Source organism: Nelumbo lutea, chromosome 6 (assembly GCF_056320005.1).
Source record: "Nelumbo lutea isolate HS-2025 chromosome 6, American lotus-T2T, whole genome shotgun sequence".
Classification (NCBI taxonomy): domain Eukaryota; kingdom Viridiplantae; phylum Streptophyta; class Magnoliopsida; order Proteales; family Nelumbonaceae; genus Nelumbo; species Nelumbo lutea.
The window spans coordinates 4,676,863-4,821,041 of NC_142689.1; the positions used below are offsets into that span (position 1 = coordinate 4,676,863).

At 37.5% G+C, this 144,179-nt stretch overlaps 5 protein-coding genes, 1 long non-coding RNA gene and 1 pseudogene across 16 annotated transcripts in view; 5 read left to right on the forward strand and 2 right to left on the reverse strand.

The window, feature by feature from the left end:
• The first annotated feature begins 3,525 nt into the window (after positions 1 to 3,525).
• LOC148846951 (WD-40 repeat-containing protein MSI4-like) lies at positions 3,526 to 25,137 on the forward strand. Its single transcript, XM_088947977.1, has 15 exons — positions 3,526 to 3,932; positions 4,490 to 4,553; positions 5,220 to 5,306; positions 5,498 to 5,560; positions 5,914 to 5,979; positions 6,129 to 6,203; positions 6,348 to 6,423; positions 7,129 to 7,345; positions 11,417 to 11,498; positions 13,627 to 13,700; positions 13,931 to 14,042; positions 14,175 to 14,249; positions 15,811 to 15,887; positions 24,088 to 24,187; positions 24,804 to 25,137. The coding sequence occupies exons 1-15, from the start codon at positions 3,805 to 3,807 to the stop codon at positions 24,903 to 24,905; spliced, it is 1,398 nt and encodes a 465-aa protein (XP_088804103.1). The 5' UTR covers positions 3,526 to 3,804; the 3' UTR covers positions 24,906 to 25,137.
• Positions 25,138 to 26,546: 1,409 nt separating this feature from the next.
• Positions 26,547 to 36,297, forward strand: LOC148846952 (transmembrane 9 superfamily member 7). The gene is made up of 7 exons (XM_088947976.1): positions 26,547 to 27,036; positions 28,508 to 28,672; positions 28,852 to 28,961; positions 29,180 to 29,288; positions 29,368 to 29,480; positions 34,533 to 34,683; positions 34,763 to 36,297. The coding sequence occupies exons 1-7, from the start codon at positions 26,932 to 26,934 to the stop codon at positions 35,918 to 35,920; spliced, it is 1,911 nt and encodes a 636-aa protein (XP_088804102.1). The 5' UTR covers positions 26,547 to 26,931; the 3' UTR covers positions 35,921 to 36,297.
• Positions 36,298 to 62,092: 25,795 nt separating this feature from the next.
• LOC148846953 (putative polyamine oxidase 5 pseudogene) lies at positions 62,093 to 64,120 on the forward strand (annotated as a pseudogene). The gene has a single exon (XR_016100451.1). The product of XR_016100451.1 is annotated as a putative polyamine oxidase 5 pseudogene (transcript).
• A 5,116-nt stretch (positions 64,121 to 69,236) lies between these two features.
• Positions 69,237 to 83,611, reverse strand: LOC148846954 (uncharacterized). The gene is made up of 6 exons (XM_088950367.1): positions 82,646 to 83,611; positions 71,377 to 71,429; positions 71,188 to 71,275; positions 70,965 to 71,063; positions 69,707 to 69,834; positions 69,237 to 69,550 (listed from the first exon to the last, which is right to left on the reverse strand). Exons 1-6 carry the CDS (start codon positions 83,342 to 83,344, stop codon positions 69,514 to 69,516), a joined length of 1,104 nt encoding a protein of 367 aa, XP_088806493.1. The 5' UTR covers positions 83,345 to 83,611; the 3' UTR covers positions 69,237 to 69,513.
• Positions 83,612 to 91,461: 7,850 nt separating this feature from the next.
• Positions 91,462 to 102,591, forward strand: LOC148846955 (acyl-CoA synthetase family protein). Of its 3 annotated transcripts, XM_088950936.1 has the most exons (7): positions 91,462 to 92,004; positions 92,137 to 92,323; positions 94,078 to 94,267; positions 95,404 to 95,607; positions 100,862 to 101,161; positions 101,251 to 101,409; positions 101,487 to 102,591. In XM_088950936.1, the coding sequence occupies exons 1-7, from the start codon at positions 91,807 to 91,809 to the stop codon at positions 101,524 to 101,526; spliced, it is 1,278 nt and encodes a 425-aa protein (XP_088807062.1). In that variant the 5' UTR covers positions 91,462 to 91,806; the 3' UTR covers positions 101,527 to 102,591. The 3 variants fall into 3 exon arrangements, with proteins under 3 accessions (XP_088807062.1, XP_088807059.1, XP_088807061.1); XM_088950933.1 differs by having other exon boundaries at positions 101,251 to 102,591; XM_088950935.1 differs by lacking the exon at positions 95,404 to 95,607 and having other exon boundaries at positions 91,655 to 92,004; positions 101,251 to 102,591.
• A 3,058-nt stretch (positions 102,592 to 105,649) lies between these two features.
• LOC148846956 (beta-galactosidase-like) lies at positions 105,650 to 113,165 on the reverse strand. Of its 2 annotated transcripts, XM_088950932.1 has the most exons (19): positions 112,602 to 113,165; positions 112,308 to 112,403; positions 112,105 to 112,217; positions 111,881 to 111,947; positions 111,684 to 111,776; positions 111,366 to 111,509; positions 110,706 to 110,794; positions 110,456 to 110,561; positions 110,225 to 110,312; positions 109,496 to 109,614; positions 109,250 to 109,414; positions 108,764 to 108,939; positions 108,437 to 108,546; positions 108,192 to 108,301; positions 107,984 to 108,094; positions 107,791 to 107,898; positions 107,470 to 107,675; positions 107,059 to 107,377; positions 105,650 to 106,244 (listed from the first exon to the last, which is right to left on the reverse strand). In XM_088950932.1, exons 1-19 carry the CDS (start codon positions 112,809 to 112,811, stop codon positions 106,134 to 106,136), a joined length of 2,541 nt encoding a protein of 846 aa, XP_088807058.1. In that variant the 5' UTR covers positions 112,812 to 113,165; the 3' UTR covers positions 105,650 to 106,133. The 2 variants fall into 2 exon arrangements, with proteins under 2 accessions (XP_088807058.1, XP_088807057.1); XM_088950931.1 differs by having other exon boundaries at positions 108,192 to 108,546.
• Positions 113,166 to 140,220: 27,055 nt separating this feature from the next.
• LOC148846957 (uncharacterized) overlaps positions 140,221 to 144,179 on the forward strand; it is a 7,287-nt gene continuing 3,328 nt past the window's right edge. The window contains exons 1-4 of one of the 7 annotated variants that reach the window (XR_016100195.1): positions 140,221 to 141,683; positions 141,816 to 141,963; positions 142,116 to 142,208; positions 142,388 to 144,179. The exon at positions 142,388 to 144,179 is cut by the window's right edge and continues 1,217 nt beyond it. This is a non-coding gene — a long non-coding RNA (uncharacterized LOC148846957). Of the gene's footprint in view, positions 141,964 to 142,115 lie in introns of all 7 variants that reach the window. The other 6 variants (XR_016100194.1, XR_016100197.1, XR_016100193.1 and 3 more) reach the window with 6 other exon arrangements.

The following is a 144,179-nucleotide window of genomic DNA, read 5'->3' on the forward strand; positions in this document are numbered from 1 at the left end:
CCTGTGAAAAACCCTGGTAGCCATGCTAGCCATTAACCAGGGCCGCCCCACAAGGGATGTTGGTCTAGGAGTGCCAAGGTTAGGCACCCAAGGAGGTCAACTACCCCTCCTCAAAGAGTACGTTAAGCTTTTGGAGGTCTGATTGAAGATAACATCAATTTTCCCAAAATTCTTACAAGCGAAAATGATGGTGATGTCCCTTAACGTAATCTTACCAAGCATAAGCAAGGCTAAGCTTGTGTCAAACCGTGACAAGCTCCCCCACTCAAACCATTATCGTCCTCGACAATGGCTACTTTGTGAATGGACGTCTGTGTCTCGCACCATCCACTTGTGTGTTAGTTCCTGGGCTCGCCTGGCCAACCAAGTCTCGCCTATGTTGGTGTTCATTGATGGGGATGAAACCATTTCACCATGTTGACCTGCCTAGACTTCACCCCTAGTGTTGAGGTTACTCAAACCGCGTGATGGCTATGTCGTTGAATGTTTGAAAGAAGGTCCCTCGAAGAAATTTGAATGTGTGTGTTTTGCGAAGGTCCACCCTATGTATCTATTTACCTCAAGGCTCAACCGTCTTCGTGGTTGCTTTTCGATGGTGCTACCGAACATGATGTGATAGGTCTACTCCTATTGTTGGCAATGTGTGTTGGGTACTCTTTCACCATGATGGCTTGCGAACTTCACCTCGCCGTGTGTGGGTTAATCAAACCTAGTCATGGCTTATGCTCTGTTGTCCCTCAAAACTACACTTCACCTCACCGGTTCGGGCTACCCCTTTGCTTCGAGGGGGCCCCAATGTGTGATGCCTCAAGGAGATCTGATCGCAATGTGCGCGAGTGTGGCAACTTTTACCCATGATGTTGTCAAACATGCACTTGACTTGTGATGTGTTATTGTTGCCAAAAGTGTTCCGCCTTATGTTGAGATGAGCATGTCCTCCGATGCTTTGCCGGTGTAGAGCACCATGCTCCAACAGCTAGTGTACCCACATTTCTATCATTCCAATATTGTGGCTTCAACCAACCGATGACCCTTTTTTTTATGTACAACTGCCACTTCAGTGATATTCATTGACCAACCATCAACACAAACCAATTTTGGACTACTATCCCTGCCTTAGTAGTGCCTCAGACAAGTTACGAAACAATGGCCTATCCGTCATGATACCAAGATGTAGGCGCACCACCCACACCTCACCAAAATGAACAACAACTGATGTCCATGATGAAGCATGGCACTCCCCCACTCAAATCGCCACAATATGCCTTCCACGAGATGACCCATGTGTCTGCCCCCGCATGAGCGTTGCTTCGGGGTCATTGGAATGGGGACACGATGAATGGCCTCTTGCCAGACCTAATGTGAATGCTTGCTTGAACCCGGGTGGAAGTGCCTAGGGATCGCACCCCACGAAATGCTACTTGTTGAGATGACCGCTTCAACTAGCTTTAATACCAATTGCCGTAGCAGTTGGCTAGCTCGCTCTGATACCAACTATCACGGGGGTAGATCTGCGACGGAAGAAACCTATGCGGCGTCCAGGCCAAAGCAGGCCAAGAGAAGCCTTTTGTATGCTTGGGGCTAGGAATTGCCCGATGTGATGGCTCCACCAAGTTCAATAGCATTGGATCATGACCTCCGTTCGCATGGTTGGGGCACTTTGTTGGCTCTGGCCGGTCCATGGGAGGCACCTCTTATGTGCTAAAGGGGGACAACCATGATGAGAGGCGACTGGGCACCGATGAGAGGGACTCCTGTATGTCGATGATGTAGGCACATGATGTGGCGTGGATGATAGGCAACCGTAGGGCCGGAACACACCCATGCGCTATGGGCAACGGGATAGCTCATTCAGCTTAGGCAAGGGGCTAGCCGGTGCATGCATTGTCCCCATGAGCATGTGTTCACCCATGATGAACCCTAGTAGCCATGATAGCCATTAACCAAGGCCGCCCCGCAAGGGATGTTGGTCTAGGAGTGCTAAGGTTAGGCACCCAAGGAGGTCGACCACTCTTCCTCAAATAGTACGTTAAGCTTTTGGAGGTCTGCCTAAAGATAACATCAATTATCCCAAAAATCTTACAGGCGAAAATGATGGTGATGTCCCTTAACGTAAGCCCTCCAAGCGTAGGCAAGGCTAAGCCTGTGTCAGACCGTGACAACACGTCATGTGACTTGTGCACGTGCTTCAAGCGTGCAAGTGGAGTAAATGCTGTTAGGAGCTTTGTTCTGACCAGATTCTTCTCTCTCTCTTGCTAACACCAAACTAAACCCCGTTGCGCCCACTCTCTCACCCTCCAATTGACGACGACTAACAACTATCATTGGCAACCAAAGAAAAACCCAATGCATTCCTCTCTTTTCATTTTTTCTTCTCCAAACATTGCATCTTTGCCATGACCTTAACCAATTTGGATGCATTCATATGCACTACATCATTCGTGACAGTTTCATTGAATACTGGCAACAATTAGAGGAGCACATCATTAGAGTTGAACTTCTTGAAGAACAAAAGTCCTTGGGAGAAGAGCAAGCCCATATATACTTGTTGTGAGGAGTTGGTAAGGATACAATAGGTGTTAAAGATGCAGAGCATGGTGTGTTTGTTCCCAGTCACCAAGGAATGCCTGTTTTTTTTGTTCCCAGTCACCGATGATGGCTATTAGTTGTTGCCGGTTAGAGAAGGAGAGAGTGGGAGAGTGAGCGTAAACAGGGTTCGGTTCGGTGTGGCAAGAGAGTGAGAGAAACAAGACTCCTAATAGTGTTCACATTAAATGTCAAACTGACCAAACTGATCCGACCCGACCTGAGTTGATTGTTTTTTTAAACCATTGGTTGGTTTTGGTTTGTATGAAAAAACAAGCCGGCAACTCAGTTCAATTTCGATTTTCATACATATATGGAAACCGAAACCAAACTGAATTGAACTGATCATATATGTTGAAATGTTTAAGTAATTATTAATTAGTCCCTACCCTATATGTTAAAAGTTGATATATTTTATTTGTGTTTGTTTGGACTTTGAAAAAAAAGTTAGTTATTTATGATAAAAACTAAAAAACATAAAACCAATACATATATAATACAAGGGTGCAGTATTTAATTCAGTTTTGTATAACTTTAAATATATATTGACAAAAAATCAGTTTTGCATAAAAAACTAATTGGTTTGAATATATATTTTGATTTTGCATAAAACCAAAAAAAAAACTTAAATATAAATAGATATTTAAAAATAGATATTTTAGTTTAATATATATAAATATAAATCGACTAAACCGTTAAATTGACCATTCATATTTGAGTTGATTTTGCTCCAAGATCGATCGATTTCGGTTTAATCAATAAGTAAACTGATTAGGTCGGATCGGTTGAAAAAAATTTACTCAAACTGACCCAATCGACCCGTGAACACACCTGCAGTTACTACAGTCGCACGTTTGAAGAACGCGCACGAGGCGCAGGACGCGTGAAGCGTCCTCATGCAGCGCGAACGGTACGCCGTGCGCGTATGCACCCTTCCCTGACAGATGTCGGACTCAGAAGCGCAGATTGAACCAGAGTTCGGACCGGAACCGGACGAATCAGGTATTGCCCGGACAGTCTATTGCTCCACTCTTGCCGTCTTGCGTCATTTTTTGCTTGACACCATTTCACCACTCTCCCTTCCCCTTCTTAACACTTTAATACAAACAAACCCCCCACAATTTTTGGTCAGGCTGTGGACCGAAGAGAGAGAAGAAGGAGCGGGAAAAACAAACGAGGAGAGAGAGGAGGGAAGAGCGTAGGAAATCAGTGACGAAAATGAGGGAGAGGGGAAAATCGGGGCAGCCATCGGTGGACGAGAGGTACACCCAATGGAAGTCTCTGGTTCCCGTCCTCTACGACTGGCTCGCCAACCACAACCTCGTCTGGCCTTCTCTCTCATGCCGGTTTGTATTTCTCTCGCCCCATCACTCCGACTCCCTATTTCTAGGGTTTTTCATGTTTCACTTCCAGCTTGTTTAATCATTATAGGGTTTTTAATGCCAATACAATGCTTATTTTTTGGCCGCTTTACTAGCGTGGTATAGAAGCTAATAATCTTTCTCGAGCTTCCAAAATGCATTTTTCTTGTGTTACTATTTTTAGGGGGTTGGGATTTGCATTGTTTCTCTTTTCCTCCTTTTCTCTGGCTGAAGGGAGTTGTTGAATCCATATTCGTTGCTTAAGATCCCACTGATGAGAAATAGGTTTTGGCTGATGCATCTCTCGGAGGGTTTTCTTCAGAATTGCAACCTCGGCTGGGCTTCATGTATTGTGCCATAATTCCAAGGCTTTTGATATTTACTATTGGAAAAGTTTGAAACCTAGGCATCTCATAAGTCTAGATTTATTTTATTTTATTTTTAACGTGGACCTAAGCACTACCACTCCTGTACTCAGCAGGATCACTTTGACATTTATCTTTGGTGTAACAAACAGTTATCTTTTGTTTTTCATCTAATAGGTGGGGTCCACAACTAGAGCAGGCAACTTACAAGAATCGCCAACGTCTCTATCTGTCTGAACAGGCAAGTCATACTGTCATGATCACTGCTTTTGTCTTAATTGCATACAGTTCATTCTTCTTGACTCCGCTGTGTTCTTGCAGCCTTGGATCTGCTTTGGCATGTGTATTATAGAATCACATGGTAGATTATTGGAAACAGAACTATGTTTCATAGTTATTTAAGCTCGTAGTTTTAAGAAAACGTTATGACAATGCTATTTTACTTATATTCCATGGAAAGTTGTTGAAAACAAAGTTGTAGATGGAATATTCAATAGGAGGAATTCTAGCAAGCAACAACATGGCAATGTGCCAGGGTGCATCTCCCGATTTTTGGCATAGCTGAAAGATACACCAGAAGATAACGTTTCCCAACTAGTGTGCTGAAGTTGGATGCTTTATCCCGGCATTGATTGCTAAAACCCTTGTTCAAGAACAATACCTCCTTCATCTTTAACTGTGTGCAGGTTATTTTGTTATACTTATTCGGTTGATCCCTCTGAGTGTTAATTTGATATGATCAAGACTTTCTTTGGTGTTGTTATAAAATGGGTCCACAAGCTTTCTACACCCCTTCCTGTAAAAAGAAAAAGCACAATAAGTTGTAATTTAATGCATGCCTTTTTTTGTCATGCTGGTTTTGGATGCTTCTTTTGATCTATATGCTTTTGGATTAAAAAAATTTCAGACTGATGGTAGTGTTCCAAACACTCTTGTATTGGCAAATTGTGAAGTTGTAAAACCAAGGGTTGCTGCAGCAGAGCACATATCGCAGGTGATGCTTCCATTATGTGGTTTTGATTCTTCTGCCTTAACAGCAAGCTCCACCCACCTACACACAAAAGATCTTTTCTTCTAGACCCTCTCTCCTTTTTCCTTCATTATCAAAGTTTAGCAGGCGTTTTTTTTATTCTTTATAACATCACATAATTATTCTCTTTCTGTCAACCTAATTGCTATTTACAGTTCAATGAGGAGGCACGCTCTCCTTTTGTAAAGAAGTTTAAAACCATTATACATCCTGGAGAGGTATGAATCTCTGTTACATTTTTCCTGTTTTCTGTTCCATTTATTAGGTTTCAACATTATCTACTATTCCACTTCTTAGGGTGCATTCCTTTATGTTGTCCATCTAAGTAAAAACAAAAAGAAAGTTCCTTTCATTTTTCTTTTAGGTCAGACCTGGATTAAAGGATACAGTATACGCATATAGTCTTGTAGGGACTAGGGGATAAGGCTAACTCCTCTTCAATCTACTTTTCTGTGCAAAGGGAGGATATGTTCTTCCATTGCATCTGAAATTTTCATTACAATCTACTGCAAAGTGCCTAGTTTTCTATATCCTTTAATGGATCTGTTCTTTCTATGTTACAACTCTGCAGGTCAACAGAATCAGGGAGCTGCCACAGAACAGTAAAATTGTGGCCACACATACTGACAGTCCTGATGTAAGCACCGCATAATCTTGGCCTCTTGGGTTACATGGATTTCTAAGATTATAGAAAGTGGTCCTTGAATGAACAGATTATCTTGGCACCAACTATTTCCAATTTTACCAAATTAGTGATGCCTAATGTGGTTTGGGTTTGTAAAACAGGTTCTTATTTGGGATGTCGAGGCTCAGCCTAATCGTCATGCTGTACTTGGAGCTGCTGACTCTCGTCCAGATTTGGTCTGTCTGTGCTAAACTCAATACTTAGTTTCTTTGCTTTCCATTTTTTATTTTTATTTCCCACTTTGAGCCCATGCCATCAAGAGGTAGGTCATAGAGTGTCATGCATGCCATTCTACTGAATGACAACCCATTATCTTGCAGATATTAACCGGGCATCAAGATAATGCAGAATTTGCGCTTGCCATGTGTCCAACAGAACCTTTTGTTCTATCTGGAGGTTGGAAATTTTGCCTAATGGTAGTCTTTCTCAATGTGCCTCTGTAACTTCTAGCTGGAGAGATTTGTGCTTTTGCTTATATAAATTATGAAATCGGTATATACTTTTTGACATTGCCTTTGCATGGCATGCAAATGAAATATTCATGATTATTGTTGTTGTTGTTGTTATTATTATTATATAATGTCTTCTCTTTTTCTTTTTTTTTTGTTATAGTATTTGAATACTGCATAGGTAGGTAAAAGGAAGCTTCAGTTAATTGGTGGTATTCATAATGAAATTGAATTGTTTATTGCTTATAGTATTTTATGTGACTGGAATCTGTTACTGTTAGTTACTAGCTTACCCATTATCTTGAGTAGTTTTTTTTTGTTGTTGTTATTCTTGTTCTTATTTACTTTCTGATGGAATTTTGGAATGTATATGCATTGTGACACCTTTTTTTTTATTTGCTTGTATGACTTTTTCTTAAAATACATACTTGAAGTTCCATTTATTTCCTTGTCCTCTATGCTGCACTGCATTAATTGATTATTTTCCTTAGTGCTGTTAGAAATGCATCATTTTTTTCCTTTGATATATTTCCAATCAGGATTATTGTTATGGCAGGGTCATTGTAGTCTAACGAAAATGTTATCATTTACTGATGTACATATCATTCTTTTATTTTTGACATTAACAATAAAAATATAATTGATATGGCAGGAAAAGATAAATCAGTTGTTTTATGGAGTATTCATGATCATATAACTGCTTCAGCGGCAGACACAAAATCACCAGGTTCTGGGAGCTCAAGCATTAAAAGTGCGTCAAAGGCTAGTGGTGCTACTGACAAAGCTACAGACAGTCCTTCTATTGGACCACGTGGTATCTATCAAGGACATGAGGATACTGTTGAAGATGTGCAGTTCTGTCCTTCAAGGTAGTTGCTATGAACCTTGTCAAATGCATTTGTATGGGTGACGGAATAGTGCTTACTATTATACCCAGCCCAGGTCAAGTCAACAAACCTTCTCTGAACTAGATGGGTCCGATGATAGGTGTTCATTATGTAACAAAATGACAGGACAAGATTTGTGTAGCTGGCCCCATGCTGCATTGAGTTGAATTTCTCCTATTTCTCATGATATGGCACTTTACAAGTTCAGTTATCATATCCTTTTTCTTTGTGAAGTAGTATCCTGTTTGATTTCAGGGAATATTGCTTGAAATTCAGGGTTACATGGAAACCCCACCTTTAAAGGGGAACTCACAAGTTGATATATGTTTGTGAGTCAGCTTGTGTTTAACTCTCCAAAATATCTGTCAGACTTAGCTATGATGTGGATCAGGTTGATTTACCATAAATTCTGCTATGTTAACTCTCCAAAATTATGAATCTCTTACTTTAAATGCCTCTATCTAACAGTGGGTCAACTATTTGAACTATCCATAGGACACTATAGTATTTGAATTTTTCCAATTCATGCATAACTTATAATCCATTGTTTATTGGACTTTTGAAATTAGGAAAACAATGAAAAACAACTAGTGTAGCCATGTATCAAATAGGCAAAGGCTTTGAATTTAACTTTAAATTTTTTTTGATTAGTAAAAAATGGTGGTGAAGTGACTTCTCAACTGTAGAAATAATTTTACTATGTAAGTTATTATGCTTATATATTTCTATGAATTTTAAAAATAATGCTGCAAATTATAATTCACGTGACACATGTCCATGAATCCTACTTTGTTTTTGGGTTCACCAAGTCAGACTCTCAGACATGTGTCAGATCCCAACTCCCATGTCTAAGTCCATACAGCACTATTGAAATTATTATTGCATGTGGTATTAACAGCTCTTACCATAGACGGAGATAACTGTATGATGGAACCTTGCAACTTCTTTCATCTTTTCCCTTGTCTGACAAACAATTTTTTATAGTAAAAATAAAATTTTATTAAAAGAAAAAAGTTACAGATTGATTAGGTGTTGAGGCAACACCTAGATACAATGTAGCACCATGAAAAAAAAAGAAGAAATGACGTATCATGACCAGTCTTCCAAATAACAAGCTTACTCCTAACACTTACCAAAATCTGTCCCCAAGATCTTTCCTGACTTGTACAAATTCAGGCAACACCAAAACCCAGTCTAAAACTGATTTACCAACACCCGCCACCAATCTATCCATATTTCAGGATGGATCTTCTTCTTTCTCTCAGACCCTTGACATTCCAAGATAACAATCTCATTTCCAGCTTCTGCTTCACCCACTTCTCCCCTCTCTATTCTTTTTTTGAGAACAGGTAAAGTATAATTGTATTGATCAACTGGTCCTTTGTACAACGAGAAACTGTACAAAAACTGCAACAAAAAGACCTAAAAAAAAGGCCACCCTCAAAAAAGTACAATCTGTTATATCCTCTTTAAAACCTGTGTGTATAGACAACCGGCTCCAAAGAAGCTCTATAGCCCTGTTACTGACCTCAGCTTTCGAGGAGGCTTTCTGATCAAAAGTCCTGCTGTTCCTTTCAGCCTAAACTGCCCATAAAATAGCCAAAAGAATTGAGGACCAGCATAATTTTCCCTTGTTTGTCATTCCAGATATATGCCAAGCCTCCAAGCATGTTCTAACTGAGGCTGGCATACTCAAGCTTACCTTTAAGTTCTTTAGAAAATAGTTCCAAATCATTGTTACAAACTTGCAATGTAGAAACAAATGATTGACTGATTCCATTCCACAGTGCACAGGCTGCATCTCAAGTCATTGCACATAAAACCTTTCTTCAGCAGCATCTCTTTCGTGAGGCATTTCTCTAAAGCTGCCACCCAAACAAAAAAATTGACTTTAGAGGGTGCCACTGCTCCCCAAATGGCCCGACTAGGAAAAGGAACTTGATTTTCTCTGACTAAAAACTGTAGAAGGATTTAACTGAGAACTCTCCTGATTTGTTCCACGTCCACACTCTTGAATCCTGACTTTGCAAATTCAGAGTCTGCTCTTGGAGCAGAGCTAGGAGATTTCCTACTTGCTGAATCTCCCAATCATTAAAGTCCCTTCTGAAAGAGGGGGTCCAGCAACTGTTGTTTCCCCTCTGCACATAAGAATCAGCTACCAGCACCTCTTTGTCAACTGCTTCACTTCTCCCCTCTCTATTCTTGTGTCGACACCCTTCACTCTTCCTCTACGAAACCCTCTTCGCTCCCTTCTCCTTCCTCCCTCACCTCGCCCTCCTTCCCTACAGCTTTATTCCTGTTTTGTTCTTCTCTCCTGCTCCTTTCTAAATGCTCAATTGCCCTTCTAACTACTCTCTCTCCACAAGAATAAAATAAGCCAAGAGATTTTCCCACCTCTATCTGTCGCCACAATTTCTTTTTTCAGATTGCTTCTCCTTCCTTCCTCTTCCTCACCTCTAGCTCTCCTCTCCTCTCCTTATTGACAACTTCCAGCACAGTTGAAGGAGCAAAGGTAGTCGATTCACCTTATTGTTCAAGTAAGCAACTATCTCAAGGGTTCTCAAACCAGAGAGTAGCCTATCCATGCTCTCCCTTGTTTCTACAGGGCCCTGATTAGCTCTACCTTGATCTCCATCTGAACTGTTCTCTGTCTACAGACCCTGATCATCTGATTCTCAGACATTGGGTTTCTCTTGTTCGAAGTGGCGTCTTCCCATTGGGTTACTGCTTCGTCTTTACAGTTTACACTCTGTAGCTCCTTCCAGCTGCTGGCCTTCTTTATGCAGGGTCACCTTCCCCAAATCCTTGGCTTCTCCACCTTCTACTGTTACAATCTTCCTTCTGTCATCAAATTCTGCCACACCTCAAACCTATTCGTCTTTCGAAATGCACACCCCTCTTTTTTTCTATCTTTCTGGGTTCTCAAATCTCAATCCCTTCGATCCCAACCTCAAAGTTTCCAGAATACCTCTTGTAACCTGAAACTTTTTAAACCGGTTCCTTCCTTTAAACCCCCTTCAGTTTCTTAAAGAAGTGGGCCCCACCCCTATTATGCTTATTTTATTTACCTACTATTGCTTGTTTCTTATCTCCCCTTGCCCTTTCATCCGACTTTTGGGCTTCTCCTGCGTTGCAGAACTCTCCTGCCACATGCTCTTCTCTTACGCATCCACCTAAACTTATACCCTCCATGTTACCTTCTTTCATTTTCGAAGCTGCCATCTCCCCCTCTTCTCCCTCCTTATGACTCTTTGACTCTCTGTCTTCCTCCGCCCTCTCCTCTGGCCTGAAGCCAATGGCTTCTGCAGCTCGAGCTCCTACTCCTCCTCCTCCCCCAACACCTTGCCTTCTACCTCCTCTCCCCTCGATCCCTCTTCCCCTGCCCTTAGGAATGTTGAGTCCTCTCCTTCAATTCTAACTCTCAAATTGTAACTTTCTCCTGCAAATTTGAATTTCAGTTTGTTTGGGATCACAGAAACATCTGCTACCTTGATAAAGATTCTTGCCATATCCAGCTTCTCCTAGGATCTATTCTTATCATCGTACTTTAGAAATCTGCCACATCGGTTACCAATTTCTTCAAAGGTTAAGATACTCTACGCATGTAGTAGGATGCCAACCACCCCAACCTACATTGGCCCTTCTTCTACCTTTGGAAACCTCTCCTTCTGCTGGGAACCACCAGCCTCTCTTATATATATATATTCTTTAATCTCTCAGATTCTAATATCCACTCTGCCCCTGCCTACTGTGGAACATGACAAGCAACAAACCTCTATTCAGCTTTGTCACCCCTATTATCCCATTCTAGTATTTCCCATGCTTCAACTTTCTTTATCTCCATTTCACTCCATACAACTCTGCGGACTAGTTTTGCATTCAATACCCTCATTGTTTCCTCCATTTTGCCAACCCCACTGACATCGGGGAATACCTCCATTTCTCTCCCTACCCATTACAAACAATTGCTAGCTTGCTATACTGTGTAATTTTATTCATAATTTTCCTTGTATGATATACATCCTCTAACTTTATTTTCTTAATTATATGAAGTGCACAAGAATTTTGTAGCGTAGGTGATGATTCTTGTCTTATACTATGGGATGCACGAACTGGTACGAGTCCAGCCGTCAAGGTTAGACTTCTTCTATTTGCTTATTTAAAATCATCTTTGGTCTTCTCTGTTGGAGAATGAGATTTACCATGTCTATTATGTCATATTGGATAAGAGGTTGTTACCTAAGCAATAATGTCTTTATTGTCCGAAGGATTGAATATCATTTATCTTGTACAAGGAAATTTAAGCTGTACAAGTGCTGATAAGAAAAAAGCTATTTAAGATGCTGGAGCTTAAGAACAATATTCTGCTACTGAGTTGTCTTGCTCACTTTTAGAGCTTTATATTTCCTACCTCGAGTTTTTTTGGAATCTAGAAGACTATATTTTGTTATCCTGTATTTAGGGATTACTAATTTACTATATAGAACATTTTTTATGCATTGCCCTTTAGTAATTGTTTATCATACATCAATGGTTCTTTATCTGTTGCCCAAACATTTTTGATCAGTAACTGTTAAGATTTTATTAATTGGAAAGAAAATAAGTGTAATTACCAGTAAAGTATAGAGGTAGCTATCCTCAGCTAACTGCCTAAGAGATCAAGTATAATTCCCCCCTTAGGGTACTAAACCCCAAAATATCTGCTCTCTTTCTACCCCCTATTTTGCTAATCCATCTGCCGGGCTGTTTTCAGATCTGTAAACCCATTCAACTTTGATTCCAATTCCTACATCAGAGCTCTGATTTCCTGTAGCTTATGCCTGTACTTCCACAGTTCCACTATCCCTCTTGATTATTTTGCAGCCATCCTGTTACAACTTACAACTCTCTAATCCCCTTCTATGATTGCATTCCTGCAGTTTAGCAGTTTTGATTTTTTGTTTGTTTTAAATTTATTAATTACTTTTTAACCCATGCCACACTGTACACAGCTTGGCCCTTGTTGAATCCCCAAAAAACATAGCCTGTATGGTTTGTTATTCCTGATAACTCCTCCCGCACTAGAAACTCCTGGACTGCCTATTTTGCATCCATCAAAATTGAGTTTGAGGTTTGGTGGAGGTGGACTCCATTCAGCACTTACAGTAGGTCTGCTCAGAGATGGTTCTGCCATTGTTTTCCAGTTTCTTGTGATGCCATTATTTGTAAATGGTGCAAAGAGGCCCTTGTATTCACTCAATGTGCCACACTCGCAGAAAAATATTTATCACATGCTCATCCCCTTGCCTTATCTTCTAAAAATCTTACATTCCTTTCTTCCCAATCACACCACAGTTCTGTATCTCTTTTTCATCTCCACAATATTTTTCTTCTCTTTTTTGTCCATTATTAATTATTTATTCTTGGCTTACTAGTCTTTTCCCATCTTTTATCGTAACTTGCCTTGCCCCACTTGGTGCCCTAACATCACCCTGGTCAGATCAATTCATGAGGTGAGTAAGAGTTGGATGAAGCCAAATCTAGCTTGATTTGGCCAGTCTAAGCTCAACCCTTGTTGAACTTGAGCTTTCTCTCTCTCTCTCTCTCTAGTGTTCTTAAAGTTACTTAAGAGGTTCAATTGAAAAATATTCCAATTGACATTTCTGCATTTCTTATGCTGTCAATGTAACATCTGGTTGAAAACTTTGAGTCATGAATGTTTCATTTTAAGTGTCACAGTAGTTGAGAAACATTTCAATGGAAATAATTTGGTTTCAGTTTTTTTTTTATCAATATAATTTGGTTTCAGTTTAATATTCCCTTTGGTTGAGAAGCATTTCAATGGAAATAATTTGGTTTCAGTTTTTTTTTTTTGATCAATATAATTTGGTTTCAGTTTAATATTCCTTTTTTTTGATAACTGAACAGGTTTTATGTGTTTCATAGATTATTTCCTTGTATTCTACTATACATTTAATCTACTGTAAATGGTGTTTGTGTTACATACTTCAAATTAGTGCCTAGTTAATTGTTGATAAGAAAACACTATTCCACAGGTTGTCTGGATTTCTTCTGTATAACTGCAGTAAGAATGCAAACAATTTGTTTAACAGTAATATTGGTATTACTATGGTGCTGATTGTCTATTTATTTATTTGTTTTTGAATGGGATCAACCCATTTATACATCTGTTCTGTTGGCTACATTCATGCTTTCCTTCTTATTTTTCCCCTTAGGCAGGGTTTTATATTAATGTTCTGTTGGTTGTTTATCTTGGTGGTCAGGTTGAGAAAGCTCATAATGCTGATTTGCACTGTGTTGATTGGAATCCTCATGATGAAAACCTTATTCTAACTGGGTATGCACACAATCTGGGTTTTGTACTGGTTATCCTGTTGATGCCAATCATATTTTGTCAATTGCTATTTTTGGTTGATCTGTATTCATATGCTTGTTGTTCAGTTTGATGTCCTGTTGTTGATCATGTTTCACATTATGTGTCATCTTGGACTTTAAATTACCATAGATATGGAGATTCTGAAGCTCTTTTTTGTAACTTTTTTCCTATTGCTGCTCTAATCTTTTCAGGTCGGCTGATAATTCCGTTCGCATGTTTGACCGGCGAAACCTGACTTCTGGTGGTGTTGGATCGCCTATCTATAAATTTGAAGGTCACAAAGCTGCTGTTCTTTGTGTGCAGGTATGGGACAATATTTTTGGTTAAGCCTTTTATTCTGACATTTCCTTGTTGCTTTTGATTTTAAGGTTATCATATTTGTAGGGCTAGTTGGAGTTTTCTGTTTCCTGAACATGCTTTTCATTCATGCCCCAGTGGTCTCCGGACAAGTCATCTGTCTTTGGCAGCTCTGCAGAGGATGGTTTCTTAAACATTTGGGATTATGAGAAGGTATGGTTATTCCATTAGTTTCTGTTCCCTTAATAACTGACTTCTTAGTTATTGGTAAAATCATTTTACTAACCTATTGGAATTTTATCTACAAACAATAGCATTTTAGGCATCTTTAGAAGAAGAAAAATTGCATCATGTGAACCTTGGGTCCAAGATTTTCCAGTTTGGTTACTAAACAGCATGACTGATTGTTTATTTTGACCGTTTTAACAGGTCTTTCTTGCAATTCAATGATTTTATTATATAAAAAACTAATATAAGAAATTTTAATTTTTTATATAATAAAACCAGTGAATAGCAAGAAAAGCCTGTTAGAAGTGGAGAGAAAAACAAATATCAGAAATTGATCGATGCAACAATTAGCTGATGAGAGCATCTGAGATTCATTATGATGACTGCCTTATAAATAATTTAAGCATTATCCGTATGAGTAGGTATGTCAGATGAAGGCTGCATGTTATCATTAGCAGTGTTTCCTCATTTTTCTATGCTATTGGTTTTATAGCTTCTTCTGTTTCCTTACTATACTTTTTTCTCTTCTTTTCCCGTTTACATAATTGACTCAACCTCTCTGCCATTTCTTCAATGCATTTTCTTATGGTTTTTGTCAGTGTTTTAAAAACTGACCTAGAGGCCGAACCGTTTTTACTTCCGGGTCGTGGGCCACTGGCAACCGGTGGGGTCGAACGTTTCAGACCGTGCCACATCAGCATACATATATATATATATATATATATATATATATACATGTGTATATATGTATATATATATGTGCAAATGCATATTTTATCAATAAATAATGTATAATTATGTTTTATATATTATATATGTATTATTTTATATTTAATATATGCTTTTTAATTCAGTTTTTAATTTTTTTTATTTATAAAAAATATTAAAAATTGCAATTTGAGGCCAAAAAAGTTTGCGTGTGTGTGCTTTTTTTTACGAAAATAGCGGGGCAAGGTGCCTATGGTTCCTTGGGATGCATAGGTCTCAATAAGTTAGCCAAAATAAAAAAATCACCTCAATCAGACCTCGGAGTGCAAAGTTATGGTCTCTCGAAGTTTGCATACATAGTATGCAATCCGCGACAGGGTCGACTGGGTCAACAGTCCAATCGTCTGGGTCGGACTTTTTTTGACAAAGTCAACGGTTTTTGGCATTTCTCTGGGTTTTACTTGAACTGGACTCGGAATCTTGACCAGGTGGCGGTTCAAGTGGTTCAACCGGCCGGGTCAACAGTAGGTTGAAAACACTGGTTTTTGGAATTTCTTCTGGTTTTTCAGTCTCTCGTATTTTCTTTTGTTTTGCTTTAGAGTTTAGAGAATTAGAGCAACCATGGAGTCAAGGAGCTTATGTATTCCAAGTCAATAGATTGATACTATTGACATTGATTGGTAAAATCCTCAACTTGTCCTTGCTGATCTAGAAGGGAAAATCTTTGTGCCTGGTTGGGATCTGTGTCATATCTGACTGATATTTTACTTTTTTCATATGTTTCCTCATAGTGTAATTACAATTGTGTTTTAAAGGTCTATTGAATGCCATGTTTCAGGTTGGTAAGAAGGACCGTGTTGGAGCAAGAATGCCAAATTCTCCACCAGGCTTATTTTTCCAACATGCAGGACACAGGTTTGAGCTTTGAAAACCTACTTTTGATACATCTGCTTGTGGTTTATTAACAAGGGTTGGTGTTTAACTAATACATGATTAGAAGTTATTTATTTATTTATTTGTCTGTATGAGATAGTTTTGAGCCCCGACATCATGAACAGTTGGCCTGTTTAGTGTATTTGAGCTTGAAATTATCTGGATTAGTGACTGATAAAACATCTGAGTTGGTGTTCTCTAGTTGAAATATTCGAGGTTTTCTATATTTCTTTCTTCTTGTTTTCCTTAAAAAAGAAAATGTTTGCATGGTTTTGTTGACCAATCCTGAACTCATGTTTGAAATAATTGGGTTAATGAAAAAAAAAATCAAACACAAATGCACAATGGTGAAGAATAGCTGATCATGCTGATTTTTTATTCAGCACCTTATGCTTGATGCCTTTTTTTCTTTCTAATTTTGTCTGATTTTTTCATGTTTTTGATGAGTAACAGCAAATGTTTTTTAATTAGAAAAAAGGTATAAGTACACCAAGAAGGGATAGCTCAAAAAAGGAGGCTAGTCTTGGCTAACCACAAAAAAAAAGCTTAACCAAAATGGCCCCAATACAAATGATCCCTTGAAACCCCTTGTTTTGCTAATTCATCAGCAAGTCCATTGGCTGCCCTTGGAATCCAAATTACTAATGCCTGCAGGTTCTCTATCAAAAGTTTCAGCTATCTGAAATATATCTATAACTCCAAGCCACTTTTTGATCACCTTTCAACCATGCTATGACTGTTCTTGAGTTTCTTCCACTTCCACCTTCAAATTCGAGGCTTTTAGCCTCCTTAGACTTGTGAATGCTGCCCAAGTCTCTGCCTGGGTCGAATTTCTTACTCCCAAAGGACCTGAGAAGAGTTCTAAGATATTGCCATCTTTATCCCTGATTGCTCCTCCTATGCCTGACAAGCCAGAATTGCCCGGGCTACACCCATCAAAGTTTTAGGTATCCTGTAGGTGGAGGAGCCCAACTTGCCACAGGTTTTACTGTCCAAGTTGCAGAGCTAGCAACATGCTTTTAGTTTCTAAGGATATCGTTTGTTCTGAAATCTGAGAAGATATCCAAAGGTTTAACCCAGTGCACTACTTTAATAGAGATGTTGTCATTCAGTTCTTCAATAGATCCTTTTTTCCTCCTTGAAAAGGCAATTATTCCTTTCTTTCCACACACCCCACAAGATTGCTACCCTTGTACACCTTGACGATAGCTTTCTCCTTTTCTTTGGTGGGGAGAAAAATGAGTTGAGGAATAAACTTTTCAGATCCGAAGGTGGGCCCTACCTGTTCCCAAACAAGGAGAGAAAGAAGTTCCAGATCGAAAACACAAAACTGCATGTGATTAGTAGATGATAAGAGTTCTCACCAATTTCTTTACACAGAAGACAAACATAAGGCAAGAGCATCCACCAAGGTTTCCCTTTTTTTGTAAATTCTCTATTGCATTAATTTTATCACGGTATACCTCCCAACAAAAAGATATAATTTTGGATGGAGTTGGGTCTTTCCAAATAGCATTTACAGCGTGAATTATAGAGGAAAGGGGTCGCTAGAAGGCTCATGGAGGAAGGAGTTGCAAGAAAAGGATCTGAATATCATTGGAGTCCAAAGCCCCTCATCAGGTTTGCTTGGATCTAGGTGGGTTTATTCTAGGATGTTAAATAAAATAATGACATCTGACGTTTCACAATCCGTTAATCCCTTCTGAAACCCATGTCCCAATGCAGCCCATTTGTTGGAAACAGAAACACAATGGGATACCAAGCAATCTTTGTTGGAGACAGTATTATATAATGAGGGAAATAAGATCATGAAGGATGCTCCCCCTATCAAAGGTCTTTCCAGAAAGAAGTTTTACACCTTGAATGTACATCATACCTGAAAAATGACAAAAAAGGAAAGAGATAGCTGGAATTGCTTTCCAAGGTGAAGACAGAGAAGCTCTAGCATGAAGCCCAACATCCCATCCATTAGAAAGTTGTCTGTGAATACTTTTGATAACCTGGTGCCATAGCTTGTCTAAATCAATGGGGAATCTCTAAAGCCATTTTTTTTATCAGCAGTCTCCAAAGCAATTTACCCTGAAAGGCAGTATTCCTTGAAGTTGCTTGTCTTATTCCTAAACCCCGTTCCTCCTTACAGTTGCACACTGTTTTTCAATTAATCAAATGATCCTATTTTCCTTCTCCTGGTTCCTAAGTCTCCACTTGGGAAGAGTTCAAATACAAACATGCTGGTCGATGCAAATAAAAGTTGGTTTAATTTTGCATTGATAAATTTTACTTTCTTGCCAAATGATTTTTAGTTGTGATGGGTGCAAACACATTCCCAAGACTGAAATCTACCTTTTTTTTTTACTTTAACCAACTTTTAAGTGTAAAGTCTGCATCCATCTTGATGCAAACATTTGTTTTTGGGCATAGTTTGGAAAGAGTACAAATGCAAATATGCACAATGCAAATACATACAAAATATAAGGTTTTGTACTCTACATATTTGCATTTGTATTCCTTCCAAACCGAGCCTTGATAGTATCTTTTGGATGCAAACTTTGCTCTCACTTTGAATAGAAACATGCCTTGAAATTTGTCAAGCTGTCATTTTCAGTACATAAATACACTCTTACCAAATACATGTGAAACTGAACCAGATGAAATATATGCACTAAAACGACATTTGCAATCTTGTGAAGCGGAGCCCAAAGAAAGTCTCATTATTTTCTCAATTCTTTTCACTATTGCAACAGGAGTTTTAAACAGTTAAAGATAATGAACTGGGAGATTGCTAAAAGTGGATTTTGTGGGTATAATCTGACCACCAAGGGAAATGTAGTTCTTCTTCCATGCCACTAGCCTTTTGGTAAACCTGTCAATGACTAGATTCCAAAAGCTAAAGCACTTAGGATATCCCTCTAGTGGAAGTCCCGGATATTTCAGAGGCTACTGAGGAATTGCACACCCTAAAATTTCTGCATATCTCCTTGAAATGTTCTCATCTAAGTTTAAACCCACCAAACAATTCTTCTCTTAATTTATTTTCAAATTAGCCATCCTTTCAAAACACTTCACAAAAAAGTTCAGCGTTTCTTGCATCCTCTTCTCCCTATCCTGGCAAAAAAATAGGTCATCATTGACAATAGTAAGTGTGAGGCCACCGGTTGTTCCCTACCAGCCTTTCAACAACCCTAACCAATCTTCTTTCTGGATTAAGTGGGTAATGACAAATTAAAATGGTAAACAGGAATAGAGATAAAAGGTCTCCTTGCCTTGGACCTCTCCTAGCTGGGAAAAAGTCCTTGACTACTTTGTTGACCAAGATGGAATAGTGACAAAATTGGGTACAACCCGTTCCTCCACTTGTCACCAAATTCACAATTCATCGAGGCCAAGTCCAGGAAAGGCCAAACAGCGTAGTCATAGGCTTTCTCTAGGTCAAGTTTGCAAACCCAAAACTTACACCCTCTTCTCATTTCCTCCACATTTTGATTGGCTATCAGGATTTGGTCCGTGATTTGCCTACTTAAGATGAAGGTCCCTTGGTTTCGAGAGATTAGGAGTGGTTACACTTTATTCAGTCTCAAGGAAAGAACTTTGCTGATGATTTTGTGAAGGCTTCCTAGTGATTTAAAAGTGAAAGGCACACAAAAAGCGATAGGTTCCAAATGTGCCTGAGGCGCAAGGCGCAAGGCGAGATGCACGCCTTTTTAAAAAAATGCGCAAAATATTAAAAAAAGAATTATAAAATATGCAATCAACAATGATTCAATTGGTTAATTAGGAAATTATGCAATAAGTACAGAATTAAGAAATCAACATTAAATAATTAAAGGAGGCTAGACTACAAAAAAATAACAAAACAGTTTAACACATTCAAATTCAATGATTCAATAAAAAATAAAAAATATAAATATAAAAGAATTAAAGAATATGACATATGAGCACAACCTATACAACATTAAATAATAAGCATTAATGAAGTTAACACTTACAAGACATTTACCTCTTGGTATCGGTATTGGTATCCTCTCCATGGCTCACACTATCACACTCACACGTAACAAAATCAATATAAAAATTAACCATTTATTGTAATAACCAAGTAATTAGATTTGAAAAATATTTCAAAAAACAAGCTATATATTAAGTATTTAAATATGCAATATTAATTTTCTAATATAAACAAAGGTTCTTTCATCAATCATCATTTACAAAGCACAACCTATACAAAAAGCAAGTTTACTGCCTATACAAAATCTAAAAATCATATATTCTCATATGGCCATTGACTCCATTCATCCATTCTTGATTCTTCTTTCCTCAAGATTCCAGCATTCAATCTTCCTCATCATTTTCCACTTCTTCATTTGGAAATTCCATATCATCTTCATACTCATCAGATTTGTAATCATTGATATTCTCTTCTTCTGTTTCTTCTTCTATGTCAAATTCATTTTTGTCTTCCAAATGAAGTTAGGAATTTGATGTGCTAGGTCTTCTGGAATTGGTTGCCTTGGGCCACTTGGCTCGTAACTATGAAGTTGAGCTTGAGCCTCTAGATCTTGTATATCTTAATGGTTCTTCAACTTTAGAAGCACGAGCAACATCTCCCCATGTCAATGAATCACCATCATCAAACACCAAATCATCTTTAGCCCCATCCATCTCTCCCAATAACCACTTATTAGTCTCATCAATATGTTTTAGAGATGGGATCGGTGTAACTGCGTGAATTAGAACTCTCTTTCAGCATCTGGTTGAACTTAATAAACATCAAATCATTTAATCGCTTTTGATCCAAGCGATCCTCTTTTTAGTATGAATCTGTGAATTCATAAAATGACATTGAATTACTAAAAAACTTTGAAATTTAAATGTAAAATATAAATATAAGATAAATTATTACACAAGTAAATTTATTAAAGGCATACATGCTCAAACACACTCCAGTTTTGCTCGCAACCAGATGCACTGTATGTTAAGACAAGAATTTTGATAGCAATTTTTTGTAGATTTGGAGCTGAAGCACCAAATGCTGTCTCCACCAATCAGGTGAAAAATATAAATATTAACTAAATGAGCAAATTGATTAAATAAAAATAGCAATTATTAAAATAACTAAACACAAAAAAATTCTGAGATCTTTTCCCTTTTGCCATCAAATGCCTTCTGAATTGATTCCTTTCTTCTATCAACAGCCTCATAGATGTAACCCATAGCCGGCTTGTTTTCATGATCTACCAAGCGTAAGACACGAACAAGAGGGCTGCACACCTTAAGAATATATACAATGTTATTCCAAAATGAAGACATCATTGTTGTCTCTGCAACCCTTATACCCTTGGCTTCTTTTGCCCACTTGCTATCACTCCACTCAATATAATTGAACATCTCCCTCATGTTCATCTTTTGCTTAAAAGTGCTTTGTAATGTAAGATAGGAAGTAGCAAAGCGGGTTTTGGTCGGCCTAATCAATTCCCTTTGACTTGTAAACTTTCTCATTAAGTTCAATAGGCCTTGATGGTTGTATATGTATCCTGTTAGTGCTATAGCCTTCTCAACAGTCCTCTTGACAATAAGTAACTTGCCAATGTCTTCTAGAATGAGATCCATACAATGGGCAACACATGGTTTCCAAGACAATAAAAACTAAGTAAAAGTTGTAAAGAAAACAAACAAGTTAGAAAATTTACCTACAAAAACATAGTTTGAAGCATTATCGGTAATCACTTGAATGACATTCTTTTCACCAATCCTCTCAATCATCTTCTCAAGTAAATTAAACAATATCTCAGCAGTTTTTATTATCACCCAATGCATCAGTGCTTTCTATGAACATCGGCCCAACATGGCTATGGACCAAAATATTGATTAGGGTTCTATCATTTCTTTGGTCAATCCATCAGACATTAGAGAACACTTGCACCTTTCCCATGCCTCCTTATGATGCTGCAATAATGTCTTCGTGTAATCAACCTACTTTTTAATTAAAGGAACCCTCGCTTCATAATAGCTTGGGATCTTTAGTCCAGGCTCAAATTGCCCAATTGCTTCCATCATAGCTTCAAAGCTTTTCAAGCGAATGGTATTTAAGGGAGTACCTGCTTGATATAACCATTTAACAATATGTATACAAACTTGATCCCTCCCTTCTTTATTATATGTTTCACTGATGGTGGTTTGTTTCATTATTTTTTGTTCCCTTCTCGTCTCTACAACTTGTTTTGGACTAGGTGTTGTAAAAAACTTATGCATAGACACTTTTTGTCTTTTAATGGGTGGCTTAGAACTTGATCCGGTGGATGTAAAAGGCCTAGGACGTGAATTATAACTACCACCAACACCACAAACTTATACATCTTCTTCAATTTCAATTATATTCTCATGATCATCAAATTCAGGGATCCTATCCCTTTTTTCCATCATCATGTTCTCTTTTACCGTTCTTTTCTTTTGCATATATGCCAAAATTTCTTCCCAGACTTTTTTAGGCACTTGGTACATCATTTTGCCTTATAGATTCTTCCATTAGTCACTTTTCCACAGAACCTGCAAGTAACTGAGTTTGTATTATTAGGGTCTTGTAGAGAGCAATACTTCCATGCTGGATCTCTCATACTAATTTCATGAGAAGTATTGCCCTCATCCATATCTAGTTGTACAAAAAAAGAGGAAAACTAAATTGATATTTAATAATCAATCAAACTAAAAGTATAGAATGAAACAAAAACAAATCAACTTACATAGCTAACCAAGGAAATAAAAATCAGCAATCCCTAATGCTTAATTTCTTTCTTTCATTTTTATTGAAGGTTCACTACTTCAATCTGTATTCTGTAACTAGAAGTTCAGAAAATATGCAACAAAAGTGCAAAACTGAACTGAACTGAAACAGAAGTTCAGACATATTTGAAAGTCCATTTGAAGGTACTCCATAGTCCATTCACTTCTGGGACAGATTTGGGAGCCCTGTTTTCGTGTAAAAAATGAATGGAAAAAAAGAGAAGAAGAAGAACAGGAAGAAGAAGAAGAAAGTAGGGGAATAAAGAAATAAAGAAAAAAACTGAAAAAAAAAGAATGGGGTGGAGCCCTGTTTTACTGTTTTTATATGAAGACATTGTGCGACAGTGGGGCGGAGCCCCTGTTCCTGTTTTAGTGTAAAACAGTTCCAGCGTAAGAAGAAGGGGGCGAAGCCCATGTTTTAGTGTAAAAAAGTGCAAGGGGGCGGAGCCCCTGTTTTAGTGTAAAGCAGTTCGAACGTAAGAAGAAGAAGGGGGCGGGCGGAACCCCTGTTTTCAGTGTAAAAAGTGAAGAGATATTTGGAAAAAAGAGATTGGGCAGAGCCCTTGTTTTTTTGTGAAGAAGAAGAAGAAGAAGAAGAAAAATAAATATTTGGAAAAAAAAGATTGGGCGGAGCCCCTGTTTTTCTGTGCCAAACTGGTGAAGGCCTGAAGACTGTAGTTGTCGTTCGACTGAGACGACTGAGACTGAGAGATGACCTCCTGATGATCGAACTTTGAAGGTGGCCTGAACTTTGATGATCCAAGAAGAATCTGGGGCTGAGGGGCTCTGAACTTGCCATTCGAGACTTAGACTGAGATTGGGAGAGTGAGAATCTGAGACGATTTGGGTGAAAGCATTGCATGGCAAGTTTTTGCCCTCTCGATATGGGTCGTGTATTCTCTCTTTCAAATTTGCCTACCATATCCCAATATTTTGGTACATAAAAAAGGGAATAAATAATTTATATACAATTATAATAATGTATAAAATTAAATAAAAAAAACAATGGACAACCTAAATAGGCGCTTGCCTGGACTGCCTGGCGCTTGGCTTGAGGTGCATGCCTTAGGTGTAGAGGCGAGCGCTTTGTAAAGTCTGGCTGCCTTGACCCATGCGAGGCGCCTACTCTGGAATGCGCCTCACCTTGTGCCTCAGGCACACATTTTAAATCATTGAGGCTTCCTATAAGGCTGATGGGCCTGAAGTCCTGAGGTCTAGACTTTATATGACCATTGAAAAGCTTCACATGTCATGGTCCTTTGTAACTACTTTTTCTTTACTAGTGCTGATTTTCTGTTCATGTTATGTTGGAGATCTTGGCTTCTTCTGTTGCTCTCTCTCTCTCTCTCACTCTCCAATAAGCTATCATGTAATAACTAATTGCTTCCTTTATGTGTATATGCAGGGATAAAGTTGTTGATTTTCATTGGAATGCATCTGATCCGTGGACAATAGTTAGTGTATCTGATGATTGTGAAAGTACTGGTGGAGGTGGGACACTACAGGTAAGAGATGTATTCTTTTTTCCATAATTTGTCCTTTTCCATATGGAAATGGTCTGTCCCAAATTTGCAACCTTTAAGCATGGATGCAAATATTTCTGGTCAATGTATTGTTTTTGGACTTGTTTTGTGATGAGTTAGAGAAGTGAATTCATATAGGTTCAAAGTGCAGATTATAATTTATATATTAAATGCTTTACTCATTTATTCATGAATGGAATTGGGAAAGTACATGCCTTAATTAGAAACACAGGAAGTAAACTTCGCAAGTCTTCTACTCTTCTGTCATCCCTCGTCTAAAATGGCTGTTACCCAATGTTGTGGCCGCTTTCAGGCTCAAACCTACATTCTCACGCTTGCCAGCCCAAGCTTTTACAATTGCACCAATTAATGGCCCTTGCTATCACGATATCGTCTGACTTCTCAAAATAGGTAGTTCTGACACTTTGTTCATGGTCTTGCCAAAAGTACTCATCCCGACTTCCTGTTTGACAGTTGGACCCAAAATTTGAAATCAAATTTTAAAGCTTTCTGATTTATGTTCTGTTTTAAATTGCTATTGCTTAAGTCGTTTGTTCTTTCCAGCCTTTCCTTGCTGATTTAAAGATGTTTAATGCAGATATGGCGGATGAGTGATCTGATTTACAGGCCAGAAGAAGAGGTCTTGGCTGAGCTCGAGAAGTTCAAATCACACATACTCAGTTGTTCATCAAAATCTTGAGATGGTTGCTAAAAAACCTTGGGGCTGCAACGCATTAACATTGTTGGTCAATGGGGAAGGCACCGTCTTTATGGGAACTCCTTGATTTTCCTTCCTAATAGAGATAATGGAAATGCTCTAGTACTTTAGGTGTATTTTGGTAACTGTTGTCTCTTAGGTACAACGAGTTCGGTTATCGATCAGTATTTCGATTTGGTTTACCATCTATAATTATTACATGATCTTTGTTCTATTCTAAGATTGCATTATACTCCCTTTAGAGTTTATAGTTTAGACTAGTACATGGATTTGCAGTCTGGCTCTCGGTTTCTGATAAATGCTTTACAGTTGTCCGTAGGACATGCTTGTAAGTTGTAGTTTTTTGTTTGGATTGCATTCTTGATTGCAGATTAAGGGAGAAGTTTACCTGATGACATGTCATTATCCAACTCGACTAAACTCAAGAAAGCCTTATCCCAACTATAGGTATACTCTGGATATGTGAATTTTGGGTATACTCTGGATAGGTAAACTCAAGAAAGCCTTACCAGATGAAATGTCATTGTCCAACTCGCCATTCCTCTGTCATAACTTAGGTATACTTTGGATATGTGAATTTTGGGCATGGACAGTAAGAAAACTTTGAATCTTGATTTCAAGATTTCCATCTCAATAACCCTCCCATTTTTTGGATAATTTAATTTTCATTCCTTTTTACTATTAGATATATTTTATAATATTTTTAATCCTATTTTGTATCAAGATTTCCTGATTTTAAAGCAGTTATCCATATATTTAATGTTGTATTCAAGGTTTTATTTGGTAGAGAGCAAAAAGTGAATGCAATGTTTTTTTTTTCAAATAAATGATTCAAACCTGGTTCGGTTTTGCACTTATACATTTAGTGTCTTGTTTGGTTGTGGTGGCTGCAAAGGCAAATCTCAGGGTTGGAGCTTGGAACCGGACTACTTTACATTGATTTACCAACTTTGAGTGCAAAAAACAGTTAAACAATAAATTTATTTTCATTCAGTATAAAAATTTATTCTTACCAAATTCATTTAGTATAAAAATTTATTTTCATTAGTATCGGCGCCAATTCAATGCACTTGAATTATATTTCAAAATGCGAAAATTGTATCAAGGATTTGTACTCGATCCAATGGACCTCAATCAGAAAGGTTGTGATCCAATGAACTCGAAGTCTGGTGAATATAGCGAAGCAATCGGTGTGGAAGATTGACTGATTGTAATTTGCAAATAGATGAGTGGCTTTGGCTTTTTAGGGAGATCCACAGATTGCCTTTGTAAGCTCTTTCTCCCTCTAAGTGGGCCATGGCTGGACCGACGTACTTAGGTCTACACCTACCCGGATCTCACAGGAAAACCCATATCGCTAACCCATAAGGAGTTAAGGCCCCCCCAACCCGAAAGGAGAATGGGAGATTGTAGATCGGAAATCTTACGACTGGGCCAGCTCACATCTTTCAATGGGCCCAACATTAAGTTTTTGTTAAATTCGAAGTGAGAAGAAACACGCAAAGCTACTCACTCCACCCATTTTCTTCATTTGAATGCAAGTGAGCACGTGCGTCTTTTTGGGCTCGATGGGCTTTCTTTCTGTGTTAAAACTTAAAAGTAGCAATTGACAATGGATTCCGCAATTAGACGGGCTCTTCTTTCTTCCCTGTTCCCTTCGAAATTAAGCATCACCCAAAAAATGGTCACTGGTTGGAAATCCATAATCGTCTGATCTAGGAAAAATGAACGGTAACGATGTAATGTCTAAGACATGTCCCACCGGTCGAAATGATTCAGATGGGGGAGGGGGGTACTGCTCGCCAAACTCTCTATCATAATCCTTGCTTAGAATTAATTCCGCCAGATTTACTTAATAAAAATACCCTCTCTCTCTCTCTCTCTCTCTCTCTCTCTCTAAGTCTCGTAGTCTTGAAGAAGCAAAAGAAGAAAGCTGTATTTTTCGTGAGTTCTCATCTGTTGCTCTTCTCTTGGTTTTCTGTTGCTGTTTCTTCCTTCGAGACAGAAGATGGGTAGATCCGTGTGGATCACCACCCTCTTCCTCGCCCTTCTCCTCATTTCTTCTGCGCATTCGTTTTATCTCCCAGGTGTTGCTCCTCGCGATTTCTCAAGGGTATGTTCTTTCATCACCTTTTGTTTATCGTCCAGTGAATTTTAACTGGTTTCCTTTAATGTTGGCCAGATCTTAGTTCGCCTAAGTCTTGGTTACTTGTTTGTTGTTTTTGGTCGCTTCTTTCAACTTTCTGTTAATTGGGGTTGTTTGTTTTTGTCTGACATGGTTCTGGATCTAGGGTTTTGGGTTTTAATACGTTGGTTGGTCTGTCTTAATTTTCTGGATCTGGAGTTTTATAGTTGTATGTTTCATTGAACATTCTAATCGGATGATATGATGTAGTAGAAACCTTAGATCTTTGATTGGATTCCAGTGCGTGGATGTGGCGGCAGATTTGAACATTAGAGGCTTCAGACTGTAGTTTTGCGTGATTATTGCATCCTTTCTTTGAACCTCTCTCTTGAAAATTGATGGATTAACTTCAATTCAGTTGTTTGGATCTTGGTTGTTGTTTTGGGATCTTTCAGTTGTATACTCTATCTGTATTTGGCCTCTACCGAGCTTCCTCCTCAATAACCATGTCATTAAAGTTTGCATATTTAATTGCAAACCTTTTCATTTCTTAACAATAAGACAAGAAAGTTTAGAGGCTAGTTCCTGGTATTGAAGTGTTTATACAACGTCTTCATGCACCACCTAAAGCAAGAGATTCTGCTAGACTGTTGCAAGTCTGAAATTGTTAATAACTAGATGAACATTAAACTTAGTATTGTTTTATTTTGACAATATATTTGAAACAAATCTAGCCATATATTTTCATGGTCATATGGTCGTCTATATCACTGACTAGGAGGAACAATGTAATGGACCAAGTATATGACTACTCCTTGGGGATGATGGTGGTTGTGCTGTTATGACTGTGGACGGGCATGGCTAGCATTGCTCATATATTTGATTGACATTTTTGACTGACCTGATTTATACTCCATATTTGTCTGTCTGGGGAGGGCTTGCTGTATGAACTTAATTGTTTACATTATATATATATATATATATATTGATAAATAATTGTTTACATTATATATGTTCAATCATTTGATAGTTTGTTTGCTCTTTAAGCTAATTTCTGTTCAATTTGTGATATTGGTTTCATGGTTGTCCTGCCTTCACATTTCATGGTCATATGGTCGTCTATATCACTGACTAGGAGGAACAATGTAATGGACCAAGTATATGACTACTCCTTGGGGATGATGGTGGTTGTGCTGTTATGACTGTGGACGGGCATGGCTAGCATTGCTCATATATTTGATTGACATTTTTGACTGACCTGATTTATACTCCATATTTGTCTGTCTGGGGAGGGCTTGCTGTATGAACTTAATTGTTTACATTATATATATATATATATATATTGATAAATAATTGTTTACATTATATATGTTCAATCATTTGATAGTTTGTTTGCTCTTTAAGCTAATTTCTGTTCAATTTGTGATATTGGTTTCATGGTTGTCCTGCCTTCACACAGGGTGATCCCCTTTATGTCAAAGTGAACAAGCTCTCATCCACAAAGACACAACTTCCTTATGATTACTATTTCCTGAAGTACTGTAAGCCTAAAAAGATTATGAACAGCGCAGAAAATTTGGGAGAGGTTCTTCGAGGTGACCGCATAGAGAATTCTGTCTATACGGTGAGGCTTTTGCTTTGTTTTTTTCTGTTGCTTCCATTCTAAAAAGAGTTGGTCTTTCACTTTGTTGTCTATAATGGGAAACTTAGCTCTATCCTAATGTTTTACTTTTTAACTTTCACATGCTACTTTTTTTTTTGTTTTGTTTTTTGTTGATAAAAAAGTTATCACATGTGCTCCAGTTCAAAATGAGAGAGGAAGAGTCCTGTAAAGTAGCCTGTCGAGTAAAACTTGATGCTGGAGCTGCAAAGAACTTTAAGGAGAAAATAAATGATGAATATCGAGTAAACATGTAAGTTCACCAGTTTTGTGATGGTCTTTTACCTATTAGTTGTCATCCGTTTTGTTTGTATGATTGTTTGTATTTTGGTTCCTCTGCAGAACTTTTACCACAATATAGTTCTATTGGTCCTTTCTTTTTTGGTAAAATGACCATGAGGTTTAGCTGAATGATATATTTTTGTTAATATCCAAGTATACTTAGTGGACATCTACTTGATGTTTGAACAGGATTTTGGACAACCTTCCTGTTGCAGTTCTTCGACAAAGGAGGGATGGAACACCAGCTACAAGTTATGAACATGGGTACCGTGTTGGGTTCAAGGGAAACTATGCTGGTGTAAGTTGCACATGTTCTTTTCACAACTTCTAATTCTTGTACCTTTTTTTTTGGTTTTCATTTTAATATGCCTTTGCAGAGTAAAGATGAGAAACATTTTATCAATAACCACCTCAGCTTCAGGGTCATATATCATGAGGATTCTGAGACCAATTCAGCTCGTATTGTTGGATTTGAGGTCACACCTAATAGGTGTTGTGCCTTTCTCACTTCTTTTCTGTTATCAATTTTGCAAATTTATGGCATTTTTATATTTTTATGATGACCATGTTCCCAGCTGATAATTCTTGATACAGTAGCTGTTGCTGGAAAATATGCAGCCTGTTTAGAACAAACTATTGTTTTGACTTTGTTAACCCATTAATCCTAGGGAGAATGACGGTTCAGCCCAGCAGCAGAATTCATCGGCCCAACGTACAGTTAGGGTAGGTGCCAGTTTGGAATTGATGCCATTTCACGGGTAGGCATTGGTGTATAGGGTGGGGGTAATTGGCATTTTGAAATGTCATAGGTCTGCAGTGGTAATCAGAATTCAGCGGTGGACCTGTCCATACTTTTCTGTTAATCTTAAGTTACTAACTGTTCACAAGGATCCATGTACATGTAGCTTACCTCATATAGTTGGGATAAGGCTTAGATGATAATGATGATGATGATACCATTCAGTTATATTATAATGTATAAAACTCTTCAACATTTAAAGATAGGAATATAGAGGAGTCTTGCTAGGGTATACATGGTTGGTAAAGAAGCTCTTATAAGGTACTAAAAAGTGGAACAGATTTAGGTGGGGACTGTACCTTTAAAAGATCAGTTTCCTTCTTTGTATTCTCTTTTGGACCTTAAGCCAGTTTCTTCTTTCATCACCCCTTCCTCTTCCAATTCTGGGCCTGGGTGGAACCTGGGTTTGAGAAGGGCTGTGAGGGACTCAAACCTTGACAGTATCTCGAGCCTCCTTGATCTCCTTGATAATGTCTTCTTAGACCCCTCAAACATGGACTCTTGAATTTGGACCCCTACCCCAACTGGCTCTTTTTCTTGTGCTTCATTCTTTAAAGTTTTAAGCCAGTCCACTGATCTTGTTACCCCCCCTTTCATGGTTAAGGAGGTTTGGTGTAGACCAATCCCTCCCAGGGTTGGTAGTTTTTGTTGGGAAGCCTATCTAGAAAGAATTAACACTGGTGATTTGCTCTGAAAAAAGAGACCCAATGCTTACTTGTCTCCTCATTGGTGTGTTCTTTGCAAAGCGGAGGGGGAAACTGGCTTCCACTTACTGGTATCTTGCCAATATGCAAAGTTTGTTTGGGAGTGGGCCTTTTCTCTCTTTGGGTGTAGCTGGAATCCCCCATCAAACATTCCGAGTCTATTCTCCCCTTCTTTTTTCAGGTGGAGAGTGAAAAGAGGAAAGATTATGTGAAGGGGACTGAGGGCTGTAGTATGTTGGTCACTATGGGAAGAAAGAAACTCCGGGATCTTTTCAGAAGTCGAGAGGGGGGGCTAATGAACTGAGGGCCACAATTCATATTAGGGTCGTACAGTGGCTGAAATCCTTAGTGCTATTTTACAGATTACACAGTGGATGACATGCTGAGGAAGTGGGGAGAAATTGCAAACTGTTCACAGAGCAAATCAGCAATGAGTGCCTTGGACCCCCTCACCTGCTGGATTCTTAAAACTGAATTTTGATGGCAGTAGTAGAGGGAACCCTAGACAGTTAGGGATTGGAGGTGTTTTTAGGGATGAGAATGGCGGTCATTTCTGCATTATACTCAGGCCCAATTGGAGTGGGAGACTCCCTTAGAGCTGAGATTTATGTAGTTATGGAAGAGAACCAGAAAGCCAAGGAGATGAATATCAGCAAAATCATAATTGAAGGGGACTCTATGGTGGAAATAGGGTGGCTGAATAAAGATAACAGTAGCCTATGGAATTACAGTATAGAGAGGAAAAAGTTTAAGTGGCTGGTGAGGGAGATGGAAGTGAAGATGAGGTGGGTTCAAAGATCGGCTAATTCCTTGGCTGATGGAATAGCTAAACAAAGGTGTCAAGAGTGTTGGAACAGACCAACAGAAGGCAATTAGTTAGTTTTACAAGAGGAGGCCACATCAGCTCAACTAACCAGCCACTTGTAATAACCGCCATCCACTTGTAACAACTGCCACCCAATTGGACTGTCAAGACTGTTGGAACAGACAAACAGAAGGCAGTTAGTCAGTTACAAGAAGAGGCCACATCAGCAGCCACTTGTCACAACTGCCATCCACTTGTAACAGCTGTAACAGTCAAGATTGTAACACTATAAATAGTAGAGCCAAAAAGGAATAAAGGAGGACTCTTTCAGAATTAAAGACTTTCAACATTAAACTCTCTCTCTCTCTTTCTCTCTCCCAAGAATTTAGGAGGTTGGTCCCTCGAAGAGCCCTGAGTTAGGCAGGTTCCTAACAATTTGGTATCAGAGCCAACATGACCAACACAAGAAACACATCAGTAGACACCCGAGTGGATCAGATGGAAGTTGAGATCCATTGAATGTCTTCTGATCTCAAAGAATTGAAGGAAAACTTCACTGCTCTCCTCCATCGACAGGAGCAGGGGGCAACAAACATTGACAGAGGAAGCCCCAAAGAGCGCAACAATGAAAGCAGTCGCAGAACAGGGGCGGCAACACGAATAGCCAAAATCGACTTCCCCATATTCTCAGGCGGAGACCCAACCCCCTGGATTCTCAAAGCAGAAAGGTATTTCGATTTCCGTGAAACACTGGGATAGGATAGGGTAGCTCTGGCTTCTACACTTCTTGAAGGGGAAGCTATCCTTTGGTTTCAATGGTACCGAAGGGGGCACCCCCGTCAAACCTAGGAAGACTTCACGGATGCCATGACTGTCCGTTTTGGATCATCGGGGTTCGAAGATCTTGATGAAAACTTGGCAAAACTGCGGCATGTGGGATCAGTAAAAGAATACCAGATGGAGTTCAAAAGGTTGGTCGTGAGAGTCCAAGGATGGACTGAGAAGGCGCTGGTGGGAAGCTTCGTCGGCAGCCTAAAGGAAGAATTGCGACTGGAAGTGAAGGCGATGCAGCCCACTTCCATCATCAATGTGGCAGCACTAGCAAGATTATATGAGGACAAGTTCAGTCTAGCAAGAAAGGTGCAGCGACCATGGGGTCCAGAAGCCAGAAGGGAGCAAGAAAAGACAACAGCACCAGACAAGGAGGAAGGAGTACTGGGCCCAGGCCCACTGGTTCCTTTCAAACGGCTGACTTGGGCAGAGATGCAAGCCCGTAGAGACAAAGGTCTCTGTTACAACTGCGAAGAGAAATTTGAGCTGGGCCATCGCTGCAAGAAACAACAAGCGTTTCTCCTCCAAACAGATGCTGAAGAGGAAGACGACATCCCCGGTTGCGGGGAATCTAACCCAGGTTGGGAATACAATCCAATGGCACGCCTGAAATATCCTTACAAGCCCTTATGGGACTTGCGTCCCCTCAAACAATGAGAGTTGCAGGGCTGATTGTAGGGCGCCAAGTGTCAATCCTCATAGACAGTGGCAGCTCCCTTAACTTCATAACCCAAGTCTTGGTAGATAAAATGGGACTTCTGGTTCAGCCAACAACAGCCTTTATGGTTCATATGGCCAACGGTAACAGCCTCTCTTGCAATAGCATTTGCATGAGCCTACCACTAAAGATTCAGGGTCATCAGTTTGCGGTGGACCTATATCCTCTCCATCTCAGTGGAGCGGACGTGGTACTAGGCATTCAATGGTTAAGACAACTAGGACCCGTGGTCTGTGACTTGGCCCGTCTCACCATGGACTTCACATCAGGAAACTCTACAGTCCATCTACAAGGGCAGACATGCAAGGGCCCCAGGCCCATCAGTCTTGCAACACTGACAAAGCAAAGAGGAGACCCAGATCAGCCCATATTCATGCACATGGACTCAAATTTTCCTACTTAGATCTGCAATCAAATTTCCTGCATTAGACCTTGAGGGCAAGGTCACTCTAAAGGAAGGGGGTATTGTCAAGACTGTTGGAACAGACCAACAGAAGGCAGTTAGTTAGTTTTACAAGAGGAGGCCACATCAGCTCAACTAACCAGCCACTTGTAATAACCGCCATCCACTTGTAACAACTGCCACCCAATTGGACTGTCAAGACTGTTGGAACAGACCAACAGAAGGCAGTTAGTCAGTTACAAGAAGAGGCCACATCAGCAGCCACTTGTCACAACTGCCATCCACTTGTAACAGCTGTAACAGTCAAGATTGTAACACTATAAGTAGTAGAGCCAAAAAGGAATAAAGGAGGACTCTTTCAGAATTAAACTCTTTCAGCATTAAACTCTCTCTCTCTCTCTCTCTCTCTCTCTCCCCCTCTCTCTCTCTCTCTCTCTCTTTCCTTCCAAGATATCAGGAGGTTGGCCCCTCGAAGAGCCCTGAGTTAGGCAAGTTCCTAACAAAAGGGTAGAAAGGGACTCAATGTTTTGGGCCAATTTGTAAACTACTGCTTCCATTTCCTTTTCTTTTCTTAAGTGCTTAAGCTGTATGTGGAAGACAAGAGTGTTTTTCTTCTTCTTTGTAATCATCTTTTTCCTGATTTAATGAAGTTGCTAATGAATGCGTTATTGATAAAAAAAACTGATGTCTTACCATAAATCTCTTCAAACTCGTTAGATTTACAAGATTCTAGTCTTGTTGCGTATATAGCTGAATAGCCTATCTAATAATGCCAAAATCACACAATTTAGACCAGTTTGACACTTGACAAATAGGCTGAAAGATAATTGACAAAATTCCAACTTCAGCTTTTCAATATTCCAATAACTCCATAATACTGGCTTACAAGAGGTTGTGTCCGATGCAAGTCTTGGCAGGTGTCTTAAGTCATGGCTTGGTTAATACCATTAGTTTCAGAGGTGTCCTAGTATACTGGCTAGTGGCTACATTTTACTGAGATGCATGTTATTATATGTGGGATGCAATTTCAGTTTTCCCAAGTTTTGACATGACTAGCTCATCAGTTTTTAGCTGTCTTAATGCACTGTTGACCATTAGTTCAGACTTCAGAGGTGTCCTAATGTGCTGGCTATGCATTACTAGTATGCATGTTGCTTTTACATCATGTGCAGATTCATTTCTTCCATTTTTACATTCCCAAAGTATTTCAGCTTAATGTAAACCAGTTATCATATTGGATTCTATACATGTTATTTCCTGTTCTCACTTGATTCTTTAACAGTATTAATCATGAGTATAAGGAGTGGGATGAGAAGAACCCTCAGTTGGTAACGTGCAGCCCAAACACTAAAAACATGATTCAAGGTGGCACTGTTCCACAGGAGGTTGATGCAGATAAGGAGATTGTATTCACCTATGAGGTCTCTTTTAAGGTACCTACTTGCTGCTCCTATGTTGATTTGTTCCCTTTCCTTTCCATAACCCTGAGGACTGAGTTTAGTCTTTCTGCAGCCTAGCGAAGTTAAGTGGGCTTCTCGTTGGGACACCTACCTTCTCATGAATGATGATCAGATACACTGGTTCTCCATAATCAACTCTTTGATGATTGTCCTCTTTCTTTCTGGAATGGTGGCCATGATTATGATGAGAACTCTTTACAGAGATATTGCCAATTACAATCAGTTAGAGACCCAGGATGAAGCACAAGAAGAAACAGGATGGAAACTTGTTCATGGAGATGTTTTCAGGTCACCAATCAATTCTGGGCTACTCTGTGTTTATGCTGGGACGGGAGTTCAGATCTTTGGAATGACACTTGTTACTATGATATTTGCATTGTTGGGTTTCCTCTCACCTTCAAACCGAGGGGGTCTGATGACGGCTATGGTTCTCTTGTGGGTTTTCATGGGCTTATTTGGAGGCTACTCCTCAGCTCGCTTGTATAAAATGTTCAAAGGCTCGGAGTGGAAGAAGAATACCTTGAAAACTGCCTTTATGTTCCCTGCAATACTTTTCTCCATCTTCTTTGTTCTGAATGCTCTAATTTGGGGGGAGCAATCTTCAGGGGCAGTGCCCTTTGGGACTATGTTCGCTCTTGTGTTTTTATGGTTTGGCATATCAGTGCCATTGGTTTTTGTGGGTAGTTATTTGGGATTCAAAAAGCCAGCAATCGAGTATCCAGTGAAGACAAACAAGATTCCCAGGCAGATACCAGAGCAGGCATGGTACATGAAGCCTGCCTTTTCTATACTAATCGGAGGCATACTACCCTTCGGTGCTGTCTTTATTGAACTCTTCTTCATCTTGACATCCATATGGCTGAATCAGTTCTACTACATCTTTGGGTTTCTCTTCATTGTCTTTGTTATCCTTCTCATCACCTGTGCTGAGATAACAGTCGTGCTTTGCTACTTCCAGCTGTGCAGTGAAGATTATAATTGGTGGTGGAGGGCTTATCTGACATCCGGATCCTCTGCCCTCTACCTATTCCTCTACTCCATATTCTACTTCTTCACAAAATTGGAAATCACCAAGTTGGTTTCAGGCATCCTGTATTTTGGATATATGTTGATCATTTCGTATTCATTTTTTGTTTTGACCGGGACAATTGGCTTCTATGCATGCTTCTGGTTTGTCCGGAAAATCTATTCGTCTGTGAAGATTGATTGATATGAAGGTGTTGAGAGGACTGGAGCATGAATAAGCTCTAAATACAAGGACTACGAAGTTTGGAGCTTAAGATGACTAGGGGGATTCTCAGTATATGCTGTATAACATACATGCCACCCTTTGAGTCCAGAAAATTCTCTTCCGATGTCTCCAAACGGTCATTTTGCAGGTAGTGTCTAGGGCTTTCTTTGTATTTTTGTTTTTATTTTATTTTAAATTTCTTTTTTTGTTACTTCTTTTTTGTTAAGAACTGTATTATCTAGCTTCTAAACAAAAAGCTTACACAGCTATTCTCCCGGGACCTGTTGTTGAAGGTGGTTCTTGTTTGGATGAATGTACAACGAACAATATGGATCAGCCATTCTTTTCCCTCTTAAGTTCTCGTATTTTTGGTGCTGTTATTCCCTTGGTGCCTGCTGATACCTCTCAGTTGTCCGTGTCAGGCACATGATAGTTTTATCAGTAACGTATCAACTAATGTTTGAGCTCCCAAGTTACTAAAAAGTTTAATTAAATTTGGTCAATTAATGATGATAAAGCAATAGAATTTACCTTTTAGTTTGAGTTTGATGCATATCCCTTTATTGAAGAAGAGATGTCAGTGGGTTAGGCTAAGTGGTAAACTGCATTATTACTTTAGTAGGATTCAGGGCCGTTTTAAGTTTGAGGTAGACCTTGCCAAAACATTGATTGCAGCATTGGAAGATTAATAAATAGGGTAAGTTTCTTAAATTAACTTTTATGGTGTAGTTTAATTGATTGATTCTATTCTTACTGTTGTTTTGCACTATGCGGTCACGCCTACTGTTTTTGACAATTGATTTTATCGTTAAGTGCTAATGGAAAAATCAAATTTTCAAATTTGTCTTTCACTATTCCTTAAATTTTTAAAATAAAACCCAATGGATGAAAAATTTCAGAAAGATAGAAAGTAGATTGCTGCTCCATCTTCGTCTCCGTTCCTGTCTTCGTTTTTGCCTGTCTCTGTTTTCTGTTTCTGCCTTCGTTTTCTGTGTCTCTCTCCATTTCTGTTTTTCGTCTCCATTACAGCAATGCACGATGCCCAAAATAGCATAGCAATATATCTATCGCACTCATGCTCTCTCGTCTGAATTACATCCCGATTTTCTGATTATTTATTTAGTCAAGGGCTTTGATTCCAAGTTAGTATTGGTCTCTGTCTTATTTGACTCAGATTGGAGTGGTTTTGAAGATGACCTAACTGCAGCAGCTTGAGAGGAACCCAAAGCCAATGATGATAGCAAAAAGAAGAGAGGGGTCCTTTCTTCTAGAGGTGCAACTCTTCCTCAAAATCACGTCTTGGGACCGAGTAGGGATGGTAATTTCTCCCGTAAAACCAGGGCCCTGCCTCGAATGGGGCATGTTTTCTCCGACCCTAAAAGGGGATGGGGTGGGGACGAGAAAAATATTTTATCTCCGAATCGGAGACGGGTCGGGGACGAATTTGTATATAATTTCCTGAACTCGAAGGTAAAATTAGTAAAATATCTTTAGGTTTGATACTGATATTTAAAATATCTCTAAGTTTTCCCCAGTGTTCAGTTTGGAAAAAGTACAAATGCAAATATGTACAGCGTAAATACATACAAAATAATACAAAACATAAAGTTTTGCACTCTACATATTTGCATTTGTACTCCTTCCAAACTCAGCCTAAATTCTTAAAATCCTAGAATCTTATAATTCGTACCCCTAAATTATTATAATTCAATTCTTAAAATATCCTCAAATTCTTATATTAAATATATAAATTGTTCATAAAATAAATAAATTTTTAAGAAATTACCTTGGAGCGGTAAAAATTCAGGGATTACTCGTCCCCAAATGGGAGCGGAGGTCCCACCCTTCCACTGGGCACGGGTCCAAGTATCTTGACTTTGGGGCGGCGACGGGGAGGGGGTGCTCCGCCCCATTGCCATTCCTAGACTGAGGTGCATCACAATCAAATATGAGATATGAAAATGTTAAAAATCTTAAAAATTGCAAAACATGAACTAAAAGGGACAAGCTTTATCTGGTCACCGGCAAAAATAAACCAAGCGTGGTTCCAAGAAGGAATTACTAGCGATTTCTTAGCAATTTCATCACATTGATAAATAAGAAAAAGATGAGAGGGAAAGCGAGGGAGAGCTTGATGAAGCTTAACGAGGGATCTTAATTCGATGACTATGTTCACAGAAGCCGATTGTGAATAGGGAGAGAAACCTCGACCTGCAGCTCTATTTGGAGAAAACTGATAGGGAAAGCAGCAGTGTCAGTAACAGCAACAACCACAACAAGATTTTATTATTCCTATTGTCATAGCATTTGTCAGCCATTTTCCTAGAAATTGGAACGGTGCTGACGATGGTGATCCTCCATGTTTCCCATAAATCGGTCCGGCAAAATTTGTTGTGCCAACAACGATCCATACAGCATTTTAGGGCAGAATCGTTTTGTCCAAACTGAAAAGGGCATATTCTATCATAAAAGGGTAAATTAGGGATTTTCAAAAATATAACAGTCACGTGATGTCACATATGAATGGTCAATGGTTTATAACGGAACATTAATGATAAGGGGAGTTTTAGACAATCATAAAAGAGTAGTGAAAGACAATAGTTAAATAAACAGTAAGGATAGAGTTAGTCAATTAGCTAAACCATAAGGGTAGTTTAAGAAAATTTTCCTTATAAATATTAGCATCAGTTGAGTATAGAATTATAGATAGACTTCGTATTCTATATTCATTTTAGATTTTAGACCGGTGGGGTTCGGTTTGAGCCAAACTCATGTCAAATCTGAAATCCCTGTTCCCTTGTTGTATCAGCACTTAGGTGGAATTAAGAATGAAATTGCGTTTGGCAAGGCCTAGTTATCACCCATCAGGGCATCACCCATGGGATTTCAGCCAGAATGATTCGCCAATCACCATTTGGAATGTTTTTTGAATCACTATTTTGATGTGGTGTATTTAAAAAATTAAAAAAACGAAAGAATACTATATATTTTTTTTGATGAATGAAAGAATACTATATATTACATTTTTTAATAATAACAACATGTTCTCTCTCTCTCTCTCTATATATATATATATAGAGAGAGAGAGAGAGAGAGAGAGAGAACAAATGCTTATTCCAAAAGACTTTAACTACTAACATTCAATGTACCAATGTAACACCATTACAATTATGACAATCGTCTAGGGTGCTCATGGAACGAAGTTTACTAATATGTGTCAATCTTGGGTGTTTATAAACTGAAGAGAAACTTTGCGGGTGTTTGGTTTTATTTACATTTATTTAGCAAATGTTTATTGAGGATGCTAAATAAGTGCAATTTCAGTATTTTCTCTCTCTTATTCTTTTGCATGCATCAAAAAATGAAAAAAAAGTCAATTTTGGTTTACGTGCATGCCAGCCGTTAGTGGAAATTATTTTTTAAAGCTTCCATAAACGGCCAGACGTTTTTTCACTGTTACACTGATGTAGAGCCTGGTGGTACTTACTTGTTATAAACGGTTGTAATTATTGCATTTCTTGATTTTACCAGCAAATAAAGTACAAACATTTATTCAATAAACATAAACAGAATCAAACACATACTTTATAAACCTTTGTGCTTTCTAACATATCTATAACCTAGAAAAGTTTTATTTAAGTTATTATTTTATTGAAAAATTTTATTTCTAAAGAAAGTATTACAGTGATAGTTCTAACAAATCCGGATTAACTGGTTAAATAATAAATTGTGAGAGATTGGTTGAGATTAAAGTGAAAAGCAGTCTTATGAATTTCAATATCAGAGGCACATAGCATAAACAATCTTGCAAAACTGTCCATGATGTCAAGATATTTATGGTTCTACGTCCTACCCTTCACTCTAATATATTCTTCAGAGTCCTGAAGTGCGTCCTAATAAAAAAGGCTTTTAATGTTTGGTAAGACAAAATTGAATTATTATTTATTTGGTGCATAAACTAACTATATTGTTTCAATTGATAGAAAAAAAAAAAAACAATTTCTATAAACCAGTTAGGTGACGAAGTAAAAACAACATCAGTATCTAGAAGCTTAGGATACTGGCCATCTTATTTGCTGCAGTATTAAACTGCCTATTTACATGACAAGGACCTAATCTGTTCAACCATGCCTGGGGTGCGAAAAATAGACAACTTAGAATCATCCCAAGTAGAATCTCATCCATGAGATCGTTAATATAGCTACAAATTTAGGAAAAATTTTGGGGGACCCCAAGGAACAGAGAAACATATCAGTCTGAAACCATGGTAACTGATGGTGTGCAATCCGGTCGGTCATAGCCGCCGGTTATCTCGCTTCTGATGAGATCGGAGGTGCCTGAAACAAGGAAGGAAATGGAAGCTTTCGGGGAGGAATCCGGTTGGAACACTCCGAAACTCAAGTTAGTGCTCTTCAGAAGGCAAGGAAAATGAGAAATTCTAAGACCAGAAAGCGCAAGAATCACATACCTTCTTCCCCATGAAATGGGGGCCTTTATAGTCACTTTGTATACTTACTCCTGAACCCTTGTCAGTTCGGGTATCATTACCTTTGCCAGATCGGGTCACTTCCTCTGACAGGTTGGGTCACTTCTTCTGCCAGATCGGGGGTTATTTCGGGTGTCATAACCTCCACTGCCAGTTGCCAGTTGCCATCCTTGCCACATCTGAGATGGCTGTGGCAGGTGGCCATTTGGGGGCGGCTGTCATGTGTCGGACCCCTAATCAATCAAGTGCGCCGCCTCCGCATATGGACTTCCTGGGCGTTAGGTACGGTTCAGTCAGATGACTCGGGGCCGAAGTGGTGTGCGAGGTGAAGTCTTGAGCATGGATAGAAGTGTGGCCCGAACTGCCTCTGGGTGGGCAGTTTGGGTCTTTGCATTTTGTGCTTTTTGTAAGGCTCAGGACCTTGAAGGGAGAGCTCGGGACTCTTCAGCTCGAAGCTCGGGTTGTAGGTTCTCCTTTGGGGGAGCTGACTTTTTGCTTGGAGCTTGAGTTGTAGGGCCCGATGTCGTGCTGATTTGGCATTTTTGCTAGGTCACTCTTGGTTGCTTCCATGCGTCGTATGGCCAAGGGATCAGGTCAAACCTTCCTCCATCAGTAGCCTTTCTCCAGATTAAATTGTGATCATTCGCTTTACCAAATAACCTAGTTGATCATTACAAAAATTGACCAACAAATTTGCAATAAATTCCCAAAAAAGAGACCCATTAGACACTACTCTTCAAGGAAACTTATCCTTGTTTTTCAGATATTTAGCCATCCAAAGTCTAGTCCAAAGTGAAGATTCAGTGGGTTCAGTTTGGAAAGAATACAACTAAAAAAAAAAGGTTTTGCGCTCTACATATCAGTTTGGAAGAAGTACAAATACAAATTTGTAGTGTGTAAAACCTTGAATTTTGTATTATTTATATTGTATATATTTGTATTTATACTCTTTCCAAACTTCAGTGACAAATCAATGCTTGAGTAAACACAGCAGTCTTATGAAATGATAAGCCACCTTCAGATTTGGTAAGGCGTAATCGATCCCAAGAGCACCAATGGGCCTTTTGCTTCCTAGATTGACCAGAGGACCACCAAGATTGATGTTGAATCTTGTCAATACTTTATAGAAGATTGAATGATGAATTTATGATACAATATATTGAATGGTAATAGGGGTTGGAGTGGAACTGTCGATATGTTGATCTGGTCCCTGGCAAAAAACCGTTGAATCGGTTAGCGACCCATTGATCCGAGTAGTCGAATCATCGACCTATTGACCTATTCAATGGTTTTTGGCCGTTATTTTATTTTTTAATCGGAAACCATCCAACCAACTGGTTCTGTTTTATCTGAACAGTCAAACCGTTGACCCAAAAACTAGTGGCCAGAACAGTTCCATTTTCAGGTCGTATGAGTCACACGCTCGAATAACACGTATGGTACTCTGCTTAATGGACCTCATACACTCAATTTTCTACTTGTAATTTTTGTTGTTAGAATGGGTCGTCCATTTAAAAAAAAAAAAAAAATTTAATTGTGAACCTTCTAGGCAATCAGTTCCATTTTACCCCAATCTTGGTCCTTGGCCAAAAACTGTTGAATCAGTCACGACCCATTGACCCGAGTGGTCGAACTGTCAACCCGTTGACCAGTTCAATGGTTTTTGACTGTTTTTTTTTTTTAATTTTTGTTGTCAGAAGGGGCCATCCATTCAATCCGAATGGTCAAATCGTCAACCCAAAAATCGGTGGCTAGAACGGTTCCATTTTCGGGTTGTATGAGCCACACACTCAAATGACATAACATGCATGATACCGCTCAATGGACCTTACACACTCAAATTTTTCTTGTAATTTTTGTTGTCAGAATGGGTCATCCGTTTGAATCGGACGGTCGAACTATCGACCTGAAAACCAGTGGCCAAAATGGCTCCATAATTTTTTGTTGTAAGAACGGGTTGTTCATTCGAACCGAATGGTCGAACTGTCGATCCAAAAACCAGTGGCTAGAATGGTTCCGTTTTCGGGTTGTATGAGTCACATGCACAAATGACATAACACGTATGATACTGCTTAATGGACCTCACAAACTCAATTTTTTGCCTATAATTTTTGTTGTTAAAGTGGACTGTCTGTTCAAATCGGATGATCAAAATGTTGACCCGAAAACCGGTGGCTAGAATGGTTCCGTAATTTTTTTGCTTGTAATTTTTGTTGTCAGAATAGGGCATCCTTTCGAGCTGGACGGCGAACCGTTGGTTGTCAGAATGCTATTAACAACATTTATCTATAATTGTAAGTAATTATACTATTTACTTAAATAATCATTATTGATAGTTTTAATAATATTATTTAGTTATTTTTAATACAACCATAATTATTAAATTTATGAATAGGATTTATTAACAATATTCATTAAATTAATAATTAACAAAATTAAAGTAAATTAACAGTATTTATCAGTAATAGTTAGTAATTATAATATTTTATTAAATAATCAATAACAATACTTTTAATAACATTTTTAGTATAACAATAATTACTAAATTTATTAACAGTATTTATAATTTTAGTTTAAAGTAAAATTAAGGTAAATATCTATTTATTAACAATATTTATAATAACAGTAATTATTAATTATAATCACTAATTATATATTTACTAAATTACTGTAATAATCAGTAATTATTAAAACCGGGTTACTAAATTTATTAACAGTATTTTTTAAAACAATATTTATAATTTTAATTTAAAGTAAAATTAAAGCAAATATCTAGTTATTAACAATATTTATAATAACAGTAATTATTAATTATAATAACTAATTATATATTTATTAAATTACTATAATAATCAGTAATTAATAGAAAATGTATTACTATAATCAGTAATAATTAAATTACATTATTTACAGTAATAATAACTAATTACAGTAATAATCAATATTTATAACTGTACAGTAATTAATTAAATTACTATAATAATCAATATTTATAACCAGGTTACTATAATCAGTAATTACTGTTATGTTAATAGGCTGGGTTACTATATTTATAACCAGGTTACTGTAATCAATATTAGTAGGAAATGGGTGCTCGCACGTAGGATCTATTCGCACGAATAGATTCCATTTCTTGGATGCAGAGAGCACCCATTTCCTATTGATAGATATATTTTGATAATAAATTGTAATTATTAAAATTAATAATTTCCATCTATTACCATCAAAATTCAAAATTAACTTTTGTTAATTAAAGAAAAAGATCAAGCTGCCTTGTTCAGTTGTTCCTCTGACGTATTCTTTTGCCCATTGATTTTATTTGGTACGAATGATGTAATGATTTTATGGATAACTCATATAAAAGATTTGACTTTTGACCCAAAAATGATTTGGACACACCTTACCAACGGTGATTCAATTTGATATGGGCACAACACCTGTGATTTAATTTGATAGTCGCACTATATATTTGCATCCTGTCATGTGTATGGCGTATTGATGGAAACATGAAAAGACTTGTGTAGCCCATTAGCAACTAATGGTGGTTAAGTGGATAAATTTTTTGATTAATTGTAATAGAGACTTGGGATCGAAATCTATTACCCTGAAGTTAGGGGTTGTTATATGAGTAGAGGGATGAGTATTGAATAGGGGTGCAATTTGGGTTGATCCGAATTAACATTTTACACTGCCTGGGATTCAGAATTTTGGGCTGGGCCCATTCAAATTTGGACAAAAGGTCTAAGCTGAGGCTGTCCAAATTGACCCCTAATGATGGGCTACCTTTTTCTTGTGTAACCCATTAGCAATTATCATAAATGGCTGGTGCCTGATACTTCACTTTCCACCAACAATATAAAGTTGTTGTGTTTGGTACCATTACCTAAATGTTTAAGGCATCAATCCCTTTACGTTTCAAACTATCAACTATAGAAATTAATGAATGACCAGTGCCACATAACTTGCATTTTTAAAATAATAAAAAAAAAACATGCATTTTTAAGATATGCCTGCTTCAATTATAAATAACATCGAATAATTCTATTGATTAACCCAAAATATTTTAGGTAAAAGTGCCAAATACAACCAAAGTAACATGCTACCATGGCATAATGGAAACCGGATCTGCTCACAACTCGGCAGAATGAGGTGAGAACCTGTTTTGAGACCGGTTTGGTGAAGTCCACCAATTAAATGTAAGTGGGTGAAGCTAAGTTCATATTGGCTCGACCACCCAACCCCATTCGACCATGACATGTGAGAATATGACAGATGCAAAAATATACAAAGTTTATTTGTATTTATGGTGCTCACAGCCAATACAACTGTCCAGCGGAAGAGTTCTCTCTGACAAGGTTTCTTTTTTTCATCTCTTCTTTTTCTCACTTTTTTATTTGCACTGGTACAAATGCTTTGATAGTGCAAATAAGAAGAATGCAAATTCTAGTTTACGTTTGTTTCATCTCTTTTACTTTAGCTTGTTCGGGGCTATGTTTTCGCTCTATCTTTAATTACCACGAACAATCAAATCATTTGCACCGCTTCAAATAAAATTGCATTATATTACAAATAAGCCAGCCTATAGGGCAACAATTTGGATTACTTTATTTCATAATTTTAGAAGAGTGATTTTGGCTCCATTCTGATATACCCCATTTATGTGTATATAGCAAGAAAAAAAGGTGGGGAAATAGGCAATACATAAATTGGAATTGCTATACATAATTACATATAAATAGGGTGTATCAGAAAGTTCGGTTAACCCATGCCAAGATTCATAACCAGAGGGCCCCGATCCATAGGAATCCAAGGTTGGTGTAAGCTATGGAATTTCACAAGTAGAATTGTGCGTAGTTGGAGTAGTTATTTCAGTCATCCGAAGTCACATATGCAATGAACACAGCTAAATTCCCCAAAATGGTAAAGGAACATTTGGAGAAAAACAGAGGGTTTGGGAAAATCGTATGGAATATACAGAACGCATAAGGTGGACTGGCTAAGTATCCATCAACCTAAGGCTGTGTTTGGTTAGAAGGAAAAAGTAGGGAAAGGAAAGAAAATCATTATAAACCTTGTATAGGTTTCTTTATATTTCCCTTCTTTTTCCTACCTTGTAAAGGAAGGGAATAGAGGTGTTGGTCTTAAGCAGATCATACTTCACAATGTTGCATATTTGACCAACTAGCACGAAGAATTTTAGTCTGTTTAGGCTAACTGGTTAATAAAATCTTCAAGGCAAGCAGCAGCATATTATAAAAATGGATAAATTTTAATCCAAGAATATGAAGAATTTTTTTTCGGGCTGCATTTGATAATTTGCACTGTTTTAAATGTATAAAATGCAAAATGGCTGAGTATAAATTCTAGTTTATAGTTTTATCTCTTTTGCTTTAGATTTGACTGTCTTATTTGTTTATGAGAATTAAAATTAAGTGATATCATCTTTAAATGAAAGAATGGAGGTAGGCTATCTGTATAGGAGTAAGGTAGATGGTTTTGTCCCCACTTTATATGAGAGAATTGAGGTGAGAACTAGGAAGAAGGTGATGCAAAATTTGCATTAATTTTTGAGATGCAAAATTTATGCTGCCAATGAATACAAAAGAGATAAAAAGTATAAATTTTATATCAAATAAAATTATAAATGATAATTACAAACAAATAAAAGCAAAATTAAACCACATACAAATTTTACACCCGATCAATATTTGCACTACAACCAAATGAATTTGGAATCAGCATTAGCTGTGAGTAGGATTGTAGGAGAAAAACTATCGATTTATTGTAATAGTATCACCCTTACAAGGCACATAACAAGTCGAGGGTAAATGATATTAGGCTGCATTTGGCATGAAAGTACTTTTAGAGTATTAATTTTGATGAAATTTGTGATTCCAAGAGTCATTTTGAAGTTTGAATGTGTGAAAATTACTGGAAATAAAATCTTTCATGCATGCATGGGAACAAAACTTATTCCAAGATTTTTTTTTTCGAGTTAAATAATGAAGCATAAAAAATCTTTGGGTTGTCTCCAAATTTATTCTTTAAATGATAATCGTTGGAAGCAAATTTTGCCCAAACATCATATACTGAATTAAAAATGTTTGATTAAGGAATATCAATAAATATCACTTTCCTAATGTCAAATCAATTAAATGATGTTTGATATCATGATGTTTTTTGTTATTGCCCTTAATCATAATCAACTTTTGCCAAAAAGCATGTTTGATGGAGAGATGCATTGTGCGGTACATTTAAAAGTAACTTTGTCTTTTCCATTATGCAAGATAGATTTCTCATTTCCTCTCCACAAAATCGGTACTCAAACCGGGGTCACGGTTCTTGATACCTGGCATTGCAAGTTTTTATTTAAAAGGAATTTATGAATTTTTTCCTCAGTCATTTTTATTGATTTTCCGAACGTATTATCTCAATAAATTCTTATATTTGGTATGGTGTCCTGTGATAAATTCCTCTGTTCTTTATTTCATAAAAATTTATGAAATAAAGAATATAAAAATATTTCTAATGCACGGCGGTAAGATGGGTGTAAAAACAAATTTTGTGAAGATAAAATCCAGATTTTATCATCAGAATATCTCTTATCTTCACAGCCCTTGCAGCGTGCTTGAATCTTTTAGTTATGATGAAATGTTCTCCATGCACAGCTGTGATTTATCGAAAGGCCACGTACTTAGCTAGCTTCTTAATATATATATATATATATATATAAAATACAGAATATTAATTATATGGGTGCTTTTTGTCTCTTGTAAATAATAAATGCCAAACTCTTTATCAGAAGGCCTTTTTATTCTCTTAAGTTAAATTACAGCTGTGATGTCTTCCCCTTTGCAGCCCAAGCCCTTCAAATGGAGATTGGAGTCTACAATCTACATCTACCATCAAGGCATCAGCCAAAAACTGTTTTAACACATTCCCCCACATGACCCATATTGGGTCCCAGATCCCAATTCCATATGGCTGACTGACAATTGATCTTGGCTCTCTAAAAGTTTTTCATCAAACACAACTTATAAGACTCTGTGTAGGCCTGGCTCACTTATAAAAAGCCAGAAGCTAGCTGCTTAACTTTTAAGTTTTAACAGACGATCTCAACTTTTGAGATGAGAGTCATGACTCGTGAGACCGCAGAGCGCAGTTACGTGGACCAGCTACAGCTTGAGCTTCTGACAGCTCCTGTCACACTCACACTACAACCGGCCGGCCATAAATAAACCACCCTTACACCCTTCCCTAATTTTACTTCTGTCGGCAGCTTCTGTTCCTATTCTTACAACTGCCTAACCCTATCTCGCCTCCTCTCTTCTCTCTCTCTCTCTACCTCTTATTACTAATAGAGGATAAGCCAGCCAGTCGGCCACAGCCAACGATGAAATGATATCCATTATCGTTCATCACCTTGTTTTGATTTGACTTTTTCGCTAGACCGTACTCCTTTTGTTCTCTCGCATCCAGTAACTTCAAACTTATGGTCTTGTCATCCATTCAATAGATCAGATACCGTTGATTTGACACTATACACTACAGTCACTCACCATCTTCACCAGCTGATCAAATTGAGATGAGATCATTTCCAAAATCTGGACGGACCAAGATCACCCAATCATACCCTTCTCTACTCCCCCACCCCACATCGATTCATTAGGTGTTTAATGCAGCTCATGTAGAATAATATGATACATCGTGTATTGATAAAACATAAAACTCAAGTTTCCTCTGTTCTGAGTTCTGACTCTCACTCGCTCAGTATCTTATATTCTTATCCATCTGATCTCCGGTTCGGTCCAGTCTCCAGTGGGCTCGACAACTTATATCTACACGTGTTCAACTGAGTTCCCGTACGTAGAAAACGGAACCCACCTTCGGACCGACTGTGATTTGTAACTCCCATGTGACCGCCAGGAACCGATCAGCTTCAGTCCCTTCCTTCCTCGTCTGTCGTCTCCATCAATTTGTCGCCGCCAAATTTTTCTTTTTATTTGTGAGGACCAAAATCCGGATTCCAAGGTCCAAAAACCCAAACTCTCGAAGCGGGATCTCTCACTCATCTCTGGCCTACTTAGTACGGAGGATATCGTCTCGTTTACATCCACGTCCTTATGCCACGTAAACACTCGTCACCGGTGATGGAGATGTGAGAAAAGACAAAGACAGTACTGAAAATCGATTTGCTTCTCTGTTAATCCGGGTTTGTCAATTGACCGGTTTCTCCCTACCTCCGTAATGTAATTATCTGTGGAAGGCTGCAAAGGCAGACAGCCATTGATTTCAAAGATACCTGGAGATACAAACAAAACACTGCATACCATACCATCTGGACCCCGGACCGTCTCCGTCTACAATATACAAAGGGAGTGGTCCCATACGGCATGATACCCGAATAACTTGTCAGCTTTTTAGGCATCATGACTTTGACATTTTTTTTCTCAATAGTGAAAGTTTATGCTAGGGGAAATATATGGTACGGAAAAAAGAATTTTGATCAATCAAAATCTAAAAATTTTCGGAAATTATGTCTTTTCCGTTCATTTTACCAGTAAATGAGCGGGAAAATTGGTCTATGGAAAAGATATCAAAAATTTCATGCTATTTTATCAAAAATTGTAAGACCACAGATACTCCGGGTTTGGGAGGGAAAGCTATCAAAATTAATTACACAAAAATGTTTATTGAACAAACTTTTGAAAACCAAAAATGTTTAATTTATTCTGATCGAGCAACCAGCACTTGGCAAATCTATATATATATATATATATATATATATATATATATTTTGTGAATAAAAATGAAAAGAGAAATACTAGAACTCCTTTTAAGCCTAAAAAACGAAAGATTTATTATGTTATTTATAAGAAGATCAGAATATAATGCCATGTAACCTTCCTAGTGGCAGTTTTTGGAACTGTGTGTTTTTGTTTTGACTACATGCATTAAACGTCAAGAAAATGTTTCATTTTCTTGCGTTTCTAAAACATTTCCACTTTAGTTAACTTATGTGATGCACCATAAAATAGATTTTCGATATATTATATTAACATAAGGACATGTATCATGCATTTGTGCAAGTAAGAATAAAAGTGTAAAAACCTAATGGTTCATTTGGCTCACACTCATAATTATAACCAAATCAAAATTAAAATTGAAATCCTTTAGAATCAGAATCAAAATTAAAATGGTCTTTCCGTTTGGTTCAGACAGGAATCAGGTTGATAATTATATTAAGTTGAAATGAGATTTTATTCTTAAGGGAGACGAAGGGAATGATCATTCCCTAAAATGGGGAATTCCATTCTACCAAAAATGTGAATAGAAGTTTAATTCTGCTCAACCAAACAAACGGCGCCTATACTCTACGGGGCATTTAAAGAGTATTATAATAATAAAGTAGAGTTTAAGGGGTAATATAGTAATTCTAATACAAAAAAGTCGTTTCTCGAGGCGGGGTTTACTTCCCTCGAAAATGCCTACCGACATTTCGTCTGTACTCTATCTTGTTGGACTGCAGTTACTATGCAACACCCACCTTTTCTGCCATAGTGACAGAAGAAATCTGCCACGTCATCCATCTACACTCTTTGTCCTACGTGGCGATATCCACCTGCCACGCTGTGTCCTCTTCCTCTTCCTATAAATGCCCCGCTCTTGTTCTACTTTCTCTGCTCCATCAACCATCAGTTTTCTTTTATATATTTGCCTCTCTCTCTCTCTCTCTCTCTCTCTCTCTCTCTCTCTCACACACACACACACACACACATCATGAAAGAGAGTCGAAAGCGGCCGGAGCCTGACGATGCTCCCAGTCATCAGGTTGCCGAAAAACGATCAAGATCTCCGGAGATGTCTGACGACGAGGAGGACTCGTTGGATGGTGCTGCCATTGAAGAGGAGATGGTAGCAGAGGTGATGAAGTCGTTGGAGGAGGTCATAAGATGTCCTACTGGTTTCGACCCTCCAACCTCGACCTACATGACGATCAATGGTAATAAGGAGATCTGCGGAGCCTCATTTTCGGACTCGGCTTCAACTAGAATGGCGAGTGTTGATATTGGGGGCACCGGCATTCCGCGGGTCACGGAACCTGCCGAGGAGTTGTCCGGTTGGTCGATGAGCTTTTCGGGAATGGAGAGTGGGCAGTGGGCTCTGGAGGAAGAGAGCGAGTGTCGTTTTGCGGAAGTTGTGGAGGTTTGCAGTGACGGAGGCAACGGCTGTGATGGCGGGGAGAGTGATGATGAGTGGTTGGCTCGGATTCTCAGCTGCTCCCCTCTTGGGTTCGAGGAATAGAGAGAAGTCATGGGGTCTTTTGTAATTTGTAGGGTTCTGGATATTTGGTGAGAAGCTTGTTATTACTGTCCCTTCATAGATAGAGAACTCAGAGAAGGTAGATAATTGGTAGAGCTAGCTGTTTGTCTTTTATGGGGCCGTATAGTTTCTATTTAGTGAAAGTAAATATAAATGACACAGTGCCAATACAGTGATTTTATTTCTTTCTCCTAGGTACTCTTCCGGCCTCTGAAGCTTTTCTGTTTTCGCCCATTTTTGTTTTTCCTACTTTCTGTTAAAGAGAGACCTCTAGTCTTTATGTTCATAATGCCTGTTTTTTTGTTATAATAATACTCATAAACTTAAATTAGCAGAGGAGAGAGAGGGGGGGGGGGGATTGTGTTTTGTGCAAAGCAAAATGCTGGTCATGGTAGGTAAGCATGGCCTCGCTTGGGAAATCATTAATGGCGTGGCAGACTGGTTATATTTATATTTCACCAAAGAAAATATACCCTTCTTAATCCGTAAGTTTCTCGCCAAGCAGAATTAGAATTAGTTTTTCCTGTGTATTTGACTTCTGTCATCTTCACCAAAGGCCTGCAAGCTTTTTGCTTAATAGAGAAGCATGACCTCATTACACAGTTGTGTGAGTGAGTCATGCATGCGTCAAGAACTCTACTGTGTCATTGGAAGGTGGAAACTTAAGGATCGGTAAATAACACCCCTTTAGGCTCAAGAATCGGTAAATAATAAATGTTAGGGTAAATTATGATTTATTAACACAATATAGGGACGTTTTTAATGTGATTTTGATTCTAATTGAATAAGATAAACACTTTGTGATACGTAAGTGATATAAATGGTAAATAAATGCATCTACTCGGGTAAATAATTTATCAAATAGCAAACGGGTGTCAGTGGCAAATAACCCCTGAACTTTCACTTGCCACAAATACCCCCTTTCACTTTTTGACAAATAACATATACCCTTAGTTAAAATTCATTCTTTGAAAAAATTCTCATTCAGCTGGTTGGAATTATTTTTATCTTTAAACTACTCTTTTTATACTTATATATGTTTTATAATTTGATTAGTTTTCTAAGTATACTATTAAAACCCTCTTCACTAGTCCAATAAATTTTTATAGATTTCTGACTAGATTTAATATTCAAATGAAATAGCACAAGTTTCTTTCATATAGATATAAATTTGTCATTGACTACCTAATAGTATAAAGATGCACGGATTAGCTGAACACGATGGATGGGCTGTTCAGCAGGCTGTGGATCAATGATAATGTTTCACGCCCTGTCCAGTTGAGGGTAAATTTGTACTCTTGTTCTAGATTTACATCGATAATAAGATGTAAAAATACATTAATAAAAAAAAAGTAAGTTTGTATTTAAGTAGGCTTTTAATAAAGAAAAAACATATATTTTATTGGAATTCATGTTTGAACTATTTTACATTCTAAATATCATTTTCAAACGCATCCTAAATATCATTGTGCTCTTCGTTTTGGAGTAACATTTGTATTGATTCTATTTCACCATGGATCATGTTCTTAGGAGGCAGCTCCTTTCCTTTGGCAGCAGTATTCGTAATAGGTCTCACACCAACAATGCTTTTGACAGCTTTCTCTCTATTTGGGTATACCTCATTCTTCAGAGGGTTTTAACTCAAAGATGATCTTTCTATCACTTGAACCCAGGGAATGATGGTGGGATCAACATTTGGGAGGACAAATCCCTTGACTAGAACTATAACTATCGCTCTGAGAACGCAACTTTTTTTCTTATCAAAACAGGGGTGCATGTATAACGTATTTGCATCCCCACAAGCATTTGCTGCAGTAAATATTTCCATAACGACATTCTCTGAACAAGAAGCACTTCAAATCCTCTCCTCTGGTCCTTTATAAGTTGTCTGATTGGACCTTGACCAATACAGCATCAACTTAAGGCTCAGTTTGGATAGAGTACGAGTGTAAAACCTTACATGTTTAGTGTTATTTTGTATATATTTGTGCAGTATGCTCTTTCCAAACTGAGCCTAAAATGAGTTAGTTGGCACGATATCGACCAGTGGAGGATTAGGAACTGGGGTGTGTTGGGTTTGGGGGGGATCTAATTGATATCGTTAGAATTTAGAAACCATTTAACCTTTAAAAAAAAAAAACTTTTTAAGTTGTGTTTGGTATGAAAGAAAAGTAGGGAAACTTTTACATTATAAGGTTTGTAAAGTTATCTTTTCCTTCAAACCAAACATAGCCTTAGTGACGATGGAAGGTGTCATCACACTGCAATTCCATCACGATGTCTCTCAATTTAAATATCACATTAGCAATAACTAATCCTTTTTAACAGTACATTCTATTAATAAATAATCTTGAGGAAATAACTTGCTTCTACATTTTATAATTGATATTTTTTACTATCTATTAATTAATAGATTTTAAAGAATTTCCTTTATATATATATATATTACATATATAAAATGCCATGTTAGCATATATATATATATATATATATATATATATATATACGGGAGACTTTGCCCTATCTCCACCCCATCCCCAGTGGCGAGTCAGGTTTGGGGAGGAGCATCCATTTTCCATAGGAGATGGGGAATCCCTAAATTTTCCCTACCTTGAGGTAGTCACTTAAAATTAATCTAATTTTTGGATATTTTAACCCATCCCCAGTGGTGAGGCAGGTTTGGGGAGGAGTATCCATTTTCCGCCGGAGATGGGGAATCCCTAAATTTTCCCTACCTTGAGGAGGTAGTCACTTAAAATTAATCTAATTTTTGGATATTTTAAAAATAAATTATGAAAATTTAAAATATTTTAGAAATTGAATTATAACAATTTAGAAATACCTTATAAATGGAATTATGGGATACTAGGATTTTAAGAATTTGGAGAAAACTTAGAAAGATTTTAAAAACCAATATTAAACTTAAGAATTGGAGTTTAAGGATTTGTATATAAATCTCATCCCTAATTCAGGACAAAAACAATCTCCATCCCCACCCTGTAACTCGCCCTTTTCAGGGCGAAGGTGGGCTCCAATTTTAGGAGAAAAATTGCAATCCCAATTGATGAAGGACAATCTCCCCTTTAACTACATATTGACACATGGCCATATCAACGCTTTATGACACCTCATCACATGTGGTAGATCCTTGCTTAGGCAACAGTTTGGATCGTCATTAACAACTCATCCCATAAGGTCCAATAACCGCCAACCTTCAACCTAGAAAGAATCTGAGTATGCGCTTCTAACCTGGTCTTGGACTACCTCCGACATGAGAGACACTTCCAACCTCAATGAACCTCCAACTTACAGGACGAGCTCCCCTTTATCTCCGTCACCAGAGAAGGGCCGACCTGTAAGGCTGTAACATACGCAAACACGGGGCCACCTGGCGGTACTAGAACCCCACTTCCCTTCTTGATTAGGACATGCCCATGGATTGTGGATGTATCGCCCGAACGTTCTAGCTGCCATCAGCCGTGTGGACGTGCCCACTAAGACCGGCCGCCTAGTTCGCCCTCCATGGCACGTTTTGCTCGAGCCACAAGCCTTATATAAAGGTAAGTTGTACCAGAGACCATCTGTCACCAACACAGTCTGATTCCTGCACTTCCACTGATTTAAGCGTTGGAATTAGACCTGGCAACCCGACCCAACCCAATCCGAAAAAATAGGGTTAGGGTTTTATATTTAGCAATCCAAATGTGAAAATGACCTGATCCAATCCAAAAATGAGTCGTGTCGGGTTGGGCAATGGGTCAACCTGCCGACCCGATTGTCAAGTCTAATTGGGATTATTATGCATTGCTAGAAGTTTTCACTCTTTAATTTTTTCTATTTAGTCTTTACTTTTTATTGTTTACTCTTTAAATTGTTAAATGTTTAAGTTTTTATTTTATATTTGGAATTTTAAGTTTAATTCTTTTAATTTTGACATTTTTCATATATTTTTTTTAAAATTTTAAATTTCAATTATTTTTTGGAATGAGCCGAATTGACCCATGGGTCAACCCTAACCCGAACATTTAGGGTTAGGGCTTAGTGTTTTGGCAACCTGTCCCGAAATACATTGACCCAACCCGAACCCAACCCACCAAACCCAACTGCCAAGTCTAGTTGGAATCCATAGCCTAGGACATCCACTCAGGTCCTTCGGCTTCTTGTTTTGCAGTTTTTACTACTAGAGCCTACACCTGAGTTCGAGGTCACCCACTCTAGCAAGGATCAAAACTTTTGATCTTCGTCACCAAGTTTTGACCAAAATGTTTATTTTTTAAATTGTCTCCTCATATAAATGTCTATCTCAAATCCTTCTAATCTCTTTTATAAAATAAATTATTTTTCAAATTTTTCCCTCTTATCAATCACTCAAAAGTAAAGGCATAAAGCTGTAACTTTAAATTCTCTCTCTCTCTCTCTCTCTCTCTCTCTCTCTCTCTCTCTTTTATATATATAGCTTGTGTTGTTTTTTCTTCTATAGAAACTAGCCTTAATAGTAATTGTATGGGTATTTTGGACATTTTAATGCCTTTTATTAGAGAATTCTAACAGAAGAGGTCTACTTACAACTATAGCAAAAAATTGAGGGGAGGTGATTGCAATTACCAAATTTCAGAGGAAGTTTCATCAATTTATCCTTCATTTTATAAGGACATGTGCCATTTATGCAAGATATAAGGGTATCAAAAGGTTAGAAATGTGAAAAGAAAAGGCATTTTGGATAGATTTTGTGTTTTGTACTTTTGAAAGTGTTAAAGTATAAAATATATATTATATTTTTTTTGTCATTTTTACTTTAAAATATGTTTGGACAAAAATTTTTCAAAAGTATACTTACCATTAAAAACTCTAATAACGTTTAAGATTCATTTGTGATGTGTTGCTTTACCATTGGTTTAAGTTTCTTTTTTCTTATGGTTATGATAGATTTTGCCTTTATTTGATTGTATTTTCCACATTATTGAAATTGACTGTAGTATTTCGGAAGGTAAAAAAGGATTGGTTTTATTTTAATTGTAAATGGGGTCTCGAAAAGCAAATTTATCTTTTAAAAATTGGAAAAATAACGGTTCAGCCCAGGGTCAGAATTTGTAGGCCCAAAATACTGTTGGGGTAGATGTCAGCTCGAAATTGATGCCACGGGTAGGCGTTGGTGCATAGAGTGTGGGTTGTTAACATTTTGAATGTTTATATCTCTATAGTGGAAATTAGAAATATGCATTGAGCCTATCTGTACTTTTCCGTTAAAAAATTTCTACATTTTACCAATAAATGGAACTTGTAAAAAAAAAAAAAGACAAACGAATAAAAAGGACTTATAGTTGATAAGTGAAAATTTTGGGACCTAATATCAATAAAAATTATTTTTTTAATATAATTTCTAACATAGATTAATTTTTTTTTAAAATATATCAAAAATGACAAAAACACTGTTCTTCTTCCTTTTCAAAATTACTGAATGAATCTCTCTCAAGCATAAATCTCTAATTTTTTATTCGCCCTTGTAAAAAGAAATACTGAATATTTATAACCCTGTAAAAAGGACTAGTTTGCTCTTAGCACCATGACGGATGCAAATTTGGTTGATCTCTTTAATTTGGTTTCAGGTTATGCGTTGAAATCATTGGCTATTCTTTTGAGAACCAGTTCAAGTGACATTACGTCGAAGTCTACCTAGGTGGAGCGACCTAATAAAGCAACCACACAGTTATAACCCCTTCTTGAGGACGGCATGATGAGCTTCGCTCTTGAGGTACTTAGCCGAATTGCAGAACCGCTTGATGGTCACATCCCTAATGAGGTAGATGTCCTCGGGGTACCTGCTCCACTTCTCATCGAGCAAACGAATTCGTTCTTATGCCCCGAAAATCAAGACGGCGAGGTCCTGTATAAGGATGCAAACACTCGAACTCTTCCGACCTGAGAAGCAAATTGGACCGACCCTTATGACTACGAGCTCATCAAAAGTCATTATGGGCCAAAAGGAATGAACGATCTACTCCCTTTGCCAAGCTGCCCTCAACTCGGGAGTGGGGGGCAATTGATGAGGGCGGATTTGACCCTCTAGTCACATCGTGACACATGGCATCTTAGAACAACTGGATGACACATGGACTCCACCTAAGCGATGATTTGGAGTCCCAGATCGCGGTTCGTCTTCACTCCGACCTAGCGACTTCGACTAGAACTTAGGTCGGCTAGGAGCGCCTCGTCTAGGGCCGACCTTTAGCACCTCGCCACTAGCCGAAGTGACCTCAATGCAAGGAGCGACCTCCCTCGAGGGTGTGACGGCTTGACTGAGGTCCAAGTGGCGACATGCAAGAAGTGCTTGTCAACAAATTCGGTATGCATATCCTAACACTCCCACGTTTCTCGAAAGTTGGCCCATGTACCAAACATTTCGGAGGGGTGGTCAACGTTCATGGTGGTTACCTCTAGGGATCTCGGACCAGTTAGGCGACCTCCTGGAAATCTCGGATGCGGTGCATGAAGACCACACCAAACAATGCCTATATAAAGGCACCAACCCCAATGACACGAGGAGGATACACGATTAAGTACATTCTACCTCTCATACTTTCTGATTTTAGCTCGCAATCTATTACAAGAGTACTAACTTAAGCATCGAAGCGACATCGCCGAGTTAACCACCTTGAGTCCTCTGACACTATTTCCTTGCAGGTCTCTTCGAAGAGCTACCTAGCTCGGCACCCGAGCAACCTCCTAAATCAATCCTGTCAATTCAGCATTCAAGCTTTTATCCAGCAGAAATACTCCATCTCAACCTCTAAGTCATCAGACACTAGGAAGTAGTCAAAACAACAGGGTGCTGCCAAAAAACCCTTCATTATATATAATGTTATTTATATTTCATAAATATTATTATATTATTTATATTATATATACCAAAACATATTTAAAATATTATTTATAATTTAAAAACTATATTAAGTGGTAAGAAATTTTTAGAGACGGGGATGAGGTATTAATTTCAGAATCGGAATTAGTGAGGAAGATATGATCCCTTCCCCGAACCCACCTACTCCCATTCCTAGTGACGGGTGAGGTTCAATCCTTAGCATGGTTTAAAGTATTGATTCTCTCACTATGTATGAACATGCAAATCAGGTAGTTTATGTGCACATTCAAATTGCAAAGGGAATCAGGTCTTAGGCTAGATAAGCCCCTAAACAACCCAAAACCCCTTAATTTGAATATTTTTGTATCGGATATATGGTATTGATAGTTTAACCTTATTAATAGTTGCAAATTAAGATTTTTATTGAAGTGCAGTTGAAAATGAATATTATTGTATCAATGAAATCAATATTTAAATAATTGAACTATCCAATTTTTGTTGCGTATTTATGAAAGTTTTGTAATAAAAATAGTTTCATTTTTTTCTAGCTGTGATACATGATTTGTAATTGAATAACCAATTAAAGCTCTGTTTGAAAAGAGTATAAATACAAATATGCAATTCATGAAAAAGGATAACATTTATATTTACACTGAATATTATTTGTATTTGCACTCTTTCTCAAAGGAGACAAAATAAGAAAAAAACAACAACAGCAACAAATAAACCAACATCATAACATCTAAAACAAGATGAAAATAAAAGCAAAACTATAGGGTTCGATCGACATTTAAAATAACATTACCCAATATTGGCCCTAGCTATTTAAGGTCATGGGAGGGGCATACTGGGTACGATCATAACCTTTTAGCCAGGTAAAACAAAACAAAAAGTGAAAAAACCTTACCAAAATATCTCCATGTCCAAACCATTTTTGCTATAACAATGTGGCAGTGCAAGGCTAAAACAACCAAATCAAAACCTGTGATGTATGACTATGTGTATGGCCCACCTTATTTGAATTGTATGAGCCTTGGCAGGGTCACAGCAATACATCCAAGGCCATGAATTTGAGTTTTAACCCCTCTTAGTCTTGCTGTAGCAAAAGTGAACTTGTCTGTGCCTTATAGTCAGAAAAAATAAAGAAATAGATGTAGACATCTCGGATTCAGTGTAGGTTTGTCTCAACCTGAATCCAACAAAAGGTTGCCCCAAACTTTACCCTTTAACCCAACCCATTTCGTCCAATTTGCAAGACAAGTTGGTTTAGATAACCTTTTATCCTACACTACACTAGAATACTAGAATACTAGAATACTAGATGAATATGCAATCAAACGATGGCATAAGCTTTATGAAGCTCCATTTCATGTATAGTATCAACCGCACTGGAGGAGAAGTGCGGATTATTGATACAAGCCAGTCTCGGCTATAGAATGGTTTTTATTTAAATCGTAGCTGCCATTCCAGCAGTGTCCCCGCAGTTGATCAGGACAGACCAAACCAGACCAGACCAGGTGTCATGGTAGTGGAACCGGGCTGTGCTTGGCACTTGGCAGATAAAGTTATGAGTTGGGATCTCCTGTGCTCCATGATCTCGTACCGCACATCATCACACCATGAGACTGGGATCATGTTGTTGGAACGTCATTTGTTGGTAGGAGATCCGCACTCATAGGTTATTCTTTTGACAGGAATGAGTCGGATGACAGATAGACTATTTCAGAATCCAACACTATAGGGTACAATGATTGTTCTGCGCCATTCAGCATTTCTCACGTCAGCATGATGCGTGGGATCCACGTGCATGATACAGAATTTACGTGAATTCAGATTTAATTTGCTCTTCATAGAGTGTGCCTCTGCTTCTCACCAACCTTGCAGTGGCGGTAAATCTGTAATCGGAGTGGATGTGGATTTGAATCCTAATGATTTGGATTTAATCCATGCTATAAATTTTTTAAAATATCAGAAATATTGAAAATGTATTTATTTATTTACTTTTATATATAATAAATTAATATAAATATAATATATTAAATTTATTATATACATAAATTCACATATAACATAATATATAAAATATATTTTTATTATAATCGGATTCTGATTTTAATAAGATTGGATGGGTCAAATCTGAATCCAATCCGATTAGTAATCGGATATAGATTCTAACATCTGAATTCGATCCGATTATATATACATATTCTAAATCCGAGATAATCGGGTCGGGTCTCAATTTTTCAGGTACCATTGACAGCCCTAATTGGAAGTAAGGATGAATGGATCGGTAAAATCAATTTGGACTGATTAGGCGGACAAACAAGACATATTGGATTGGACCAATTTAGTCCAAAATATTTATTAGATTGGACTGGACCTTGTTTGTTTGTAAGAAATTAATATTGGATTGGACCATTCCAGTCCAAAATATTTATTAGATTGGATTGGACCTGGTCCATCCGTCATAAATTGGTATTGGATTGGGTTGAATTAAGCAAGTATCTGGTCCACTGACATAAGATAAGAATATAGGTGTCAAGGATTGGGTTTGGGTCGAAACCAATCTAGATTAAAACGAATTTGAATAAATTGGACAGTCCAAATATAAAATTGGACTGATCCAAAATGGTCCAAAATATTCACTGGATTGTATTGGACCTGGTCCATTTGTAATGGACTTACATTGGACTAGATCGGATTGGACCAAATCTAATCCAATTGGCATCCCTAATTGGAAGCATTTTTCATGAATGATAAAATCCAATATGGGAGATGTTCCCAATGCATAATTGAAAGTGCTGTGAGGTGGTGTATCTATCATGGTTGTATTACAAATAGAACTGTAGTGATACTTTTTGTAGCTAGAAATTCAATTCAATTTCATAGTAAAACTTGATACGATTATAAGTTTAAAACACTTACAATTCAAGAAAGGGTTTGACCATATATCGAAAATATATGATATCTGAAAAGCTCTTACCAATCAACTAGAATTATAAATGTGATAGTCAATTAGGAGTTATTTATCAAAATTCATGGGTGAGTTTTGATTGATCAAAATTTACCCTATCATAGATTTTCCCTAAAAAAAGAATAAAAAAATTAGGGATCGTATTTGGTTTGTGTATCATTTGATTTACGGACAGAATCAGCAATCAGGATGATCATGAATCGAAATGGGTCGAGCGGGGCCTGGCTTTGGGCCCATGATATTAAATGGGGCAACCTTCGAGATGTGTCTTTGCTCCCTAGAGTCAAAAGCTATTATCGAGGGAGACTCAAGTGTTGTCATCAATGGCCTCCGAGGAAGATAAGACCCCATGGAACATCAAAAATTCAAAACTTTTATTCAGGGATGCTATGAGAGCTTCATAAGAGGGATGCTGATATGCTGACAGTGTCATATGATCATATCTTCAAAGAAGCAAACTTTGTTGCTGATCGTCTTGCAAACCTTGTGCATTTTATTAGTGTTTTTGAATGTTAGCTTTTATTAGTGTTGATAGGTTAATTTTTTTATTTGTAACGATCTTCTGTTAGTGTTGATAGTCTGCTTTTATTTGTCTTTCATGCGTGATCATGCTACTCCATGTCATTCGTGTTTTTGAAGGACAACCCAATACTAGGATTGTCTATTCTTATATAAATGATGTAAAGCCTTTGGATTCGGGTTGAGCTTTTGTCAAAATTTGAATGGTTTTTTTTTTTTTGTCTGAAGCCCAATCCTGAAGGAGCGTAAAGTTAAATCCAATGGGCTTCTCATGTATATATATAATTTTAGACACTATATTTTATAATATTTCTGGTTCTAAAACTATTATCCATGGTTTCAAAACATGATTCACCGATGTAAGCATGACATGGCAGTTATATGGTGTGTCTCACGGAGGAAGATTAGCTGAACTTAGACAGTTGAGTTATGGGCTGTGGGATCAATAATAACACCCCACGCCAAAAAAATATAAATTGCCCACAGCCATTCAATCTCTCACTTCTCATTATTGGTGGTGTGGGGCAAATTATTATTGACCCCACAGCCAATAATATATCCATCACCACTCTCCTATCTCATGGGTCAAGCGGATCCAATTATCATGTGTTTGTCAAATGATGTGTCCAAAATAGGTAATGAAAATACATGTATAGATTAATCATACAATTAAGGCTCATATATTGTACATGGTTCAAAAATAAACCATGAGCAAAAATTGTCATTAAAATAAAAAGATATAATATAGTTGTGGAATCATATATGCCATTCATTTTCTTATAAACATGAATCGAAAACCATCTTAATCTTTAATAAGATTAATAAAAAGTAAAAACCCCCAGGGGAGGTTTTTTTTTTTTTTTTTGAAAAATGGATTTAGGGGCGGGGACAGGTTTTTGGATTTTACATACCCGTATAAGTGTGAATAAGATATTTTAAATTTTATGTGATACATACAAAGCCCACCCTCATCGCTACAGCTGATAACTAACTCTTCAAACACCCCACCGAATCCATGTTCTCTCACTGTATTTAACAAGTCACCCAAACTCTCCTTATAAATCCTTATCAAACCTGACACATATCTGCCTTATCTCTCCCTTCTGCTCGAGATACCAGCAGCAATGGTCGCAAGGAAACCAAGAATTGTGATCATTGGAGCTGGAATGGCCGGGCTTACAGCGGCTAACAAGCTCTACAAGGCCACAAGATTGGAAGAGCTCTTCGAGCTTTGCGTGGTCGAAGGTGGGACTAGAATAGGCGGAAGAATTGGCACCTCAGACTTTGGTGGTGACCGTATTGAAATGGGTGCAACATGGATTCATGGGATCGGTGGGAGTCCAATTCACCAAATTGCCCAAGAAATTCATGCCTTGGACTCCAAGCAGCCATGGGAATGCATGGATGGATTCCCTGATGAAGACCCAGTAACCATCGCCGAAGGCGGGTTGAGGATCGACTCACCTGTTGTCGAGCCCATTTCGAAGCTTTACAGGAAGATGATGGATTTCGCTCAAGGAAAGTTGACTGAAGCTAGTAAGAGCTATGATGAAGTTGATTATTACAGAATCGCAACTAAAGCCCTCGAAAATTGTAAGCGCCGTGGCTATTTCGGAGATCTCGGAGTGGGTTTTTTTCTACGCCAGGCACTTGATGTTTATTGGGCTCAGGCAGATGAACGAGAAGACGACAAATCGTCCGGTAACTGGAGCACAAAGTTGCTTCAGGAAGCCATCTATGCGATGAACGAGAACACCGAAAGGACTTACACTTCGGCCGGTGATCTGTTGAAACTCGACTTCAATGCAGAGAGTAAGTACCGTCAATTCCCGGGTGAAGAGGTAACCATTCCTAAAGGGTACCTGAGCATTATCGAATCGTTAGCTTCCGTCCTACCAGCTGGTGCCATCCAACTGGGTAGGAAAGTAAGGAAGATCGAATGGAAGCCACAAGGGCTTCGATCTTCAGAAGTGGAGAATAGTTGTGACAGTAGTAGGCCCGTGAAGCTCCACTTCGAAGATGGTTTGACCATGTTTGCTGATCATGTCATAGTTACAGTGTCCTTGGGGGTGCTGAAAACCGGAATCCAGGAAGGCTCAGGTTTGTTTGATCCTCCACTTCCCTCTTTCAAGACTGAAGCAATTTCTAGGCTCGGATTCGGTGTAGTCAACAAGTTGTTTCTTGAATTGGATCCAACCCATGATCAAGAAATTGAGACTTGTGAAAAACTTCCCTTCTTGCAAATGGTCTTCCACCGGTCTGATTCCGAGTTAAGGAACCGGAAGATCCCATGGTGGATGAGGAGGACAGCTTCTCTCTGTCCAATTTACAGAAACTCCAGTGTCCTACTTTCATGGTTTGCAGGGGAAGAAGCTCTGGAGCTTGAGTCTCTCAGAGATGATGAGATTATCAACGGGGTTACGAGGACAATCTCTAGCTTCTTATCCGATTCTCAGTCCGGAGGGCTAGTAAACCATCAAGGATGCAGCAATGGGAATGTGAATCCTGTCGAGAGCTCCCGAGCTCTTGGGAAAAAATCAAAACTCAGAAATGTTCTCAGGAGCCGATGGGGAACCGACCCTTTGTTCATGGGTTCTTATAGTTATGTAGCAGTCGGCTCGAGCGGCAATGATTTCGATTCCATGGCAGAGCCATTGCCGAAAAGCAGCGGCGGTTGCGTATACATTGCTTCTCCTCCACTTCAAATTCTATTTGCGGGTGAAGCAACACATAAAACCCATTATTCCACTACTCATGGAGCTTATTTGAGTGGCGTAAGGGAAGCCAATAGGCTTCTTCAACATTATCATTCTGGTGGGTTTTCAGAGGTTTAGCACCATTAATCATTCTGGGTTGAACACTTGAATGAAAGAAACTTCTTTTCCACTTGCTATTCTTTCACCTTATTTGCAAGTTGTTTTCTGTTTTGATCTTTTGATCTCCAAAACAAACCTGTTTGATATGAATGCTCATCGAAAGACAAAAAGAGAAATGAATAAGCTCATCAGCTTTGTATCAGTCTCTATTTAGTTGGGAATTGAGACATGTCAAAACGGAGAACTTGGACACATGGACTTGGCAATAGTTGGACACCACCTTAAAGTTTATTAGCTTAAGCCATTATGTTGTGATGGACTTGCACACAAGTTACACAACACACCAAACTTTACAATTCAATGACACCCCCCCAATGAATTGTGAACACACTAGTGCTTAGAAAAAAAAAACAAATAATGCGATGTGTTGAATTTAATTTTTTATCGATCAGCGATGTGTTGATAAAGTGTAGTGTGGTCATTTTTCACTAGTGCTGCGTTTGTTTTCCGTGTAAACCAAGTGTTTAACGCCGATGGATTTAAAATTAGTGAATCATTGGATTTTTTTTAAAGTGTGATAACCAATGTAAATAATACATATTTATCGATGTATCGTTTATATTGATTATCGGTGTAAAACTCAACTGATGGAGATATTTACGTCGAAACACTGAAAACAAATGCAAGAAAATATGGACCAGGATTGGAATTTTATACCAGTCCATATTTACATTGAAAATAAATGTGAATCAGCGGTGAATTTTTACATTGATTTACATTTACATCGCAAACAAACACAGCCTAGAGGTTGCTAAATTATACCTACCACGACTCATTCTACACCGAAAACAAATGTGAATCAGTGGTGAATTTTTACATTGATATGCATTTACACCACAAACAAACACAGCCTAGAGGTTGCTGAATTATTCCTACCACGACTCGTTCTATTATCTATGAGGGTGCAACTTGGGTGGGCTCAACCCAAGTCAGGACAGACTTAACCTGCAATTCTATGCGGATTAAGGTTGGATTTTTAGTCACTGGATCAGATTTGGATTCAAAAGTTCAGGTTTTTAATCTTTTGGGCTGGGCTCAGTTATTGTCCTTAGATAATTCAAACCCGGCCTGGCCTTATTCCAATCCAAGCCCAGCCCAATTATATGCATATATAGACACATATTTGAATTCGGGCTGTACTTGCGTTGGATAGTTTGGACTTGGCCAAACTCATAGTCTCAACTCTCGTCTTAGGATTGGGCTTGGGTTGAGCTAAAACCCGGCCCACCGACTTGCACCCCCTATTTATCTTATACTATATAAAACCAACGTCATAGAGGTTGAATCACATATGTATAATTTATTAAAACAAAATTTTCCAAATTTCCTTTCATTTAATACATGGTTTTCAAAACCGGATGGTTAGACTAGAAAAATCAGGAAATTTGATCGGTTCCGTTTTTTTTCTAAAATTGTGTTCTTTCTTTAAAATCATTGATTTTGATCAGTAAAACCGCTGAACTAGTCAATTGATCGTTCGAACCGTTTAAACAGTTTTGACCATTTTTTAATTTTTTTTTATTAAAACAGGCTGACCGTTCAGATTAAACGGTCAGACCGTTTGAACTGATAATCGAACCCTCACCGGTTTGGTTTTAAAAACCATAATTTAATGTGTATGGTTTAATGGACAGGATCCATTAAACGCGGCAGTTTCCATCACACGGGTCTTCCTAGCTCATAGCATATCCGATTGTGTTTGTTATTCTAACATCCAAGTATTGGAGTAGTGACCGGAGAGTAATGACAAACAAGACAGGGAGGACAGTCTATGGACCCACCTGCTATATCCGATCGGATTGTATGGGATCTTTCACATTTTACTTTTATGTCTTAAACGAAAGAGGCATAACAGTAAACAGATAGAGTGTAATTTGGTTGTTTCGATCTATTTTCTATAGACTTTCTTGGGAATGCTTGGGCAGGACCCATAAGAATGAAATATGTCCCATTCCCTTCGATGCAAAAGACATAAATTGCTACGCTGTTACCTGTTAGTAAGCAGAGAGAAAGAGTGGACTGTCCATGCACCCAAATTTAAGGAGATCCGTCCGGATCTGCTACACACTCATGTGGTATGTACACCTTTCTACATCTGCTTGTTAATTATCAACTACATCCAACGCTATATTCCAGTTAATTATGCCATCTGTCCCGACTCTCTCCTGCGAATCTTAAAAATCCAATATATTATATAATGTAGTGTTTTCAAACCGTCACTGATCCAGATGACTGGACCATTCGGCCTTGGAACCATCCAGACAGCCGCTTTCATTTTATCTTAAACTTGGTCTTTGGCCAAAAATTGTTTAACTGGTCAATGATCCATTGATCCAGGCAGTTGAACTATCGACTCAATTAACGGTTTTGGCTTTTTTTATTTTAATTATTATTATTTTTTAAGTTGAAACATGCATCCATTAAAACAGATACTTGCCCTATTTCTGTGCAAATCATAAAAGTTAAATGTATATCACATAATATCTAATTGTGACATGTGATATTGTAGTATCCATGGTTTAAAGTATCGATAAGATACGTCCCGTATTATATCGTATCTTTTGAAAAAGATATGTTTCTGGGTGTTTCGGATCCCTAACCTTTTTAATAATAAAAAACATCTTATAAACTTCCCAAAAAACCAAACTTTAGAGAAAAAAAAAGTGTGTATCAACCATTTCTAAGTACCAATACGATACGACCTAAATGCATATCGTATCGATACTTTGAACCTTGATAGTACCCGATCTTACACTAACAAGGTAAAAAAAGCCATTACCTAATGTCAACCGGTCCTAGTCATCTGGGATCTTTTGAAGGGTAGACAGAATATGGTCCGTGTTTTTTCTTTTTTTTTTTCTTTTTCACCAAGTGACTGCTTTAACCCACATTATCATAGAACTAAAATATCTCCAACCTGGTGCATAAATCTATACAAGATACAAGTAGCATTATGGGCTAAAGGAGATTTTTGATGTCTTACCTAATGAGTTCTGCAAACAATGTGAAGACTCTAGTTGTACTATCACTTCCAGAAGCTCTCTGGTAAACTTTGCGTTCTCATGAAGAAAGATTAGAAAACTTCTAATGCTTCTCATTTTTCTGCAATCTTCTTTTATTCAGTTAATGGAAACTACAGATAAGTTTATGCGTTTGAATTTCCTTCTCTTTGTCTTTTGCCTAAAAGATTTTAATGAATGGGACAAATGGGGCTCCCATGCAAGCCAAGGGTAGGCTTACTCGCTCTACAGTTCTTCCATGGTTTGCATTTCTTCATGATCTCCATTAATGTCAACTATGAACTAATTTCCTAGTATTGATGACTTTGGGAGGATGTTTTCCTTGACATAAATTCCATTGAAATGCCTTATTCCAACCTTCCAGGTGGCATGGTAATATAATACTTGAGGCTGTGTTTGGTTTGAAGGAAAAAGTAGGGAAAGGAAATGAAAGATAAGGAAACCTTTACAAAATTTGTATAAATTTTCCTACTTTTTCCCTTCCTTTCCCTACAAATCAAACAGAGCCTGATTGGTAAATCGTCTGCAATACATGAAGAGGAACATTAGTGATACTTGACTGTACTTTGTTTTATTCCCATGTACCAGATACAAATACACCACGCATCTCTAGCATTGTGTCAGTCAGTCCAAGTGGCAAGTGGGTTCCAGAAGCATGTTGTAAGATGCACGTGTACCCAAGGAAAAAAAAGAAAGAACAAAAACAGATGCACATTGAATCATTTATAAGTTTATCCATCATAAAATAGAGCCATTTCTAAATTAAACCTGCCAGCAGTAGTGAATGACGAATCTGTGGGGAGCTCTTTTATTATCATATCTTTTTAAATAATTTATATTTATTTACTTTATGGAAAAGAAAGTACTGTCTGGTCAAATCAAATAACTTATTCACTGGTACTCCATTATTGTCTCTTATTGCCTGTTCAATAATAGTAGTAGTAGCCTAGTAGGAATGCAGGGTGGATGAACTTTTGGGAAGTTATTTTGTTGTATACTTGTACTTGTTTTTGGATAAGATCAAGTGAAATGGAATATGGAGTCCTAATAACCCTAAATATGCCCTGTCATGAACCATTTTTGATTCACCACCTCTTTTTAACAACTTAATCAACTAGAGTCCCCCCTCAAAACACACATACACTTTTCCCCATATTTTACTGGCCAGTTAGATTTAATCCCCATCCCCAATCATTACTTCCCACATATGAAAAATGGGTGGTTAGTTATCACATTACACCCAAGTGCTCTTCTAATAATTAAGAATTATAACTTGCTAATGGTCCATTATCATCAAATCTCATAATTTCATTTCATCATCATTTAAACCATGTCCCAACTATACAGTATTGGTTACATGAATCATGGTCCCCATTCCATTCTATCAAGTGTCATACCCTAAATCATTTTTCACTGCCTCAACCCATATCCTTGTTAGTTATCACTCATCAGAAAATATGAGGGCATAAGAAATTAATTGAAAGAACTCTTAATGCATAGAAAGTCATGATGCAAGCATGATTGTTCATACTTTTACAAGGATGCTGGCCATTGTTTCTTACAAAACCCATGGTGCAAGCATGTCCTTTAAACAGGCTTTCAACAAGAAAAGACAATTGATTTCGATTTCACTTTGTTACAGAACGGATGAGTATCCAACATTTCCGATGAAGGAATAATCTCTAATGAATAGAGCTAAGGCAAATTTGGAAATCTGTGAATAAGAATCTGAACATCAGACCACTTGGGCTTTGTACTAGTTTCCACTTTCCAGCAGCCACTAAAGTGGCGATGATTGACACTCTCATGGTCCATGGACCAACCAAACTACCTTTTGCCCAAAGAACTTTAAAGCAATAGAATCAACCATAGTTCAACTCAAAACTTCTTATCATTTTCATTTAATCCTCATTGTCCATGATAACATAACCAGTAGAGAAGAATAGATGAAGTGGCACATCAAGTCAATGGTCAATCATGACTCCAAGTTAAAAAGGGTACACTAATGAACCCAGCAAATGAAAAGCCCAAAACTCGACAGGTTTCAGTCCTTAAAGTTAATTCTGCCTCTAGAATTGTTGGTGAAGTTAACACTGTCCAGATTTCTTTCAACATTATTTTACAACTCAACCATAAGAAACTAGGCGCCTTGCCGTTCACTTCTGTGGCTGTCATAACAGGTGACCTAAGTTCAGCCAATCAAAAAATGAATCTAAATTGTTAGCAAAAGAGGCCTAGTTTCTGGAAGCAACATATAATATTGGAATTGGAGTAGTGAGAGTGGCCTGCTTTCCTCCGAGGCTTAGTTTTCATGCATGTCAATAAGCAACAACCAAAATGGCGCCATTACAGTGGGAAAGTTGAAGAAATTAATTTAAGGCATAGATCCCATGAAAAAGCTATCCGAAGGAACACATGCATCCAAAAATTCCTACATCCGTGCAAAACTTTGGGTTTCAGATACATGTATTGATTAGGTTGAACAAGGATGAGTCGCAGTCGGCATACGTAGCCATTAGCTTGTACATGATCTCAGCCTTCCATTCCTTTGCCTGTATGTGGGAAAATGTGGTTGGTGAGATATGGACTTAGAAGAGAGAGAGAGAGAGAGAGAGAGAGAGAGAGAGAGAAAGCGAGAGAGATGGCAAAGAAAAGGAAAAAAACAAAGAAATACGGTTTATGTTCACCAATTACCGTCATTCACCTACCAAAACGAATCTTTCTTTTCCTGTGCTAGCAACTCCTCAAATGAGATGTCTGGAAATTCAGCATCTGTGCTTTCTACCAGCTGGTTTGAAGTAGCCTTCAGTTCCATGCGCTCTCCAATTTCAAGCATCTTTAGAAGAAGACAGTGAGAGAATTCAGAAGGATCAGTATCAAGGGAAACTTGGTTTTAACATGATGCAGTGGTACACTAAAATTTTCTGAGAGTTGAAAAGGAAGTGATCAGATTTTGTAAAACAATACCACTGGTTGCAATCTGGGGCTCTTAACTTACACAATGCAGACATTCAGAACAAGACCCATCATCACATACCAAAAATCAGTATATCAGATACCAGATGTTTCTAGACCATCTGATTCATACATCATTTTCAGAACTTTCAAAACATTCAAACGGCACTTTTTACCAATACATTTTTATAAGATTTTAAGCTGATTTTTGCCCCAGTATATCTTCAAGGTGGGAGATATTGAATGGTCAATCTTGATGGTCTTGACCCCAGATTGTTTACAAGTCCTCTGTTCCCAGACCCATGCTTTTTCCATTCAATAAACTCAATAGTAGAGTGGATAATAGTAATCTGTACAACCCACCTGTATCTGCACCCTAGAAACTGGTACAAGTCAGTAAACTAACAAACTGAATCAAGTGTGCTACAACATTTTTTATTGTTAAAAATTAAAAAATATTTATTCAAGAATAGAGAAGAAATTACAAGAACTATCAATCCCCCCCACCCTAAAATACATGCATAAAGAATCACATGGAAAAGGAGAAACGGAACCTAGCAGAACTAATGAAGAGAAAGTGCTGATATTTACAACTGATCCATAATATGAAAATACAACACATCCCTGCAGCCAACAATAAGCTAAAGAGTCAGCCATTATAATTGCAGACAAGAAAGAAGATGTTCAGATCGGATGTCATGTCAGAATCCCCTCTCAGCAATGATCACCATAATCCACCAATACTAGCCCCCATCCATCCAATAAATGTGCTCTTTCCTCTGGGTCCCCTTCTACCTTCACCCTTCGTACACTAAGGGAATGAAAGAACCTGAGCCATCCCCCTGACTCTAATCAAAATGACTAGCCCGCATAACTTGCTTGTATTTACACCCAATAAGCCAAGATATAGTCAATGAAGTTCAACCATCTTTATAACCTAGATACTGAACTCCAAGATCAACAACTCATGGATGGATCACCAAAAAAACATACAGAAAGCAGAAGTAATACCTTCTTATATGCTGGTGAGAGTTTAAGCTGCTGTTGGAGCCGATTATATACAAGTGCATCCTCCTCTAACCTCTTTTGTTCTGCTTCCAGTTTGTACATCTGCAGATATTAATATCTTAAATCCTCTTCCAGAAGTAACTAAAGAACGTATAAGAAATCACTGTCCACCTCATACTAGCATTATAGCAGCCAGATATAGCACTATACCAGCAGCATAACCAACCTGCTGACAGAGGCGGTCAAATGAAGACCTATCTGCTTTGAATAGTAGAGCCTTCGTTATTGTAAATTTCCTTTGGATGATCTCAGACCTGTGGAACCAGAAAGGAGGCTGGAACCTTTTAGATTTGCAGATAAGATAGATAGTGAAGAAAGACGAGTAGCAGCTTGAAGGAAGATCTGGAATGTATACTTGTGCTTTAATTCATTTCTAGCCTCAATCAAGCAATTTGCAAACTGACAAACCTGCATAAAAGGTAGCAGGCTAGTTTAATATCTGAGTTCAAACTTCAAAGATTAAATTTAATAGTTTGTAATGATATACTTGGGTCATGCATCCCATGGCAAATGAAATAAGAGCAGGTGAAAATACCATTTAACTTTTTAGCATTTTAGTACATGTTTTTACAGTACCTAAAATTTCAAGCAATCCCCAATTAAATCACAACCAAATCAGTACCTAAAATTACCTGTTTAATTGATGCTTATAATATAAATATCAATACTTAAACATGTTTTGTTTGCTCAGGCAACAAAGGAAACTGAACCACAATATTGAAAATTTTAAGGAGATCTAATTCAGTTGCCTAAGCAGGTACATACTAAATTAAAGACATAAACGAAATAACCTTAGTTCACTCAATAATGGTTTTAGGAATAAGGAGAGACAAACAGAGAAATAGATGCTATCCAAATTTCAAGAAATACATGTAAAACTTGAAATTGATTGCCTGCATGAGTTTAACTGCTTCAAGTCATTGGCAACTTAGATATAAACATTTCTAGCTTCCAGAACATCTCCAGCCAACACCTTCAACAATTGAACCACTGCAGAAATAGTATTTTAGCACAAAGAACCTAACCTACTAAAGTCTCCGATGAAAGACTTGTCAGCTGACACTGACTGAAAATACAAGGAAACCAAATCCCCTTTTAAAGAATTATAGGTAAAACAAAATCATAATCTGCATCTAGGTAACTATTGACATCATTTAACCATTTGATACAATGGATATTTCCTGCCTCCATCAGTAATCAATACATTCTACACAATTTTGAATTTTTGATTACCTATGACCTGGTTAATTGGGAAGTCCTCCGAAAAATACTAGAAAGACTGGGTTTTGGAGTTAGAAGGAGATCTTGGATTAAAGGATGCTTAAGTTCAGCTCATTACTCAATCCTAATCAATGGTGTAGCAAAGGACTTCTTCCCAGCTTGGAGAGGAATCAGGCAAGGTGACCCCCTATCCCCATTCCTATTTACCCTAGTGGCAGAAGTGTTAAGCAGAATGGTGGCAAAAGCCGATGGTCAATGCCTTATCAGAGGTTGAAGGGTAGGTATAAATCAGGTGATTGTTACCCATCTCAAATTTGCAGATGACACCATCTTTTTCTGTGAAGGAAACAATGAGGAAGTGGTGGAAAATCTGAGGGTGCTGCTGAATAGTTTTGTGGGAGTGACAGGGATGATGATAAATTGGACCAAAAGTGGAATTGTAGGGGGTCAATTTAGAGGAAGGAGAATCAATAACATTTGTTGAGATCTTGGGGTGTGAGATCAGAAGCTGGCCTATCAGTTACCTAGGTCTACCTTTAGGAGGAAACCCTAGGTTAGTGGGGTTTTGGAAACCAGTTTTAGGAAGTCAGCCTTGTGAAAGAGGAATTATATTTCTTTGGGTGGAAGAATAGAGCCACACTGGCAAGCCCCCCCACCCCCACCTATCTACTTTCAACCTTTAGAATCCCTTCTAGAGTAGCAAGGTGCTTAGAGAAGTATATGAGAGATTTCCTTCGGGACCCAGGAGAGGAAAGGAAGGACCATTTGATCAAGTGGGAGCAGGTTAGCAAACCTAACGAACAAGGAGGTTTAGGAATTGGGAGCATCCTGATAAGGAACACAACTCTACTAGGTAAGTGGCTTTGGAGGTTTCCCTTTGAGGCCCCGTTCACTTTTCGGTAAGTTACTTACTCGGGTAAATGCAATTATCTAGGTAAGTTTTTCCTAGGAAACACTTATCCAAGTAAGTGTATTTACCCATGTTCTTTTATTTCCCTAGAAAAGGTAATGACCATTTTAGCCATAAAAATCCATTATTAAAGGGGTGTTTTTGTCCCATTCAAGTGTTGGCAACTCTCCCCCCAAGTGGGAAAGTTATTTACCCACCTAGTAAGTGATACCCAGGAAAATAAACTTTCCCTGGTTCCCACATTAATCTGAAAAAAAAAAAGAACATGGGATTCTTGGTCAATGGAAATCAAAATCACATTGACCAACTTTCTCCCCTCTCAAAATCCAAAAAAAAAAGAATGCCCCCTAAGAGCAACAGACTATAGCACAAAGTGATTGAGAGAATTCATGGGGTGGATGGAAATGGCTGGGATGCAAAAGTTTCCCCTCTCAGTTCTTTGGCTTCTCCTTGGAAAGCAATTCACGAAATCTACCCTACTTTCCACAATTCCATCCGGTTCAATATGGGACAAGGTAATAAAATTCTGTTTTGGGAAGATTTGTGGGTAGGGGAAACCCCACTTAATCTCTTTGCACAATCAAACCTCAAGGGGGAGGTCATATCCATGTTGTGAACATTGTGTCCAAATGGTGTGAACTGGAACTTGGGCTTCAAAAGGGGACTAAGGGAAAATGAGTGTGAGCCTTTAATCCTATTGCTGGACCTTCTGGGGCAAATCCACTTGGACCCTTCGTTGGAAGATTCTAGAATCTGTGTAGGCTCTCCAGATGGTCTCTTTTCTTGTTCTTCTTTATTCAGAGTACTTGCTTGACCCACCCCACTAGGTGGGGATTTCCCTGTGAAAGAAACTTGGTGCAAGCCTATTCCCACGAAGATTCAAGCCTTCTACTAGGAAATATTCCTTGGTAAGGTAAGGTAAACACTTGTGATATGCTGCAGAGAAGAAGGCCATGCATTTGCCTTTCTCCTCATATGTGCTCTTTGTGTAAGGAAAGTGGTGAGACCCTATCTCATTAATGATATCCTTTTCTTTTGTGCTTCAAATTTGGAAATTCTTTTGTACTCTCTTTGGCTGCAAGTGGGATCCCCCTCGAGATGTGGCAGGATTCTTCAACTGTGACTTCTTGAGACAACGAAAGAAAAGAGGGATGGTAATGTGGAAAGCAACAAAGGCAGCAATTTGTTGGGTAGTATGGGAAAAGAGGAATAATAGGATTTTCTTGGAAAAAAGCAGAACAGTAGAGGAAGTGATTGATAGCATCAAGGTGAAAGTAGCTCATTGGATAAAATCCTCGGATAGCTTTCAAGTCTTCTCAATACAGGCATTCTAAGAACTTGGTCTTAAGTAGTATAATCATCGAGAGTAAGAGATAAAGTAAGGCTGGAGTGGAAACCACTAGAAGGCAATAAAGTGAAACTGAATTTTGATGGGAGCTCCTTTGGAAATCCAGACCTTTCAGGTGTAGAAGGAGTATTCAAAAATTCTAAAAGGAGGATATTGGGTATGTTCTCAAGACTGATTGGCACCGGATACTCACTGAAGGCCGAACTTTTGGCATTATTACAAGGTTTAAAGCTAGCCAAACAGTTAAAGTGAGGTGGAAGGGGACTCTCAAGTAGTAATTTCCTGGGCAGCAAACAGCAGCCATACCTCGTGGACGTACAAACATGTGATTAGGGAAGTGGAGAAGATTGCAAAGGAGGTTGGGGCTGAATTTAAATGGGTCCGAAGGAGTGCAAATGGGCTAGCTGATTGTTTAGCAAAACAGGGGGGCATTGAGACAACAATTATTTTGGGCTGCACTGTAATGAGGGATAGAATAGAGTGATTTAAGGGATCAACAGTCCCATCACCAAGTTGTATAAACTGTTTACAACCTGAAATTTAAATAAAATACATGTTTACTGATAAAAAAATGAGGAACTTAGAATTCAAGGGGAAATTTGACTTCCTCTATTAAATTGTTTATATTTTATAGAGCAAGACGAAGAACCAATTTACACCCTTTGAAAGCTAAAGAAGTCTAGTACAAACCACTGGGTAGTGCTCTGCATTTCATAACAGTATGTTTATTAATAATCCCCTCCCCTCTCTTTTCATCAACAGGTTTGACACTTTTCACCTTCCATTTCTATGCATTTGGCTACAATCCATCTTAAAAGTAAAATCTTAACTTTATCAAACATCAAGGTTTTATGCTGTTTAAACTTTAAAGATAAAATAATATACTCTGTGAATTGTAGATGAGATAAAATCACCCACTCCCTCCTTGCTTATTAGTTCAGAAAATTTAATGAGAAAGAAATTTGGTCCTCATTCCAGGTACTTAAATTGATGGTATCACTAGACACCAAGAAAGTAGGGGTAGAGGGAAACTCCAAGGTGGTTGTTAGATGGTTCAATGAAGGTGCAGAGGGACCTTGGGCCTTCTATCACCACAGATGAAGCTAGAATTCTAGATCTAGAACAAATATCTTATGGACACTTCTGAATGTACTCTATGGTGTTAACACTTCTAAAATATGTAAAATGGTATGTTATAACCTTTAAGAAATCATTCTATTAAAAATCTGTACAATTTAGAAATTTGATCATATTTAGCAATATATAAATCTTGAGAAATGACACTTAGCGTCAAAACTACATATAAACACATGATATAAGCATATTATATGAGATATTGTATTCATATCTGCGTCCAAGTTTAAATGAAGAGTCATATCTCCATTCCTCATATCCCTATATGGGCATCATAGTATCGGACAACTCTATGCCTGATAATTTGGCCTGATACCTCTTTATTGAAGTGTAGAAAGAGAGAAACAGATGCAAATGTTTTTATTGTAATTACTAATCTTTATTAAGAGTGAATATGTACAAGAAGCCAAGAATCACCAAAAATAGATTGGGTTATATCACCTATTCCTCTACTACACACATCAGTTATGCAATCACAAATTACAATTGACCCAAAAAAAAAAATCATCCTATTTATTTCACCCCTTGTTTGGACAAAGCATCATAAAGAAGAAAAAGATGCATATTTGAAGATAAATATCATGTAAAAGGGAAGTTGGTTGCTGATATTTGCCAAATGATTGCAGATTGGGTTCTTGCTCACCAACAGTTTAAAGATTTCAAGGAGAGGCTTTGGCTTTCCTTGAGTTTAAACAATGAGGGATGAATTGTAACTGCTTTTTTCTGGGTAAGTTAATGAAGGATTTCATTCCTAAGGGAAAGATTCCCTCAAAAATTACAAAGGAATAACAGAATGAGTAGGGGATAAAACAAATCAGAACTCACTAATCGCTATGGAACAAAAGACGGACCAAAAATGATGATTATCTCATCCCACTTCAAAGAAGTTTAAATTGAACCATTCAAATTACCTTAAGATCAGAGTCTGCAAGATAATAGTTCTTTCTACTTTCCCAATAATAGCCTTCAGTGAAAGGTACATGGACTTAAAAGTCCTCTAGTAATCAAGATTTTATGTGCTCTTATTTTAATTCTTTTCTGTCATTTGGTGAAATCTCACAACCAATAGATTGTATCTTCTTTTTTATTTAATGAAATTTTTTTTACTTTTTCTATAGAAAATAAATACTACTATGAACAAGTAAAAATTTAGAAACCAAAAATACTAATTTCCATAACATGCATGTTATTCTTATTTTTGCCATACCTCTCCCAAACGCTTGATCTAATCTCCTTGTCTAACTAATTTAGTACGATATCTAACAGTACCAAAACTATGGTAATTGAATACCTATTAGCATAAAAAGAGTAGCAAAAAGATGCATCAATATCAAAACTAACCTAATAGAAATTTACTGTTATTCAAAATAAAAGCTCAAGCTATCATGTGCTTAAACTTTCTATAAATAGATATTGGGTAAAAAAATTACACAAAAACCACTATTGGGAATCCTAAAACAGAGATAACTCCCTTAGTAACTTCTTCCTCATCAAGGCAATTGTCCCTGTATGCTAGCATTGATCAAATGTGAGTAAGATGGAAAAACCCACTTCTTAACTTCTTCCTGTTGAGATTTATTTATAGTTTTCCTGGTTTTCTGACTTGTCAGGAAACTCATCCATATCAAACAGGAATATTGTTTCTTGATCACTCCCACAAAGTTCCATCTCATCATGTTATCCTCGGGTCCTAGTCAAGTACAGAACACTCAATGTGGAAAAGCTACTGCAAATGTGCTATGCTCTGTCAAATTAACTTCAAAATTTTAATTCACAAAAATTTTGTGGTAGATCATTAATATAACTAAAATAAGAGCAAAAACTATAAAGGTCAAGAACCACCACAAGCATCATAACTAACTTTGTTTGCTAAGGAAAAAAATGAATCAAAAACCAAAACCAAGGGTGATGGCTGAATGGCTTAAAGAGGGAGATGGCAACAATGTTTTTTTTTACAAAACTGCAAGAAACGAAAATAATCTGATACTTAAATTAGTTTAGATGAAGTATGGTTGAACACTTCAAGAGAAATTGTGCTCTTAAGTAATTCCAAAGGTGCCATCAAGAAGAACCATAGAAGCTTTCAACAGCACATTTCTTTTCCCCAAGGTGCTTCGTAACATATGAAACCCCAATTAACCCCCACCCCAAAACACACATATAAGGTAGAGTGCTAAGATTTTTCTTTTCAATTGTTATCAGTCCCATCAGTATTATTTTACTAGCAAACAAATTAATTCCATGAAAAAACTATGACCATGTGTACCAGAAATTCTTCAGTCATCCTCTGTGTACAGTAGGACCCTAATGAAAGTCCAAAGCAGCGTTTTCCATCTTTTGGGAGACTAAGAAAAAAGGATCCTCTATCTCTTTCTTATTCACTGTAGTGAAAAGGGTTCCACTTACAGATCATCAATGGCATAACCTTTAAACTAGTAGAAGTAAAAGGAATATTACCTGCCTAAAAAGCATCTTAAGATGCTTTTAAGTTGATGCTGGTTGCTGAATGTTAACTTGGGTAAGACTGTCTTGTTGGTGAGTTTAACGAGTGTAGGAAACAAGGAGCTTTGCTGACTTGCATGTGAGGTTGATAACTGGCTCCCCAGGTGAAATCATGAAAGAGAGAAATTATATCTTGGTTGGGGCTAGTATCCCACTGGTTAAAGCAACTCTAGCCAATCTACAAGTCTACTATCTTTGTCCATTTAATTTAGAGGTTTACAGACACCGATGATTTTTTTTTTTTTTTGTTTGGAAGCAAACTCCCAAGAAAGAAGACCTGTAAAATGGTAGAAAATAGACACATAAAGGGAAATAGCTTGAACAATGGAAATTTAAGAGAAACAAGACTCCCTTAGGAAAATAGCTTTTGGAGATTCTCATATGATCCAATTACTTGTCATCAGTTGTTGTAGGAAATATGTTATGGCTCCAAATGATTGGGGTCTAAAACATTGTAAAGAATGATTCCATTGCCTTTGATGATCTATTAGAAGCCAGCTTCCATTTGGCCCTTTTATATGAATATGATATGGATGTTGGGATCACATTAAATCCTGGAAAAATCTTCTATTTAGGTCACTCCTTAGTTTCATCTTTGTACATTCCTCCTCATCTCTTTAGTACTTTTTAGTACTTTTAGTTACAAAGACAGTTTTCTTTTGGATTTCCTATTTCTTTCTAATGATCCCTTTGCTTTCCCTCCCTCATTGAAATTCCATTTCTTTGGAAATCAATGCTTGAAAATTCATAATCATATCATGAAGCATAGAAAATTGAACTGAATCATATATAAATAGTAAGATTATTTCTGGTTTTTCAAAAATTTACCAAAAGTTAAAAATATGCCCTAAAACTTTAAATATATAGAAAATGATTTTAAACCCATTTCAAATCCAGATCCACCATATTAGTAATTAATACAACAAAGTGTCAAAGCCTACCAGTCATACAGTGAAAGCAGTATAAGCATAAGATGATACAATCAAATTTGACATTAAATTCAATTGACCCATACTGGATTCCTCTTTAATTTACATATATGGGAAATTAAAGTCAAAAGGCTTTTTAAGTAGGTTTCAGATAACCCAAATAAGTCTTAGTCTAGTAAGGGTCTTAAAACAAAGGCCTTAGAAAAGTTTAAAAAAGAATTGACAAAGTATAACACTAGATTTCGTACAACTTAATTTGCATGAATGGGATAACTTGCAAGATTCAAATGAAAAATCATTCAAATTTTTTAAAAAAAGAAAGATTATATTATAAGATCCAAATTGGATCAACTATAAAAAAAAAAATCCAAATTGGATCCCTTGGAATTCATAACTAAAGTAACTGGATTGTATCATAAATTGTAAGATTTTGACAACTATGTCAGAAACATTAGAATGTGGAAACTGATGAATAACCTCCCCCTTATACTTAACCATATCTTCATATCCTTGTCTACCCTGACTCTAGAATGTAGTCTTCCCCCAATAATAAGTCCTATAAAAGTATCTTAATCATGATTTGTCACAGATTGATTTATAGTGCTCTGCTCCATCAAAGCAAATGATTTTTTGGGGCCACCATGTTAAAGAAGATTATGCTTTGATTAGCTTCAAATTAGATTATTAGAGTCCATGTCCCATCAACCTCACATAAATATGCCCTTAAGATTGACTAGAGTCAGCTAACATGTGTACATTCATAGCCTAGCAGTTATGGACCTACTTTCTGATCCTATTTAAAGTTGGGGATCATGCAAGAAGTTGGGTAAATAGTTCCTAAAGGAAAAAGAAAGATTTTATAAAGTGCAAATGATGGCAAGAGGAACATTTGGGAATATCAAAATAAAAGAACTCTCAAAAAAGAAAAAAAATGCCTAGATGGAGTTACTGAGAATATTGCTCGCTGGGTTTCCTTGTGGATCTCAATCCCCTACATCATTCTAGAGAAAAAAAAAATCCAATGGGCATCAATTAGAAATATTATTGGATCTAGTGGATCCTTCCAACAATGAATGTAAAGAGAAGCTAAACATTGATGATGGTTGCTCCCTTAATAACCCAGGATCCTCTACTAGTGGAGTTAGAAGGGATGATTTGGGAGATCAAACTATGCTACCCTAAGGGCCATCATATTAGTGCTGGTGGCTCCTTTAATTCATAAGCACTCAATCTCTTTGAAGGTCTTACTACTTTGAAGAACAACATTCCCAGCCTGTAATCATGAAAGGGCACTCCAAGAGAACAAATGAACATAGTTTTCTTGAGTTCTTCACTTGTATACAACTTGCATGCCCTTTCTTCTTATTTTTATATTGAATATGGTAAGCATTACCAATCCAAAAAAAAAAAAAAAAAAAGAGAGCATTTACAATGTTCTTTATCCACGTTATCTGCAAGGAACTCAAGCTGGTTTAAGTATGCTTAAAAGGTTATGCAAGATAAATGAATATGGCCATTGGGAGTGAACCACATAATAAAAAAAAAAGACTACATAATACCTTCAATTAAAATGATAGAAGAGGGAACCTTAGAAAAAGTGGGATTTAAAGAAAGTCTTTGTTCATGATGCAGATATCATAAACCACATAATTAAATCCTTTAATTCATTATATGATTTCTGAACATGGACACAAAGGTTAAGACTTTGGCGTGGATACAGGGTGTTCACCTAGGTAAACCCCAAAATCCTTAATCAAGAAAACAAATACATATGTGTATGTGGGGTAGGGTACAAAACTTGTGTTTGACACATTTCAAGTTGAAACTGACATAAGGTAGCCTATCTGCAATGGCCAATCATAAAAATAGATAGTCTTTGTAAAATCCATTGCACCAAAAGTGTAGATGCTGCCATCCACTCCACCCATCATACATCCATCTATAGAAGATAAGATTAAGGAATAAAGACCAAGATATTTTGATAATTGCTCAAGTGAGATGAACCAGTCTCAAAATGTCACTCCAAACGATGAAGGTCAAAAACATTGGGAAATATCCCAATATACCGAATAACTCATATTGTCCTCTTGAAGCCCTAGATTAGACAAAACATACTTACCAAAGCCCAGGTATGGATTGCACTAGGAAGGAAATGTACTATCAAGTAAGAAACTCCAGAGCTATATCTTTAGAAGAGAACTCAAGGCAGACCTTTTGGAGCATGCAATACCCACCAAGGCTGCATTCTCCCCTTAGACAACCATACTTGAAGATGTGGGGTCCGTTGGTTATAAGAGTCTTTTTCAAGTTTAAAAAAATAAAGGCTTGAGATTCCTTTCTTTCCAAGTAAACCGACAAAATAGCAAATAATAACCAACTAACCATTCCCCAAGACTCAAAGAGAGCAACCAACAATAAAGAAGAGCTTCACAAAACAGTGGACCACTCCATGCAGCATGAAAAATAGGAAGCAATAGAAATACCAGGAGAAAAAAGGAAAAGATGATTCATCCATTCCCCCTACAGCAGTGAGATCTCACTCAAGTGCTATCCATATCATCATCATTTTAGCAGATAACACAATAACCTTTCAAAGATGAAACCTTCTTGGTTTGGCGCTCAGAAAGACGAAAGCACCTGTGGTTGTGAGGATAAAAAGGAAAACATGGAAAGGAGGTTCACATGCTCTTAGCATTTATACTTTCCATATTGATGCTCAAAGACGTTTTACTCTTCCATGTTTTTCTCTTTGGTTATAAATATTAGAATGAAATTGATAAATCTTAGCACCAAGTCACAAAGATGTTGGTTAAGTGCCCATGGTTAGGAATATTTCATGTCTACGTCAAGAGAAGCTTCAATTACATGCCCCAGAACAAGAACTATGGCTGATGGATAATCCTGCTTATATGCATTTTATCGCACAGAGTAGCTGTTCTTAGACTCAAAACCGTTTTCTAATGTTTGTCAACACGAGATTTCACCACTACACCAAGCAATGTCCCCTACTATAAATACTACAACAATAAAATCTATAATCATCAGAGAAAGAGGGGATAGGTGGAGGTTTCTGGTAAAATCCTGAAAATGTAAATATGATGATCTGAGAATTATTTCACTTAAAGACAAAAAGAATACCTACCATCTTAGAGATCACAGAAGATCCTAAAAACATTGTATAACATTATATATCTTCAAAATGTAAGTCAGGACAAGCATGATAGATATTCACTCTTCGAAAAGAATAGAATCTTCTATTGATTTAAATGAGAAAGGTTTACTACGATGACGATGATGATGAGCTTCACTGGTAACTGTATTTCCCTAAAAGAAGATGATTAAACCAAAATTTCTTTCTTTTCCACCATTAGTTATTTTCTTGCTGCCTCGTTGGCGTGGGTAAGAGCAAGTACAAAGTTAACACATATTGAAATTTTAACAAAATATATATATATAGTTATAAATATTTACCAAATCTGCATGACTAACAAAGGAAGGGGAACCAATGGAAAATTTTATATCACCAATAATCAAAATGAAATTCTTCAAAAGGACCCTGTATCGGTGAAGAAAGTTTGACCTGAGCCAACGTTAAGGCCTTCGAGTCGTTAGATTTCACAAGTTGATCATATTGCTGCTTGATCTTCCTCTGTGTCACACTGGACGAAGATGTGAATGGATACAAGCAGTCAAAACCATGCTTGTCATGCATTAAGGGTACCTGGCTCTCAAGGCACTCATCCTCGCCACTGTCCTCCGCTCGGAAATTTTGCTGCTGCTTCTTCTTGGCCCTCTTCTTCTTCTTCTTTTTATCGCTTTGGTCACCACTTTTGCCACAATCCTTGTCAATAGGATCGCCACCCTCCTTACCCAACTCTGACCCATCAGAAAGCAACCTATCCGGTGCCTTCCCACCATTGCCGACGGTCAGATGAGAAGGGATGGAAGAAACTAGAGAGGCCCATTTGGAAGGACTGGAGGTGAGAATCTCTACAATCAGTGGATGGTTCTGATGGGTCTCACTTTGCTGCTGGGCTTTATTTATATCGTTAGAGAGAAGACATCTGTAGATGGAGAGCGAATTTGGGGATGAATTTTCATCCTTATTCTCTGTTCTCTTCAATCTCTTATGCATGACGATGAACAGAAAGCAAAGAGAGAGGAAACAAAGAACGAAGAACTGAATATAGAACATGGGTTGGTGTAGTTGTTGACGATATTCCACGAGAGACGAAGAACTGAAGAAAATGGATGACAAAGTGGACGTTGCTATGGCCATTGAAACGCGTCATCACATGGAAAAGATATCCAGTAGGTAATAATAACAAAGAAAACGAAGAGACAATCAGACAAAGAGAGCAATTCAAGAATTCACGACCCCTCTTCTCCTGTTCTCCGAAGAATTGATGTACATATATAATAATCGGATGAAGCAAGTATTTTCTTTTCCCTCCACCCCTGAATCCTTACGCTGTACGAGTTAAAGCTCCCCGAGATGGAACAGGAATGCTAATATCACAGATACGGTGCATTTTTTAATTGTACTAGCCGATAGAAGCGTTACACGTAGTAGTTAATAAACCGGAGACCAAAGGAACCGGTTGAATTTTATATATTTTTTTAATTTCTTCCTCTCAAAAGCCACTCCTCCGTCTCCACGGTACCACGGTTCATTTTTGTAACTCTGAACTACAACGGTGAAGCTAGCAAAAGCGAAACCCTGAAAATGGAAGGATTCCGCTTGCCTGGTCTACATGCATAGTGTTCCCGTGGAGAACACATACTAACTTTGTACAGCACCACTTTTGAGTTTGAATACGTGCAAAGAACACAGTGGAGAACAAATTCTTTAGGCTTTGAAGTTTGAACCAAATCCAACTTCAACGTGGGCTCATTATATGGGCTAATGGACCCATCGTTCATTATGTCACGGACTTTTGACCCTTACTGATCCTTAAACTCCATCGTATAATGTAGACCATTGATGAGGCAGGGAAAAGAGGAATCTTTATAGATAAATAGAGGAAAAAGAAGTGTAGTGTAAAATAGAATAGGTAGGGTGGTCAAATTGCTTGCTCACCAGAACAATACCTCTCCAACCTTTGGATCGGAATAAGTGCCTTTGTTGATTCCACTTCGAGGATCGGGATCCACCAATTAAGATTGATGTTTTGGATAATAATTTTCATATCCAATTGTTATATATTTAAAACCATCTAAATCTACAAATTAATTGTTATATAAAATAAAAGAAGCGTGTAGTTTGCAACTTTGCATCATTCAATTCTTTTGGGCCCACTTTCTCCGAAAAAAAATATTCGTTTGGGCCCATACACAATAAATTTTCAGAAAAGCCCAAGTGGTCAAGTATCTATCACAGTCATTTAATAATGTCCTTTTCTGGGCCCAAGAGATATGCTATCTTTAGACTCAGGTATTTTTATGTGTTTACATACAAATCCAATCAACCACTGTTATCACTTGCACAGTTGCCCTAAACCAACTCATCAATTCCTTTTTTTTTATATATATTGAGATGAAAAGATGATTCATCAAAATAAAAAGAAACAATATCCAAGAAGATAAACATAGAACCTGCAAAAGTAAATAATACACTAAAAGACGAATTTGGATTTGGTGGTGCAAATACAAATGTGCGTATCTGACACACTAAAAGACATGTTAAACGCCTCCCTTAGGCCGTCAGAGACGAATCTCCTCACAGATTGCGCGTCATACCAACATCATAATGCGTTATGTTATAATTCATAAGAGATGCTTCCAATGCACGATGGGATGGGATTGAGCTATCTGAGGTCAGCTTTATGATGAAGAAAGATAGAGCAAATCCCGATTCAAGGGAAGGATCCAAGCCACGTCTATAGGGAATTTTTCATTTTAGTATCTTGAAGTTTAGAAGTACTGTTTAAGTTAGTATATTAAATTTTCAAATACATTAATGCAGTATTCAAACTTTCAAAAAGTGTTAAATTGGTCCTTGAACTTTTGGGTAGTGTCAAGTTAGTACCCAAGCTTTGACATGTGTCCCTTTCGTTGCACTCGATAATACATTTGAATTCAAATTCAATTCATGCTTTTGAAAATCCAATGGATCCTTATCAGGTATGCCCTTACCAATCTAATCTGATCCCTTTGCAACTCTACTTCTCCTTTTGTAAAGGTGGATGTCACCTCATTTAACATTCAAAGTTTTTCAATAAAACAAGAGGCGTGGCTGAATCATCCACTATGGTAATTTCTTAAACTACCCATAAGGTTTAAAAGTTGACTAATTATACCTCTACTACTGTTTCAGTGTTGTCTTAAAGTATTCTACAATTGACTAGCTCTACCCTTGCTGTTATGTTAATATTCCGTCAAATTCGTACACACAACACCACATTTAAGAGAATTCATCATAACTTTTTATGAAATATAAAACCCACATTCACTTTTTATGAAATCTCTTAAATTGATCATAACTTTTCAAAACGTTCAAAACTCACTATGTCAACAAGATTTTATTTTCTAAAACTCACCATCCACAAACACGGTTAAAGTTCATTGACCCAAGTTGTCCACATCAACCTAAATGCAAGTTTCTTGACTAAACTGCCCCTGAATGGTGAGTTTTAGATGTTTTGAAAATATATGGTGAGTTTCATAAAAAGTGATGGTGGATTTTAGAGAGAGAGAGAAAGTTGTTCTTGAACTTGCAATCAATCGAACAACCCTCTGCAATTCAAAGTAACGTGATTGAGTTACAACAATAGAGACTAGGAAAGAAGACGATGGAGAGAGAGAGAGAGAGGAGGAAATAATTACAGCGAAGTAGATGATACAGCTGGGTTTTATACATCTCTCGTGACCCTGCTCTTAGAAAATCAGATCTTGTTACTAGTTTATACAATTGGGTTTTATACAACCGTATAAAACCGCTAGGTTTATACAACCGGGTTTATACCCTTCTCTCGGAAAATCAGATCTTGTTACAGTTGGGTTTTATACATTTCTCGTGACCCTGCTCTTGGAAAATCAGAGGTGTTCTCATTCCTTAGCACTTCGCTCTGCGGCTTGCCGCTTTCTCCTTGTCCTAACGAAGCAGTGCCGTCGACAAGCGGAGGTAGCAACTCCAACAACAGTAACAGTGGTGAGAAGTTGTTTGGAGGAGCTATTGCAAGAATCGCAATCGGGTCGGTGGTGGCTTTCCTCTTGATTCTTCTGATTTTGTTCCTTCTCTGTGGAAGTCAATCTCAAATCTTTACGTTCTTAGATGATGGGAAAAGCAACAGATAATGGTGGATGAAGTAGCGGCCAATGCTTTCTCACTGCTAAGGTTTTGGGTATGAGAAAAAGGAAATGGAGGACCAAGATGATGAAAAGAAAGCTCATTTTTCTCTACATTCCAAAAAAGGGAAATTTACACAAAAACAAAATTCCAAAATGCATAATAGAACTCAACATCTGAACCAATCTTTTTTGGTTTTCGCCATTTTATTAACCCCAAAGCCTCCCATATCCTCTCCCCAATAAAACTCACAAATCTCCTTACCGAACCTATCTGCTTCTTCACTTTCGCCTGTCTCACCACTACAAACCTCCAACTTTTCTAGATTATCCAACTCCTCTCTTCCCGAAATCTCTTCAGGGCACTTCCCATCATTCGACCCCTCATTGAACACTCTTCTTTTTCTCTTATTTGTTCTTTGTGTTCGTCTTTTGCATCAATTATCTCGTGAATCAATTGACGATTAGGTGAAGAGTCCAAGCAAACCTAATAGCTTGAATAGCACCCGAAGCAGTTGCAATGAAATGAAGTAGGGTGGTCTTAGGAAAGACTCTTGTGGTACTTGTTGGAAAATAGGGTTATTACAACTTTGGAGGAGAAGCTTTGAGATGCATACGAAGACACTGTACTTAGAATGTTATTTGCCCCCACTCAGTTTTACCGAATTTGTTATTGGGTTACAGATAAATCCGTTATCAAGATATAACAAAGCTTTGGGCTACAATCTACAAACAACAAAGTTGAAAAATCTCTGAAGAAATCTTCTATGAGACTATAGCATACCGGACTGAGAAAGAGAGAGAAAGTGGATTTAAAAAATGTGTATTTTTTGAAGTCTCATTCATGCTCCTTAAATAGTTTATGAAGAGATGTGAAGAAAATGTAGGTACTGGTTCAAAAAAGGCAACTTGAACATTGTAACTATTTAAAAAGTGGTTAACAGTTAATGATTCTTAACTTTGAATTATGTCTCTTGATCACACTCGATCAGATCGTGATCGTTGATCTAATCAACGGTGATCAATGATCAGCATCGCACCAAAACCAAAGTCGACATTCGTGAGCCATGCAAAATGCGAGCAAAATGCACCTCATTATGCCATACACATGCGTGCACAATATCAAACTCCCATATTATCTTCTATTATTTCTAAATAGTGTAAATCATCTACTATTAAAATACTACAAATAAATCTTATAATTTTTTAATGTGGTACAAGTTCAAAATCGAGTTTTATAAGAAAAAAACTAATTTTTCAATCAAATGTACAATACAATTTCTCATGTAATTGATGAATCAAACTCATTAAATTTATGAGATTAAAATTCAATAATTATTTCTGATTTGAATATCGGAAAAGCTTCCCAAACTGTCGGAACAAAAGGTAAGATAAGCCAAGAATTCCCAATCTTCTGGTGACAGCGCCAGGGTGAGCTTCGTAATCATCGCACGAAGGAAAGCAAACCGGTTCAAGACAACAATGGGTGACGGTGACGGGGAGAGAGGGAGAAGAATTATGGGAGCAAATTTGGGATATTGTAAAATGGGTCAAACATAATAAAGGGTAAAATAATAAATTAGCGATGTGATAATAGTGGGTTTTGGACAATTACCCTTTTTTTAAACCCAATTTTACACTTCACTATCTTTCTCTCTCCTCCGTCATTATCTCCCTTGTTTCGTCACCGACGCTGCAGCAACCGACTTTTTCACCTCCGTCCCCTTTCTCTCTCCCCCCGTTCTCCTTTCCCTTCAATACTGTTTGTTCTTATGGTTCTTTGGCCACCCGATGAAGATTGTGACTGCTAGAACGATAATCAAGGGGATGGAGAGAGGGAGAGAGAGAAGGTGGAATCCGCGTACACTGATGAAGGGCGAGGGCGACCTGTACATAGCCCATGCCTAACACCTCTCTTCACCGCCATTACTATAAATAGTCGCGCAAACCTCCCGCAGTCTACACTTCTTCAAAGAGCAAAGATTCTTATTTGAGACTTCTCCTCTCTTTATATTAGTACTCTTATCACACAATTCAGTACTCCTTCCTTTGACGATGGTGCAAGTGAACCTCTCCAAGGCAACCATGCTCTTCATGGTGGCGATACAGTCAGTGGCAACCGCTATTAAGGAGGATTATTAGCTCTACCCTGAGCACCATACTGTCCGTTTATGTTCAGGAATCGGGAATTGATTGAACCAGGGAGGTCAACCTGCTACTGGAGAAGATTTGAATGTTAAATCGACTGAACCAGGGAACCGGGAGTGTGCAGTTCCTAACCTCCTTCTAACAGCAAGGACAACCAACGAATTACAATGGGAGTTTGGGGAAGAAAGCACGCTTGTCTGGACGCAAACTTTATCTTTGGACGATGACGGTTTGGAGATAGCACTAATAGGTTGGTGTGGAGAGCAATATCCGTTGTTCGAAATCCAAGAGGAACTCGATCTCGTAATGTGGATGCTCTTGCTGATTCAGATCAACCGATGACAGTAACAGAGGGTAGGGAGTTTAGTGAATGGTTGGGGGAGGTCAAAACGATAAAAGATTAAGTCTCAGCGGCAGTCGCGATGGTCTCCTCGATGGCCTCAACAATCTCAGTGACAACCGCTACTATGCCCTTCCAGGGTAATAGCGAGATGGCGCCATCCCCGGCTCCTTCCATGGTCTCAGGGTCACCCTTTGCTCTACCCACTCTGCTCCTCCTGCAAGAAGCACCATCATTTCACCAAAAGAGAAACGGTTTCGGATTTCAGCGGGATGCGTGTCCATGATGCTCTCTTTCACTGAAGAAACAACCGGCCATCCAAATTTAGATTTGTATGAAGTAACAATTTTTTCCTTCTTGGCATCAGCTCTGGTTCGACAATCATTACGCTCTTTTTTTCCAGTGTCAAAATTTGTTATTTAAAACCAACTCAGCTATTCCAACTGTTATTAATTATATATCAAAGGATTAATTTAACTAAAGTGACAAAATAGCAGATTTTCAACAACCCATCAAACGACAGGTTTTAAAAATGGGAAATAATATACTCTCCAGCATATGCCACGTACTCATGCATTGCCCTTTCGCAAGAGCTCTATGGTTTTGGAGACCTAGCAAAAAGTTGAGTCAACCCATGAGCCCAAACTTGGCTTGAAAAAACAATGTTAGGGTGTTATATTCAGCTACATGAATTTAAGAATGGGCCAACCCGAACCAGGGAAAAAAAAGTAAGGTTAGGGCCTCTTATTTAGCTACTCAAAAAAAAAAAAGGATTGGGTTGGGTTGGGTCACGGGTCAACTTATTGACTCGATTGTTAGTCTAATTGGAATTATTTATGCATTGTTAGAAGTTTTTCATTGTTTAATTTTTACCATTTAGTCTTTACTCTTTGAAATGTTAATTCCTTTAATTTTGTTATTTTTCATGTATTTTTTCTTTATTTTTTAAATTTTAGTTTTTTTGGATGACCCAAATTGACCCATGAGTCAACCCTAACCCGGACATTTAGGGTAAGGGTCTAGCATTTGACAACCCAACCTAAAATTCAGCTTGCCCTAAAAGTGTCTTGACCCAACTCGAACCTGACCCACCCAACCCAATTGCTAGGTATAAATCTCCATTCTCTTTAGCACCAAAGGCTATTTAACACTAGTATATGAAAGAATGATTAGCAAAATGCCTTTCAATCCCCTTGGAAAAAAACATTTAGGGTTAGGGTCTAGTATTTGACAACCCAACCTAAAATTCAACTTGCCCTAAAAGTGTCTTGATCCAAACCGAACCCGATCCACCCAACCTAATTGCTTGGTCTAAATCTCCACTCTCTTTAGCACCAGATGGTATTTAACACCAGTATATGAAATAATGATTAGCAAAATGCCTTACAATCCCCTTGGAAAGGTCTGGATTAGAAACCTAGCAATAACATGCCGGGAAAATTGGAAAGGCAAGGAACAATCTGGGCTTTCAAAATAAAGATGACTCCTCCATGCATGTAGCTTAAATCTATTCGAGGTGGATGTAAGAGCCAATGGGTGCTACATCTACAAGTGAAAATACATATTCAGCCTTACAAGTAACATGCCAATATCTATTATTTTCTGCCATTTATTCCCTTCCTCCAAAAGGATGGATCAGAGTCAAATGTGATGCAACGTTTTCAAAATCAATCAAAGGTGAATTCGAGCCGAGCTGAATACTTGGTTCACTAAAACAATGTTAGGCTCGAGCTCAAGCTCAATTTTGAGCTAGAGACTTGAGTTCGAATAAGGCTTGGCTCAAAAGCTCTCAAGTTCGAGCTCAACTACGAGTCAAGCTTCCTATAAAAAATAAAAGTTATACATATAAATTTATTTTTTTTATTTTACATGCAAAATTTAAGAATTATAAACAAAATTATTATCATACATACATTTACATATATATATATATATATATATAGGCCCGAACTTAATTCAAACTTAATTTAAACCGAACCGAATTTATCTTTTCATGAGCTGAGCTCAAATAAATCATGAAATGTTCGATTCGTTTTCCACCCATTCCATTTATTAATCAGGAGAATTGGGTCTGCTTTTGGGACAAGCTGTATTAATTCCATATTGCAAAACCAATACCCATTCCATTTATTAATCAGGAGAATTGGGTCTGATCCGTCTAGACCCAATCTAATCATAGTTGAGATCTATAATGACCTATGATAATACCAAAAGAATTTTAAAATTTCATGATATAACATAATAAAAATAATTGTGCTGCTAAAACAAATAATTTTAACCAATATTTTCTTTGGACATAAAAATATATAAAATTATAAGAAAACCAACAAACCTTTACATATTATTAGATGTATAATTGGTTTGGTTTTGAATCAATTCGGAGAAAAAAAAAGTCACGGTCCAATTATTAATGGGGACAAAATCACAAAACCAAAACCGATATAATCTGTGGGTGTGGCCAGTGGGCTCCTTAGAGGTTCATTTATTTCCCGGCTTGTGACCCTAACACTAAACATCCATTTGATTCACAATCATTGACTTCCCATCAATCAGAATCAAATCGAAATGATCTATTTCTTCATCTGATTGGTTTAAGACTTGAATCGAAATTGGTTGGAATCGATTTTCATTCTCAAAAGGAGGGGAGGAAATGATCATTCCCTTAAACAGGGAATATCATCCCACCAGAAATTGGAATCAGAATTCAGAATGGACTCCATTCCAAATCGGATTACAGACCCTTATTTCCTTGAACCAAACGGACCCTTATTCTTTCTCAGTAATCGGATTTGATGCGCACAATCTCTCTCTCTCTCTCAACAGTTTTACCCGGGTGAAGGAAGTTCGCTTTACACGGCTTCGAATATTGGTTTTGGCGGGTAATCAACTCGGCTGATCGAATGATCGCGTGAGTGTGACCTCTATCCGAGCCTCGTTGGTTTCGTTCTTCTCCGGTTCATTTTGCGATGAACAGATTACCCGAAATAACCGATATTTTGACGAAGCTCGCTTTACACCTACAAAGCGAACTTCCTTCACCCGGTGACGAAGAAGTTTGTGATCCCGCCATTTCGTCGTTGAATCAATCTCTCAACTTAAATGAAGTGTCTAGGGTTAGGGTTTTGGATACTGCCCTCTCTTTGATGTGCTTCAAGGCACCCAAGGTCAGTCCTTGTTGTTGCATTTTTTTCCCAATACAAACTGGTTCATCATCGTCAGCAAGTCCTCTCTCTCTCTCTCTCTCTCTCTCTCTCTCTCTCTCTCTCTCTCTCTAAACATATATACTTATTCTACAGGTATTCGGTTCAGAAATTGAATACATGGTGAACACGGTTGTGACTGTTCTATCTTCAACGATATCTTGCAAGGTGTTGCGTTTTCAGAAAGAGGAGTTTCTGCAGGTGGGAAGCTCGATTTCCAGTTGCGAATGTTCTGAATTGGTTCGTGTGTGCGTGGATGTGCTTGATAGATTGGAAGGACATGGTAGGTTTAGCAGGGTCTCTGTCCTTGCAATTTCTATTAGGGGTGATATGATATTTTGATCTGTATATACCTTTGGAATTCTAGAATGAAAGTCAAACTTGTGCATTTGAAGCATAAGCTATACGACAATGGCATTTGCATTGGTGCATTATTACTACATAATTACCACAAGGTCTTTCTTTCAGTGCATTATCTAGTACATGGTTTGACCTTATTGGTCATGATGTTTTTTTGCGTGTTCTTTATAACATATTTGTCTTCTGACATTATTTTATTTATTTTTCTTTTTTTCTTTTTTAACCATGATTGGATTTGTGTGAATAACTAAGTTCCTTTTTATCCACCTTGCTTCCTAGTAGATTTTTGATATTGTACGGTCCAAGTTATATTTGAATTCTATATCCATTTATCCAACATATTTGGAACAGCAGTGACTAAACAGTTATCAAAAAGCAACAATTTCACATGTAGGACCCTGATAAGGGCCGCAATGGGCAAACTTTACTTCTTTAAATGGGTATGCATTGGCATTGAAGGTCATTAAGTGTGCAGTATTGTGTTTCTTTGGTTGTTCACGTGGATTCATTTCATGCTGAAAGGGCGTCAACAGTTCCACGTCAATGTTTGTCTGTCATCAAAGTTGCTGTTGCTGCTAAATATGAGGCCGAGGGCAACAAGGTGATTTTGATAGTGTTTGAGACTGATAGGTCCAATCTGTAAATAGGAGAAGAGCATACGTCAGAGGCCCTGGGTGTTATCCCAGGTGTGGATACTCCAACGCTCAAGTTAGCCGAGTGCTTAAAGAAGGGTCGGACCAGGCAAGAGACGAGAGCTTAGATCTTAGTCCTTAATAGCCAAGAATGGTTCCCTTTTATTTTCTTACCTTGAGGTGAGTGCCCCCTTTTATAGCTAACCTTGCCTTAGGAGTGGTTGGAAGTAGTTGGTGATGTGTGGCCAGGATTTGATCTGGCCGATGCCACATGGCACGATTTGAGGCCCGCCAAGCATCCCTACATCAGTTGCATTGTCTTTCTTTGCTAGTAACATAAAGAAAGAGGAACCGACACTTTTTTACTGAAAACCCTCAACTATAGAAATATTGGATTGGAAGGGGACCTCAAAAGTGGTGAAAAGGTGGCATAAGGAGGAGTTGATTCCTTGGCAATACAGGGACACCATGAAGGAGATTAAAGAGCTTAAAAAGGAGAGAGTTATCAATGTAAAATGTGTTCAAAGAGCAGTTAATGGGATGGCTGATGAATTGACAAAACAAGGTGTAAATTAAGATCAATTATTTGGAGCCAGGTGGAAAATCAGGTTGTAGCAGATACTATACAGTAATATTTTATGAGGTGGCCTCCTTGGCTACCTAATCTTTGGGATGCTTGACATCGTTGTTAATATTATAATTCTCTTCATTAATAAATTTCAGTTATCTATAGATAAAAATATCATATAGGAAGTTTTAGCTAGAAAAGCATCATTCTTCATTGTTCCTTAATATTCTTTCCTTTTCTGATTTTCTCCTTACTCAAATTTTGCATTCTAGAAAATGTTAGTACTTTATTGCCCTTTCTATTCTCGTATAGAGAATATTGACCAGCTTTGTATAGCAGATTAACCTTTTCTTTTTTACTTTGTCTTTTATTTTTATTTAATTATTAATTTGTTGGTAAATTTAGCTTTGATGCTTGAATGCTTAATGGTCTTTTGCAGTGATTCAGTGTGTTGACTATATCTTTTAACAAATGCAGCATCACTTTTCCATTTGCTGTTTAGTGCTATTTTAAGAGTGGCATCATCATCATCTTGTTATCAAACTCTTTTCCCCTTAAATTGGATTCTTAATGTAAAATCAAGTTTTAAAAGAAACTTACTCATTTCAAAGCTACACCGGCTTTTACAAGAGGAGATCACATTCAACAACCAGGGAATGCCATTGAGGTATGTCAATATGACTTGTATACCATTTATTGTGAATAGGTAACAATCATGAACTGCTGTCTTTTTCTTTTGATAGTGATGAAGTACTGTCTTTTTTCTATTTCTATATTTCAGAATATCACCCTGATATTTTTTGCCCTTTTAATGACTTCTATATGTCCATTAAGTGTGGCAAATATGCGAAAGCTTAGATTGGTGAGTGGTAAAACTAGGAAGGACAAGGTTAGAAATGAAGTCATACAAAGGAGCCTAGGAGTAGCTCCAATAGGTGATAAAATGAGAGAAAGTAGATTGAGATGGTTTGGTCACATCCATAGAAAGCCATCTACAGCACCCGTTAGAAAAAGTGATCTATTATAAGTTGAAGGGGATAGAAAAGATAGGGGCAGACTGAAAAGGACTTGGGTGGAAGTAATAAGAAATGATTTAAGCGCTCTTAATTTAACAATGGGCATGGCACTGAATAGAACTGAATGGCAAAACAGGATTTAACTGATCCCATAAAGATGGGATAAGGCTTTGATGATGTTAATATGCTCATTAATGCTAGTGATGTAATAATTCCTTAAAATTTTTGGTTTCTGTCCTTGCTGGAGAGGATTAGAGATCAGCCAGTGTCTTACATGCTAGGGCATGCTGTGGCAGCTGGAAAGGTGCTGGTTCCTAGGGCGGTTGATCATTGATGGTGGGAATGGAATTAATGCCATTACAAGGAAAGCTGTTGTGAGGCTATTATTAAAGGAAAACCACCCCACTGGCAGTGTTGCTACATGGGTTGGAGACCAACAATTGAGTAACAAGAAGATGTTTAGTGACCCTCAAGATAGAGAGTTTTATAGAGGAGCTGTGTTGTGATGTTCTACTATGACTATGATCTACATTCTCCTTGAATGACTCTGGTTGTATGATATGTTAGTTATCTATGATTCCTGTAATATTACTATAGTTTCATCCTGGCTCCATGGAGTTTGTTTTGAAATTGATGAAACAGAAGAATGACATGCATACACCTTGAACAAGTGCCGTATCAGCAGGATTGGGAGGGACCTGCAAATGATTGTTGCCATTTTATTTAATATGATATATGTTCTTTTCTAATTGTTACTTGGTTATTTCTGGAATTGATCTCTTCACAGGTTGCATTTGTGGTATCTTGATCCGCTAACTTTAAAGCATGATATTTCAAGAATTTTGCAAGAAACTGCACAAAGACCTTTCATTTGTTTGAAAAAAGAATTGCATGAGAGGATAAATTGGCGTTCTCTAATTATATGCTTGGTCCTTTCTCCAACAATGTTTATTGAGACAAGGGGTCTCTTGCATAAGTGGTTTCTGTTGACGTAAGTTCCCTACTTCTTTCACCATTCAATGGCTTTTAAGCTGTTTGTTTTATATTAATCTTGAAAGGGTGGAAGTGGAAGTTTTTCAGTGCTGTCTGCTTGGCTGACCTTAACTGTCTACCCAAAACCAATAGAAAATTTGATGTTTATCCAATGCTTGTAGTTGCATGTTCCGGAACAACAACCCAAAGAAAGTCCATCTAGCTACAGTTGTTTGTTTCATAAGATTCTGCATGTGTCCTACTTCTCTGGCATTTTTATCCACTTGAGATCTGCAATATAACCTTGTGCCTATTATGCAACAAGAGGCATCTAATAAATGTTTTGAAGTCTGCCATTCTGAACGCAATTTGGGCTGGACTCAATTTGAACCTGACTATTCCAAATCATCCTTAGATAGTGTTGGGCTTGGGTTGAGGTCTCGAGCAGACCAAGCCAAACTAAATCTGGAAATATATGGTATTTTAACAGTATATTAAATCATGTGCAAATAGATGCATAGACTAGGCAGTAAGAGCATTCAGTTAATTTTTTTGATTGCTCAAGAAAGATTTTATTTTTTTTGATCAGCAAAGGAAATTTTATTAAATTAGAACAGAAAGAACATTCAGTTAATTGCAAGAGGACGGGGATGTTAGCTAAATTGTCATTTCCTTCATTTTAATTTTTCTTCTTAGTTGCACAAATCTTATACTGCCTAATCTGATTTGGTTTAAATCCTAGATGCTCACCACATGTTGTCAGAGCATGTTTGACTGTTCACTTATTACTTTCTTAGGGTTGACCTTTCAAATGATCCCTCCCAAGACTCCAGATAGCTGGGATCAAAATTGGGTAATGGGCCATTACTGTGATTTACAAATTGTTACATATCAAACTTCTTGAACTGTACTATTTAATATTTGTAATTAATTTATATGCCATGTAAAAATTCAATCAACCAGATGTTTGGATCCCACTTTATAATTAAGAGCTCTTCTTCCAATTTTCTATTGAGTGATGAAAAGAGGTGGGGGTGTATGATGGGAATTACAGAGAAACAAGTACAAAAAACATAATAAACCAGACACCAGCCCCAGAATGACTAAGTTTACATGACAAGTCAGAGCAGGATATCAGCACTTGATAGCCAGCATTATTCTTTCATCTTCTTGGAGGATTCATGCTTGAATTTTCCTCATATTGGAAGAGGGAGCCTTCTAGGCTAGAGCATTCATCATAGGCTTGAAAAAAGGGAACTTGGTCCCAGACTAGAATCTCCTTCACTAATATGGACAGCTAGAAGTCAGTCCAGACTTCTTAGGTGTTAACCAGCAGAAGCTTATTTGAAATCTGATGAAAGTTCATATTATTTGGAACTGGATTTGTGGATATCTTCCCACGAGTTGTATTACTCCTCTATATTGGGGAGGTTGTTCTATTGTTTTTGTGTATAATTAACCATCATTTTATTAATATCATAATATGTAAGCAAATGTACAAAGATATCATACATCTCTTTTTGGTAATAAATAAAAAAGAAAATTAATTAAGAGAAAAAACGATGAGTACAGGAGAGGTAACAAGATTTCACCCACGGACAAGCAAAAACAAAAAAAATCCCACCATCCCCTCCCCCTTCTACACAATCCAAAGCCCAAACAAGAAAAAGTGAAAACAATCCAACACCAAATACAGATAAATCCTAATGAAAAATTTACATGCCTAAGAACCCTCCATCAAACCCTTTCTACCCTAAATAAGCACCAAAAGTTCATCAAGATCTCCCAAAATCAATGCTCAATCAATTAGCTATTTCTGAATCTTGAATGCAATCCTTTCTACTCTCTTGTTGAGTTTCTTTTTTTTCTTCACTTTCTTAGTGGGCTCGATCCCAAATAATCCCATCTTCAATCTGGCAAAACCCTTCGACACTTGGACAGTGCATTGGTTTCTTTGAGATCTGAACCTTCTGACTGCATTGGAAATCTTCTCAAATCCTTTGGGTCAAAGGATTTAACATTAATCCTTTTTAGTTCCAGCACTGCATTCTTTTCAAAGATATGATCTGCTGCCGACTCACTATTCCCTTCAGGCCCATCCCCTTCAATTCCAACTGCTCTCATTCTGTTTGGATCTCATTATTCTTTTCATTACTGCCAACTGTTTCATGAGTCAACCTGTTTTTTTTTCTTTACCCTTCAACGGCATTAAATGCCTACCAAAATTTTCTTCCATTACCTTAAATGATGTCCTTGCGACTTCCTCTCCTATAAGGAACAAGCCCAAAGATTTACTAACCTCCACCTCAGTATTTAGTATTTACCACTGTTTCCAAATCCACTGAGCCCTAAACTTCATAAGTTTCATCAATGATAACATCTTCCAAAAGACACATTCAAATTATCATCACTATCTTCAGTCTCAATGCTTCCACCTTTAGTTTCTTTTTCTTCACCCTCTGTTAATACTTTTGTTCTGTATTTCTTTTTTTGCTATACAATTTTAACCTCCTTTTCCTTGCATCCATTATATCCAAGCTCCAAACCATCCTCCAGATTGACCACCCCACCTCTTTTTTTTTCTTCTTGTCTTTGCCTCCCACTTCTTCTAACACCAGAACTTCCTTCGTCTGACCTCCAGAAACCATTACCTTTCCATCTTTCTCCACAATACCCTTCTGTGCATCTCCATAGAGATGAAAGTCCCAGACTCCAATGCATCTGTGTTGCCTACTTGTAATGAATCTGTTACAGCCTCCACGTGCACAATCCTGTAAACTTTTTTTTTTTATCAGTAGCAGAAAACTTTCATTAATTTAAAAAAAAAGTTTAAAATACAAAGGTGGGGGGAAGTAAACCCTCTTACCACCCCCCTCCCCCTGAACAGGAAAATTACATAGTAGCCCAAAACAATTGACTTCTTCCCACCCCCTGTTTGGCCAAGGCATCTGCAAATTAATTAGCACATCTTTTAACCCACCAGACATGCACATCCAATCCTTGGGTTAGCCACTTGAAACGCCTTCTTTCATTAATGTATGCCCATAATCCGGTGTTTGCCTTCTCTATCCAGCCAATTACCACTTGCGAATCTCCTTCGATAATCAACCTATTTATATTTGACTCCTTAGCCCTTTTTACCCTCTCCAAGAGGGCCATAATTTCTTCTCTCAAAGAATCTCCAACCCCAATTAGTCCTGAAAAAAGTGCTATAACTGAACCTGCCTCTGTTCTGAACACACCACCAACCCCTGATGGCCCTGGATTTCCTTCACTGCTCCCATCAAAGTTGAGTTTGATAAAACCTTCCATCAGAGGGAGCCACATCAGATGGACAAGTTCTGGAACCACAAACTTCTCCTCCTTCGTTTTCCATAAAATTCCTTCATTAGCAGAGCATGGTTCTATCCCTCCCCAAACTAATTCAGTTTACTACTGAGCCCAGAGAATCTAATTCCTAGTTGCCTAGCTAATACATCAGCCATGCAATTTGCCAATACAGGTACCCAGAGGATTTTTACTTTCATATTCTGTGTGAGCCATCTAAACTTTCTAATTTCATCTCTGTAGGCCAATGCAACTCTTTCTCTACCAACCAATAACCACCTTAGAATCTCCAAAAACGATTAAGTTAGATTCATGTCTCTTTCTTGTTGCACACCACAAATAATAAGCTCAGCTCTTGAAGAATCTCCACTTCAATTGGTCCCGAGAATAAAGTAATTGGATTGCATGACCTTCTTCATCTCTAAAGAGTTGTGGATCTTTCCTTTCCTTCACAGGCTGCAAGTATTTATCATGGAGTTCCCTCCATAATTTAAAACGCCAAGGCGAGGCTAGGCGTCAGGGGGGCACCTTGTTGTCTAGGCGTCGCCTAGGCGATGGATTTTTTTATATAGAAAACATAGATCCTAGGGTAGTTCCCTAGGTACCATAGCCATATTTCCTTAATAATTATTCATAATTTTCATAAGAAAAGTATAGAGTTCATGTTCAAGTATAGAAAATCAACATATTCATGAGAAGAAAAAAAGAAGGAAAAGAAAATTCAAACAATATAGGAGATGAACCCTTATTTTTTTTATAGGAAAAGAAGAAAAGAAAACGAAAAAGTAAGTCTTTGAGGGTTCAATACAAACACACATAGTACAAAACTGCTTGGCGATTGGGCGAGGCAAGCCTCAACTCAAAGGGCGCCTTGTTGCCTAGGTGCCCACCTACGCATCACCTTGACAACTATGGTTCCTCCCTCTAAATATTGAGTTATTGATAATCAAGGATCTTTTCCAAAGTTGCCATCTATGTGAAGAATGATATGTTAGATGTAATATGGCCTTCCCAAATCCATTTCCAAGGATAGGAATCTGAAGATGAGCTAGGGAGAGTCATAAAATGACTTCACAGAGAACCCAATTGCAGTTAGCCATCCAAAATGCAGAATCTTCTGGGTTGCCTGAATTGATTATGTGAACAAGCCTTTGTCCCAATACGTATTATGTTTTTTCTTTTTAATTTTCTTCATTTAATAAATTATCTTACTTTTTCAAAAAAAAATCTTGTACTTTATTTATTTTATGTTTAAATTGGGAAAATACATAGTCCCATGATGCTCAGATATGGATACCAAGGCAGACACAGATATGGGAAACAGGGATATCACTTCCATTTCCTAAGATCCTGGACATGGATATCGGTATGAGTGACTTACTAATTTGCTTACATCATGCCTTATATATAGTATTTGAAGCTAAGTGTCATTTCTAATACATGCAGATTTCTTACCCATGTTACTCTCTGTGATGTGGCACACATAAATGTAGGTTATATACTTGTTTGCAGTTATGTTCATAGAAAATATTATCTTTGGAGTATACTTTGGATTCTTCTATTGTGAATCTTCTTGTACTCCAAAAAACCATTGTATTGAATCAAATACAATGCAGATGAAACTTGGTAATTGTTTTTATTTTTATTAATTTATACAAATTTTCCATTATATAAGAACAATTATGGAAACGAAGGAATGCATATAATTAGGGAAAAGTAGAAATAACAAACCAAAGCTTAACTTATATCAGAATTTTGATCTTGGACCAAATTCTCTGGTTACTTCATGATCAATTTGTATCTCTTCACCAGAAAAATGCTTAAATGACATTTAATTTCATTGCCGAAAAACATTTCATGTCTCAATTGATTTTATCAGATCAAGGGGCATATTTAATCATTGGTTGAGTCACTTATTACCCAATAGGGTTTTCTATTTTCAATAGGGGTTCAACTTCCATACTACAGCTTCAAGTAGGATTAGTTTCATCAATACTAGATGCACTTGCCCAGCCAATGTGGTGGGGTATACCTGCTGAAGTTGGATCGAATCTGCCATTTTCTCGTGCCTATTTCCCCAACAATCACCGCCTATTGGTGGCTTTAGCTGGATCTATCTCGGGCAAAAGCTTCCTGCATTTGGTTCATCTTGTTACAGAACTTTTACCTCACGTCAATGCACATTCTAACCCAACTGTCAGGCAAAGAGCAGCTATCAAAGGGATGATTGATTGGAAATCCATCTGGTAAGTTTTTCATCCCATAGCAAGACGCTCATAATATTTATTTTATTCTGATCCAACCACCCAAGTCTGCTTCAATTATTACGTGGCAGGGCTATGTTGATAGATTTTCCATGTTGGTTCTTTTTTGCGGCTGCATTGCTCTTCTCTGGGGAAAATTGTGAAGTCAATTTCTTATCAAATTACACATCACAAGCTGGTGAAGATGAACAAACACATGATGTAGAGCCATATCGTGCTGCTGCTGCAAGGTATCTTGCATGGATCATAAGACCCACTGATGAATCCCATTATGATTTTCTAGTTGACTTTTTAGACAAAATATCAGGGTCTTGGGCTATGAAAAAATATTGCTTGGGTATGCATAACAATGAGAAAGTTGGCTGCAAGAAGAAACTCAAATTTAAGGACATCAAGAAGGATTATCTGGCCTCTAATGAATATGATGGTCAGACAGTGCGACTCTGGATCAAGGAATTCCAGGATGGTTATCTAAGGTATTGGAATAAAACTGGCAATGGTATTTGTAGATCTGAAGCAAGAGCACCACACGCTTTTAGCCCTCAGCAAAATTTGTTATTTAGAAGAATTCCATTGGGTATCTTTATTGGGAACTACAGTTCCATAGAGGAAAAAGGGTGTGAGCTGCTGCTTCACTATGCTGCAACAGGTGCTATACTTTTGTCAGGGGAAACTCAAGTTGCTGGATTGGAACATACAGAACAGAAACCTGGGATGCATTCCAATGATAAAGGCCCGATTTCATGGTTCAAAGAAAGTCAAAAAAAGGAGACTGTTGCAAGGGTCTGCCTTGTGTTAGAGTTATTTGATGCTATTGAGGATATATCGGCTTCGATATTTGAGGTTGAAGAGAGACGACTAGGTTTTATGTACCGGCTGAAAGTAAAGGCTGTAAAGTACTTGGTTAAATGTATCGAGGAACTACTCCAATGCCAACATGATGAAGATGAAGGGGGAGTTCTGATGTTAATGGATCTTCACAGGAGATTGGTGCAATGGAGTCATCACTTCCCAGCTTCCAGTGCCTTGGATGATGTTGTTAGAACTTTGAATTGTAAAATATCTTCTAAGAAGGTTCAGTAGATAAAAGGAGCATATGCTATCCTTCAACCTATGGTCGGTTTGTGACATCTCTTTAGGTTGTGCTGTCTTGAAAATAGTGTAAGCAGGGATAGAAAAAAAAAGAGAGGAGAGGAAGAAAAAGGGTAATCATTTTTACTTGGTTGTTGTAATAGTAATGTTAGTGGGGAGGTGTTTTTGTCTCTACCTCTTATGGGTCTTCGCCTACAAGTTATACTGGATAACAATTGACAAATCATATTCCCAAATTTCCTAGTGTCTTTCTTTACTTGTAAACGGAATTGAGTAATTGGGAATTATATGAATGGAGATGACCCATCTTTGTTTGAAAATAACTTATGGAAAATCAGAAGGAATGCCGTTCTCCTACATTATTTACATATTGGAAAATATTTGTTTTCCACTCATTTCACATACAACTAAAACTGTAATTCCACTGTAAAGCGGACTTCAGGAAATTGTTTATTGTCCTTTATTTTTAATTATTTGATTGGTTCTCACAATTTGAAATATGTCTGAATCATGGTTTTCAAAACCGACCCGGGGACTGAACCGGTCAGGGGTCCAGTTACCAGGTCGAACAGTCAGCCCATTCTGATAAAAAAAATAAAAAACAGTCAAAACTGTTGGAACGGTTCGAGTGGTTAACCTCCTGGGTCACTGGTTTGTTGACCAAAATCAACGGTTTTGGGGAAAATCGAAACTGGTCACCTGACCAGTTCCCGGTATTTCCGGTCTGACCGTCTGGTCTGGTCTGGTTTTGAAAACTATAGTCTGAATCTCAAACTTGATAGCTTTCTGAATCTCTGCCTGTTTGAACCATTCAAATCGTCAACCTACCATAATTCCGGTTCTCCCAAAACCTGGTTTTTGCTGTGTTTGAACCATTCAAATCGTTGCCCAATTCATATCCCTTTACCAGAAAATACTTACGATGGCATTAAATTTGTTAATTAGAAAAACGTTTTCTGGCTGAAAATTTATGCTAAAAGATCAAAAGGGTTTTAGTTAATCCACTTCTATAGTTGATTATCCATCACTATATTCATCAGGAGAATAGCTTCACTACATAGCTTCAAGTTGAAAGTGTTATCAATATTCAATATTAGATGCAAAGCTCAGCCAATGTGGTGGGGTCCATCCACGGAAATGGTATCAAAACATACTTTTTCTTGTTTTTCTCAAGGTTTTTAAAATCGAATCGGACAGCAAACTGTTTAGGGGTCCGATTCCTGGGTAGAACAGTCTGACCATTCAAACCGAATGGATGGCCTGTTCTGACAAAAAATAAAAAATAAAAAATAAAAAATGACCAAAAACCATTGGATGGTTCGACTGCTCAGGTCAGCAATTTGCTGACCAAATCAATGATTTTTTACCAAAATACAGTTTTAGGGTAAAATGGAACCGATCAGGTGATCGGTTCCTGGTTTTTCCAGTCAAACCGTACGACAATGATTGAACATTGAGCTAGGGCCTTAGTTCGCTCCTTCCGTGATCGGTCAATCTTAAATCTTGAGTCTGAGAGTGGTCACTTGGTGCTTATTAGGGAATTGCTTTCTCATACCAAAAAAGTAAGCTCCTGTCTGATTGTGGTCCTATAAATGGGTGGGACCATGATTGTGACTTTTGTCTTTTGTCCTAGGGGTGTTCTGGTCCAAACCTCTAAATTGGACCAAAGCAAACAGAAATTGGCAGTTTGGTTTAGAAAATTTTAAAATTTCAGTTTATGGTATCAATCTAGTTTTCTGAATTTAAGAAATTAGACCAAACTAAATCAATATATTTCAGACTCTCAATTGAATACTTGTATTATATTTGTTATTTATACGTATGTCATTTTGGCTTTCAAATTGGGTTAAGCCTATTAAAATGGCCCAATCCATAGTAGAAACCGGACCCGATTGTAATAGAATTTTTATGCTAACTCGGTTTGGTCTGATCTGAGAATCTCAGACAGTAATTTTTTGGTTTACTCTGAGATTTTCCACTGGACCGTGAACACCCCATTTTGTCCTTATTGCATGATTACAGAAAAAATGTCAGGTAAAGAGCAGCAGAGGCGGGGATCATGAATCGAAAATCTGAATCAGAAATTAGCAAAGTTTTCCATTGGAATTCTATTGCTTCGATCCCACCAGTAAAACTCTTTTTCAGTTGTGCGGCAGGACTTCATGGTTGGTTTTCTGGGCTGCATCTTTTTTTCCCCGCTACTGATGTTCTTCTCTGGGAATGGGGCTCATGAGAGAATCCTATAAAGATCTTTTGGTTGATTTTTTGACCAAAATATCGGGGATCTTTCTTGGACCATTAAAAGAAAAAACTCCAACATTGCTCATCTAGTCATAACGGTGATACAGCTGGTTGCAAGAAAAAAAAAAAAAGTTAAAAGAATCTCAAATTAAGGGACAAACAGGAAGATCATATCATATGGCCTAGTGGGATATACTGACAATAGTTGTAAATCCTCTAAAATATAAGTACCAGACGTATTGGGTTATGCAATTGTGTAGGCTAAAGAAGCTAACATCTGCTTCGTATTATTGCAATTGGTGCTATACTTTTTGTCAAATGAAACTTGATATACTGGATTGAACACACAAAGAGATAAAGGGGACTGTTGCAGGGGGCCACCTGTTTAGTATGTTAGATATTGTAGAGGATATATCAGCTTCAAAGGTAGATGCTGATGGGGGATGGCTGCATTTTATTAGCTGGCTGAAACTGAAAGTAAAGCTATAAGGTACTTGGTCAAATACATCAAGGAGCTGCTCCAACTCAGAAATGGTCATCAATTCTGATTTGGGAGCGAATGTCTTAAAAAAACAGTGGATTGATCAGTTTTTTTTGTCATTACATGTGTACGTACGCAAGTAAATGAATGCATGTAAACGTATGTATGAGGAGCATATAGAAATAATCTACTTAATGCACAATGTAGTGTTCATATTACATGGAAACTTCCAGGGTGCATAACTTTTCCATATTGAAAACTTGCTAATACTGTATTACATATTTTTTTCAACATTATATTTGAGTAGCAGCTTTCTCTTGAGAATATATACAGGTAAATAATGTAATTTCAGTAATAAAGACGTTGGAAGATTGGATCCTAGATAATGGGCAACTAGCAGATAATGGCACAAAGCGAGCCAACATCTTCCTTAGAAAAGCCGACATATAAGCCTGATATGGACAAGGCCCCCTCGCACCTAGTCACTGATAATGTACATAATGCATATTCTATGCAATCCTAGTAAAGGAACAAAACTAATGTGGCTTTGATGAAACTAGTTTATAGAGACAACCAAGAATTTTTGATCTGGAAGAGAGAGAGAGAGAGAGAGAGAGAGAGAGAGAGAGAGAGAGCGCAAAAATCAAGGACTCAACTTTTGATAACTGATAAGCTTTTATTACTACTATAATTCGATCTTGCAAGGGCAAGTAATGAAATGATCGCTCCTTCAGAAAAGAAATTACATAAGAAAAGGAGATTAAATTCCTCGCAAGCTAACAGCCTGCGTAAGAATTTTCAAAGACTAAAACATTGCACATGGACTCAAAATATGTGGTCTCGATGTGCTCTACTAAGCCCGCCCCCCCCCAACCTCTGTATTATATAAAGCTGTGCGACATTGAGCATGTATTTTATGTACATGAAGCTTCTTCCCCTCATCTTCAAAATCTATATGACCTTTGGCCATATGGTGTGTTGTATGCTTTAACAACTTCATCCTGCCCCAAAACCGAAACTAAGCTACCTTGGAGTCATTGGAGGTGTACACTCAAATTACCAAGGCACTTCAAATAACCACCAAAGAAGAATAAATCTGGATGATTCTTCATTTTTATTACTTTGACATATTGCCAAGTCTCAACTGCAGATGGCTTCAACTGAGAGCTTCTTCATGATATTTGGACATGGATCCCCACCAAAAACCTCAGGAGCTACACTTACTGCACAAATTTGCTTCCCAATGCAGTTCTGCAAGAGACCCATTTGTGTTAAATTTTCTGAAAGACAATAGAAGAAAACTATGCAAAAATATCCAACAAACAACAGTCCAGACTTGGGCAAACAGATCAACTGGACTTTCGCATCAGCCTTTCAAATTGTTCAACCTAATGTCCTTAAAGGTTGGACACTTGTATGCCACAGACAGGTTACAAAGCATGATACCACTTGGAGAATAAATGAACAGTGAGTTTTACCTAATATTTGGAAGATGCAAAAAATAGCCATCAGATTTATGCGTTGCACAATTTAGTTATAATTCTTTCTCCAACAAGAGCAGAATTATTGGCTGTTTTACATGGGATGATTTTTGGCAAAGAATAAGTATAATGGGATAATTGTGGAGGGAGATTCAAAGCTAGAGTAGGATGGTTGAAAAATGAAGCACAAGCAACTTGGAAAGCTAGTTGAATGTGACCCTTCAGTGGGTGCCTAGAAGTGCTAATAGTATGGCTGATGGACTATCTAGGCAAGGAGTTGGCAGGACAGAATTGTATTGGGTTGAGGTTTCAAGGGGAACATAATGTAAAGCTAATTGGGCTAGACAGTTAAAAATGGTCTACTAGCCACCTGTTGTAAATATGTATATTCTGTTTATACTCAGTTTTACTTGCTGTCATGCAAAACTTGGGAGACGGAGTTCAATCACATGCCTATAGGCCTTGATCAATAACCTGATATTCTAGCTCAATAGGCCTAGAAAGGCTCTTACTGAATACTCACAAGTAGACTTGTCACTTTTGTTTCAAAGAACTATAACGAATTCAAGATTTAGTCATTTTACCTTTTCAAAAGCATCATATGATTTGTGAGCATGACAACTTCCCTCCTGAAAGCTTCCGCATATCCCTTGTGGTGTTCCAAAGCTAGCAAACTTTATTGATGTGATCTTTGTTCCAGGGGAGCACTGAAGATGTGCTTTGGGCCTTAGGAGCCTTCCGATTTTACTAGATCTTTGTGATGGCTGCCATTCATGAATGTCAGCACAGAGACTTCCTACAGTTCTCTTGTTCAAAGAAATCCAAGTTGGATCACCACCCCATTCTTCAAAAATAACAAATAGATTCCCAGTTGGGTTCAGCCATGAGCGTGGAACATGATACCTGAGGTTAATAGGTGTTTAAAAGTTGATCATGAATTGAATTGTATAACAATGCAAACTCTATGTTATTTGAACAAATAAAATTTGTCCTACCATCTTTGTGATGCCTCCCCACAATTACTTTGACATTTGCTGTCATCATATTCTCCAGCATAACTACAATTACCACAAGTACCAGATGCCTTGTATGCAGGCCAGTAGCGACCAATGCTCTGACCATTTATCCATATTTGACCTTTTCCCATGCTAGACATATCTAGAGCTAGTGGTTCATTCCCAGTTGGGGCATCAAATATAGCCTGAGCATATAACCAAATAAAGGATGCCTTAGTGAACAGGCAAACATAGAAATTGATATTTACAGTTCATATCAGAAGATTAGCATGGAGGCCTTAATTGAGGCTCAATCCTCACCTTATACCATGATAAAGGCTGCTGTTTAGCAATTGAAGACCCCTCCCACTCAACAGAAGAACTTCCACTTACTGTATGCAGGCCTAAAGCTTCACCTTGTAGACCAATCTGCAGAGAAGCATCCAAAGAAATAATTCCCCTTAGCATGGTTCCAGAAAAAGGGCATGAACAGTGAAGAAAATTGAAGACAAACCTTGTAAGACCATTTCTGCCATGACAAGTCTCTTGTCCCCTCATTAAGACCCTTCAACACAACTGGGCCAAGTACTCCAGCATTCCATGTCTCAAAATGTGTGCCAACATTCTGAATTCAATCACATAAAGTAAAGCATTAGTTTAGTCAAAATTTCTTGTCTTCAAGACAAAGTTCAAGAACATCTACAGAATGAGTAAGAACAAACCGGAAGGCCAACAGCTATGCTTAACAGAGAGATTTTGTTAATGCCAGCAATCAGCTTCACATTATCACTAAATGTCAATTTTGGGTTCTCTAAACTTCCATACACAGTTCCTGTCATAAAATGGATGAGTGCAACTTCTTGAAAACAATATAGAGAGAATAACAAAGAAAAGGAAGAGATAAAACATAGATAATTTGGCAAAGTAGTTTGTACACTTCCATAAAATGCCAGAATTGCATGCTTACCTGATAATTGACCATTGATGAAAACATGCAAAGCATGGCCTGCTGATGATACAGTGAGGACAGGATACTGTCCACTCTTCAAAAATTCTTCATTGGGGTCAATCTGGACACTGCAGAGAGAGCAGAATGTGCACAAAAGATAAGAATATAGAAGTGGTATCATTGTTATCACCAAAATAAAAGCAACATCAACAATACAACAATTGTGACTATAATAATTATATAATAGTGATAACATTGGTGGTGTCATGATGACAACTTTTGATGGCACAACTGTTTTGCCCATGTCTCAAAGAGAGTAAGAACATAATGGATCATATTACTCACTCGGTCATGTACCACAAATAGTCTGAGGCATCTCTTGTGAGATTGATCTGCTCCAGCAATCCAACCATTGTAAATGAGTTGTCATCATAGGAGGCAGTCTCTTCAGTGTATGACTGCCAAGGAAACCCTTCGCTGCTAACTGCTGTCATCTTCATCAGTGAACTTTGGGCACCAATCTATACAGAAATTTGGATAAATATGTCAGAAATAATTGGGAAAAAGGAAAATAGATATTAAAAGCTTGGAAAGTAATAATCATCACCATTCACATATTTATCTCATAAAGAAGACCAGTATGGCTTTCTTTTGAATTTTTGTTCTAGATAAAAAAAATTATGTAACGTTTTCTTGCAAAAAGGGGTTGAATTTTTACCACTATTTGAAAATTTCAATGAGAACAAATGATAATTTGAATAAGTATAATGTCCTCTCAAACATGCCACTCGTAATGAACACAAGAAGCTCAACCTAGAGTTTTTTCCTCACCCTTGCTGTATTGAAGATGGTATTCTTGCAGTCAGGAAGGATGCTAATTGACCAAGGAGGTAAATCGTAATGCATATTCTCAAAAGCCACCTTTGCGTAGGCATTTGAATCATAGTTTGCAAGGAATGCAGCACAAGCTCCTGAATTTGACCTGAAGACATGAGCCTGGATAGGAAGCAGATGGATTATGAAAAAAGGCTTTCATAGAGTACCATAGAAAAAGGATTTTACACAGAAGTAATTTACCTCTTGATAATTTCCAAATGATATCACAGTGGGATCTGCAGAAACTAAAGCTGGTTCACACAACTTGATTGCTCTATGCAGATCTCTCAAATGACCCCATTTAGGTTCCCTGAGTAGTCCTACAAGTTGAGTTGAGAATCTGGTAAGTCTAACTTGGACTCCATTATTCTTTGCATGGATTAACTGGGAAGTGGTTAATTATTAACCTCTGTTGAGAGTTTGTATATAGCTTTCTAGAGAGGATTTTAGTTACTATATGGGAATCTTAAGTTCAAACAAAAATGCAGGAAAGCTCTCTAGAAAATATTTGGAGAAGGCTGGAAAACTATTGGAATAGTAGCAACCTGAGGTTATAGACCATACATATGGTCTATAGTTGTCGGTTCCACATGTGAAGCAGTTAATCAGTAATAGAGAAAGGGGGGGGGGGAACCCATTCCATGCAAATCTACTGTAGCAAACATGAGTACGAAGAATGTAATAATTAATCCATCATTTTCTGTTTGTCACAAGTCCAAAAATAGGACGTTCTCAATAATTTGGTTGAGCCATTTTGAAACTAAAAGATCTCTAGTGTTATCTACCAAATGGCTATCTTCCTGCTCCTCATGCATGTTAGAGAAACAGCTGTCTTGTATTCAGTGCTTACTTCTATGATACCTAGACTACATATAATCTGTTGGATTCGTGATTGTATACTACTGTTAAGATTCAATGTTGAGAAAATACCATATTCGTCAATTGGAGCATCAAAATCATAGCTAGTGGCGATGAAGGGACCACCAGCTGTCCGGCCAAAATTTGTTCCTCCATGGTACTGGAGCACAAGATTAGAACAGAAACAACTTCAGGTAAATTAATTCTGGAATCTTTTTTTTTATCAATAACAGTGAATTCTGGAATCACCATGTGACAGTTGGATTTGATCCACTTGGTAGTAAAAGAATGAGTTGAACATACCATGTAGTAGTTAATGAATGATCCACTCTTCTGTACAAACTTGGCAACTGAAAATGCAATATCCTCAACTGGTCGATGAGGAACTGGCCCACCAAACTCTGTATACCTGAGGGTTGCAACAAAGGGACAGATAAAATATCTCTTAAAATTATAGTTGACTTCTCTGATATTCTAATGGGGGGTTCAAGAAGCAGAAAATAGTTTGCAGCATTGGGATTTCTTAGATCTTAACCAGGAGTAGGCAATTTACCAGCCTGTCCAGACTTCTGTCCACATCTTGGGTTTATAAGGCTTGTTAGGAGAGAACCAGTCACAGTAGAAACCATTGCAGGAGTTTATCTGTTGAAAATCAATAAAAAAAGAAAATTAAAAGGAAGCAGCATGGATGACGTATGTCATATGTCTAGAAGTTTTGGTTGCTCAACAAAATAACAAGACAACCTGTCAAAGCATACATACATATGAAATCCAGAAATTGCAGAATTCAACCAGAATGGAGGAAACACAGACCACCCAAACAATTTGGTCAAAAAAATTCTCTCTTTTTTATCTGGGAGGCTAGGGGAATGATGTTTCTATTGCCTCCAACTCTCAGAAGTGACTACAAGATGTGGTTATGAATGATTAAAGGAGAATAAACAAAATTCATAACCTACAGGAAATTAAATACCGACAAAACATAACAGATAGACAGGCTCAGAAAGCAAGAACTGAAGCATGTGCAGACGAGAATAAACATTTTCCTCATGTTCATTCACGACCACTCAAATTGTAAGCTCCACTAAGGAGAAGCATGTTACACGAAAAGAGCCAAAAATGATTATAGGAAAATGACAAAAAAGAAAGATAAAAAGGGATATTTTAAGGTAAAAAAGAAAAAGAAGAAAGTGTAGACTGCATAGGCACTTACCATTGGATCAGGGGCATCATCTTGCTTGCACATGACCCATGGGACTCCGGTGCCAAGATCAACAGCCATTTGTGCCGCCCATTTAGTATAAGCTTGTCCAGGAGCACCAATTTCCCACTCAACAGGTCCATATTCATTCTCTATCTGCGAGGGGAATCAAGGAGAGGAATCCATCAGTTTCTCCACCCAGTTGCTCATTTCATTGTGTGATTGACTATTTCAATTGGCAGTGAACTTTAGACTCTAAACAGAAACAGACCCAATTCTGAAAAATTGAGGAAGACGAGAAAGAAATGCTCTGAACGTCTATTTCGTTACCTGTAACATAATTATCGGACCACCCTGAGGTTCGAACAAAATTTCTGCTTTCATCATATCGACAATCTTTTTAGTAAATCCTTGCATTGCCACCTTCATTAAAATAATTAAGAAAATCAATCAGTAGAACAGTAGAGAGGACTAAAAAAAATGACAGGAAAATCTGAAGAAGCATGAAAAGAACCGAAGTATCCAACCTTGAAAGGCTCATTATCTGTTCTGAACTCGACGCCAGGAACATATTTCAGCCAAACTGGGAAACCCCTGAAATGAAAACAGTTGAGACGCTTGACATTTAAAAATATTACTTCATGTTTTTCAAAAAAAAAAAAAAAAGAAAAAACGTGAAAAGGGAAGTAAAAAGAGCATTTTGTTTTCCTTTTATTTCGCTATTTTGTCATTAATATATTCTTCTTATTACCCAAAGTTCCATTCTGCGCAGACATAAGGGCCAATTCGGAGGTGAACATAAAGACCTGCCTGCTGCACTAGTTTGATAAAACGAACAAGATCGTACCTCCCCTCAAAATAGTACTACAGATGTTAAGAAAGATTAACAATATCAAACAACTGAAACTTCCAAAAGAATGAGAAGCCGAAATTGAAGTAAGAGTTTTCAATTACTTGGCCCGGGGAAGGCTCGTGACCATTCCAGAAAACATAGGTTTGGATAACATCCAAACCTCCATCTTTGGCCTTCTGAATAAGATCCGGCCACATCTGCAATCGATCCAAAGATAAAAAAAGAAACTTAATAAAATCATTAAAGACGAGCAAAACAATTATGAGAAGTTAAAAAAGGAAAGTTGGAAAATCCAGAGATACCCATTAACTGGATAGCCCCATGGATAAAGTGCGATGAAAATGCAGAGAAAAATTGAAACCAGAGATACCCAGTAACTACATTTGCATTAATACCTCAGGAGTGCTTCGTGGGTAGTGAATGGATCCCGAAAAAAGGATCCTCCTATGCCCATTAATAATTATGGCTTTTTGGTCGTAAGATACAGAGGCTTTGACAGATGAAACCCAAACCCATGAAAACAGGAATAGAAACAGGAAAATTCTGGTTCCCAACACATTCGACATTGCAGGTGTGAAGCCAAGAACTCTGCTTCTCAAAGCCATGACCTTTTGTTCTTCTTCCTTTTCACTTTATACTTCTCTTCTTAATAGAAAGAAAACTGCAGAAGAAAAATGGAACAATAAAGAAGGATGGCTCTTATTTTCTTTCTTAATAGAAAGAAAAATGCTCTTGAGAATATTTATGCAGATGGATCTATCAGCAAAAAATATAATATGTGGGGAGGGGAAAAAAGAGCGCGTTTTGGACTTAAAAGTACTGTAAAATCCAAAGCCGGTTTGGCTGGAAAAACAAGAAGCCTGAAACCGGCTTTTCTACAGTCGGAGAACGAGGTGAGAATGCTGAATGACCCACTTTTGACTGACCTATCTCTGACGCAGGGATTCAACCGAGTAGTTGCTTCTGAGGTGGACTACAGTCTATTTATCCATATTCTTTATTTTTTCATTTTTCACTTTATGAGTTTTCTTTTTATAGCTTTTCTTGTTTTCGATTTTCTTTTAAAAGCATATACTATAAATGGCTTTAAGAATATTTATGAAATTTTACGAGGATAAAATTTAAAGTGGTGATATTAAGATATTCAATACATCCAATTTTCTATCATTAAATCCAATATTTAAGGTATTAATTTGCATTTACCTTCATTAGATTATATAGTTAAAGTTTTTTTTTTCTCATCATTAAATTCTATAATTAAATCTATACATAATAAATTAATAATTTTATTAACATAAAAACTTATACTTTTAATATCTACCTGGAAAAAAAAATTAGTGTTTTCATTTAGGTAGTGGTAAGATGTTAAACCGTTTGGGTCAAATGGGCCAATCCATGTTGTCACAATTAAAGTATAAGTTTTTATGTTATTTAAATTATTAATTTATTATGTATAAATTTAATTATATAATTTAATAATGAGAAAAAACAAAAAAGTTTAAATATATGATTCAATGAAGGTGAATGCAAATTAATACCCTAAATGTTGTGTTTAATGAGAGAGATTTGGATGCATTGAATATACTAAAATTACCTCTTTTCAACTCATTTAATATCAATAACCAACTACCCTTTTTGCTCTCATTTTTTATCAATGAATTTAAATATAGAGGGGTAAGTTTTAATATCATATATTTGACATAATAAACAATAATACGAATGATAAACAATGTTTTAAAAACCGACTCAGAATCCAATCAGCTTTTTCCTTTGAGTCATAGGTCACTAGTTCGACTATAAAGGTCAAATGAGTGAAACCGCTTTACGTCAATACTATGTGTGTGTGTGTGCAAAAATACATATTTTATCAATAAATAGTATAATTATGTTTTACATATATTATAGTTATATTTTACATATATTTTTAATTATGTTTTACATATGTTATATATAATATATGTATTATGTTACATTTATTTATGTTTTTAATTCAGATTTTAATTTTATTTATAAAAATATTAAAATTACATTTTAGGGCCAAAAGGTTTTTTTTTTTTTTTGTGAAAATAGCAATACAAGGCACCTAAGGCCCTTAGGACGTATAGATCTTAAAAAGTTACTCGAAAAAAAAAAAGATAACCCCAATTAGACATTGAAGTACAAAGTTATGGCTTCCAAAAGTTTGCACATAATTAAGTGTGCAACCTACAACCTGGTTACTGGGTCGAACAAGGCAATGGTTGAATCACCCAGCTGAGTTAGACGGTTTTTAATTAAAAGGGGGAGTTTCAATAGAACTAAACCCAAGATCAAGGTCGAGTAACGGTTCGAATGGTTCAATCGGCCAGGTCAACAATCGGTTGAAAACATTGATGATAAATAAGGAATGTTTTTTTAATAATAATGGAAATGGAATGTAAAATTTAAAACCAATTGGAAGTAAAACTATTTTCCTATTATCTCTTGTTAAATATCATATCTAAGGTATATTATCTTATTAAATATTATATTTAAGATATATTTTTCTATTATTAAATTCTACTAATTAAATCCATAACATTAATTTTAATAATATAAAAATAAATATTTTGAAAAATAAATTGAAAACAAAATCATTTTCTTCTCTCTCAATGGTGGGTAAGCAATTCAACCATTTGGGGTCAAATGCGTTAATAAATAATGCCATAATTAAATAATAAAAAATAAAATAAGTAAAATATATAATACAAAAAATAAAAATCCGGGCACGTCACTAATATTGTATATTCATTATACTGAACAAAAATAAATATGAAATGTAAGAAGTATTTTATAAATGATAAAAATGGAATGCCAAAATTAAAATTAACGTAGAAATGAAATGGTGTCATAGTCAAACAATAAAATTTTAAAAAATAGAAAATACAAAGAATCACAAAAATAAATGTTATACATAAGATATAATGTAATATATTTATAAAAAACAAAATATTGGGTACATCTATAATATGATACATTCAATATATTGAACAAAAATAAATATTATACATAAGATATAATTTTATCAATAATGGAAATGTAATACAAAACTTAATGTCAACCTAGAAATCAAACTTTTTTGGATAGTGTGTTAGTGGTTTAGGTTAAATGGATTAATCGATGATATGATAGTTAAATAATAAATATTTGAAAAGTAATAAAAAAGTACAAGTAATCAAAAAAATATATAAAAAATTATATATTAATTATGTCAAACAAAAATTAAGTGTGATAAGTAAAAATTATTTATATAATGTAGATGAGATATATAATTTAAAATTGATTCGAAAGCAAAGCTATTTTTTTATCTAAAAGATGGACCAATTATCCAACTTTTCAAAGAAATTCATGTGTCATAATTGAATAATAAATATTTAAAAAAGATCGAACACAAAAAATAAAAATGTATAAAGTTTTGTCAAAGGCATTTTGGAACATTTCTAATGTTATATAATCAGCATATTAAATAAAAATAATTGTTAAAATAAAATTATCTTTATTTAAGACAGAAATGGAACACAAAATTTAGTAGTAGTAGTCAAGGTTCAAAGTATCGATACGTCTCTATATATCGGTAGAGGCGTATCGGTACTTAGATACATGCGGGAATAACTTTTTTTAGTTTGTTTTTTTTTTCTTTTCAAAATTTGGTTTTTGGGAAGATATATTAACATATTTTTTCAATGTTCAAAGTATCGTTACGTATCGGCCACGTATCGTTCCGGTACCCTTCTGATACGCCCCTATAGTGGGTGTATCGGGGGTTTGACCGGTTCAGGGGATGGAGTGGTCCTAGACTGGCTCCCCTAAACCAGTTTTTTAAAAAAATTAAAAAAGGTAAAAAACAAGTATCGAAACGCCTGATATGCCCCTACCGGTGTATCGAGCATATCAATATTTTGAACCTTGTATTTTTTATTAAAAAAGAGTTGGGTCCCGATACGGGGCATATCGTATCGATACTTTGGATCTTGATAGTAATAATAATAATAATAATAATAATAATAATAATAATAATAATAATAATAATAATAATAATAATAATAATAATAATAATAATAATAATAATAGTAATAATAATAATAATTTTAGTCATATTATTACTTTTATTAATTATTAATTTTTATTTTAACTATGATATATCTAAAATTCAAATAATTAATATGAAAAAAATTTCATATGTACAACGCACGAAATTAATTACTAATTAATGTTAAAAAGCATGAATTTTAAAGAAGTAATTTAAGACGATTGCAGTAAAGTAAATTAAGGTGTCTGTAGACCGTAGGATTTTAATCACTCTTCTTTATATTTCCTGCCTCAAAAAGATTCCAAAATCCAAATCCTATTCCTACTTGGTTGGTCAGCCTCCATCTGTTCTCTTTACTCTTTCTTCCTCTCTGCTTTATTGTCCCCACTCCCAGAATCCCAGTATTGAATGTTCTCTCACGGGCTCACAGTCTTTGCACCGCCCCCTCTACTGTGCCAAGCAATCAGAGAACTCTGAGGGCCCGTTACTGAGCTGACACCTCACGATTTGGTTAAACTGCTGCAGCTGCTTTCAAGTACGGCTTAAAGTATATCAGTACTTTGAACCATATGAAAATATGTTTTTTTTTTTTAATTTGGTTTTTGAATAATTTAATATCCATATTTTTCATTAAAAAATAGTGGGGCCCGAAACACCTATAAACATGATACGATACATCCCACCCGATACAGATTATATCGTATCGATTTTTTAAACTTTACTTTTCAATTGCTTTCAATAAATTAATACCCATTTAAGATGATCGAGGTAAACATTTAGTTATTAAGCTGCTTTGAGACGCTTCGAATAACCTATTCAAAGAAGTTGAAGCAACTAATCCAAATAATGACCAATAGTCCATTTTGGCTTTCTCAAATTATAAACTAGGGATGGCAATTTTTTCTAGTCCCACCATTGTCCTAGCCTCCTGACTTGATTGGGTTTGTCATGGTCATGGAGTCTGCACTAACAAAAATAGGGATGGACATTGAAGTCTCTACATTGTCCAAGGTTTCAAAATATCGATACATCCCAATAAGGCAGAAAGGTTGTACCATACTTAAAACTTTCTGCCTTTACTTTTTTTATTTTAGTTTTTAATATTGTGTATCAAAAAAAAAATACTTCTCAAGACCCCCTGTCTGATACGGGACACATTGTATTAAAATTTTGAACATTCGCCCTACCCTCGCCCGATCTCAAATGTATTATTATTTCAAATATTTTTAAAATATTTATTTATATTTTAGATTTTGAAAATATATATACATATATTAAATATTTTAAAATATTATATATATTATTAAATATATTTATATTTATTTAAATTCAAATAAATATTAATTAAGTGTTAAACCTTAATGATCTTTTTTTCCTTTTTTAAGTAAATCTTTCAAACAAACTTTTAATTAAAAATAAAAAAGAAATCAAAGATTTGGGTCATTGATGAGAAACCTGTCTCCATTGGGAAAGGGGGATGGGGTTCATTTTTCTTCCCACTAAGCATCGAATAAAAAATGGGGAATTACTTAGAAATTGGGGTTGGGGATGGGGAGTATGGTCCCCACCTTTAACCCAACCCATTGCCATTTCTATTTGGATTTTTCACCAAACATAGCTTAATTAAAGGGTGTTCCATGTAGGACTCGCCTCAGAAAGCTAAAAGCAGCTGCAATGCACATTAACCCTCAAATGACCAATTGAGTCAATTGGGGTTCTCCATATCTTTAACCAAACATATTTTATTTGACTCTGGATTTCTGTAAAAAACTCTGCCCATGTCTACTCACAACTCACTATCCCCTTGAATTGGGAACATCTCCCTTGCATAATACTATATAGGAGGATGAGATATTCTCCATGTGTGACTGCGATGTTATGTGAATAGACGCGGACAAAGTTTGTATGGATAAGAGATCTAGACTCAGTTTATAAGCTTACCGTGGAGAGTCAAATCTGAAGCCGTACGGCTCAGCCCTCCGAAGCAGGGACTGAAAGCAAAATAAATTGTGGCACCTTTTTTTGACAAATGAACAAGCCATTAGAGATCCGATTGATTAGCCTTTTTCTCGGTATATATCCACTTTGGTTGGCCAATTGGCCCCATTTTTCTATAAACCTAAACTGAGAAGTAGCCTGATTTAGCCACTTGATTTACAGGAACCCGAAACAACTAAATTAGATAAATATGTCACGCTCTCTTATCACTTATTTGGTGCAAGGTTTAAAGTATGATACGTATCGATCTGTATCGGTTAATATGTATTATATTGGGAATTTTTCAATATGCCCCTACAGAAGATGTATCGGGGTTTTGACCAGTTCAGAGAGTGGATGAACCTTAAACTAACCCCTCTAAACAAAATTTGAAAAAATAAAAACTATCGATACTGCCTGATACGCCTCTACCGGCATATAACATATCAATGTTTTGAACCTTAATTTGGTGTGCTTGTACATGTTTTTCGACCGATGGAGGACCTTAATTAGAGGCCTACAAGTAATGTTTTAATAGCAAATGATAATTTTGTGGGCATATTATTTATTTATGGAGTCGTATTATTATCGTTTATTTGTTTGATAACAAACAAAGTGGAAGTGGAAGGTTAGATAGTTGTTTTTAATTGAAGCATTTTGGATTGATTAATACAAATTAACATACAACTATTATCTGAAACTGTTTGTAGGTGAAATAACTAAATAAGCATATCTTAAAAAATGCATGTACAAAATAAAAACATTAAATTAAATTTATCAAGTCTAAAATAGCAATGACATCAAATATAACCATAACCATCTTGGTTTCTTCATAATTCAGACAAACACAATCACCTTTCATTGTAAAACAAAATATTTCTTCATAACCATCTTGGTATCATAGTATAAATGTGAAATATTTCATTATAAGTGGAGGTTTGGGATAATATATTTCGAAAATCAATAAAAATATCCTTTAAAAATTTCAATTATCTAACAATTTAATAATGACCTTATCTTTGTTGGACGTGTGCATGATTGTAGTGGGTACAGGTAGGCTCATATGCCCTTGATTTTTAGTTTATATTTTCTTTAACAAAATCCATAGGGTCTATGACTCCAATGTGGACCTCTCTCTGCCCATGTTCTACATATAAAAATACATTTATTTTTCCAACTCCAAGACCTTATTGAATAATGTATCTTCTCTCTCTCTCCACCCACAGATATACACATGAAAATCCTTTTTACTTGTCGGAAGGAGAAAGATTTCCAAACACTTGTCCACCATTATGCATGATTGAAAACACCAACTTTTCTGTATGTCAAAGTTTCCCTTGTTCTTATTATCACACACAAAAGTTTCACATGGTCAGATTACAACATATTCGAGCGACAAGAATATTCATATATCAATTTATCTAAAAAAATCATTAACCTAGCTAGTTTGATTAATATAATTATATATATAATGAATCTAACAACATCACTAAAATCTTAGTGTTGGGCTGTTGATGCTCACCACCCATTGTTAGAAGAGAAGTAAAATAAAACATTTGTATAAGAGTATCAATAACAGTTGTTTGCGATAGATATACTAGGGTCATGTTTGGTTCACTGCTTTTGGCCCCATTCTTTTGATTCTTGCTTGTTCTAGGTAAGAATGAATAACAATAGAGTGTTTGATTATAAAATTCTTGCCATGGGTCACATTCTTTTTAGAATGAAAATTCATTCCATAGTACAAAGATTGAGGTAGCTGCAGCATGAAAAATAATCATGCCCCATCTTGCTTATTTGCATTCTTTGAGGAAAATATGCCTACAAAACTGTTGCCATAGATGTTTCCTAGCACACTACCGTGTAAGTGCTTTTATGAAAACACTTTTATTAAAGTACTTTTACACAAAAAATACTTTTGGGAAAGCATTTGACAGAAGAACTTTAATGAAGCACTTTTACAAAAGTACTTTTATGAAAGCATTTTTATAAAAGTACTTTTATGAAAGCATTTTTTTAAAAGCACTTTTACGGAAGTACTTTTATAAATTTTTATAAAAGCACTTTTAAGGAATAACTTTTATAAAAGTACTTTTAAGGAATAACTTTTATAAAAGCACTTTTACGGACAGGGACAGAGCCAGGGGGACCCAGGGGAGCCATGCCCCCCCCCCCCCATGGTTCAAAAAGTCTTCACATTAAAACTGCTTTTTATGTAAAATTTCCCCTCCCTCCACTCTCCACCTCAATGGTTGGCCCCCCTATGGGTCCATCCATACTTCATTTAGGTTTTGGCCCCCTGTATAAATTTTTTTTGGCTCTGTCCTTGTTTATGGAAGTACTTTTATAAAAGCACTTTTATGGAAGTACTTTTATGAAAGTACTTTTATAAAAGTATTTTTATGAAATCACTTTTACAAAAGCACTTTTTCATAGGACACTTGTCAATCTGAAAAGAATTCATTTTTAGGAAATAAGTGTTTGGTTCATAGTAATATTTTCTCATTCTGCTTATTTTTACCAATTCTTGTTCATTTTATAATTTCATCTTGGGTAAAAATGAGAAAGAATGAAAATTGAACCAAACATGGCCTAGAAGACTAGTTGGATGTAGGGGCTGGTGTCAAAAGATTTTCATGCTCTAAGAGGGATACACATCAGTTTTCTAATAGAAAGGAGATGGAATTGATTGTGGATAATATGTTTAGATAGCCTGTGATTTTTTATTTTTAAAAATTTTAAAAAGCACAAAGTTCTAAAGGGTTAAGAAACAACATGAGAAGAGAGAATAAGGCTGAGTTTGAAAATGATGCAAATGGAGTGTAAATCCCAGTTCAGGGTAAATTTGCATTCTAGTTCACTTTTGCTTGTGTTTGGCAACATTACATTTATGCATTGACAAATGCCAGAAAATACATTTTCCAATGCATACTTACATTGATAATAAGATGTAAAAGTACATCAATAAAAAAGAAGTAAATTTGCATTCAAGTGGGCTTTATTGGAATTCATATTTGCATCCATTACAGCTAAAACTCTGTTTGCTAAGAAAGTAAGAAGTTAAAATTTTCAATGCAAAACTAACCCAATTTTATAATTTATATGGAACGATTATACTCTACATATTTACATTCACACTTATTTGCATCATTTCCAAACACAGCCTAAATTGAAGTGGATAACTACATTTTATATGTGGGTAGAGAAGATGAAGGTGTAGGATCAAATCTGTATAACTAATAAGCCCTTCGTGGCAAGGTTAGTGGAATCTCATGTGCATCCTGTTTTGTCCTCACCCTTCCCCATGTAATGTGTTATAATATGAACCACAAGTTGGGCTAACCCACCACCACCAGGCTACTCAACATGACAAGGGGCCTAGCCGATTGATCCAAGACGTTTAATTGGTGGGACCATTATATCTAATTAATTAACTAATGGGCACGTGGTATTTCAATGTCTAAATTATTGGCCGTTTTCTTGACGTATACACCTACACATTTGTTTTGTTTTATTTTATTTTTATTATTATATTTTAGAGTTGAGGCTTCTCATCACTCATCAACCTTGAGCATGAGTATGGGATATGATGGGCCTTCACCTTGAACTGATGGTTTGGTGAAAATCCCACTCTACACAAAAAGTACGTAGTTTTGTTTTTCCTTTTCTTTTTCAAATTTTCATAAATAATTTCTTGAAGTTGTATTATTGAGAATTATGATCAAAGAGGATGATGCAACACAGAGGCAGAGTAGACAAAGAATATTTTCTTGTGTGTGGGGGGGCAACGCTTTATATATATGGATGGGGTTGACCGCTGTCCATCTATTAATATAAGTGAAGATTATATTAACTGGGGCGTTGGGGAGATCATCGCTAATAAGGTTTTTAAAATTAGAACGGATAGGCAACCGTTTTGGTTTAGTTCTTGGGTTGAATGGTCTGACAGTCCAGTTTAAATGGATGGTTCATTTTGATAAAAATTAAAAATAAATTAAAAAAATAGCAAAAAAAATGTTGTTGGGTCAAACAGTTCGATCATTCGAGTTAGCGATTCACTGATCAAATCAACAGGTTCTGGCTAAATAGCGATATTGGGGTAAACTAGACCTATTTTTAAATTTTCTGGCCTGACCATCCAGTCCAATCTGATTTTGAAACATTGATCACACTCTTGGGTCACCCTATCTCAACCTTGCAGTAGCAGCTATCCGATGAATGACAAGAGAAAAGATCACAAGGTTATGTTTGGTTTGAAAGACAAGGTAGGGAAAGGAAGAAAATATAGGAAAACTTATACATGATTTATAAAGATTTTCTTACATTTCCTTTTTTTTTTTTTTTACTTTTTCTTTCAAACCAAGCACACAGTCTCAAGTAATTTTTTCACAAATGAAGAGGATCAAGAACAAATACATTCACCAAAGGCAGATATATATATATATATATATATATCAATAACACAATTGTACGTAGGTAGAGACAGGGAGACTTCAAGATTGAATCAACCACAGAAAAGAGACACCCACCGTGGTTGAGAAATGAGAATTATGGATAAATTAATTAATTATTTTGGCCAACGTGCGGGAGAAAAACACCGTGGGTGGATTGCCCATGTATATAGATAGATAGATATCAATAACACAATTGTACGTAGGTAGAGACAGGGAGACTTCAAGATTGAATCAACCACAGAAAAGAGACACCCACCGTGGTGGGGTGGTTGAGAAATGAGAATTATGGATAAATTAATTAATTATTTTGACCAACGTCGGGAGAAAAACACCGTGGGTGGATTGCCCACTGCAAAGGAAGAAGAATTTGGCTTGCTCTCTTTTTTTGCTTTGATTGCTGCAACTTTTCTTCGATCTTCAGTAAACAATGACTGACAGGTTTTTTATAAATTAAAGCGCTGCGTATGGAATGAATGCTAGAAATTAAAACCTGAAAAATGAAAATGGTAATGGGAGACCGTATAACGTCTCGTGTTGTTAATTGCTAGAATTTAAGAGTGCGAGTAGTCCAGTCCACATGGAACAGTGGCAGTTGGTGAATGGAAGGGTTGGTTGTTTGCTGTTTGTTTTTATTTGGGTGGCCTGGCCTGGCCTGGCACCTCACTTCGACCGTGTCAAAGGTACTCTGGAAATCCGAACCCGTTTCCTGTGTCCTTCTCGTGGTTCCATCTAGCCCCGGTATTTCGTACTTGATATCGGTTTTAAATGATGTATTGTTTAGTGAGCTGTTTATCCCGAGCACTTATATTTGTAAAAATGATAAGTATAGGCTTAATTTAACGGAGGTATATATTTGTTATTTTAAATATTAGGGAAAATTCCTGATTAGTATCTTGTATTTGGTTCTAGTGTCATTTTGGTTCTTGAATTTTAAAATACAATAATTTAGTACCCGGACTTTTAAAATGTGTCAATCCAGTACCTGTAATTAATCAACTGTTAATCAGTCGTTAAATGATATTTGAAAAAGACACAAATGCCCTTCAAGTGTCATCTAAGTTTTTTATCAACCATTCAAACATTTACAAAATATTAACAGTCTCAAATCCTTGTCTTTTCTGTTCAAGAATGTTAACAAAAAATTAACAGACCCCAACTTTTTTTAATAGAAGAGGCAAGGACACTCCAAGGACATTTGTGTGGTTGTGTCTTTTCCAAATGCCATTTAACGGATGATTAACAGCTGATTAATGGCAAGTAGTGGATTGACACATTTTGAAAGTCCAAGTACTGTCACATTTTAAAGTTTTGGGACTAAAATGACACTAGGCCCAAAGTACATGGTACTAATCGGGATCTATCCCTAAATATTATATTGACACACTTCGATGAAAATGACGATTAACCCTCACTACTCACATGGGTCCACGTGTTACATACATCATATTATTAAATAAAGTATATAATTTCATAAAAATAATAAATAATAATTACTTGTAAAAATAACCAAAAATATATTGTTTAACTCAAAAAAATACCCAAAATAATGTTTTGATTAGATGATGATAATAATAATAATAATAATAATAATAATAATAATAATAATAATAATAATAATAATAATAATAATAATAATAATAAGGGTAAATCTCTTAAACTACCCCTACTGTTCACGAACTTGACACGCGGTACCCTTACTGTTTAGCTATTGTCTTGCAGTACCTTTAAGTTTTTTGACAATTGTCATTGCTGTTAAGTGCTAACGAAAGGAAACATAATATCAAATTTGCCCTCCACTATTCCTCAAATTTCATCCCCTCTTCTTATTCTCTTTCTTCCTCTGCTTATCCTTCGTCCATCTTCATTTATGTTGTCTTCTCGACGGTGAATAGAGAACTACCATTGGCGTCATCATAGCAAAAAATGATGGCGGCCATTGCTGTTTTGCCCAGAGGCTGCGGTGTTTCAGGAGAACTGGTTCAATGAAGGCCTCAAAACTGGTTCTGAGAGGATGAACTCTAGTTGCAACTCGTTGAGAGGAACTTGAGATCTAGAGGGTTTTCTACCTGAGTAGCACGGATCATCTTTGTTTGAATCATCATCATCCTTTGAATCGCTGCCATCATCGAAATAGGATTCATCCCTTTGCCTTCTCGATGGTAGAGGACGCAAGTGTTTATTCCTTCCTGGTCCACAGTTTCTTCTTGCCACTTCTAGAAGAAAGTTTTATATGTCTTCCATGACTTTCTTCTTCTCCTCCTCCTCCTCATATCTTTTTGTCTCTACTTTGGTTATTTATTTCAAGGTTTGGGGCTCTGTTTCGCTGGTAACCAAAGCTCGTCCATCTTAGAAAGATGCCGATGGTCGGAGAGTGGGGTTTTCAAACCAGCTGGCATGGAATATTGATTGAAAATCCAACTTCCGAAGTTGTTGGTATTTGCAGACAAGCAACCAACGCTCTTGGCTTCGTGGTTTTCCGACGCAGTTTCTCGGCGGGATGAAGATGAAGAAAACATACTTTCTCATATCTTCATCGAAGGTTTTGGAGGAAAATACTATGTCAAAGGGTCGAAGAAGATGAACAGTTACTCAGTTACCACCACCACCGCCACCACCACTCCCATAACCTCCACCACCACTTCCTCCATAATCTCCATCATAGCCACCGCTGCTTTTGTAACCCCCATCGCCACTACTACCTCCATGGCCCCTGCTAGCAGCACCTGCATAGCCACTACCACCGCCAACTCCATAGTTTTCACCACTGCCAGATCCATACCCTCCACCAGCACCGCCACCGCCATAGCCTTCACCACCACCTCTGAGAATGGAGGTCTGAGAATGAAGCTATATGGGCACAACTCCATTCTCTCTCTCTCTCTCTCTCTCTCTCTCTTTCTTTTTCTCTCTCCCTCTCCCGTTCATCGAATCCATCAAGCTGATCTTCTTTCTTTGAAAGGAGGGGATCCATTGTTCATCAATCTCCATTGTAGCAGCGTCAGTGGCCGCCCACTTCGTTAGATCGAAACCAACAATCCCACTTCGTTAGAGATGAGACTGAGTGAGATTCCAATGGCCGTTAACATACAAAGGATAGCGAGGCTTCAAAAATATGTAGCGAGCTTGAAGTGCTTTTTGTAGAGTTATTATCTTTATTCATTCTTTTATTCATTATTTTCCTTTATTCTCTTTTATCCTTTACTAGTTGAGCTCGCATTCTATTATTGAGCTAGGAATATTCCTTTAGTTTTCTTTTCTGTCAAGTTTGTTAGTTAGTCAGGGATTATTCTTATATATAAACATTGCTTTTGTAACCTTTTTGGGTGTAGAGAATATATTGGAATTCTCTCCATTTTCTTCTTGCTTTTACTTTTGTTCATGGATCAGAGCATCAAGATCTAGTGCATGAGTTTTTCTTTTGATTGATTAAAGAAATTTCTTATTAACGCTATGGAAGAAGAGGTGGATAACTCTGTTACTCAAAATGGTCAAAAAACGACTAGCCGTGGAGCTGTTGCAGAGATTACGAAAGAGTTAGCCTACAACTCGAACGGAGATCCTTTCTTCTTGCATAGTTCGGATCATCCTGGAATGATGCTAGTTACAACACCATTAACTAGAAACAACTACCTCACCTGGAGCAGATCTATGAAGATAGCTCTGGATGCGAAGCTGAAGCTGGGTTTCATAGATGGAAGGATTGCTCAGCCAGATGAAGGAACAACAGAGTTTGAGCTATGGACAAGGGTGAACTACATGGTAACTTCCTAGATCCTTAACTCAATCTCAAAAGAAATAGTAGATGCTTTTCTATATACTACTACAGCTAAGGAACTCTGGGATGAAATTGCTGAAAGATTTGGTGAAAGTAATGGGCTTGTGCTGTATCAAATTCAAAGAGATATAAGTTCAATATCTCAAAGGAATGAATCAGTAGCTAAGTATTATACTAGACTTAAAAGGCTGTGGGACGAATTGACTTGTTTAATGCCTATTCCACCTTATACCTGTGGTTCTGCTAAGGTAGTTGCTGATTTGCATTCATTCAATAGATTAATGCAATTTCTGATGGGTTTAAATGATTGTTATGATAATATAAGGAGTCAAATCCTTGTAATGGAACCCTTACCCTCTATGAACCGTGCTTATTCCTTGGTTCTCAGAGTTGAGAAATAGAGAGAAGTACACATAACTTTTAATGAAAACATAGACTCTACTGGGTTATTTGCTAAAACCCAAAACACTAATCAACCATACAGAAGGGATGGAACTAATAAGGGAAATACTAAGAAGATAGACATGGGTAAGAAGGATAGGGATAGCAAGTATTGTGATCATTGCAATGTAAAGGGACATGTAAAGGAGACTTGCTTCAAGCTCCATGGATACCTAGAATGGTATAAGGATCTTAAGGAGTAGTAGAAAAAAATCAGGAAACAGAACAATGGCTAATATGGTGGAAACTTGTTTTGATTTTGGAATTGAAGAGAAGCTTGATGGGAAAACTGATAAGAAAGTGGATTTGGCTAATATGGTGCAACAAGAAGTTCTGAAGCTGATGAAAGGGAAGATGACTATGGAAGGCAACCATGTCAATTTTGCCAACCTGGACAACTATGCAGGTAATTCCTTCAATACTGAATGTGCTTTAAATTTTGCATTGAGTGCTATTGACTTATTGAAGCCTAGTACTTGGATAATTGACACAGGGGCTTCAAATCACATGTGTGGAAATAAATCCCTTTTTGATAAGCCTAGACCCACTAAACATCCATTACCTGTTTGCTTATCATATGGATCCATTAAATTTGTTCAGAGCATTGGAAATATTCATTTGTCAATTGATATTTGTTTGAAAGATGCCTTGCACATTCATAGTTTTAAATTCAACCTCTTATCAGTAAATAAACTTGCTAAGTTTGCCCAAATAAAATTCACATTCTTACAAAGCCATTGTCTGCTGTAGGACCTACAGACTGAAAGGATTCTGGCAGTAGAGAAACTATTAGGAAGCTTATACATCTTAAACAACTCTTGTCTTAGGAAATTTAGATGTAATAAAGAGCCAAACAATGACAAGTTGTTTTTGAATTTCAAGGATACTTTATTACCTTGTAATGCTGCTGTTTCTAGCAAGAAAATATGACTACTTCAAAAATTTTTCTTTGGCACGGCCGTTTGGAACATGCTTCAACGAATGTTTTAAAGCATATTGATTTTCTTAAATGCTTGAATTTACAAAACGAGGTTGGGTGTGAAATTTGTCACTTGTCTAAGCAATAAATGTTACATTTTCCAACCAACAGCATCATTACCCAACAACCCTTTGAATTAATCCATTTGGATACTTGGGGGGCATATAAAGAACATTCAATTACTAAAGCCACATATGTTTTAACAATTGTGGATGACCATTCCAGAGCAACTTGGACCTTTCTGATGTCACACAAAACCCAAACACTTGCCATTTTCACTCAATTTTTCAACATGGTAAAGGCCCAATTTGATAAAACTATCAAAACCATAAGGTTTGACAATGGAACAAAGTTTACAAACCATGACTTCCAATCTTTTCTTTCTAGCAAAGGGGTGTTACATAAAAAATCATACCCTTATACACCTCAACAGAATGGAATTGTTGAAAGGAAACAAAAGCATCTCTTGCAAGTGGCAAGAGTTCTTATGTTTCAATCTAGCTTGCCTAAAAAATTCTGGGGACATTCCATCCTTATGGCTACTCATATTATAAATAGACTACCCTCTTCATTATTAGCTTGGAAATCTCCATTTGAAATCCTATTTCATAAACCACCAGATTATACCAATCTAAGATGCTTTGGTTGCTTATGCTATGTGACAAATACATTACCTCATAAAAACAAATTTGATCATAGAGCATTTAAGTGTATATTCATTAGGTATAGTCTTGGCCAAAAGGCTTATAAAGCCTATGATTTGGAAAATCATAAAGTTTATGTGTTAAGAGACATAAAATTTTATGAGCAAATTTTCCCTTTCAAAACCAATTCAGTTTCTTTTGACAAGAATCCATCAATTGTTTTACCACTACTCTCTCTAGATAATATTTCAGATCTTTTACTAACCTTTACATCAGATGTATCATCACCTATACCAACAGCAGATGAGTCCAATGAAACACCTGATATTTTGAATTCACCAACCTCTGAACCAGCAGCAGAAACCATTGATCCACCTTATGATTTACTTCTTGAAATTACAAAACCAGAAACTACAGTCCCAATTAATATAGACAACCTACCCCCTATCAGACATAGTACTAGAATTAAAAAGAAACTAGCATGACTTACAAACTATGTTACTAATTTGGCTTGCAGCAATGTTAGAACTATTGACAGAACCCTCAATCAGTCACAGGTTCATGCATCAACACCTCACACACTTCCAACATATCCATTTATTCAATCACCTTCATTTTCTGCATCATATTTATCCTTTTCAGCTAATGTGTCAAATATTTAAGAACTAGCTTCTTATAATCAAACCAGTATTAATGCTGAATAGATTAAAGCAATGAATCAAGAATTAGAAGCTTTAGAGAAAAAATGAAACTTAGGAACTCACTGATTTACCAGAAGGAAAAATGGCTATTGGTTCTAAGTGGGTGTATAAAGTGAAGTTGAATCCGGATGGTAGTGTTGATAGGTAGAAAGCCAGGCTTGTAGCCAAAGGCTTTCACCAGGTGGAAGGGATTGACTATTTTGATAGTTTCTCTCTTGTGGCCAAAATAGTAACTATAAGAATTTTTCTTACAATTGCAACATCTAAATCATGGTCTATCCATCAATTGGATATCAATAATGCATTCTTGCATGGGTATTTGGATGAGGACGTTTACATGCAACCTCTAGAAGGGTATTTTAAGGCTGCTAAGGGGTTAGGTCTACAAACTGAAGAGATCACGCTATGGGCTTAAACAAGTCTCAAGACAATAGAATGCTAAATTTAGTGACAAAATTAAAGCTTTTGGTTTCCATCAATCAGCTCATGATCATTGTTTATTTGTTAGGCACACATCTAACTCCTTCTTTGCATTGTTAGTGTATGTAGATGATGTGCTTCTAACAGGTACTTCAGAAGCAAATATCATTTCAGTCAAACAGTACTTGGATAAACTATTCACTATCAAAGATTTTCGCTATGCTAAGTATTTTCTAGGTTTGGAGATTGCTAGGAGTTCTTTAGGTACTATTCTTAACCAAAGGAAATACATTCTTGACATTCTAACAGATATTGGATTCCTAGGTGCTAAACCAGCTAAAACACCTTTCCCTAAGGGTCAAAAGCTTTGTGCAAATAAATGACCTCCACTAGCTAAACCAGAAAGATATAAAAGGCTTGTTGGGTGTTTGTTGTATTTAAATATTAGCAGACCAAACATTAGCTACTCTGTACAGCAGTTAAGTTAGTTCGTGAACTCTCCATGTCAGTCACACTGGGAAGCTGCAATTCTCTTCAATTGGAAGTTTTCAGTGATGCAGACTAGGCCTCCTGTTCTAAAACCAAAAAATCCTTAACAGGTTTTTGCATTTCTTTGGGGTCAGCTCTCATTTCTTGAAAAACCAAAAAACAAACAACAGTTTCAAGATCATCAGCAGAAGCCAAATATAGGAGTTTAGCAGCAACAGTTTGTGAACTTCAATGGATCTCCTATGTTCTCAAGGATTTTGGCATTCAATTAAAACTTCAAATTCCTCTTTGGTGTGACAATCAAGCTGCTCTACACATCACTGCCAATCCAGTGTTTCATGAAAGAACAAAACACCTAGACATTGATTGCCATTTAGTTAGAGAGCAGCTCAAGTAAGGCTTCATCAATCCTCAGCATATTTCTACTCATCACCAAGTAGCTGATGTTTTTACAAAGCCACTTTTTGGTCCTCAATTCAGCAACTTCATGTCCAAGTTGGATTTGCTTGATATCCACCAAACTCCAACTTGAGGGGGGGGGGATATAGAGTTATTATCTTTATTCATTCTTTTATTCATTATTTTCCTTTATTCTCTTTTATCCTTTACTAGCTGAGCTAGCATTCTGTTATTGAGCTAGCAATATTCCTTTAGCTTTCTTTTCTATCAAGTTTGTTAGTTAGTTAGGGATTATTCTTGTATATAAACACTGCTTTTGTAACCTTTTCGGGTGTGGAGAATATACTGGAATTCTCTCCATTTTCTTCTTGCTTTTACTTTTGTTCATTTTTCACGCCAAAGATTAGTTCATTTGTTGGAATTCAAATGATTGGAGAAGATAAGGACCTATAATTTTCATTCTGTAATTTCATCAAGATATTTTGATGGAATGACGAAAGAATTCAGGACCCTTCGAGGTGGAAGCAAACTTTGGACCCTCCAAGGTAGAAGCAAACTTATAAGAGGTTTTTATCAGCGGTGTTGCTTGAAGCCGAGAACATACATGGCTTGCTTTATTATTCATCTTTCCTGTATTGCCGACAAAGAGGGCTCTGCATCATAGTTTTCCACTTAGATTTTTGGGCAATACAAGGAGATGTTGGATGTGGAAGGGAAGGAGAACGAACGAAGGGAACAGAGAGAGAGAGAGAGAAAGAGAGAGAGGAAGGGGATGTGGAACAGTTCGGTGCTAGTGCCGAATGTGTCGTTGTTGCACCTCTCATTATCTCTCTCTCCCTCTCCCCTTTCCCCCCGTTCCTTCGTACCTGTTCTGAAGCTTTAAAGATCTGAAAATTGTAGAGCATAGTTGAAGACAACTACTAAATCCTTCACCTCCTCTGGAAAGGACTTGGTGTCAGAAAAACCTAGCGATGTTGGCGAAAGTGGTCGGATACAGATGACGATAGTGGTGGAAATGGTAGTAAAGAGACAGGGAGTGGAATGATTCGCTATATTGCCATTAAATAGACCAAAAAACTTTTTCACCCATAATTATTCTTCAAAGTTTTCAAAATATATCAAATCATAACCCAGATTCCAAACCAAACCCATTTATACGTGTTGTACAACACTGCCAGCATATGAGGTCGGTGTAAGGAGCAGATTCTGACTCCTCATGAAAAGCTTGGTTGAGGGTCTACGGGATGAGCAATGAAACTAAATCCTGCAACTCCCTTAATGGGCTCGACCACTCCCAATGCTTCCGTAGGTTTCCTCCATGAGTTCTCTCCTTCCGAATCCCCCGTATTCGATCCAAACAATACCTAAATGATCCACATCATCCTTAAGAACCTTGCTTCAGCGTTTTCAAAACCAAATTAGACCAAATAATTAGACCGAAAAAACTGGGAATTGGTCACTTAATCGGTTCTCTTTTTATCCAAACCATTGACCCGGGCGATTGAACCATCAATGTAGACAATAATTTTTGGCCGTTTTATGTTTTTTATTTTTTTGTTTTAATTTCTTTTTTTTTTACATTTTTGTCAAAACACGCCATTCATTCAAATTGGACTATTGGACCATTCAACCTAGGAACCAGAACGATTCTCTGTCCGATCTGATTTTAAAAACCTTGCTTTGCTTTGTTTCTATAATTTATAGAAGGTGTTGATAAATCGAATTGGAGCACTGTTGGGCACTCTTGTGTATGCTGATTGCTTCAACTAATGTTTTACTCTTGAATTTATATCAAAAGTGTTTACAGTTCATTTCTGGTAAACAAAATGCGTACAGTTCAATATCAAAGAATCTAAGAATTTGTAATATATTATCTATAGCTGATCCCTATGCTTAACCTACTTTTTAACTTTTTTTTTTCTTTTAATATCGAACTATCACTAGCTGGCTTAGCCTTTTATACCGCCTCCTCGGACATGAGATGGCGATTCATTGGCCGCATCTATAATTGCATTGCCCTAGGTCATGGGCCTCGACCTAGAAGACAAAGACCGTCATCCTAGAGACCCTATCCAACTATTCATAAACCGGTGGTGTTTAGTAAACCAACGACGGCTTAGTTATTGAGCTGACAGTCAACTATCGGCTTAAATTTGTCATTTGAATAAACCGCCACCTTAGCTAAATTATGTAATCATTTAACCGTCAGTTTAGACTGAAAAGTCATCTAAATAAACCGCTCCCATAAATGTCTTGTGGCTAAGGCCGTTGGCATAGACGTAATATAAACAGCCGGCTTAGAATTTTTATTATTTTTTAAAATAATAATATCAGTTGACGCCTACTTAAGCCCAAAGCATAAAACTATTAAATAAATTGTGATGGAGTGTAATCCGGCTGATTTTAGCTGTCAACGATTTTGCCTCTGACTGGAGCGATGGGGGGCCTGAAACGGAGAAGATGAGGGAATTTCGGGGGAACCCGGTGAGATAACTCCAAAGCTCAAGTTAGTATTCTCTCAAAGGAAAAGTAAAGACCAGATGGCGCAAAGTTCACATACCTTGTTGTTGGGGGTAGGGGGCCTTTTATAACCACTTCGTGCACTCGCTCCGAAGCCCTTGTCAGGTCGAGTATGATTACCCTTGCTTCTGTTAGTTCGGCTGTCGTCCTTTCTGCTGGGACAGAATTGTCACTGCTTTTTGTCGGAACCGTCTCTATAACTGGAGATGGTGGTGTCAGGAGGCGGTGGCAGGTGGCCGTTTGGAGTGCGGCCGTCAAGCGTCAGATCCCAAGTCAGTCAGGTGCGCCGCCCTTGGGTATAGACTTCCTCGATGTCAGGCATGGTACAGTTTGTTCGGTTTTGGTGTCCTGAGGGCGATGTGGTGGAGTGGTGAGCGAGGCAAAGTCTTGAGTTCGGAGGTATGTCCTGTATTGCTATAGGGCAGGGCAGTTCGGCGAGGTGTGTCCCGAACTGCTATAAGGCAGGCCAGTTCGACGAGGTGTGTTCCGAACTTCTATAAGGCAGGCCAGTTCGACGAGGTATGTCCCAAACTGTTACATGTGGGCCAATTCAAATTACTATGGTTTGGGGCTGAAGGGCGAGTTCGGACTCCTAGTAGGGAGTTCAGACCGCTGGTAGGGGAGTTCGGTCAGCCGGTTTCTCCCCTTGGTGCTCGCGCCTTAGGCGTGCTTTTGTGTCGAGCTGTTGCCTTTGCCACGTGTTGCGTAGCTGTGGGGTCGGGCCAAATCTTCCTTCATCAATTGCCCCCCACTCCTCGCGCAAGGGTCTTGCCCTGGCGTGTCGTCGATTTTAAAAGACGTGCGCTGATGTTTCGTTCATTTCGAAGAGACGTGCGCCAATCACGTCTCGATCTCAAGGGACGTGTGGTCAGTGCGAATGCGGGCCGTCAGATTGGCTTTGATATGTACTATTGGTTCTTGGTTACTGTAGCTATAAATAGTAGGGGACCCTAGTCGATTTGTCACTTCTGCGGTTTGCTTCTTGATCTCGCGTCCAGGCCTTTCAGTTCGCGTCTAGGCTTGTTACTTCGCCTTCAAGGCTTTTGGCTTGTTCCAGTTTTCGGAGCCTTCAAAACTTTCCGGTGAGTACCTTCCTGAATCCACATTTTCTCCTTGATGTCTAGCTTTGATAGCTCAGACGATTCTTCTAGTAGGACTGATGTAGGTTCTACGAACCGAGCCGTATCCCCAGATTGTCTTAGTGATCCTGAGGTGGAACTTGAGGATGACCTTGAACCCGTAGGCCGAGCCGCTTCGGGCAGTTTGGCGTCTACCTCTCGTCGAGGTCGGATGCTAGACAGGTTTGGTCATTCGACTATGACGCCCGAGGGGCTCCAATCTCTACTTATCTCTTACAATCTTCCTAGGGGGTATATCTATTTCATTCCTTCGGATAGCTTTCCTTGGGAACACGGTCCTGATGAGATCGTGATTTTTTGAGAGTAGCTCGCTGCGGGGCTACGACTGCCTTTCCACCCCCTTCTCGTCGAGGTCATAAACCACTTCGGCGTTACCATTGGCCAGCTTCATCCGAACTCTATTCGGAATCTGGTGGGGACAGTCTCCCTTTTTTGCGAACAGAACTTCCCCTTAGACTTGGAGATATTCTCCTCTATATTAATGCTCAAAAAACAAGCGGGTTCTCTTCCCGGGGGAAGACGGGCATATTACTTGTCTCCTCGCTCGGGTTTCAAGCTTCTGCACGAACTTCCTAACAAGGTACCGGCGTGGAAGCGGGATTACTTCGGGGTGCGAAGTGCACAAGGGTGGCCTTTTCAGACCGGGTGGGGGGAGGCCACTCCTGTTTCTGGTGTCACTCTCGATAAAGAGACGGTGAAGGGCCTCCGGCAATGGGCACAACAAGGTTTAAAGTGCCATCAATACTTAACGGAGGTCAAGCTTATTGCGGCCGGGTTGAGTTCGGGTAGGTTTCTCATCTCAGGTTTCTTGTTTGCTTCATTCTTTCATTTTTTCTGATGCCGAACTCTTTTCTGCAGGTGTGATGGACGTAGAGAGGACTCGTGGGGGGCGCCTGTTCCAAGGCATGAAGAGGAGGAAGCGGGTCGCCAAGTGAACTCGTACCGAGCTGCCCCAGGATGAGGAGCCTCAAGTTCCAGGCCACTCGCCGGAGGATCTGCCTGGGGAGTATGAGGTGGCTCCTACGATGCATGAGGCTACCGGGGCGCCTTACGCTGAGACCACTCACACGGGTGCTTCTGCCTACTCTAGTGCCCCTGCTTACTCTGGGTCCGCTCATACGCGGGCTAGGCCCTCGGGTTCGGGAGCTCAAGGGGAGTTCAGGAGCGTGTTGTCGCCGAACTACGCTCTTCAGAAGAGTAGGGAGGCTATTTTCCTTGAGGAGACCGCGGCGTGGACCGATCTTCCCTTGAATCAGGTCGTCTGCCATGCCATAACTCATGCTATGGTGGTAAGTCAGATTTCGTCTGCCTTCTTTATTTTCTATTCTTCTTGTTGTGGTTGCTCATTTGTTTCTTTTGGTAGGTGAACTCTTCTATTCACACTTTAGCGGCCCAGGTGGAGAGGAGCTTGCGACAAGCATGAGCTGCTGAGGCGGCTGCTCATGCTGCCGAAGAGGCTGCTCGCGCTGCTATGGCCAGGCAGGCGATGTCTCAGCGGGATGCCGAGGCCATGGGGGTAGTCATGAAGCATGAGCGGTCGGGCAGATCCTCCGGCGAGTGGAGCGACGGTGGGAACCCGGTGAGATAACTCCGAAGATGAGAGAATTCCGACTGGTCTTAGCTGTCAACGATTTCGCCTCTGACTAGAGCGACGGGGGGCCTGAAAAGGAGAAGATGAGGGAACTCCGGGGGGAACCCGGTGAGATAACTCCGAAGCTCAAGTTAGTATTCTCTCAAAGGAAAAGTAAAGACCAGATGGCGTAAAGTTCACATACCTTGTTGTTGGGGGTAGGGGGCCTTTTATAACCACTTCACGCACTCGCTCCGAAGCCCTTGTCAGGTCAGGTATGATTACCCTTGCTTTTGTCAATTCAGGTGTCGTTTTTTCTACTGGACAGAACCGTCACTGCTTTTTGTCGGAACCGTCTCTGTAACTGGAGATGGCAGTGTCAGGAGGTGGTGGCAGGTGGCCATTTGGAGTGCGGCTGTCAAGCGCTAGATCCCAAGTCAGTCAGGTGCGCCACCCCTGGGTACGGACTTCCTCGGTGTCAGGCATGGTACGGTTTGTTTGGTTTTGTTGTCCTGAGGGCGATGTGGTGGAGTGGTGAGCAAGGCGAAGTCTTGAGTTCGGAGGTATGTCCTGTATTGCTATAGGGCAGGCCAGTTCGGCGAGGTGTGTCCCGAACTGCTATAAGGCGAGCCAGTTCGACGAGGTGTGTTCCGAACTTCTATAAGGTAGGCCAGTTCGGCGAGATATGTCCTGAACTGTTACATGCAGGCCAATTTGGATTACTGTGGTTTGGGGCCGAAGGGTGAGTTCGGACTCCTAGTAGGGAGTTCGGACTGCTGGTAGGGGAGTTCGGTCAGCCGGTTTCTCCCCTTGGTGCTCGCGCCTTAGGCATGTTTTTGTGCCGAACTGTTACCTTTGCCACGTGTTGCATAACTGTGGGATCGAGCCAAATCTTCCTTCATCAAATTGCATCACAATATATTGATTTTTTTAATAAAAAAACATTTCATTAACTATGAAACTGAAACCTGAAACAAGAATTCAATACAATCAATTCTTATAATCTGATTTGCATTGCTAGTTTTTCAAGTGACCAATGCTTCCTAAACTTCTAAAGAACATCAAAATATTTAGGGAAGGTTTTCCTGCTACATCCTGGATCCATTATGATGACAAGGACATCGTAGATCCTTTATTCGAATCATCACTTAGAAATATACATCCACAACTCTTCTCAAAAACTCTTGGAAGTTGACATCAGGCATTTTATTCATGTTTACGTCAAAGGCACACAAGTGTTTCTAGAATGAGTCTTGGGATGGGCCTGTAACGTGCCATTGTTCTCTACTCAAATGACTTGTGCTCCCATCTTTTTAAGAACCTCGACAAATTTCATATCTCCCTGCATCAATAGGGAAAGAGCATGATCATTAAGAGTATTGTTAACTCAACATAGATGCAAAGAATAAGTAAATCACAAAGACTTTAAGACAAACATACAACCACAAGTAGTTTACAGGGGAAGGGGAGGTGCAAATGGGTATAAGAAAACCTAGGAAGCTAGGGGATGATTTAAAAACAAAATTTCCTTTGGTTATAGCTCTAAATCTTGAGACAACTGAAGTTAAATAATAGGCCAACATCCTATTCTGGGAAGCTAGTTCTTTTTTCCTTCTCTAAATTGCTTTATATCACCTTCACGTTCATATCCAACCGCTTATTCTATGGGGTTGGAATTAGGCCATTAATTAGGAGTAAAGCTCCAAATGGGTTTTGAATCAGGCCAAAAAAGCAGCTGGTAATTAAAGAGGAATCACAAGGAAAAGTATTTCTACAGAAAAGGGTTATGATGAAAGAAATTAAATGGCAAGAACAAAGAACATTGGTTGAATATCCTTGGAGAATCTGGTCTCTATTTTGGAATTTAAAACTTAAAACCCAGAAGTTCACTCAATCTTCAGGGGTAACTAAAGTAGATCAAGATTACTGGTTTACTATTTGGACTGTAACTAAGCATACCTTCTCATACCATATTTAGGATTAGCTGAACGCAATACAGCTGTGAAACCAATAATAATGCTTCATATAAGTCATATAATTAATACATGGGGCCTGGCCTACAACATTTGGCCCTTTCCATTTCAGGCCACTTTTTTGGAGTTTGCATGGGACCGACCCTGAACCCATCATTTCATAGTCCGAGTAGGCCGAAGCTCTCTATGAATGATATACACAATTCTATAATCTGATGATTCAATGCACAATCTACTTCATGTACAAATGGGACTCATACGTGCTACCCACTAGCCGTTTCCACATCCTTACTCATACTCATGAGACATTACAGATGTTCCTAATACATGGTGGCGGTACCGAGTGGGTAGGGATGCGGGTAGTCAAATGTATCCTAAGCTTTAAGATAATTAGTTGGATTCAAGTCACATTGCGCCCCAAAGAGTGTTCTACATGCACATTTCAGCATGCATCGGGAACGTCTCCCAAATTATGAAAATTATCGGTGGGAGATGTTTGCAATACACTGTTGGAATGTGCTGTGGGGCGCAGATGTGAATTCGTTTGATTTATTGAGATGGGCCCATCTTCATGTACTGTTGATTGATGACCGGATAGGGACTTGGAGGCAAGATTCAAAATATGGCAACGATATGTATCATTCTGATAAAAACCCGATACCTAGGACATGTATAAATCATTCGTTTCATTTTTTTTTTCATCGGGCTGTTTCGGATCTATATCGTTAATCCGTATTTAATACCGAATCTCTCATTTATGTTGTTTATTTAAGTTTAATTTTTTTTTCATTAATTGGCCAATTATTCCAAGGCAAATTTAAATTTAAATTTGAATTTTAGAGCCTAATTCAAATTCTTTCATTAATTCCTGTAATTAATGATCCCCTATCATTAATTTCGTTTTGTTAGTGTAAAAATGCTTCAAATATCAGTTATAGTAAGATTTAAATCTTGGTCACTTGATTTTAACAACCATAAGTTCCCCAATAACCCATACATATTTGTCTACTATGATTATATGTATTTTTAATGTTAAATAAATTTTCACTTTTCTTAACGAGTGACAAGCTTTTATTAATAAATACTAAAATTAATTATTAAAATTTATATACTAATAAATATCAAGATTAATTATATTGGTTTTTAAAAATTGACATTCACATTTTATTTTATTTTTATTTTTTTCATTATTTTTCAATAGTTACTAATTGTGTCTCAAAATGTAACACTTTATATAAACTATTAAATTATGTTTTTTTTTTTACATTTAAATGAATTATTTACATTCATATAAAATATATAAATATAGTTAATAATATATTTTTTAAGATTGATTTGAATTTTTTACTATATCTCAATTTTTTATCCATATCCAAACTATATCCTAATACGTTTATTATGATGTTATTCGTATATCTGGAGCGCCATCTCATTGATGGCGACCACTCTGCCAAGTTATGAAAAGGACAATGTAATCGTCATGATTATCTTAATAATGTGATTTATAGCATGAGAGACGTTCATGAACATTTGGGGCACGATCCACCAAAAATATGGCCCACATATAACCAAAACCCTCTCATTCAATATTGGTCCGATGGCTTCATAGAATGCCTTGGTGTAGTAAAATCAATACCAGTTATCAATGTCCTGCGCAAATGAGAATTCTTTTGCTTAGTACAATCAACCAATTGCCAACTGAAAAATTAATGTTAATGGCCCCACACGTTTTTTTTCTTCCAACAATCAACCAATTCTTTTGCTTAGTACAATCAACCAATTCTTTTGCTTAGTACAATCAATACCTCCACATCCCAAGTATCCAGAATGATTTTTGGATTTGTTTTGGTATTTAACGCAATACATTAATAACTTTTGAAGATCTGTGGCCCATATTGATATCAATATAAAGAGAGACTTTGATTTCATGGTGCGATACATCAAGGCCCTCTACTTTCAAGTTTAAACAATGGCAGTAGGTATGAAATAATTGCAACCTGATGTGATGGGTTTTATTGAAAGTAAAAAAATAAGAGTATAGATACCTTGAATTGAATTGCTTGCTGCATGATTTATTTTTTCGGTATCGAAACGTGGTGTGGTGTAATATTAGGGATTCGTCTAGGGCTTATATATCCCAAATTCCCAATGTTATTCATAATTCCATATCCATGTATAATGTATTAATGGTTACAATCACAAAGAAGGAGATAGCAGATGTATTGAATTAGACGAGGGAGAGAGAGATCATGCAAGTGTTAATGCCGTTCCCCAACAAAATGGAGGCTGCCTTTGTTGTTGGACGGTTGGGCTCTCTCTTTCACCCAACAATTCTGCAATCCATTAGGGTTGTGGTGTCCCCTATCTCCATCCTTTTTCACACCTCCTCCACCACAACTACCACTATCATAAATAATGTGTCACATATTCACATTTAATAATAATAATAATAATATAATAATAATAATAATAATAATAATAATAATAATAATAATAATAATAATAATAATGATGATGATGATGATGATAAAGGGTAAATTACAAAGACCCCCCCTATATTATGAGATTTGTGACAAAAACCATCTGTACTTTGTTTTGCCACAAAAATCCTTCTTGTATTATGACCGTGAGACAAAGACCCCTTCCACTAATCTTCCATCCAAATCCACCGTTAAAATATTTTTTAATCTCCATACTATCCTTCTAATAATTATTTAGTGAAAAACAATGTTTATCTTCCCCGACCTCAGCTCACGGTACACGAACAACGGCGGTAGATGATGCGAGGGTGGCGGACTTTCGAAGTCCTTCGCCTGTTGGTGATGACATCTCATCCATTCCAAAAACGTAGCATCAGTGACGTGAAATGGAAACCAGAGTCCAGAGGTATTCCAAAAATTTGTCTTAATTTTGTTTCTCTCAATAGTCTTATCAGAATGGCTCAACAATTCGTGAAATCTGTCGAAGATGGCTCGAAGCTCGCAAAGCGAATATAATTTGGAAACGTTCGTTTCGTTTCGCCTTCAAGGCCGTCGCAAAGGAGAAATCTTCCCACATGCTTCTTCCGACTTCTCCGATGCTTTACGCAGTGATCTTTGATCCTGCAATTGTTGATTGTTAACAGAATTAGTTAGATAGAAGTTTGTTAAGAATTAGTTACAAGATTCCCTCCATAAGTTGGTTACATCCAGCTGTACTCGTATCTATAAATATAGTGACCTCTCTCTCAGAAATGAAATGTAATGAATTCTCCCTCCATATGTTCGTTTAAAGCTCTCTACACATTTCTTCTATCTTGAATGTTCTTTATGTTTCTCATGGTATCAGAGCCACTCTCCTGTTAGTGGAGATATGGCATCGTCGAGCACCACGCTTGCTTCAACACCGAGCAAACAAAAGGTTGAGGTGAAGACCTTTACTCATGCGATTTCTGTTCGATTAACAGAGAACAATTTTCTTCTATGGAAGCAGCAAATTATATATGTGATTAGAGGATACAAATTACAACACTTCTTGAATAGTTCTTCAGTTCCAAAGAAGTTTTAGATGTAGGAAGATGAAGATCAAGGTAGAGTTAGTGAAGAGTTTATAGAATGGGATCAACAAGATCAATTGTTGTTGTCTTGGATGCTTTCGTCAATGTCTAAGAACATGTTGACCAGAATTGTTGGTTGTGAGACATCTTGGGAAGCTTGGGAGCGAATTCAAATCTTCTTTGCATCTCAGATTCGCGCTAAAATCAAGCAGTTGAAGACACAATTACGGAACACAAAGAAAGGTTCGTTGTCTGTTAATGAGTACTTGTTGAAAATTAAAGGTACTGTTGATGCTTTGGCTGCGATCGGGAATCCGATCTCTCCGATTTTGCGATCGTTGTCTGTTAGTGGACTCTCAGAGGATTTTGATCCTTTCATAACATCATTTACATCTAGGCTGGATCCATATACTGTAAGTGATAATGAATCACTTCTTCTTGCACAATTGAGAAACACAAATCAATGGAAACTCTCATAGCTAATGTTGCACAATTGCAAGTCAAGAATAATTCAAATAATCCTAGCAGCAGACCTCCATTTGCAGGAAGAGGTATGAATATTTGAGGTGCCAGAGGAGGTATGAACTCTAGTAGGCGAGGAGGAAGATCAGGCAGAGGTGGTTTCAACAGACCATCTATTACTTGTCAAGTGTGTGGTAAATTTGGTCATCTTGCATCCAATTGTTACCATAGGTATGACTAGAATTACTAGTTATCCGTTGTAGATTTTCATAATGCACAGAAGCAATAGCAGCAACAGAAACAACAAGTCTCCTCTCTACATTTGTAGGCTTATATTGCTACTCTTGAATTTGTCCCTAACCACTCATGGTATCCTGATTTAGGTGCATCGAATCGCATTACCTATGATGCAGCCAATCTTGCTATCAAGACTCCTTACACAGGAACTAATGCTCTTCATATTGGTGATGGATCAGGTTTGCAAATTTCTAATGTTGAACACGCTTTAATTCACTCTTCTTCCTCTCATTCACCTTTGATTTTGAAAAATCTGCTTCATGTTCCTCTTATTACCAAGGATCTTCTTAGTGTTTCTCAATTTGCTAGAGATGATAATGTTTTCTTTGAATTCCATCCTGATTTTTGTGTGGTAAAGGATCAAGTTTCCAAGAGAATTCTTTTGCAAGGCAAGCTTAGAGCATGTCTCTACTCTTTTGAAGATCCACATGTGACCAAATCTGTTTCTTCTTCAGCATCCAGTTCTGCTTTTGTTGTGTCTTAATAGCCTTCATCTCTCTCTGCTACACCTATGTCTACTCATATTGCTCACACTGCTTCAACATCTTCTTCTACAACAACATCCTTTTCTGTTTCTGTATTTCATTTGTGGCACAATAGACTAGGCCACCCTTCTTTACATGTTCTGAATAATGTACTGAATGCTTGTAATATTCATGTTGTTAATAAAAAGAATCTAGTTGTTTGCACGGCTTGTGTATTTGGTAAATCTCATCAGCTTCCTTATCATGCTTCTTCTTCTGTATAAACACAACCTCTGCAGTTAATCCACACTGATTTATGGGGGCCAGCACCTCTTAAATCATACAATGGATATACCTATTACATACATTTCACCGATGCCTTCTCTTGCTATTCTTGGATATATTTCCTTAAGAATAAGTCTGATGCTTTTTCTGCTTTCCTTCAATTCAAGACTATGGCTGAGTTGCAATTTGATCATAAGATTAAAGCCATTCAGAGTGACTGGGGAGGTGAGTTTAGAGCCTTTTCTCAGTTCCTCTCTGATAATGGTATCCTCCATCGCTTGGGTTGTCCTCATGCCCACCAGCAGAATGGTTTGGCCGAACGCAAACATAAACATATAACAAAAATTGATTTAACTCTGCTGGCTCAATCTACTCTTCCTTTCAAATTCTGGGATGAAGCCTTCCGAACTGCCACCTTCCTCATTAATCGCTTACCTACTCTAGTTTTGAATGATTCTTCACCATATTCTCTCTTATTTCATTCTTCATCTGATTATTCAGCTCTTAGAACTTTTGGCTATGCTTGTTATCCTCTCACTGCTCCTTACAATAAATACAAGCTTGATTTTAAGGCCACTCAATGCATTTTCCTTGGCTATAGTCTCCAACACAAAGGCTACAAGTGTTTGGCACCTTCTGGCAGAATTTACATTTCTAGAGATGTCATCTTTGATGAGAATCTTTTTCCCTATTCTACTATATTTTCTTCATCTTCCAGTTTTGTTGCAACCTCTTCTCCTTCACCTCCTCCTTTTCCTTCAGCATCTCCTCCCTAGATGAATTACAGGGTGCCCCCAGATCTTTGACACCTAAATCATCTACTAATGTTGAGAGTGTTATTCCTACTGATCTTGTTACTAATACTTTGCCTGGCAGTTCAGATTGTTGTTTTGCAACTGAGCCCACTTCTGCTCCTACAGTGAGAGTTGTTGGTTCTGTTTTATCTGGCTCTATAAAATTACTTGCAACACCTGTTCAGACTCGCTTCCAGTCTCTTCATCCTATGATTACCAGATCAAAGAATGGTGTGTTCAAGCCTAAAGCCTTGGTTGTTTCTAAAGAGCCTTCCACTATCACAGAGGCTTTGCAGTTCCCTGATTGGAAACAAGCTATGGCAGAATAATACTCAGCTCTTTTGAAGAATCATACTTGGGACTTGGTACATCTTCCTGCTGATAGAAAATCAATTGGCTGCAAATGGGTGTTCAAAGTTAAACATAATTCAAATGGTTTAGTTCAGAGATTGAAAGCAAGACTTGTGGCTAAGGGATTTCTTCAACAAAAGGGTTGTGATTTCAAAGAGACTTTTAGCTCGGTAGTTAAACCAACAACAGTCCAAATTATATTGACTCTAGCTCTCTATTGGAAATGGAAAATTCATCAAATTGATGTGAATAATGC

Bases quoted from the DNA above. Each gene is read 5' to 3' on its own strand.
- LOC148846951 (XM_088947977.1), top strand. From the start codon at position 3,805: ATGAGGGAGAGGGGAAAATCGGGGCAGCCATCGGTGGACGAGAGGTAC. The intron at 6,204-6,347 runs GTCTGTCTGTGC...ATTATCTTGCAG, and splicing joins CTGACTCTCGTCCAGATTTG to ATATTAACCGGGCATCAAGA. The intron at 6,424-7,128 runs GTTGGAAATTTT...TTGATATGGCAG, and splicing joins ACCTTTTGTTCTATCTGGAG to GAAAAGATAAATCAGTTGTT.
- LOC148846955 (XM_088950933.1), top strand. From the start codon at position 91,807: ATGAACAGATTACCCGAAATAACCGATATTTTGACGAAGCTCGCTTTA. The intron at 92,324-94,077 runs GTAGGTTTAGCA...TAACAAATGCAG, and splicing joins TGATAGATTGGAAGGACATG to CATCACTTTTCCATTTGCTG. The intron at 101,162-101,250 runs GTAAGTTTTTCA...ATTACGTGGCAG, and splicing joins ATTGATTGGAAATCCATCTG to GGCTATGTTGATAGATTTTC.
- LOC148846954 (XM_088950367.1), bottom strand. From the start codon at position 83,344: ATGGCCATAGCAACGTCCACTTTGTCATCCATTTTCTTCAGTTCTTCG. The intron at 71,276-71,376 runs GTATACATTCCA...CTGGTTCCACAG, and splicing joins AGAAATGAATTAAAGCACAA to GTCTGAGATCATCCAAAGGA. The intron at 69,551-69,706 runs GTAGGTGAATGA...TCCCACATACAG, and splicing joins GAAAAGAAAGATTCGTTTTG to GCAAAGGAATGGAAGGCTGA.
- LOC148846952 (XM_088947976.1), top strand. From the start codon at position 26,932: ATGGGTAGATCCGTGTGGATCACCACCCTCTTCCTCGCCCTTCTCCTC. The intron at 27,037-28,507 runs GTATGTTCTTTC...GCCTTCACACAG, and splicing joins CTCCTCGCGATTTCTCAAGG to GGTGATCCCCTTTATGTCAA. The intron at 29,289-29,367 runs GTAAGTTGCACA...ATGCCTTTGCAG, and splicing joins TCAAGGGAAACTATGCTGGT to AGTAAAGATGAGAAACATTT.
- LOC148846956 (XM_088950931.1), bottom strand. From the start codon at position 112,811: ATGGCTTTGAGAAGCAGAGTTCTTGGCTTCACACCTGCAATGTCGAAT. The intron at 110,795-111,365 runs GTAAGTGCCTAT...GATTTTCAACAG, and splicing joins ATGATGCCCCTGATCCAATG to ATAAACTCCTGCAATGGTTT. The intron at 110,562-110,705 runs GTAAATTGCCTA...TGCAACCCTCAG, and splicing joins ACAGAAGTCTGGACAGGCTG to GTATACAGAGTTTGGTGGGC.